Raw genomic sequence first — 144,179 nt, 5'->3', positions numbered from 1 at the left:
GATATGGCACAAAACCTAGATGTCATAATCCCATGATGGAAAAGATTGATCAGTTTGACTACATAACAATTAAAAAGATTTGCCCATTTTTTGATTGGGTTGTTTGTTTTTGTGATGTTGAGCTGCATGAGCTGTCTATATATTTTGGAGATTAATCCTTTGTCAGTTGCTTTGTTTGCAAATATTTTCTCCCATTCTGAGGGTTGTCTTTTTGTCTTGTTTATGGTTTCCTTTGCTGTGCAAGAGCTTTTGCATTTAATTAGGTCCCATTTGTTAACTTTTGTTTGTATTTTCATTGTTCTAGGAGGTTTGAAGTATTATAAATGAAGTTAAAAGGCCAATGGCAAACTGATAAAAATATGTTTATACTAGAGATCATGCATTAATATTTATATTGATGTTTAAGTGTATATATCAAATTCTTACAGGTCCAGAACAAAAAGACAACTCAATAGAAAAATGGACAACATGAAAATGCTGTTCTCAAAATGAGACATATAAGTAGCCAACATTTTATGTGAAAAAATGTCGAATCACACTCATATTTTTAAAAACCCAAGATATCATTTCTACTTTTCAGGTGGAAAAAGGTTGAGAAATTTGATAATATACTAACAATGTGAGAAAACGAGTATTCTTCTAAACTCTTGGTGACAGTGTAAACTGGTGCATTTTTTTTGGAGGGCAATTTGGTAATATTGAATATTAAGCAAAATTAAAATACATATATGCTTTGTCCCTGCATTTGTACTTTAGAAATTTATCTTACAGATAGACTAGCATGAATATACAAAAATATGTGTAAAAGATATTTATTGCAGCATTGTTTGTAATACAAAAATCCTGAAAACATTCTAAATGTCCATCATTCAGAGATTAGACTTAGGCAGTCTGGCAAAGTGAAGAGGCCTACCTGACAGAAGTCTATTTGCATGAGGACTACAGTGTCACCCAGTGTATTTACAAAAAAAAAAAAAAACAGCAGCTTTACTGAGATATAATTCACACGCAATAAAATCCACCCATTTAAAGTGAACAATTCCGTAGTTCGTAGTCTATTCACAGAGTTGTGCAACCATCGTAACTAGTACCAGAACTTTCTCATCACCCCAAAAAGAAACTCATTAGCAGTCACTTCCCCTCTCCCCCACTCCCCAGCCCCTGAATTCATTAATCTGCCTTCTGCCTTTATAGAATTTCCTATTCCGGAAACTTCGTATAAATGGAGTCATACCATATGTGGCCTTTCGCATGTGGCTTCTTTCACTTATTGTGATGTTTTCAAGGTTCTTGCATGTGGTAGCATGAATCAGTACTTTATTCCTTTCCGTGGCTGAATAATATTCCACTGTGTGGGTGGAGAGCATCTTATTTCTCCAGTCAGGTTGATGGACATTTGTGTTGTTTCTACCTTTTGGCTACTCTGAATAATGCTGCTGTGAATATTTTTATACAGGTTTTGTGCGGAGATACGTTTGCAATTCTTGCTGTATCAGTTGATAACCTCATGTTTAACATTTTGAGGAACTTTCAAACTGTTTTCCAAAGTGGCTGTGTCACTTTTACAATAGCACCAGGAGTGTATGAGGCTTCCAATTTTTCCATATCCTTTTCAACACTTCTTACTGTCTGTTGTTTTGTCTTTAGCCATCCTAGTGGGTATGAAGTCGTATCTGTGTTTTGCTTTGCATTTTCCTAATAACTAATGATGCTGAGCATCTTTTCATGCAGACATTGACCACTGGTATGTCTTCTCTGAAGAAATGTTTATTCAAATCCTTTGCCCATTTTCAACTTATTTATTTTTCTGTTGTTGAGTTGAAAGCTTTCTTTATCTTCTATAGATACAAGTTCCTTATCAGATATATGATTTGTGAACATTTTTCTCCCATCGGGTTGGTTGTATTTTCACTTTCTTGCTGTAATGTTTGGCAGCAAAAAAGATTTTGATTCTGGCATTTTTTTCTTTTATTTCTGCTTTTGTTATTGTACCTAAGAAGGCTTTGCCTAATCCAAGGTCACAAATTTATTCCTACACTTTCTACTAAGAAATTTGTATCTTTAGTTCATACAGTGGGTCTGTGGTCCATTTTGAGTTAACTTGCATATATGGTTTGAAGTAGAGGTCCAACTTCTTCTGCATGTAGCTATCCAGTTGTCTCAGCACCTTTTGTTGAAAAGACTATTCTTTCCCCCATTAAATTGTCCTGACAATTGACCATAAATGTAAAGGTTTATTTCTGGACTCTCAATTCTGTTGCATTGATTATGCCAGTATCACATTATCTTGATTACTATAGTTTTGTGGTAAGTTTTGAAATCAGAATGATTGAGTACTCCTATTTTGTTCTTTCTTTTTGAGATTGTTTTAACTATTCTGTGCCCCTTGCATCTCCATATAAATTTAGGATTTGCTCATCAATTTCTGCAAAAACTCCAGCTGGGATTTTGACAGGGATTGTGTTGAGTCTGTAGATTACTTTGGGGAGTATTGCCATCTTAACAATACTAAGTCTTATGATCCATGAGCATGGAATGTGTTTGCATTTTTATAGGTCTTCTTTAGTTGCTGTCAACAATATTTTGCACTTTTCAGTGTATAAGTCTTCCACTTCTTTTGTTAAATTTAATGCTAAGTATTTTATCTTTTATGATACTATTATACATGAAATTATTTTCTTAATTTCATTTTCAGGTTGTTCATGCTAGTGTACAGAAATGCAATTTATTTTTTTGTATATTGACCTTATATCTTGCCATCTAACTGAATGTGTATGTGTGTGTGTGTGTATTTTAGATAGAGAAGTTGCTCAGGAAGTTTATTACAAATAATAATCATGGGCTGTTGGAGTGGAAATAAAGGCATTTGTATTGTTGAGTGGTATTCATTGTATGGAAATAACCATTCCACCACTCATGCCGTGCAATGAATGCAGAATTTGTAATATATCCGTAAAAATTGTTTGGGTCCTGATAAACTCACAGTCTATGCAGTAAAAAGTGAAAGTAAAATCCTTTATGATTCTTTCATGCTTACTGTGGTGTTGTCACCTGCAGCAGGCTGGCCGCCCTGGACTGGAGATGCATCAGCTGCTTGTGATTAACGAGGAGAAAAAATTTGCATAACTGAAGAAAGTGAAGTGTATGTTGGTCTATATGTGGGGCAGTGAAGTGTCCTGCTAAGTAAATACCAGAATCGAAATACCATGTGGCCAGGTGCTTTATACAATACTCACCACCTCCACAGCACGCTTCTGGTACGTGAATGTGGACACAAGGGCCCAGCAGGAAGTGTGATAGGCCGTATAAAACGATATGCTTGAAGCACACTCTAAGTTGCACAGAGGTAAGTCCTGTGGAGATGGCACGTCTGTGCAACTTAGAGAGCTCACATAGAGCATGCAGACAGGCAAAGGTCAAGATACATTAGGAAAAGACAGGAACTTAAGATACACTGAAGCGCGCGCGCGCCTGCACACGCACACACATTATTCTGCAAAAATATAGGTGATGCTTTTCACTTGAATGGGGAAAAAACAGGAGAGAAAGGTATTTTGATGGAAGAAAATATAACAAGAGCTCAGAATTCTGACTTCCAATTCTATCTTCTAATCACTTTCACTGTTAACTCCTGTCTTACCTGGACTCTTGCAATAGCCTCCCAATTGTTCTCCCTACTTTCACCTTAAGCCTCTCTCCCAAATATATACTCCACAGGGAAGCCAGAGAGATCCTTTTAAAATTACAAGGCAGACTGTGTTACTCCTCTGGACAGAGAACTCTATATCAATATAATACCTTCTCAAAATGCTTCACCGCTTTCTAGTTTCGTCTGTCACCAGCATCTCTGCACTCCTTCCGCTCTAGGCATGCTGATCTCCTTGCTTCTCCTAGAACATGCCAAGAACATTCTGGTCTCAGGGATTTGCATTTACTCTTCCCTCCACGTGGGAAATGCTGTGCTCATATAGCTGAGTGGCTTGCTCGCTCACTTTGTTCGAGACTCAGCTCAAATATCAATGAAAGAGACTTTCCATAACAACCATACATAAAATAGCAACCACCCTTATCCTCAATTACGTTTGATGGATAGAGGAAAATGATGCCTGGAGTTGTCTGATAGGCTGTTGGATATGTGGGTCTACAGTTCATCTAGAAGGTCTGGACCAGAGATGTAGACTTGGCAGTTTCCATCAAGGACCAAGTGGGATTTTTGAAAATGCAGATTCTCCGGCTCTCACCCAAGATCTCTGGAATAAGAATCTTTGGAGGTGAGGCTTATTTCTATTCCTGATTCATATCCACTTTTAAAGTCAAAACCCATGTATAATATTGCCTAGATAACCATTTAGATATTACATGGTCACGTTAAATGTAATATACTTAAATCTTATTTTTTAAATGTTCCCTCCATATCTCAGTAATTGGCACAATCAGCATGCCGTACCTAATCAGTCACCAAGTCTTATTTATTCTGCGTTCTGCCTATCATCCACTTTACTTCATCTGCACTGTCCCTTCCTGGATTCAGGCCACAATCACGCCCTGTCTGATTTCAGGGACAGATTATGCTGCAGTTTATGTGTTCACATGTGCATTTATTCTACTCTACTGTGAGTAATGAGGGGATAAGACCACTAATTTATTCATTCAACCAGTATGTATTGAGGGCCCACTACATGGCATATTGTGTCACATTCATCGCTGTATCTTTCCCATCAGGAATGTTGCCTGACATTAACTAGGTGCTCAGTATGTTTGTTTTATTGGGTTACACTGAAACTTACTATATCGCAGATGAGAAAAATAGGGCCTAGAGATGAAAATGACCTGCCAAAACCACACAGCAGGTTAGAATACTGGAGTTTACGTTTTCTTGCTCTTAGTCCAGTTTTCTTTCCCCAGAACCACATTGTCTCTCCCTCTTACCTCTCCATAGTCTCCCAGGTTATTTTTCTCTCTCTGAGTTTTCTGTACCACTTTCTCGTGGTGATATTGCTCCTATACTTGTTTACCAGTTTCTGTGGAAAAGAAAATAATTGTGACCATCCCTATAGGCTTCTCGGTTAAGAATCTCTGTTTGCTTACTTTATTCTGGCGTCATCACTTATGAATCAGGATGAACATAGATCAGCTTTTCATCTGGCAGTTCTAAAGTGCTCCTCTCCACTCCAGTAGAGTATGGATAGAGCTAGCCTCAGACAGGGACTCGTAAGCTCTCAACAGGTTTGAGCTGTATTCTGGGAAAAAGAGAATGAGGAAAGGCTTTCAGAATTTGTGCAGAGTAGGTGTTGCAGAGTAGGCATGCAGAAAAAGTAAGAAAGAGTGGGTTATAATTATAGGCTGAGAGAACTTGATATTTGATTGGGTTTATGGAGAAGACTCCGAGGATGATTATTTTAGACACTGTATTGGACTATCATACAAAGCTGTTTCTTTGTGTGCGTATAACGTATTTCACTTGCTACAATTTAATAAAACCTAAATAAGCTCAGTATGAGTAAAATACGTGGGTGGTACCTTCTACAGAAAATTTCTGCTCTTAACTTCTTCAGGCTATGGGTGTAGGGACCATCTTACCATAGTTTATAAAGAAGTTGTTTTCACATCTTTGTATCTTTGTTCATTCTGTTATCTCTGCTTGCAATGGTTTTGTTCATTCTCTTATTTATCAGATATTTTCTGAGCATCTACTCTATGCCAGACGTTATGTTGAATCTGGGCGATTCGGTGACAGTTCTTTGTGCAGGCCATCCTCTTGGCTTTTGCACCTGCTATTCCTTCTGGCTATAATGTTCTTCTCACCCTTCAATTTATATTCAGACATTATCTTTTTTAGGAAGCATTCCATAACCCCCTTAATACTGGATTAAGTGTATTTCTTCTCTGCTCCCTTCCATAGCACTTATCATCCTTTATTACATTTGTGTATTTGATATCTTTCCTACTAAATTATGAGCCACTTGAGAGCAGGGATTCATGTATTAATTATATATTAATTAATATAAGATTATTATATATAGCTTAATAGCTATATTAATATATAATTAATTCATTTATTTTATATATTAATTTATTCCTATATCTTTACTCTGCGGTCCTATATTAAGGCAACAGTGAAAACAACTGAGATTATTCAACCTTCTCATCTTTTAAGATGATACCATCGAAAATAACAATCACGTTAACGATCATTCATTCGTTCAATAATGTCTAGTATGAGCCACTCGCTATCTAAGTGCTGGTGATTCAACAACTAAATTTCCTTCCCTCATGGAGCTGTCATTCAGGTAGAAGGGAGAGTTGTTTACTCTGTGCCAGATACTGTTCTCAGCATTTTACATGTTTTAATCCATCTAATTCTCACAACAACCCTATGAGGTATATTTATAAATTGTACTGACTTTACAAATGAGAAACCAAGGCCCAAAGTGATTAAGTAACTTGGCCAAGGTTGCACAACTGGCGAGTTGCAAACATGAGATTTGACTCAGGTCAACTCACTCCAGAACTTACACTCTTAACCAGTACACCACAGAAGCCTCTTCTCACCTGCATATCCTTTCAAGGATTTTTGCTCCATTCTAGAGTACTTAATATCCCTGAATATTCCATGTTGTTATATATTCCCTTGCCTTGGAATATCTTGTTCACTCTTCCTGAAATGCCTCCCTAACCCATATCCTTTAGACCTTAGCCTAGAAGTCACTCACTCTAGGAAAAACCTTGTTTAATCACCTATCTCCCCAAAGGACCAGTTTAGGTATCTGACCTCTTCTTTATCATCCTTTGTTATAATTTCCTGTCTCGCATTCTAGAGAGTAATTTTTTTGAAGGCAGACATAATGTTTATCATATTTCTCTTCACTGCTGTATCCCCACCCCAGGGCCTGGCACATTGGTCAGGAAATTGGTGCTTATTGAATGAATAAATGACTCTTGGAGATCTAAATGAATATTTTCATTTGTGCTTTAGGCTGTTACGTTTCTAAAAGACTACGAGTAGTTTCATGATCTTTGATAGGATATAAGGATAATACAATTATATACAGAAATCAATGTTGAGGCATTAAGAAATTCACTATATGATACCTGACAACTTGTTTTACAAACTTGTTAGACTCAGGGTATTTCAGAAAATATGCTTTCTTAGCTCTTTAGTTAATGCTGTGCTTGTTAGGAAACACATCTTAACAGATTCATTGAGTTGTCCAAGATCATACAGCTAGTTAGTAAGAGGGCCTAGAAGTGAACAGAGGTCTGCTATTTCCCAATCCCAGGCCTTTTTTTCTTTTTAGCGACAACTTGCTAACATTAATTCAATTCCAACCAAATTTGGAGATACTATCTCAGCACAGATCAACCCATCTATTCCAAGAGCCAGCGATTTCCAAAAAATAAATAAGTAACCTTAAAGGACACCAGAAAAATCACTCTCCCCTCCAAATATTGTCCCTACTACTAAGTTTTAGAAATCTCTATAGTTTTAGAGTGAATTAACCACATCCTTCCACACTTTATAGCAACTAGTTGTTCAGATTATTTGCAACATGACAGTTAACTCAAAACAGCTTTTGAAAGAAGGGAAAGTATATCTAACAGAGTATACTGAATAATGAGGACAGGATATAGTTGAACAACAGTGTTGTAGGAGTTACAAATGTAGAAATAAATTAGGGTATCAGTAAAAACTGTCATAGGGCTTTAGAGCATGACGGAGCCTTAATAGTCAGAGAAGGAGTCACATAGGAATTAGAACCTGAAGGTAGAAAATAAAAAAATATATGCAATTCATGTGGAGGATACATATGGAAAGCTGCCCTGGTAGCCACGTGCATTGGTATCTGAAAAGAGTGAAACATTCAACTTGTCTTATGTTAAGATACGTTGAGGAGAGAAGTGGAATGTATATGGCTGGAGAACAACTTGATTGACAGGCAAAGTAATTTGGACTTAATGCTTTAGGAATTAGAAATAAGTTTTTAAAAAAATTTTCATTTATTTATTTTTTGGCCACGTTGGGTCTTTGTTGCCGGGCGCGGGCTTTCTCTAGCTGCGGCGAGCGGGGGCTACTCTTCCTTGTGGTGCGCAGGCTTCTCATGTGGTGGCTTCTCCTGTTGTGGAGCAGAGGCTCCAGGCATGTGGGCTTCAGTAGTTGTGGCATGTGGGCTCAGTGGTTGTGGCTCTAGAGCGCAGGCTCAGTAGTTGTGGTGCACGGGCTTAGTTGCTCCGCAGCATGTGGGATCTTTCCGGACCAGGGATCAAACCCATGTCCCCTGCATTAGCAGGCAGATTCTTAACCACTACACCACCGGGGAAGTCCCTAGAAATAAGTTTTGGAACAAAGGAATAAAGTGTGAAAATAAGCCACATTGAAGGAAAGTATATATTTGGTGCATATGTATTCAGATTTAAAGCTGAACTTAAAAAAAAAAGGATTCAAATTAAAATCATCTCTTCCTTCTCCTACAGCCCATATTAGAGAACAATTTCTTAATACTCATATCTAGTGTTCTTAGAGCACTTACTATATGCCAGACACACGATAAAATTTTTAAATGTAAGATCTTATTTAATCTACAGGAAATAGGACAATCCTGTGAGGTAGGTACTATTGTTACCTCCACTTTAAAGAGGAAGAAACAGGATCCAGAGAGGTGAATTGATTTTCCCAAAGTCAGGTAGCTCAGAAATTGACGAGGAAAAATGTGAACCCTGATCTGTTTGACCTGAATCTAGTTAGTACAGCTATTGCACATAGCTGACATGAAATAAATACCTGTTGAATAAATGGGTGAATGAAAATATCAGTAAATCTATCCTCTTTTGCAGATGAACCTACATATTAGCTTTAATGGTTTTCATGATCTTGATAAGCTTAGGTCAGTGTTAAAAGTAGGAAGAGGTTTGCGCTACAAAAGAGAAGAATTTACATAGAAAAATTTCTTGACTGGAATTTCTGATTGGGTAGAGACATGGATTTGGTTAGAAATTATGTATACATACATATGTACACACAGACACACATATACGTGTATGTATGTATGTGTATGTTTGTGTGTGTGTAAACACATGCATACATACACATCAATAGGACAGTCTGGAGCACCTTTGACACACACGTACATGCACATGCAGACCCACACGTTTTCTTTTGTTTTCTTAACCCTCCTGAGAGGGTGTAAATAATAGAATGTCAGAGCTGGAAGGGACTTTAGCAATTGCCCAATCAGATGTCCTCATGTAAATGTAGAGATTGAGGCACTGGAGGGAAAGTAAATTGCAAAGGTCACACAAGGAGTTAGAGGAAGATTAAGAATTTGAGTTTCCTAACTCACAGGTTTGTTTTACTCTGAACTGTCACCATTTACCATCTCAATTTTATAGATGGGGTAACCAAAGTATCCTAAGAATGTTGATGATCAAGCTCCTGCTACTTGTCCGTTGAAGCAGGACTTGAAAGCAGATCTCTTTTATTTTAAATATGAGGCTTGTTTTCATTCAGGTGCTTCTGTGTGGATGCCCAGAAGGAAGACCTTTTCCTATTGAATTAAATAGTGGACTGAGGATAATTTCCAGAAAGCTTTGTTCTTCACTTTAAGAGAAAATGGCCCAAACTGCTTTATTTTCAGAAGCCTGGCAGTCCCAGGGAGGCTCCGTGGAGGCAGGGATTTTGTCTCCCTTATCGAATCCACACTACCTAGCACAAAAGAAGGCACTCAGAAATACTTGCTGAGTATATAACATACTAAACCCAGAAAGGGAAAGTAATGGTTCCGCAACGAATGATGGATGGATAATCATTATTAGTGCTGAAAAAATGGGAGTGAATTTGGGAAAGAGAAGGGAGAAACCCTTGAAGAAAGGAGAAGCTCTGTCTCTTTAGCTGATGGAAGCGGCAATCACTCAGCAAGAGCTGAGTGGTTTGGTAGGACTGCAATTGGCAGAGATATTTAAATGAGGCCTCCTTAGAAGTGTTACTCTCCACCCCACCCCCACTCCTCTTTCAATTCTGTTTCAGTCATTACCCAGGGACCGGATACAGAGATTCCTATGGGGAGTTCTAATGGGTCGATTCAATTTCAACGGGATGACGCCACTTAGCCAAGCATTAAGAGCTATAGCTCCGGGAAAGCAAACGATGGTGGGGGGGGGGGGGGGGGAAGGAAGAGAGAGAGAGAGAGAGAGACTGACTATAACAAGGAGCAATAAATCCCTCCCACCCTCCCCTATAACCCATTCACAAGACCTCTAGAAAACATCTACATTCACAAAACAGCTGCCCCTTCCTCCCCCAACCCCCCGCCCCGCTCCCTGCAGATGATATACCAACGCACCCGACGCTATATAAATAATCACACACTAGCCGTATCTATCGCTCTGTTGAGATACCCTGTGTCTACAACTGCAGTTTCTGCTGCTTAGGCTCATCTGTCAGATTGGAGGAGACAGAGGCGGAGGGAAAAGAGGAGGAGGGGGGAGGAGGTAAAGGAGGAGAAAAGGGAGGAGGCAGGGGGAGGGGAAGAGAAGGGGGAGGAAAACGCTGGAGGAGGGGGAAAAGGAGGAGGAGAAGGGGGAGGAGAAAGAGGCGGAGGAGGAGGGGGAGGAGAAATAGGAGAAGGAGGAGGAGAAAGAGGCGGAGGAGGTGAACAGCTCACCCTGCTGAGCTTTCTTTGGGGAATACGTGCATCAAGACTTAGATCTGCATGTAAAATCTATACGAAGTATCTGCCACTACAAGTCCGACTCTCCTCCCCACCACCACCGTTTTCTCTCTCTCTCTCTCTCTGTTTTTCTTTCCCTTTTCTCTGCTGTGTCAGAAAGACCGAGACAGAACGATCTCTGTTTCTGGCTCCACTGCCAGTGAAGGAGTTTTCATTCAGACTTTCCGAAGAGAGGTGGAGAAACCTAAAGACTCAGGAGAAGAAGAGGTCCTTTGAGCCAGATGGGGCATTCGTTCTTCTGCTTTTCTCAGCATGGATAAGCCCTTTCTTCAAGGTAAGCTTAGAGATTAGCTCTTAAAGACCTCAGAATTCTTTCTATGAAATGCACAGATTGCCATTCATTCCAGTCATCGTGTGTGTGTGTGTGTGTGTGTGTGTGTGTGTCTGTACACGCGCACAAGCGCAAGCGCGTGGGTAAAATAAAATGAAAACCGTTTAACTGAGATTTAAATGAATCAGCTCTTGCAGAAAACGATGCGTATTGGAAATGTATACATGAAAGGGGGACGTCAAAAAAGCTCTTTTGTAGCCAAATGTCAATTTAATTTATAGCCTGTTGACCTTTACATGCATTTTGGTGCTTGCCTATAGCGCAGCCTAACCCCCCAAGCTGAGAACGTAGGGAGAGCCCGTGCTGAGGCCAGTCTGGCTGCCCAGCGGGCATCCTGTCAGTGTAGGGCTAGTCTGCTATTGGCTCACACCTCTGGGCTGTGCGTCGTTCAGATTTCATCACATCACCTTGCCCTGGGTAGAAATGGCGCAAGCTGACACGGCATAACCCCCTACTTACATTGAGTCAGAGCAATGATTTAGAAATCTCTGGATCCATGCCTGGGTGTGGGTACACATGCCTCTGTGTGGCATATGGAAATTTTGTCAAAAGTGAGAACCTGTGAGCATGTCTAGTTAGCCAGGGGACATTTGATAGGACCTAGGGCAGTGCTTTACACTCCCTTCCATTCGTGCAGTGATAATTACCATTGGCCTCTGTATGCTGCAAACCGTGTTGGATGAACAGAAAACAGACCTTGAACTCTTAAACAGAAAATCTATTTTGAAATGCAAACTATTGTTGCTTTTCTGGGTACATTAAAACCTCACTGCGACATAATGTGCTATCACATGAATTTGTATATACCAGGTGTTAAATCATATTCCCAACAAGTCAGCTGCATACATACATACAAATAAGGCACAGGCTCGCTTTTTATCCACAGGAAGTATTCATCTTGTTCCCTAAATGTCTAAACAAACATTTCTAAGACTTTATTGTGATATTCTATACATTGGGGGGGTTTTGTGTGTTCCGTTTTTAGGTCTCTCTAGCTGAGAAACAGTCTAGTTAGTGATCTGAGTGACTTGGGTTGAGAGTTGAGAAGTTGAATAGTGAGGAAGTAAAGAACCTGAAGGAAAGGACCCTAATTCTTCATGAAAGACTTGTGAGGCAGAAGAACGCAACCAACAAACCCGGCATAAAAATTTAGAGCATAAGGACAAGAAGGGGCTTTAAAGACCTTCCCTTCACCCCCTCCTCATGTTGCAGATGAAGAAATGGGCCTGGAGCAGAAGTCACTTGCCCACAGTCACACAGAACTTAAGTTTCGTGTCTCTCATAAAAGGATTTGGGGTTTAAAGAAAGATCCCTACTTCTTAAATAAACAACTAGCATTTTCTTCAGGGTTAGAAGTATGTGAATTCATTTCGTATTACAATGTTTCCTTGTATGGCTCATCACTAAGACACCTATATCTTTAAAAATGCAGGCTCTTAAAGCTGCAGGACTCTGGTTTGGAATAAACTGCTGCGAGTCTTAATGAGACTGTGAAGGTAATGAACAGGACTAGGGTAGCAAAGTGACAAGTTAAGAGTTAAATGTGGTGAGAACCTGGCAGCTCCAACAAGATGTATGCGGTAGAAGGGAGGCCCAGTCAGTGGCTGAGAGGTTAGTAATGTAAACTGTATACAACTTGGTATTTGTAAGGGCGGAGTGCTTTGATAGAGATGCAAATGCTTTTGCACAGAGAGGGATTTTCAGAGAGCAGACTTTGCAGCAGTAGAACTAAGAAAACACATAAAGCCAGAGCAGAAATCCCCGCTAGGTTTGCTTTCAGTTATTCTGAGAACGAGTGTATGTAACAGCATAGCACAGAGAAAAGCAACACACCCCAGAGCCGTTACACAGTAAGGTATAAAACAGCATTGAACCCAGGGGACTAGGAGAACACAGGAGCCAGGCTCTCCTTCTCTTCTCCTCTCTTCCTTGAAATCGAGCTTGAGTCATACTGTATCAGAAAGTATTTATCATAAAAATCAGAACCCTCTTAAGATGTTCGCGCAGAAGGGCTTCAGATAGGAAAGTTTTCAACTTTCGTCTCAACATGGCAGATCTTAGGTTCCAGGGAGAAAATACATTTTTTTTTTCATTAACAAACAGCATTTCTTGAATGGATTTAGCTTTCTAGCCCTCAGTTGGCATAAGAAAAGAAATTTCTGTTTAGGTTGAACATAGCAAATTTCAGGGCTACAGAAAAACTGTTGAGAAAGCTATGAGCACCTGGCCAGAGGGACTGAGATGGGAGTGGGTTTACAATGCATCATTCATTACTGCAGCGGCACTACGTGACAGAAATCACTAGATCCCATCAATGTGCAGCCAAGACTTGTAATCACCTTGGCTCCTGTTTAATAATATGTGATATGTATATTCTCTCTCTCGCTTAACAGAATATGCAATTGACCAGCAGCACAGTCAGTTTCTTGACTCTTGCTGCTCACAATGAATGGCCCTTTAATGAGTGGATTTCTGAATCAGAAACGTGCTTGCAGTAGTAGTTTTTCATCTCATCCATGTGCTGCAGCAGTCTCTTGTCTATTCGTTTCTCAACTTTTTTTCCCCTCTTACCTTCCCCTACAGTATCTATTTCAGTTCATCCTGTTAGCCAGATCAGATTCAGCACGTCCGGAATGGCAAACAATTTATTGTCATTCAATCCTGTTTTATCCTACTCAACACCCTGATTTTACCCAGGTCCTACTGCGCACCGTATTGCAGATCTTCCACAGTCCATTCTCGTGAAGATCTTACAGGGCAGGAAGAAACCTTCTGAGTTCGTCCTGTCAATCCCCTTACCTGTAAGCAAGGCAGTAGTACTTCATCATCCCAGACTGAAGCCCAAAGCTTCCTTTCATTAGCCGGCCAAGCATCTCAACTCTTTAGTCTTAACGGCAGTCTAATCAATATCCAAATACACCTTCTCAACCTACACGCCATGTACCCTTCTGCTGCGAAGACAGGATCCCCTCGTGGTTCTGAGTCATTTCTGTCATGACCTAGATTCCTCCCAGCTTAGCTTTCAACCTGCTGGGCAAGTCCCTGAGATATCTAGTGTCATCCTTGGAATCCCATATGATTATCTCCTGTAACGTGAAGACCTTGTACGCCTTCCTTGGAGTCACTGATCCTTCGACTTTCCAGTATGTTTGAATCTAGTTTCCTTTGGGAAATCACTGAGTCTAAAATGCATCCAGCATGTATGTTACTGTGTTTACAGTGTGAATAGCTTGAAGAGCCCTGCACATTATTCACCTAATCAATGGGGAATAAATTCATTTCTTACAAAATTATCAAAAGATTCTTCCCAATCCAAAGCTCCTGCATCCACATACCCTGCAAGCCAGCTGAACAACGTGTCCTTGTTTATTTGGGTGTTCAAATGAAAACTACCTGTTCCTTTCTAATGCTGGAACTATGAGTCTTAACAAAGATACAGCAAAGGTAGAAGTGTGAGTCCAAGTAGATAAAAGAGACACATATTTTGCTTCTGAATGCCCAAGTAAACAAGGGCATGTTGCCCAGTTTACGCTCAAGGGCTGAAGCTGTAGAAGGTATGGATGAAGAGAACTACTTTGTCACATTTTATAGTTATATAATTACAGACCATAATAGGGCAGAGTGCTTCAAAGTCGCCCAAACAAAGTAAGTGATTTGGCAAAGGTTACATATTTGAGTCTTAGAATCTCCGTAATCTTTATCTACATTCTCTTGTGCTGCATTAAATAACACTGAAACAAGTAGCTAAAATGTGAAATTATAGTCAGACTGGTTCTTTGATGTGATGTGCCAGAAAAGTTATTTTTAACCAAATTAAATCTTCTTTTCAAAAAATGAACAGATGTAAATTCAACTAAATAGGTTTGCATGGGGATATAGCCTCGAAAGGCAGTGAGTCTGATCATATTATTAGCCCCTGAATCCTTTATGAACCACATCTTCTGTTTTTCTTTATTGAGCTTTGGGCACATTTCAGTGTCATGTTTGCTTGCTTATGGAACCCTGATCAAGCACTATCCTCTTTCACTTGTTCCTTTCTATTTCTCATTCAAGCTTTCCATCCATACCGTAGTGTGAGTAACTGATCTATTCTGAGGAGGCCTGAAATGTTATGGATTTAAAGTATTTACTTTCTTCATGCTGGTGTTTCCTAGGTCCTAGTGCCCCCAGGATGACTCTTGGATTTTTGTTGAAGTTTCCTTAGGTACACCTTTCTCGGCTGTTCAGTCTTCCAGGTGGTGCAATACAGCAGTCTACTGTTGGAACGATATTTTCCTCATGGTCCCATTATCAGCACTAGGCTCAGTCAAACCCTTCGGGAAACGACCGCCCCGCTCTTCCTGATTGTGGTGCAGTGGAGACACAACTATATGTTTTCTCGATATGCAACTTAGCTTAAACTTGGTATAAAAACATTGCTGGTCTTTAAGAAAGCCAGCTTCTTGTGTAAGGTATAGAGAAGAGCAGTCCAAGCGGATTCTGCCTAATAAATCCCATCAGTGTGGACTTGACTTAGGGTGGTAATAAGTACAATTACAGGGGATATTTGAAATAATTCAGGGCTCATCTTCTGTGGTTCCCCCATCCCCAGGTTACTCTTGCGCATGCAGAAGTTTGACTTCGGAGCCATGCTGCCATTTAGAAAGAACTGCCTTCTCAATAAGTTAATGCAGCTTCTAAAGTGAGGAGAACTGGAAGATGATTAGTCTTGGCTTTCTTACAGCCTTGGGAAGCCTTTTGTACTATTGTTCTACAGATGGATAGCCTAATTTCTGCCCACTCTGTCTCTGCCATAGCTCTGCTATCATTGCCACTTGATTGTTTGCGTATATTCATTGAATCAGGTGATGTCCTTTATCATCTGTTCATTTATGCTTATAAATTTCACTGAAAGGAAAATCTTGATGGAGAATAGACACACACACACACACACGTGTATATGTATATGCAACGTCTCAGGGAAGACTTTTGAGGCTTTCCCTTTTACATCAGCATTGCTTTAGGAAGTGACCTTTGCATTTGAAATTAGATTCCATTTTTATTAGAATTGTGATGCTCAAGGCCTAGATTTCTTGGTTAGCAAACATCTGAATGAGCTAACTGCTCCTGTGGCGCTAGTCATATGATGGGATACGAAAGGAATCCACAGTGAGATCTTTGCTCCCCATGTACTTTACAGTCTGGTTGAGATGAGCAGACTTGCCTGTGAAGAAGTAGGTGAGGTCAATTAGAGAATAAAGGAGTAACATGAAGACTGAAGTGATTTAAGGCAGTGGTAGTGATGGGGCCTCAGCTTTGCTGGTTCCCTGCAAAGTACTCATGCCTGTGTATCCTCATTTATTGTTTCTATTCCCTCTCTCCTAGGATTTTCTGATGTGCCCTAAGATCCATGTAACTACAAGGGCTCTTTATCACCATAAGTGCCACCCTGACCCACAACCACTCAGAACTCAAGAATCAAGGCACCATGGATGCTGCCGTGACAGATGATTTCCAACACATTCTGCCTATTGAACAGCTGCGCTCGACTCACGCTAGCAATGATTATGTGGACCGTCCTCCAGTCCCCTGCAAACAGGCCCTGTCCAGCCCTTCCCTCATCGTGCAAACCCACAAATCTGATTGGTCCCTGGCTACCTTGCCTGCTGCCCTCCCCCGCAGTCTCAGCCAGTGCCATCAGTTGCAGCCCTTGCCTCAGCATCTGAGCCAATCTAGTATTGCCAGCTCAGTGTCCCACAGTACCACGGCCTCCGATCAAAGGCTCTTGTCCAGCATCACGCCCTCCCCCTCAGGCCAGTCCGTCATCCGAACCCAGCCTGGAACGGGAGCCCACCCAAAGGCTGATGGTGCTCTGAAGGGAGAAGCTGAGCTGTCTGCAGGGCACCCGAGTGAGCACCTCTTCATCTGCGAGGAGTGTGGGCGCTGCAAGTGTGTCCTCTGTACGGCAGCTCGCCCTCTGCCCTCCTGCTGGCTGTGCAACCAGCGGTGCCTTTGCTCCGCTGAGAGCCTGCTCGATTACGGCACTTGTCTGTGCTGCGTGCAGGGCCTCTTCTACCACTGCTCCACGGATGACGAAGACAACTGCGCTGACGAGCCCTGCTCCTGCGGGCCCGGCGCCTGCTTCGTGCGCTGGGCGGCCATGGGCCTCATCTCCCTCTTCTTGCCCTGCCTGTGCTGCTACCTGCCTACTCGTGGATGCCTGCACCTGTGCCAGCGGGGCTATGACGGCCTCAGGCGCCCAGGCTGCCGCTGTAAAAGGCACACCAACACTGTGTGCAGAAAAATCCCTGCTGGCAGCGCGCCCTTCCCCAAGGCCCAGGAGAAGTCTGTATGACCTTCCCACGAGAGCGGTGCAGCGCTTCCTCCTCCCAGCCCCCGTCAGTAGAGCATAGGCCTCATGTTTGAAGGAGGGGAGGAGAAGTGAAGCAGCCAGTGTCAGGGGAGTGGTCAGGTACATCCTGGTGCAGGAGGCCTTGTTCCTTCTCACAGTACCCATCCCACTCCTCTTCGGTCTTTCTACACCCCGCCACCTCAGCCCTTATGGCTGTCCCGGCAAATTCAGGTGACACGTAAGCATGAGATTTGGACACTGAGGGCTGACAGAGCCGGCAGCGTGGAGGTTCAGGGGCTCCCCAACTCGATACCTCTCGATGCAGGCTCTGACGTCACTCTGCTCTCCGCAGTGCCTTTGGAAGCTTTCGTCTCAGATGGTTTGCACAGGGCCGCGTGGAACCGTGTTCAGTGTTCCAGGGAATCTGACCCCTTCTCCCTGTTTACCAGCCCTCTCTTCTCTAGTCTTTTCTCTTTCTCATTTTCTCCTCTCCTTGCATTTCTCTGTTCTGTGCTCCTTCCTGCTTCATTCTTGCCCTCTGTACTCTTACTTTTCCTCTCTTTTCTTTCTCTGTCCCTGCTTTCTTCTCCTTCCCTCCCTTCCTCTCAGACAAATCCTTTCTCTTCCCGTATTTCTATCCTGTTTGATCTAATCTTTGTCTCCTTCTACCTGTGCCTCTTTCTCTCTCTAACACGTCAAAAGTGCTGTTTTTCCACAGGTGTTTCCTTTGACGCCAAACTTTGCTATGTTACACTGTTTACTAATTTTTATGAAGGGAAATTGATTACTGTAACGAACTGATCACTCATGACCACACTCACCAGTTTCTGAGCATATGAGGCAAACATCTCACATTTCCAGGTTTAATGAGTTGACGTTTTACCCCCTTTCCCAATGACCAACTCGTAGTGCTGCCAGATTCCGCCAGCATGCCGAGTCGGGCAGTCAGCCAGGATGCTCATAACTTTGTACGTCTGACCCAGGTGCCAAAGGCAGACGTGCTTTAGAGCTACGTGAACAAAGCAGAGGATGTCGCAGAGCTTTGTTCCCTCTTAGAAGCTAACTGCCCTGAGACTGCATGGCTCAGGCCTTAATAATGGACGTAAAAAGTCATAAAACTTTAGAGCTGGGAGGAATCTTAACTGTTAATCTAGTTCAATGCCCTTATTTTACAGATGGGAAAACTGAGGCCTGGAAATAGGAAGGGATTTGCCCAAGGCCACACACCGAGTTCATAGAGCTGGGCCTGGAATACAGGTTTTCTGAATCCTGCTTCAATATTCTCTACACTGTACCACATTAAGTCATGGAAAATTTCTCCTAGGACTCTATTAACAATGACAGAAAGCCATTGCCATTCAATTTTCCGGAGTCATGCCAAGCTAGCGTGGTGGTCTTTATGCGGTGCGTAGTGGGTAGCTAATTAACTTTCAGGTGTCAAGGATGCCCCCAGTGGACATCGCCTTTGGCTCTGTCACCTTGTAGAAGCTCAAGTGTGGAAAAGAAAAGCTTCAGGAAGCCCTAACCAAGCTGTATCTTCGCCATTGCACCTACCCTCTGCTGCACACACTGTCCTTGCTGCTGGCTTTGTCTGCAGTGGCCGTTGCCTGAGAACCTAAATTTCAGCAACAGTGGAAAACTGAGATGAAAGATGTATAATGCAGAGAGCCGACTTCTCTTAAAAAATACCAAGAGCCTGTGCTGTGAAGCCCCTTCAATGGGAAAAGGCTGCAGTGGTGATGGCAGGCTCCTAAGGACTGCTGCTGAAAGATGCAAGAGTTAAATACAGTTTCCCTCTGTAAGTGAATCCAGAATTCCCTAAAGAAGTCAAAGATTGAGGGCACTTGCTTGAAATCAAGGTGCTCCACCTTAGTTGAAGACTTCCAGACTCTGGCTTTATATGTCATCATCTCTTTTAGAGTGAGCATGGATATGCATTACAGGCTGGAGAAAGGTGGGGAGAAATGTATAGTCATACACCGGGGGAAGGAGAAGGGAACATCCACTGTAGAAGTACGCGCCACTCAGTCTTGGTTGCTTCTGAATCTTCCTGAGGGGTACTGACATTTGGGCTGCACAGAGCCCCTCACCTTCACTCTCACCTCCTCTTCTGGCATTGCTTTGCTCTATTTTTGTATATATAAATATGTCATGATGATTATTAATAACGTTAATGATATTGCTGCAAATGGTGCCATATACAAGGTTTGGCTTCTTGGAACATTTATAAACCCACACCAACACCTGTAACCTCTTACGTTGCTTTCAATTCCTTCCATTTTAAGTAACTTCTTTTTATCTTGCAAGTCTGCCTGATTGACCTTCGAACCTCTCCACCCCTAAAAGCTGTACCCAGTTCTCTGGGTCAAGCGGGATGGTGATGTGTGGCAACACACACCTCTCTTCGCTTCTGCCTGAAATTTGCTTAAAGCTGAGATCCATACGGATTCTGACACTAGTGCGTTGTTCCTGGAGCTAAAGTTATTCTATGGATGTTTGCTTATTAGTTTCAGGGGCCAAAATAACACCAGTCCCTCCTTCTTGATAGCTCCTTCATAGCTCAATCCTGCAGTCCTTACTCAGGCAAATCGTGCACTGCCAGAGGGGCCCTGGGCTCTGCCATACACCCAGAGGAGCTCTTCTCAGTGTATTTCTAAATGGCCTTACACTTGGTAGAAGAAACTGAAGGGTTACTCAAACGCAGTTGCAATCTGCAATCTGCCGAGTCAGGGCTTCCATTTGTGTCCAAGTTGGCCTGATACGGACGCGTCTGGTTCACGTATAGATGGGCCCTGTTGGGGTCTGCGCACAGATGTGTGTGCACATGCGCCCCTCTGTGAGAGAGAGAGAGAGAGAGAGAGAGAGATTTACATATATGTGTATATATATGTAAATATATAGTCACACATCTCTATATATTTTAATGTATTGCACATGTATATTTAAAATATATACGAAAGAACTCTAAATCCTGCAGAGAGGCTCTGTTTTCATTATTTTTCTACTGTGTGTCATGTACTGTATAAACAGGCATATTTAGAGGGTGTTTCCTGCTTAGCATTTCTTGGCAGTTAAATCATCTGTTACCCCCTAAATCTACTGCTTCCCACATGTTGGTCCCTTGATACTTTTCATGCGGCCGTTAGCCAAGAGTTTTGTTGTTGTCTTTCCAGCCCATCTCCCCGCATCACAATAGCTAGAGTAAAGATAAGGGACACTTCCATAGCGCTTACTATGTGCTGAGCACTATTTGAAGCTCATTTAATCCTCACGACAACTCTACCACGCATGTACTACTGTGATCGCCATGCTACAAATGAGAAAACTGAAGTACAGAGGGGTTAAGTGACTTGTCAAAGGTAACAAAGCTTGTAGATGCTAGAGCTAAGATTTGAACCTAGGCTGTCTGACTCCACAGTCCCTGCTCCAGAGTCAGGTATAGAAGTCTGGAGCGTAACATAGACCCTTCTGGTGTAACAGGCCTCAAATGGTGCATGGTTCTTTCTCTAACTCCACTCCACCTGCAGCTTAAGAGTTTAAACAAACATGCTGCTATGTTAGGAGCGAAGCCATAGTCCCAGACATCATATATTAGCCGTCTTACGTCCCAAGATGGTGGCATTACACACTTCTCCACTTCTCCCTTTGGCAACATGCTTGCAGCTGGTTATCAATCAGCTTATGGAATGGAGCCAATAAAGAAATGTTTTTACTTTGCCAGAGAAGGTAAGAGTTTATTTGGCCTTCTCTTTAAAGGCCCAGGAAAACTAATTCAATTTCTTTCTGCAGAAAGTAGAACTAAATCTATGTTTGGAACTTGAGATTGGTTGGAGCTGTTAACATTCAAGCTCATTGATTACATTGAGTACATTCTTCTGATTCAAATACAAGTAATCCACTGATGTCCACTGGTCGAGTATACCACCTTACCTTTTGCCATCACCTACTTCACACAGGTATTATTTACCCCGGCATTATTTCAGAGGCAGAAAGACCCTTAAAGAACACATAATCCAACATCAACATTTTGTAGTTGGAAGAAAAGATGCACAAAGAGAGAAAATAACCTGTCACACAGTTATAAGTTTGGGTGGAATTATGACTTAATTCCAGACTTCCTAATTTCTGGACGCCCTGGTCTGAGTTTCTTAGAAAATAGAGCTTGAAGCAAAAGCTTATGTGATATCCCAAGGAAGTAAGAGCAAGGAAAAAGAGGTAGGGAAGGAAGGAGAGCAATCTGTTTCATGAGAAGCTAAATTCTCAGTCTCTTAGGATAGGCCATACTGATCTCAGCCCATCTGGGTGAGGAAGGAGGAAGAATACATCTCCTATCTCCCATCTCATTAGTCAAATACCTTCCCTATGGAATATTAACGTCCCCGCACTTTTGGGTAATGCATGTGTGGGTGCCCAAGCATGTACCTTGGCATCTTAAGCCTCAGCAGCAAGGGGGTAGCATTGTGGCTCCGTTACAGACAGCAAGGCAAGTGTGTGTATAAAGGGAGACATAGGAACTTAAACTGGCACACTAGGCTGGTGTTTTTCCCTTATATATTTAATCACATTCAATCAAAGTGAGTTAGAAATAACCTACAATTTTTAAAGTACGTAAGGTTTTACCGTGGTGCTCAGAAACATATTAATTTTCCTTCCTAAACCTATATATTCTCTGACTTGCTTTTAAGGGCTTCTTTCTGTACAGAAATGAAGTCCCTAGTTCAACTAGGGGAGTAACAATCTAGGCCCATATCCTTATCTTGACCCTTAAACCCGTGTTGTTGCTTTCAAAGGCCAGAATGAACGAGACACATAGCTTTCACGCAAAGACATCTTGCAAGTGACACTGATCATTGTTTAGGGATCTTGCTGTCATTACAACCAAAGTTATATATGTTGCTCCCACGTGTATGTGCTGGCCAGTCCCCTGGAAAAGAAGGGGCTCATCCTGACCCACAAGTTGTCATTCTCCAACTATTAAGGCAATCCTTTGACTATACTAGATAATGGTCATGTCTCTGATAATAAAAGACACAGATGACAAGGATTAGGAAACCCCCAAGTCCTTGAACACCCTAGTTTTAAGAATATAGGGCTTTAACCTCAAGTCACCTATATATTCTATTGCGACAAGATGAGGCGAGCCATACATGCATTCTGAAGGTTCATTTTGAAACGATGTCCTAAGGCCTAAGCTAAGGGAGACTGAATGACTCCCTTGGCCCTTTTCTCCTGGGTCCACACTTTAATCTTAGCCTTCGAAGTCTTAGCACTCTGATAACAAAAAGAAACACTAAAAAGGAAGAGAACACTAATTTTTATAATATCAGAGATTAGTTGGCTTACTTTTACTCTGTAAAATGTTTAAAGGGTCCTCTTCCAGTGCGGGTTAAGGCCTCCCAATAAGGAGAAGGCTCCAGGCCCACCTTAATACATAAGCTATACTGAAGGTAAAAGAGAAAAGGTAGTGTGAAGGCATACTATATGGAGGTCCAGAAAGAAAAACAAAGGTTAAGAAAAAAGCTCTGTAATCAGTTTGTTTCTGTCACCCAAAACTCCATTTTACTAACCTTTTGTCTCTGTTGTATATTTAAACTCCTTTTTGTGCTTGACATATCAGCATTCTTTTTTTTTCAAACTCCTACAGCACTTCCACTGCAATGATTGTGTGTGTGTGTATGTGTGTGTGTGTGAGAGAGAGAGAGAGAGGGAGAGAGAGAGAGAGAGAACGAGAGAAAGAGAGAGAGAGAGAGGGAGGGAGAGAAAGATGGATAAAGCCTTGAGCTCTCCCCTAAGGATTCAGAGTAGAGCATGTACACTAAAACTCTCAGCCTTTCAAACTCCCCTCCAGGACATGTCCCCATAGTACTTGGATCTTATACTAAACGACAAAGTTTCTCTCCTTTAAAGAGAAATACCAGACTGGATTTGTGGCTTTACCTGGATTGGCTTCTTGGTGGTGTGGAAATTACAGTACCCTGAAATCAATTAAATCAGGATCTTTGGAGTTGAGGCTGAAGAATAGATTTTTTAAAAGCTTCCACATGTTTATAATATGTAAGCAGGGTTGAGAAAGCTCAATAACCTTGTTCTATAAATTCAGATACTGAGGTTCAGAGAGGGAAACAACTCATTCGTAAACATACAGTGAGTTAGGACCAAAGTTGGGAATGTGAGAATCCAGGTCTGTTGACTCCTAGGCCAGAGTTTTTGTCTTTATATTATGCTGCTTCTTTCCCTACTCTGTGCCCCCTCTGGATCTTTGCTTTCCTCATCTGGAAAATGAAGATAAGAAAGCCTAGAGATTTTGTGAGAGTCATTAAAGTAGAAGCATATTTTACTGTACAAGGTTCTGCACAAATGCAGAGGAAGGTTATACTTGAAGGATTTAATGTACAACACATATGTGAGGCCTAGTGTCCAAAACAACATAATGAAAGGTTTGTAAAAACTTTAATCCATCAATCATTTGGATGTCGTGCCTACCTGATGACATGTATGAAGACTGAACACTTGTGTCGGTTTTCTGTACCTTTAAACTAAACCTGGCCTCAGTGACAACCAAAGAAATTAGCAGTTGAGGACAGAGGTCAACTCTTTTATTTCTCTTTCCCTCACTGGGATAGGGATTAAAAGAAATATAAAAGCAATGGGATATCTGGACTTCTTATACTTGGTCAATTACAGTGTGGTCAGTTACAGGACGGAACTAGCCTAGGGTTTCTATGGGACTTCTAGATTCCATTCCTGATGTCGGTCAGGGATTGGAGGGAAGGGGGTCAAAAAAAGGGACATCTCTTCTGAAAGGCATGAAAAGCCAGCAGGGAGGGCTGCCCATTATGAGGAGCTACTGCTATAGCTTTCTGTAGGAGGGAAGCGACTTTCTGACTTGGCTGATTTGAGGAAGTAGATTATTTGGGGATCTAGCGTCCCGAGAATGATCTATAACCACAAGGAACATGTTTCCTGAATGCCAGTGCCCCAGAGCAGAGTATTCACACCCATTCCTGTCCTGTCCATTCCAGATATTAGGAATTTCCAGAGGGGACCACTTCTATTCCCCTAGGAGTCATACATCTGGCTACTTGTTTATTTGGTAAAAATGGAAATCTGTACCATATATAAAATGGATTTCTTGTGTCTTCCTTATTTTGAAAGTATAATACACATTCTTAATTCATCATTCTTTTTTGCCAACGACTTTTAAGTATTTATTTGAAAGTTATTTTAAAATGTGAAAATATATTTATTTAACAAAGCACTCCTTTATCCTTAGTCAAGCCATGCTAATAAATTAAAAACAAGCCATCATCAGACTGCTTTTCTGTGTCACGTTACAAGCTAAATTTAAAAACTTATTTAGTAAATATATTCTCATTTTATCTTGAAATGCCCCCTTCTTAAGGGTGAGGTAGAGAGACATGGAATTAGTGGGAAGCAAAAGGCCTAAAAGTATAGTGATGGGCACTTATAATCCAGACCTGCCTCAGGCAGGGGTTACCTTTCAGATAGCTGAGAGGCAATGAGCTATATTCAATCAGGAAAAAATTGAGTTGTTAGAGGCCATGTTTCAGGAGTCTATGATTTCCTGGAAAATATAATCCAAAAAGCTCCTTGCTAATAACTACACTGCCAATAAGGTGCTTGTACTTTGCCTGATAACAATTAACACAAGAGCCTAAGATGAGCTACATAAAACAGCATGTGGACTGAATGAGAAAGCAGACTGTAGTTCTAAAGGAAAAGTTAAATTTGGTAGTGGTATCAACCATAGGCATTAACTGAAGGGACATTGAAATCTATTTCAACAGAACTTCAAATAAACATAATGGAGACTGGCCCTGAGAAGATGAAAAAGGGAAATTATTGCATAAGAGGTTAGAGCATAGCCTGAAGTCCAGAAGCAACACTGAATTTAGAATCGGAAGATAAATGTAATAATACGCAAGACAGTATGAGATGGAGGAGACAGCCTTGACAAGTTTCATCCAAAAGATTTATGGATAGCTCCACTATGTGCTAGGCATCTTTGGTAACTTACTTAGGCTTTCTGTGCCTGGTTTCAAACTCAGGAACCATGACTCTAAAAACTTTGTGCTCTTAACTACCACGATCTATTTCTTACAGTATAAAAATGGCTATGTGAGTAGAGTCACACTATGTCCCAATTTGCCTGGGACAGTCTCAGTTAATACCTATGTCTCAGAATATTTAATAGTGTCCTCTTACATTCTGAGAACTTATCTTGACATGACTTCTATATAATACATGATATGTTTAATTAGCTAACTGATAAAATCATTGCATGAAGAGAGATCAGGATAATTTTAGTGTTATTATCCTCAAGCACCACCCAAAATCGAGCCCTCCCACAATTTTTAAATTTGTCATCACCCACCTCAAGTCCTTCTTGCCCATTTTCACAATGTTGATTCTTCCAATCCAAGAACATGGTATGTCCCTCCATCTGTTTGTATTGTCTTTGATTTCTTTCATCAGTGTCTTATAGTTTTCTGCATACAAGTCTTTTGCCTCCTTAGGCAGGTTTATTCCTAGGTATTTTATTCTTTTGGTTGCAATGGTGAATGAGATTGTTTCCATAATTTCTCTTTCTGATCTTTCATTCTTAGTGTATAGGAATGTAAGAGATTTCTGTGCATTAATCTTGCATCCTGTAACTTTACCAAATTCACTAATTAGCTCTAGTAGTTTTCTGGTGGCATCTTTAGGATTTTCTATGTATACTGTCATATCATCTGCAAACAGTGACAGTTTTACTTCTTTTCCAATTTGTTTTCATTTTATTTCTTTTTCTTCTCTGATTGCTATGGATAGGACTTCCAAAACTATGTTGAATAAGAGTGGAAAGAGTGGACATCCTTGTCTTGTTCCTGTTGTTAGAGGGAATGCTTTCAGTTTTTCATCATGGAGGATGATGTTTGCTGTGGGTTTGTCATATATGGCCTTTATTATGTTGAAGTAGTTTCCCTCTGTGCCCACTTTCTGGAGAGTTTTTATCATAAATGGGTGTTGAATTTTGTTGAAAGCTTTTCTGCATCTATTGAGATGATCATATGGTTTTAATTCTTCAGTTTGTTGTTATGGTATACCACATTGATTTGCATATATTGAAGAATTCTTGCATCCCTGGGATAAATCCCACTTGATCATGGTATATGACCCTTTTAATGTGTTGTTGGATTCTGTTTGCTAGTATTTTGTTGAGGATTTTTGTGTCTACATTCATCAGTGATATTGGCATGTAATTTTCCTTTTTTTTTTTCCATGTCTTTGTCTGGTTTTGGTATCAGGGTGATGGTGGCCTCATAGAATGATTTCGGGAGTGTCCCATCCTCTGCAATCTTTTGGAAGAGCTAAGGATGGGTGTAAACTCATCCCTAAATAGTTGATAGAATTTGCTTGTGAAGCCATCTGGCCCTGGACTTTTGTTTGTTGGAAGATTTTTAATTACAGTTTCAATTTCATTACTTGTGATTGGTCTGTTTATATTTTCTATTTCTCCCTGGTTCAGTCTTGGAAGGTTTCTAAGAATTTGTCCCTTTCTCCCAGTTTGTCCATTGTGCTGGCATATAGTTGCTTGCAGTAGTCTCTTATGATCCTTTGTATTTCTGTGGTGTCAGTTGTAATTTCTCCTTTTTTATTTCTAATTTTATTGATTTGAATCCTCTCCCTTTTTTTTCTTGATGAGCTTGGCAAAAGGTTTATCAATGTTGTTTATCTTTTCAAAGAACCAGCTTTTAGATTCATTGATTTTTCCTATTGTTTTCTTCATTTTTATTTCATTTATTTCTGCTCTGATCTTTATGATTTCTTTCCTTCTACTAACTTTGGGTTTTGTTTGCCTTATGTTAATGAGTGTGTCTAGGCCTCTGTTACAAATCCTTTATCATGTGGTCTGTGTAGTTATTGACCAATTTATTAAGTTTTAGCCTCATTTCTCATAGCTGTAGAAATAAAGTAATAACCAATTGAGGTTCCAATTAACTTCTTAAAGGATATGATGATCTCATTTTGAGAAGTTCTCATTGATTCTTCTCTTTTTAAAAATATTTGCCCCTAATATTTCCTCAGGTCAATATTAGCACCTCTACTGTTTGCTTTTTGTAATAAGATATCATTTAGTTTACTTCTATTGCTATACAGATTTTGGAGAAAGACGTTTCCCCCTCTACTAAATGACCTAATGAAATTAAAATGTTTATAAAGATATTACTTATATTCAATAAAATTATCCATTTTAAGTGTAAAGTCAGATGAATGGTGGTAATTGTTACAACTGTGTAATCACCACACACATAGCCTGTTTTGGGAACCACTCCTACCTCTGTCTACATTCAGCCTATTTTTAGCAATTTTCTCAGGTGGTTTTTATAGATACTGCAGTTTGAGGATCACTGACATATTTGTTACTGTTGCTTGGCCCAGGGTTACTTTGAATCGGATTCCCTTCCTCTCTTTTTCTTACATAGACTGTTGATGTGTTGTGAGGGAGTTAGTTTCCAAGCATCCAAAGTTAGTTGACTTTAATTTTTCTGCTGATGTTGCCACATGCAGACACACACATTCTGCTGGGGTGGACTCAAAAAATGGAAATTGCCATTCTGTTTTGCTTAGCATCATGTTAGTGAGGCTTGATGCTGCCACAAACTCATGTCCCGAAGTTCAGTGCCAAATAGAAATGCTTTTTGTCTAAACCACAATTTATAATTCAATGGCTATAGGTACCACTGTGGCCTGATACTCCAGATGCCAGGGACACATCTAAGTATAGGCAATGAAGAAAACGAATGCTTTTTATTTTAAGAGAAAGCAGTGGCTTTAAAATTAGACCTTCAAAACTATAGCCTGGGTTTCTGAACCAGCATGATACAGAATAAAATAATAATTTGGGTCAGCAATTGTCTATGAGATGCACAAGTGCTGTTTAGCATCATCATATGCTCCCTAGTACTCTCTACAGCAGCATAGAGTGGGTGAGCAGTGAATTAGATTTTACATAATGAAAGGTATTCTGGAAATGAGGAAACTTACGTATTAGAGCCATGGGATCTAATCCTGTACTACCAACTCACTATTCTGTGTCTCACTTTCCCCATTTTACAACAAGAAGGATAAATTAATAGTCTCTGAGGGCCCTTCTTGCTCTGAAATTCTATGAAGCTGTACTTCTCACCATTTTTGTCCTTCTCCAAAACTGTGGGGAGAGAGAGAAGAAATGTTGGATTGCTTTTACTCTTTCAGCTTAACAATTAGCTTTTGAGTTGATTAATGCTCTGCTGGCAATGGCTGTATTTTAGTGAAGATGATTTAGTATTTCAGCAGTTGCTAGATGCTTATAAATGTGCCAGCTTGGTGTATTGAAATTAGTAAGGTTTCTAAAGGTATTTCAAACTGGCCTTAATTAATTAAATGCTGGATAGATGCAATCCAAGGTTAACCACTTAATAAATTGGCAACCAAATAAAAAATGGAATAAAACATTTTGAGCAGTTTACTGGAATGGATCTGGGCTCTACACCAAGAGATCTGTAACAATGCTGGCAGCAGGGTGGGTCATTTTGAAGCTCCTGACTCATTGTCACTATACCCTTTCACCTAGGACTGAATCTTTCACCGAAAAAACTACACAGTATTGCTTCAGCTGTTGCAATGATGGTTGTGTTAAGGTCCACAGACTAAAAGAAAATCTCCACGTGAAATGTGAATAGTTGTGACAAGAACCATCTTCAATTCACTGTGTATTTGAACATAAGAATATTGTATAGGAGGACAATAGTGATAGTTCTTAGTACGTAGAAAAGTTCTTTGCTATTCCTCGGAGGCAGTATTTAAGTTGAAGACTAGATTAAAGGTAGAGGGAAGTTGCTTAGAAAAAAGAATCATAAAGTAAGATGACAATGCTTAGGAGACTGTACAGAAAGTTATTGAATATTTGAAAGCAACAAGTAAGATTTGGCCATGTACATAGTGAATAAATTAATTCAGGACAATTTCTGTTTTCTGAGAAACTAAAGGAATGGGTATTATCACTCAAGTCGTCAAGGAGTTGTATTTGTAAAAAATCTGAGCATTTTGTTAAGCCAAGTTATAAAACTAAGAAACACATTAAGCAGCTACTTTGTGCTCAACTCTGTGCTAAGTGCTATGGAGAACATGCGGAAGAAATGAGATTCGTGCCTGAGAGTACTTACAGAGTACATAATGGAAAGAGTTATGGACTGAGAGTCAGAAGACTTGGATTCCACCAGCTTACTCTGTGACTTTGGCCAAGGGACTTCTCTCTGGGCTTCAGATTCTCAGACTATTGAAATAAGATCCAATGAGATGGTATGTGAGAGTACTTCAGAAATTATGAAGAGCTAGCTAGTCTGATGCTGTCAGTGACAATACAGTTGCTAATAACTGGAGGTAATAATGATGTAGTGAAAAGAACACCTTGATATTCAAACAAACCTAGGGTTGAATTCTGTCTTTGTCATTTACTGGCTGTAGTGGCCTTGGGGATTCATTTAACCTTTATAAGCCTCAGTTTCCTATTTGTAAAATTAGGATAATGATAACAACAATAAATGCTTATCTCATAATATTATTGCCTGTCACATAGTTGGTATTTGGTAATGATAGCCTTTATTACTCATCTATAAAATTAATCAGGAAACTGTATGATATAAGCTGTAAAAGTAATGGGAACATAAAATTCCATGTCAAAATATATTGTGAGCAAAGTTCCATGATAGCAGAAATAACTGAGAGTACCCCTTTTTAGAAATTTTATATAATGAAAATAGGCCTTTAAAAGAACACTATTGTATGTTTTAAGAAATGACATGAGATTAAGGCGGCAGCAGTGGATACAGATATCAGAATTGTTATTTATTTATTTATTTATTTATTTATGGCTGTGTTGGGTTTTTGTTGCTGTTCACAGGCTTTCTCTAGTTGTGGCGAGTGTGGGCTACTGTTTGTTGCAGTGCACGGGCTTAGTGCGGTGGCTTCTCTTGTTGTGGAGCACGGGCTCTAGGCACATGGGCTTCAGTAGTTGCAGCACTCAGGCTCAGTAGTTGTGGTGCATGGGCTTAGTTGCTCTGCAGCATGTGGGATCTTCCCAGACCAGGGATCAAACCTGTGACCTCTGCACTGGCAGGCGGATTCTTAACCACTGGGCCACCAGGGAATTCCTGAGAGTTGTTGAAGAAGTAAAATCTATAAAAGTTGATGACTTACTGGTGAGTAAAACATGGCAAGTGACTCTCAAGATTTTGCCTTGAGTGACTGAATAGATGATGATACCATATGTTCATTCAACAAAAATTTATTGATGCCTACTCTGTACCAGGCTCTGAAAATAGGGTGATAAGTTAGACAAGTTCTTATCTACATGTGTGTTACAATCTAGTGGAGGAAACAGGATATAAACAAAATAAACAAAATATGTAGTTTTAGACTGTCATGAGTATTAAGCAAGAAAAGTACAGAGTGCTATGTCAAACTATGTCAGAGAGACATACTAGTGAATACAAGAGGATGACAAGGTTTTGAGTGAAAAACAAAATGATGACTTCACTTTTTGAACATGTTAAGTTTTGAAGTATCAATGGGAAACATAGTTGATATCTAGAAGGCATGTGAGGATATAGATTTGGAGCTCAGAGTAAGATCTGGGCAGCAGACATTAAAAGAAAATTTATTCAGATGGTAATTGAAGTTATAGGATTACATGAAGTTACCTAAAAACAGCACACAGAGCAGGGGACCCCAGAGGGTGTGTGTGTGTGTGCGTACGTGCGTGCAGTTTTGTTTCAGTTTTTTAAAAAATTGTTATTTTTTTATTGAAATATAGTTGACTTACAATGTTGTGTTAATTACTGCTGTACAGCAAAATGATTAAGTTATACACATATATACATTTTTAAAAATATATTCTTTTCCATTATGGTTTATCATAGCCTATTGAATATAGTTCTCTGTGCTATATAGTAGGACCTTGTTAGTTTCGTTTTAGTTTTAATTAGATTTGAATGTCTTTGGTTGGGACACACGCTCTATAATTCAAACACAGTCCCTATCATTCCCTACTTTCTTATACCTGAACAACTTCAACCTCATAAATTTATTTTACCTGTTTGGCCTCTGGAAACATTTGAGTTGTCAATTTCTGGTATAGCAAGAAAAGTAATGGGTTTCTTAACATTTTCAATTAAAAAAAATTTAACCTAGCAAAATATTTTAAATATTAAAGTATCATATAGAAAAATGGATTTTTTTCTATTTTAATATACAGTTTTATGAATTTTAATTAGATAGATGGATACTGATATAGATAGACATAGATATAGATATAGATATAGATATATACATGTAATCACCACCACAATCTGGATACAAAAAGTTTCAACACCCCCCAAAACGCCTTCATTCTACCATTTTATAGTCATCCCTCCCTCTGCTCATAAACCCTGACAATCTGTTCTCCATCCTTATAGCTTTAACTTTTTCAGAATGCACAATAAATGAAATAATGCAGTATGTAGCCCTTTGAGATAGGCATTTTTCAAATAGCATCTTATCTTTGAGAGTCATCTAAGTTGTGTATATCAATAGTTTGTTCTTTTTATGGTGAGTAATGTTTTATTATATGGGTGCACTACAGTTTGTTCATGCATTCACCCACTTAAGGACATTAGAAATCTTTCCAGTTTGGGACAATTATGAATAGAACTGATGTAAACATTGATGATCAGATATAAGTTTTCATTTCTCTGGGGTATAAACTCAGGAGTGAGATTGTTGGGTCATATAGTACGTCTATGTTTAACTTTATAGGAACTGCCAAACTATTTTCCAGAGTGGCTGTAACATTTTTCATTCCTTCTAGTAATGCACGAGAGTCCCATTTGTTCACATCCTTTTCAGCACTTGGTATTGACAATATTTAAAAAAAATTCTTTCTTGTTATAGTAGTAAAGGATTCATGTGTTTCTTTTTTAGCAAACATAAAATATAAAGTAAAAAATATAAAGTAAAATCCTCCATTGCCCCTTACACTAACCATGAGAAAACTGTTAATGGTTTTGAGTATATCCTTTCAGAAATATTTAACTTATTCATGAGTATATATGGGCATATACAACTATCCTTTTGTTACTTTTATAAATTTATAAATTCAAATCGTATTGTAAGAGAATATGGTTCTGTATATAAATGTACATTGTATAAGATATAGGGCTAAGATTGGGGGGTTTGCTTCTTTTATTTTGTTTGCATATTGATGTCCAATTGTTCCAACACCATTTGTTGAAAAAACTCTCTTTACTCCATTGAATTACTTTTGCACCCTGGCCAAAAATCAATTGGCCATATCCACGTGAGTGTATTTGTGGGCTCTTTATTTTGCTCCATTGATCTATGTCTTTGACAATGCCATGCTGTTTTAATTACTGTGGCTTTACAGTAATTGTTAAAATAAGGTAGTGTGATTGCTTCAACTTTATTTTTCTTTTTCCAAATTGTTTTAGTTATTCTAGTTCATTTGTTTTCCTTATAAATTTTAAAATCAGAGTCTCACCAGGCTGGCTGAAATCAAGGTGTTGGCCAAGGCTATGCTCTCATCTGAGGCTCAGGGTCCTCCTCCAAGGTCACTGCTTATTGGAGAATTCAGTTACTTGCAGTTGTAGGGCTGAGGATCAGAGAGTCACTGACAAGTCCTCTGAAGCACTAGAGCAAATGGATAAGTTGGAGCTTTTCAGGGTAATCTGAAAATTCAATTACATCCAGCTACTAAAGTAGAATAATGAAGTAGAAGCTCATGGAGAGGTCTATGGGGAATTTTGCCTTTGTATAAGCTATAACTTCTTTGGGATCTAGCATTTGCTGATAGATCTGGGGCTGCTGTTGATCAGCAGGGTCAATAGTTGGAAATAAGATTTAGATGCTGAGCAATCACAAACTGGAATCTATCAGGCACCTCTGCATCTATCACCATATCTGCAGCAGATTTGTATTTTTCAAAGATGGCTGCAAAAATATCTTCCATCTTATGTGCTCATGAACAATATGACCTTGCCACTTCCCCATCAAGAGTTGCAGTTTATTTTTCACCCCATTGGATCTGGGCCCAACCTGTGACTACTTTGACCAACAGAAACTACGTGTACATGAAACTACGCCAGTTCTGAGCACAGCACATACCTGGCATAAAAACTTCTGATTGCTGCTTCTTGGAACTCTCACTATTGGTACATTTCTTCGTGGTACCCAGCTTCCCTGCTGTAGAAACCCAAGCCACATGGTCAGGCCATATGTAAGTGCTCTAGTCCCAGCCAACAGCCAACTATGTGCATGAACCATGTTGGATGTCCAGTTCAGTTGGTTTTTTAGATAAATTCAACCTAAGCTACCATCTGTCTGAAGCTGAGACCCCAAGTGGAAGCCACTCAGCTGAATCCAGTCAATCCACAGAACCATAAGAGAGCCTAATAAAGTTTTTCAGGTACTATGTCTTGGGATGATTTGTTACGTAACAATAGATAATCAGAACAACATCTGATCATGAAGACCCTCCAAGGATTATAGCCATTGCTTCACTTCAACCTCCCAAATCTCACATAGATTTCTCTAACACTGAACCATTCAAATAAAGAGATTCTGGGAAATGTAGTTTCCAGCTCAACTAAGTTGACAGTAGAACACTTGGTATACTTAGTTTAGCTGTGTAACTTTGCCTATTGGAATATGAACTGACATGACATAAGCAGAGGCTTTAAATATGTTTGTATGTTGGCTCATTCTTGCTCTTTTGCCATCTGCCATGAGAAGAACTTGCCCTGGGTAACCTCTGGTGTGGTCCTACGATGGTAAGATACATGGAGCAGACCTGAATCTAACCCTCAGTCCAGAATCAAGCCTAGCCAAGCCCAGCAGAGCCCAGCAGAACCACAAATGACTAGCAGATATTTAAATAAGAAATAAATACTTGTTTAAACCACTGAGATTTTGGAATTGTTTGTTAACATGTAATTATTTCAGGCAATAACTATCTATTATAACTGGTAAATGTGTGGAAAAAAAACAAACATTTTTTTCTGCCTTTCTTAATGTACACTTGAGTAACCAAATAGCTGATGTAAAAAAGTTCTTCTTTATAGAAGAATCCCAGCTTATAAATGCAAGAATAAGATATTACCATGTTGAAACCTATAATGAAATGACAGTTCTAGGCAAAGATCATCAAAAACTGCAAAAATTATTAGGTGAAAAGTCACTGGGAAAGTTTATAATGGATAAATCAGGCTGACAACACATGAACAAACTAATCAGAGTTAACATCACAAAAAGAGAGAGACAACCAAATATTATGTGATGCAATAGGAAGTAAAAATAACGCTACTTATAGTTTATTCTTGCTAAAATTTGAATCTTAATCTGATATACTTCTACACATAACTACAGAAAATACAGGGGTCAGAGGAACTGGTGAGTGGTGATATCAGTTAATGAGTTAGGGAAGGCTAGAAAAGGTTAAATGATACCATGGGAGAGGTGCATTTAGCAAAATCGAGAGTGTGGGAAATTTTACAGGATGAGCAGCTGATTTCTTCCACAAGGAAGAAATGAAAGGAAGGAGAAGAGAAATAGAGCCTATAGATTAAAAAGAGATTAAAGAGACACATCAATCAACTCCAACATATGCACATTGCTTGGATCCTGATTCAAATAAACAAATTGTAAAAAATGTAGGAGACAACCAGGGAAATTTGCATACTGAATAGTACTTGATGATATTAAATAATAATCTTAATTTTTTAAAACTTTATTGAAGTATAGTTTACAATGCTGTGTTAATTTCTGATGTACAACAAAGTGACTCAGTTATGCATATATATATTAATTTTCATATTCTTTTCCATTATGGTTTATCACAGGATATTCAATATAGTTCCCTGTGCTGTACAGTAGGACCTTGTTGTTTATCCATTCTACATATAATAGTTTGCATCTAATAATCCCAAACTCCTACACCCCCCTCCATTGGCAACCACAAATCTGTTCTCTAAGTCTGTGAGTCTGTTTTTGTTTCACAAATGTGTTCATTTGCATCATATTTTAGATTCCACATATAAGTGATATCATATGGTGTTTGTCTTTCTCTTTCTGACTTACTTCGCTTAGTATGATCATCTCTAGGCCCATCCATGTTGCTGCAAATGGCAGTATTTCATTCTTTTTTTATGGACATTTAGGTTGTTTCCATGTCTTGCCTATTGTAAATAGCACTGCTATGAACATTGGGGTGCATGTATCTTTTCAAATTATAGTTTTGTCTGGATATATGCCCAGGAGTGGGATTGCTGGATCACATGGTAACTCTATTTTTAGTTTTCTGAGGAACCTCCATACTGTTCTCCATAGTGGCTGCACCGATTTACATTCCCATCAACAGTGTAGGAGGGCTCCCTTTTCTCCACACCTTCTCCAGCACTTGTTATTTGTAGACGTTTTAATGATGGCCATTCTGACTGGTGTGAGGTGGTACCTAATTATAGTTTTGATTTGCATTTCTCTAATAATTAGGGATGATGAGCATCTTTTCATGTGCCTATTGGCCATCTGTATGTCTTCTTTGGAGAAACGTCTATTTAGGTCTTCTGCCCAAGATATAGTTATTTTTAGATGTAATATCTTTAGATGTCACTGAGGAATAGTTGTTATCTTTAGATGTAGTATTGTGATTATGTTTAAAAGTGAGTCCTTATCTTTTAGAGATATATACTGAAATATTTATGAACAAAGTGATACATCTTGGTCTTGTTTCAAAATTGGGGGCAGTGTGTGTGGGGTATGGATGAAACAAGATTAGATAACAACCTAGGTTTTTGGCTGGAGCAATTAGGTGCATGGTTGTATACTTAGTAAGATAGGGAAGCCAGAGAAACAGGTTTTGATTGGGAGAATGAAAGTGCCAGATCAGGAGTTCTGTTTCTGATATATTACATTTGAAAAAAGCCTATTAGATGCAGAAATGGAGATATCAAGCAGATAATTAGATATGAGTCAGGTGCTCAGCTGAGGGGTCACGCTGAAGAGGTAACTTTGGGTGTCACCAGCTCCTATAGTTTACACTCTCCCTATTTGATCTCATCTATCATGTCTTTAATACATTCTAGATGAAGTGGGACTATTATGTTCTCCAAAGTTCCTACCACTCCTACAGGGAGTATCACTTTGTTCAGCCATCTTGGATGACAAGTTAGCAGTATGTATTAAAATTAAAATGCACATCCTCAATGACCAAACAATACCATTTCTCTGTATCTACTCTAGAGTAACATTTGCACAAAAACAAAAGCAGACATGGCAAAGGTACTCCCACAATCTTATTTGTAGTAGAAAAAATTTGAAACAGCCCAGATGTCCACCAACAGGGGAATGGCTAAATTTAAAATACTTCCATATCATGGAATATTATGCAATAGTTAAAAAGAATGCAGAGCATCTCTGAGTACTGTAATTAAAAGAGCTCCAACATATATTGTTGGCTTTTTTTTTTTGGTTTAATTTTTATTTTTATTTTTATTTTTATTTATTTATTTATTTCTTTATTATTTTTTTGAGGTACACCAAGTTCAATCATCTGTATTTATACACATATCCCTGTTTTCCCTCCCTCCCTCGACTCCCCCCCACCCTCCCCGTCCCAGTCCTCTAAGGCATCATCCATCCTCGAGTTGAACACCCTTTATTATACAGCAACTTCCCACTGGCTATCTATTTTACAGTTGGTAGTATATATACGTCTAGGCTACTCTCTCACTTAGTCTCAACTTCCCATTCACCCCCCGCCCCCCCAATCCTCGAGTTCTCCAGTCCATTCTCTGCATCTGCGTCCTTGTTCTTGTCTTGTCACTGAGATCACCAGTACCATTTTTAGATTCCATATATATGAGTTAGCATACCATATTTGTTTTTCTCTTTCTGACTTACTTCACTCTGTATGACAGACTCTAGGTCTATCCACCTCATTACATATAGCTCCATCTCATTACTTTTTTTGTTTGTTTGTTTTAATTTTATTTATTTATTTATTATTTTTGGGGGGGTCTCCATCTCATTACTTTTTATGGCTGAGTAATATTCCATTGTATATATATGCCACATCTTCTTTATCCATTCATCTGTTGATGGGCATTTAGGTTGCTTCCATGTCCTGGCTATTGTAAATAGTGCTGCAATAAACATTATGGTACATGTTTCTTTGGGGATTATGGTTTTCTCTGGGTATATGCCCAGGAGTGGGATTACTGGATCATATGGTAGTTCTATTTTTAGTTTTTTAAGGAAGCTTCAAACTGTTTTCCATAGTGGCTATACCAACTTACATTCCCACCAACAGTGCAGGAGAGTTCCCTTTTCTCCATACCCTCTCCAACATTTGTTGTTTCCAGATTTTGTGATGATGGCCATTCTGATTGGTGTGAGATGATACCTCATTGTGGCTTTGACTTGCATTTCTCTGATGATTAGTGATGTTGAGCATCTTTTCATGTGTTTGTTGGCCATCTGTATGTCTTCTTTGGAGAAATGTCTATTTAGGTCTTCTGCGCATTTTTGGATTGGGTTGTTTGCTTTTTTGGTATTAAGCTTCATGAGCTGCTTGTATATTTTGGAGATCAATCCTTTGTCCGTTGTTTCGTTGGCAACTATTTTTTCCCATTCTGAGGGTTGTCTTCCTGTCTTGTTTATGGTTTCTTTCACTGTGCAAAAGCTTTTAAGTTTCATGAGGTCCCATTTGTTTATTCTTGATTTTATTTCCATGATTCTAGGAGGTGGGTCAAAAAGGATCTTGCTTTGATGGATGTCATAGAGTGTTCTGCCTATGTTTTCCTCTAGGAGTTTTATAGGGTCTGGCCTTACATGTAGGTTTTGAATCCACTTGGAGTTTATTTTTGTGTGTGGTGTTAGGAAGTGTTCTAATTTCATTCTTTTACATGTTGCTGTCCAATTTTGCCAGCACCACTTATTGAAGAGGCTGTCTTTTTTCCATTGTATACTCGTGCCTCCTTTGTCAAAGATAAGGTGCCCATATGTGTTTGGGCTTACCTCTGAGCTCTCTATTCTATTCCATTGATCTTCCTTTCTATTTTTGTGCCAGTACTACACTGTCTTGATCACTGTGGCCTTGTAGTACAGTTTGAAGTCAGGAAGCCTGATTCCATCAACTGCATTTTTCCTTCTCAAGATTGCTTTGGCTATTCGGGGTCTTTTGCATTTCCATAGAAATCGTAAGATTTCTTGCTCTAGTTCTGTGAAAAATGCCATTGGTAATTTGATAGGGATTGCACTGAATCTGTAAATTGCTTTGGGTAGTACAGTCATTTTCACGATGTTGATTCTTCCAATCCAGGAACATGGTATGTCCCTCCATCTGTTTGTGTCGTCTTTGATTTCTTTTATCAGTGTCCCATAGTTTTCTGCATATGGGTCTTTTGCCTCCTTAGGCAGGTTTATTCCTAGGTATTTTTTTCTTTTTGTTGCAATGGTAAATGGGAGAGTTTCCTTAATTTCTCTTTCTGCTCTTTTGTTGTTAGTGTATAGGAATGCAAGAGATATCTGTGCATTAATTTTGTATCCTGCTACTTTACTAAACTCATCAATTAGTGCTAGCAGTTTTCTGGTAGAGTCTTTAGGGTTTTCTATGTATAATATCATGTCATCTACAAAGAGTGACAATTTTACTTCTTCTTTTCCAATTTGGATTCCTTTTATTTCATTTTCTTCTCTGATTGTTGTGGCTAAGACTTCCAAAACTATGTTGAATAATAATGGTGAGAGTGGACACCCTTGTCTTATTCCTGTTCTTAGAGGGAATGCTTTCAGTTTTTCCGCATTGAGAACGATGTTGGCTTTTGGTTTCTCAGATATAGCTTTTATTATGTTAAGGTAATTTCCTTCTATGCCCATTTTCTGGAGAGCTTTTATCATAAATGGATGTTGAACTTTGTCAAAAGCTTTTTCTGCATCTATTGAGATGATCATATGCTTTTTATCCTTCAATTTGTTGATATGATGTATCACGTTGATTGATTTGTGTATATTGAAGAATCTTTGCATCCCAGGGATAAACCCCACTTGATCATGGTGTATGATCTTTTTAATGTGCTGCTGGGTTCTGTTAGCTAGTATTTTGTTGAGGATTTTTGCATCTATATTCGTCAGTGATATTGGCCTGTAATTTTCTTTTTTTGTGACATCTTTGCCTGGTTTTGGTATCAGGGTGATGGTGGCCTCATAGAATGAGTTTGGGAGTGTTCCTCCTTCTGCAATATTCTGGAAGAGTTTGAGAAGGATAGGTGTTAGCTCTTCTCGAAATGTTTGACAGAATTCGCCCGTGAATCCATCTGGCCCTGGCCTTTTGTGTGTTGGGAGATTTTTAATCTCTGCCTCAATTTCCGTCCTTGTGAGTGATGTGTTCACAGTTTCTATTTCTTCCTGATTCAGTTTTGGAAGATTGTATTTTTCTAGGAATTTATCCATTTCTTCCAGGTTATCCAATTTATTGGCATATAGTTGCTTGTCGTAGTCTCTTATGATCTTTTGTATTTCTGAGGTGTCCGTTGTTACTTCTCCTTTTTCATTTCTAATTCTGTTGATTTGCATCTTCTCCCTTTTTTTCCTGATGAGTCTGGCTAATGGATTATCAACTTTGTTAATCTTCTCAAAGAACCAGTTTTTAGTTTTATTAATTTTTGCTATCGCTTCCTTCCTTTCTTTTTCATTTATTTCTGCTCTGATCTTTATGATTTCTTTCCTTCTGCTCACTTTGGGGTTTCTTTGTTCTTCTTTTTCTAATGTTTTTAGGTGTAAGGTTAGGTAGTTTATTCAATAATTTTCTTGTTTCTTAAGGTAGGACTGTATTGCTATAAACTTCCCTCTTAGAACTGCTTTTGCTGTGTCCCATAGGTTTTGGGTTGTTGTGTTTTCATTGTCATTTGTTTCTAGATATTTTTTTATTTCCTCTTTGATTTCTTTAATGATTTCTTGGTTGTTTAATAGTGAATTGTTTAGCCTCTATGTGTTTGTATTTTTTGCAGTTTTTTTCCTGTAATTGATATCTAGTCTCATGGCGTTGTGGTCTGAGAAGATGCTTGATATGATTTCAATTTTCTTGAATTTGCTGAGGTTTGATGTGTGACCCAAGATGTGATCTATCCTGGAAAGAGCTCCAACATATATTGTTGAATATAAAAAACAAGTTGCAGAAGAATACTTCTAATTCTATGTTGATACCTTTAAAAAAAAAAAACTACGTGTTTGTGTGTTTGTGCATGCACATGTGTATACATATATTTCTATATATATTAAAAAGTCTTAAATATTTCAAATATTACACAACACACAGATAACACTGGCTACATTTGGGTAGGATACTGGGTTTGGGGGCTGTTCAAGAGAAATTTTAGCTTTATATGTAATGTTTTAATTTTATAATGAAAATATATTTATATATTACAAAATTATCTTTTATCTATTTTAAAAGAGTGGAGTAATTACATGTAGCTATCTGGAATTAAGTCATACTGAACTACAGAATGAAGTGATTAGGAACAGTGGCTTTGGAGTGGGGCTTCCTGGATTTGAATCCTGGCGCTGCAATTTAGTAGCTGTGTTTGAGCAAAATGCATAAATTCTCCATGCTTCTGTTTCCTCATTTTTAAAATGGAGATAACAATAGTACTTACTTCAAAGGATTGTGTTAAAATAATATATGAAGAGGCTTAAAAAATTGCTTAGCACATGATAAGTGATCAGGAAATCTCAGCCATTTTTATTATTGTTGTTTTTATTTCCATTAATGTGCTTAATAGGCATATTAAGGATGTCTGGATGCTATTCTTGCAACTAAGATGATGAAATGTAGGCTGACTGTTATTGTTAGCATATACATAGCAAATTCACTCATTAAATATTTTGCATACATATTATGTGCAATTCTATCCAAAGTGTTTTCATTCATAAATTGCTGTTTGCATGAAAAGCCATAGTGTAGTACTGTTCAATGGTTTTGTGAAAATCGCATTCAAAGGAAACCTTCAAAGGAATACCAGTTCCACTGATAACATGCAGGGTTGAATCAAATAAGATGGAAGAATTTTTTTCATAAAGTAAAATAATCTTCAATTAGATCTTAAAGTTTCTTTCATCCAATAGCCACTCAGTGCTATAATATCCTCATCAGTATCCCAAATAAGAATCATTCTATTGCTTATTAAATGTTGATTTGAACAGAGGACTCATTATTTTGTGACGCAGACTGTTCAATTGTTGAGCCGCTAGAGTTGTAGCTTATGTTGATCCTAAATCAGCAACTCTGCAACTTCAAGAACTGGCTTCTTTTCCCACTAGAGCTACACAAATCAATTCTCTTTTATCTTTTACATGGCAAGTTTTTGAATATTTGTGGACATTGATCCTTCCATCCTAGAATCATTTCTTTTTCAAGCTAAAAATTCCTGCACTTATTTGATTTCCTATCACCCTCTTTATCCTCTGAACCAATTCTAGTTCAGTGGTGTTCTACTTAAAGTGTAGGGCTTAGTATTTTTGTTGCTGGGAAAGTACATCTACTATTGCAACTCTCCACTTTTGCACATATCACAGAGATAATCTAGAGCAGTTGTTCTATTGACCTCATATAATTAACCCTTGTGGTGTCTAATTAAAAATAAACATATATCAGTGTCCCTATGTTTCCCTGTGGACCTGTTCTAATTCATCTTTGTCCTCTGGCTACTACTTTACATAAGATAACCATAGGGCAGTTAATTTTGGAAACATATAATAGAAACTTGCAGTTCATTTTTTTTTCTTAATGTATTTTCAATCAATCTGTCTGGCTACACTCAATGATAATTTTCTTATACCTATTTATTCCTTCATCCCTAACCCTATGTAGGTGATACTAAAAATTAAACCTTAAAATGACATGGCCTAGGTTAACGCTGTCCTCTGACCTACCCAAGTTTCCCCTCTGAAGTCAGGTGACAGATATTGTCCTCAACTAGGAGAAATCTTGGCCTACTCTCTCTCAAAAATAGGAGAAATCCAAGGGATGCCAAAACAGCATACCTGAGCCTATTTCTTTAGGCCTTTATAGACCCTTTGGTTGTCAAGCTCTGACTCTTAGAGAACCCAGAATTTGCTCTTTTATTAGGGTCACTGAATTCAGAGTTATTTTGTTCCTCTGGTCCATTAAGATAAATCTCAGCTGACTCCCCTAAGACTGAGTAACTTCCAAGCATTGGGGCTTCATCTTTGGATCTCTTTGCTAGCTATACTCACTCCCCTCCCTCAACCAACCTTATAGTATTAAATACCATACATATGCTGATAATACAAAATGTATGTCACCTGTTCAAATCTCTCCCTTAAACTCTGCCATCCATGGCATCAGATTCATCCCAAGGCTGGCTCCCTTTAAAGTCATAGGATGGCTGCTGGAACACATCAGTACTACATTCTTCCTTGTTCTTATCTACTGGAAAATACACTGCATTTCTTCCCTGAGTCAAAATTTTACCAAAGGCTTTTTCTGTAATAAATTTCTGTTATCATGTAGTTTTCTCTTTTAATCTGTTAATATAGTTAACTACTTTTATACATTTTTTTTCAAATGTCACTTTTTATTCCAAATTTTTTTTTGGCCACACCACGTGGCTTGCAGGATCTTAGTTCCCCAACCAGGGATTGAACCCAGGCCCTCAGCAGTGAAGTCGTGGAGTCCTAACCACTGGACTGCCAGGGAATTCCCTATACATTTTTTATATTAAACCACTCTTGCATCTCTAATGTAAAACCAACCATTTGATTAAATTATTAATGTTTTATGTAGGATTTAACATATCTTTCCATAAATGAAATGGACATGTCACATAATGCTTTTACATTATGTCTTTTACATAGTGTCTTTATCTGATCTTGGTATCATGATTATGCTGTCTTCAAAGAATAAGTTAAGAAGTATCCCTTTTTTCTATTGCTTTATATTTCCTTGGGTCACTATTGGTAAATTTAAGTCAGACTTCTTAATTGTGATGTTGATATCTTCTATATTCCTCTGAATTACTTTTGTCTCCTTGACCTAACACTAATTGAGAGAAAAGTGATGAAATCTCCCTCTATGTGGTAGATTTGTCACCTTTTCCCTGTATTCTATCAATTTTTGTTTTGCAGTTTTGAGGCTATAAATATATTCTAAATTTAAACATTTACCATTCAGTGATGATCCTCTCTATATCGAATATTTTTGTGTAAAAGTCTATTTTATCTGAAATTAATGTAGGCACACCATTTTCCTTTTCTTAATATTTGCCTGCTATTCTTTTTTCCATCCTTTTAGTGATAAAAAGTCTTTTATTGGGCTAAATTCTAAACATTTGATGTTATTATTTTAAGAATTACTTTTAACAATTTATGTGTAATCTTTAAATTAGCAAATTTGGATCACTTACCCTTTAATTCTAAATGGAAGTTAATTAAGAGAAATCCTAATTATGCAGTTGACCCACAACACATGCAAACTCAACTACACACATTCATTTGGGGAGTTAGTCCATAATGATTTCTAATCGTTCAAGCTCGCTGCAGGTATAGTTTGTGTCAACAACCCCTGTGTTACTACACACAGTGTATTCATGTATTTAAGTGGTGGACTTGAAATAATGATAGTACAGTGGTTGTAAAGATTAAGAAAAAAAGAACCTGGAGTTACTTCGATTCTTTCATTTTGTTTGAACACTTGGAGTTTTTGTTTGTTTTTAAATTCACAACACTGTAACAGTATGAACTGTGAGAACATTTTTGTTTCATAAGTGAAAGTTTTCATTCACACATGAAATACTTAGTTGGATTAATGTGCTTAAAATTGAAATTTAGCATTTTTAAATTGTCATTTTAAATCTAAAGAAGAAACAAAAAGATAATGATTTTTGCATATTGTTACATGATATTATTGAAAATATTTTTTCATATGAAGGAATAGAGCATTAAAAAATGATCTACTCTAGGTGATAAACTAAATATGCCACTGTTAGGCAGTTTTCTCATTCTCTTTATAAGCTCTTAGAATTTTCTCCTCGAGACATTCTGAAATTTCACTAACACTAGGTGGGGTTTTTCCTTATTCTCCTTAAGAGCGCTACCAATAAGAAGTTATGTCTAATTCTGGAAAATGTATCCACATTATTTCTTTAAATTTTCCTCTTCTCTATTTTAATTTTTTTCTCCATTTCTGAGACTCCCATTACCCATATGTTAGCACCTCTACTTCTATTACACATACATATCCCCAAGGTTTTCTTTTACATTTTCCTTTTGATTGAAAAATTTCTTCAATCTGCTTTTATAATTTCTTTTTTTAAAATAAATTTTTAAATTTATTTATTGGCTGCATTGGGTCTTCATTGATGCACACGGGCTTTCTCTAGTTGTGGAGAGCGGGGGCTACGCTTTGTTGCAGTGTGCGGGCTTCTCACTGTGGTGGCTTCTCTTGTTGTGGAGCACGGGTTCTAGGTGCATGGGCTTCAGTAGTTGTGGCTCATGGGCTCAGTAGTTGTGGCTCACGGGCTCTAGAGAGCAGGCTCAGTCGTTGTGGCACATGGGCTTCGTTGCTCCATGGCATATGAGATCTTCCTGGCCCAGGGATCCAACCCATGTCCCCTACATTGGCAGGTGGATTCTTAACCACTGCGCCACCAGGGAAGCCCTGCTTTTATAATTGCTTAATCCATTCTTCTAATTATGCCAGATATTGTACTCTTTTTTTCTTCATTTATCTCAGATATTGAACTCTTTTTAAATACTAAATATTTCTGCTTTGTTCTTTTTTGTAATATTTTTAATCACTTTGAATCATTGAAATATAATTATATACAGTAAATGTACCCATTATCATTTTTTGAGTTTTGACAAATGTACATAATCATGTAACTACCATTAATATCAAAATGTTGAATATTTCCATCACCCACAAAAGTATTCTCAAGCCTCTACCCCCTCAATCCTCAGGCCCATCTGCTTTCTGTCACTGTAGTTTGCATTTGAATTCCATAAAAATGGAATAATACAGAATGTACCTGGCTTCTTTCAACTAGCAGACTGTTTTTGAGATTCAGCCACATTGCTTCATGTGTTGGTAGTTTATTATTTTTTATTACTGGGTAGTCTTCCATTGTATGGATATACCATAATTTTTCTATTTATCTGTTGATGGAAACTAAGCTGTTCCCAAATTAAGGCTACTATGGATAAAACTGATATGAATATTTAAGCACAAGTCTTCTTATGAAAATATGTTTATATTTATCAGGTAAATACCTAGGAGTGGAATTACAGGGTTGTAATGTTTAGCTTTTTAAGAAACTGCTGAACTGTTACCTATAATTGTTGTTCCATTTAATGTTCTCACCAATAAGAGGTGAGTTCACTTTCTCCACATCCTTACCAACATGGGGAGTCATTACACTCTTTAATTTTGACCATTCTAGTGGTGTACAGTAGTAACATATTGTGATTTTATTTGAATTTCCCTGTTTACTCGTTTTTTTAGAGAATTATTTTACGTGCTTATTGGCCATTTGTATATTTTTTTATAAAACACCTGTTCACCTTTGGCTCACCTTTTCTGTAGGTTGTTTTCCTTTTATTATTATTATTAATACGTTTTGAGAATTCTTTGTATATTCTTCATACAAGTCCTTTGTCAGATATCTATTTTGCAAACATTTTTTCACAATCTGTGACATCTCTTTAACAGTGTATTTTGAAGGACCAAAGTTTTAAATTTTGATGAAGTTCGGTTTATCAGTGTTTTTTTTTCTTTTTTGACTCATGCTTCACAATTGTGTCCTAAGAAATTTTTGCTTACCACAGGTTAGAAAGATTTTCTCTTATGTTTTGTCGTATGGTCCACTTCAAGTGAATTTGCCTATGGCATAAGTGTCAAGTTTCTTTTTCTTTTCTTTTCCTTCCTTCCTTCTTTCCTTCCCTCCCTCTCTCCCTTGTTTCTTCCTTCCTTCTTTTCTTTCTTGCTTGCTTGCTTGCTTGCTTGCTTGCTTGCTTTCTTTCTTTCTTTCTTTCTTCTTTCTTTCCATATGGATATCCAGTTGTTTCAGCACCACCTGCTATAAAGATTATCTTTTCCTCCATTTAATTGTCTTGGCATCTTTGTCAAAAATAAATTGACCATACTTTGTAGGTCTATTTCAGTATGTTCTATTCTGTTCTATTGACCTAAATTACTATTCTTTTGCTAACACCAAATTATCTTGATTTCTGCATCTTTATAGTAAGTATCGACATCAGGTAGTGTAAGTATTCCCACTTTATTTCACTTTTTTGGAGCATAATTGAATTACAATATTATATTCGTTTCAGGTGTTCAACATAGTGATTAGATATTATTATATATTACAAAATAATCCTCACAGTAAGTCTAATATCCTCTGTCACTATACAAAGTTATTTCAATATTATTGACAATATTCCCTGTACTGTACATTACATCCCATGGCTTATTTATTTTATAATTGTAAGCTTAATTTCCCTCCCCTATTTCACTCATCCCCTTCTCCTCTCCACTCTGAAAATCAACAGTTTTTTCTCTATATATATGGGTCTCTTTCTGTTTTGTTACATTTGTTCATTTTTTTTGATTTTTAGATTCCACATATAAATGAAATCATACAGTATTTTTCTTTCTCTGACTTATTTCACATAGCACAATACACTCTAGGTCCATCTATGTTATTGAAAATGGCAAGACTTCATTCTTTTTTTGTGGCTGAGTAATATTCCATTGTGTGTGTGTGTGTGTGTGTGTGTGTGTGTGTGTGTGTGTGTGTATGCCACTTCTTCTTTATCCATTCATCTATCAATGGACACTTAGGTGGCTTCCATATCTTGGTTATTATAAATAGTGCTTCTATGAATTTTGGGGGTGTATGTATCTTTTTGAATTAATGTTTTTTTTAACTTTTTATTTTATATCAAAGTATAGTTTTTTAACAATGTTATGATAGTTTCAGGTGCACCACACAAGGACTCAGCCATACATACACATGTATCCATTCTCACCCAAACTCCTCTCCCATACAGGCTGCCATATAACATTGAGCAGAGTTCCCTGTGCTAAACAGTAGGTCCTTGTTGGTTATCCATTTTAAATATAGCAGTATGTACATGTTGGTCCCAAACTGCCTAACTATCCCTTCCCCTCCACCCTTTCCCCTGGTAACCATTCATTCTCTAAGTCTGTGAGTCTGTTTCTGTTTTGTAAATAAGTTCATTAGTATCATTTCTTTTTAGAGTCTGCATATAAGGGATATCATACAATATTTCTCTTTCTCTATCTGACTTACTTTACTCAGTATGATAACCTCTAGGTGCATCCGTGTGGCTGCAAATGGCATTATTTCATTCTTTTTAATGTCTGAGTAATATTCTATTATACACATGTACCACATATTCTTTATCCATTCCTCTGTTGATGGACATTTAGTTTGCTTCCATGTCTTTGCTATTGTAAACAGTGCTGCTATGAACATTGGGGTACATGTATCTTTTTGAATTATGGTTTTCTCTGAATATATGCCTAAGAGTGGGATTGCTGGATCACAGTATTTTTAGTTTTTTAAGGAACCTCCATAGTGGCTGCACCAATTTACATTCCCACCAACAGTGTAGGAAGGTTTCCTTTTCTCCACATCCTCTCAGGCGTTTATTATTTGTATACTTTTTGATGATGGTCATTCTGACCAGTGTGTAGTGATACTCATTGTAGGTTTGATTTGCATTTCTCTAATAATTAGTGATGTTGAGAATCTTTTCATGTATTTTTTGGCCATCCATATGTCTTCTTTGCAGAAATGTCTAATAGATCTTCTGCCCATCTTTTGATTGGATTTTTTTATATATATATTGAGCTGCATAAGCTGTTTGTATATTTTGGAAATTAATCCCTTGTCAGTTGCTTCATTTGCAAATATTTTCTCCCATTTTGTGGGTTATCTTTTCATTTGTTTATGGTTTCCTTTGCTGTGCAGAAGCTTTTAAGTTTAATGAGGTCCCATTTGTTTATTTTTGTTTTTATTTTCATTACTCTAGGAGGTGGATCCAAAAAGATATTGCTGCAATTTATGTCAAAGAGTGTTCTGCCTACATTTTCCTCTAAGAGTTTTATAATATCCAGTCTTACATTTAGGTCTTTAATCCATTTTGAGTTTATTTTTCTGTATGGTGTTACAGAATGTTCTAGTTTCATTCTTTTAGATAGAGCTGTCCAGTTTTCCAAGCACTACTTATTGAAGAGATTGTCTTTTCTCCATTGTATATTCTTGCCTCCTTTGTCATAGATTAATTGACCATAGGTGCATGGGTTTATTTCTGGGCTTTCTATCCTGTTCCATTGATCTATATTTCTGTTTTTGTGCCAGTACCATACTGTTTTGATGACTGTAGCTTTGTAGTATAGTCTGAAGTCAGGAAGGCTGATTCCTCCTGCTCTGTGTTTTTCTCCCCTCAGGATTGCTTTGGCTATTTGGGGTCTTTTGTGTTTCCATACAAATTAAAAAATTTTTTTGTTCTAGTTCTGTGAAAAATGCCATTGGTAATTTGACAGGGATTGCATTGAATCTGTAGATTGCCATGAGTAGAATAGTCATTTTCACAATGTTGATTCTTCCAATCCAAAAACGCGGTGTATCTTTCCATCTGTTTGTGTCATCTTCGATTTCTTTCATCAGCATCTTATAGTTTTCAGAATAAATGTCTTTTGTCTCCTTAGGTAGGTTTATCCCTAGGTATTTTATTCTTTTTTGATTCAGGCTTTAAAATTTCTTATAAAGGTGGTTTGGCGGTGCTGAACTCTACTAGCTTTTGCTTATCTGTAAAACTTTTTATCTCTCCTTCAAATCTGAATGCTAACCTTGCTGGGTAGAGTATTCTTAAGTATATATTTTTTTCCTTTCATCACTTTGAGTATATATATTGCCAATCATTTCTGGCCTTCGGGGTTTCTGCTGTAAAGTCTGCTCAGAGTCTTATGGGAGTTCATTTGTACATAAACAGTTGCTTTTCTCTTGCTGCTTTTAGTATTTCCACTTTATCTTTAATTTTTACCATTTTAATTACGTGTGTTGATGTGGTCCTCTTTGGGCTTACCCTGTTTGGGACTCTCTGTGCTTCCTGGACCTGGGTGTCTGTTTCCTTTCCAAGGTCAGTGAAGTTTTCAACTATTATTTCTTCAAATAAGTTCTCTGCCACTTTCTCTCTTACTTGTCCTTTGGGACTCCTATAATGTGAATGTTAGTGTATTTGGTGTTATCCCAAGGGTCTCTTAAACTGTTCTCACTTTTTAAAAAAACTATTCTCAGTTTTGAAAGATTCTTTTTTTTTCTTTTTTCTATTCAGCTTGAGTGATTCCCACTACTCTGTCTTCCAGTTCACTGATCAATTCCTCTGTATCATGTAATCTACTGTTGATTCCTTCTAGTGTATTTTTTATTTGTTATTGTATTCTTCAGCTCTGTTTGGTTGTTTTTTATATCTTGTAACTTTTTGTTAAAATTCTCAGTGTGTCCACCCATTCTTCTCTGGAGTTCTTTGAGTATCCTTATAATCATTACCTTGAACTCTTTATTGGGTAGATTCCTTATCTCCCTGTTTTGTAGTTCTTTTTCTGAGGGTTTGTCTTGTTCCTTTATTTGGAACATATTCCTCTTTTTCCTCATTCTCTGTGTTTATTTCTATGTATTAGATAGGTCAGTTACACTCTCCAATCTTTAAGAAGTGGTCTTATGTAAAAGACATTCTATGGGCCTGAGCAGCATGCTTCCCTCTGGTCACCAGAGTTATATGCTTTAGGAGTGCCCCCTATTTGGGCTACATGTACCCTTTTGGTGGAGGATCCAGCTACTGTGGGCATGCCGGTAGGTGATGCTGGCCCCTGATCCAGATGGCTGCCAGAAACTGCCTCATGCAGTGGCTGCCGCAATGGTGGGTAGGTCCAGTTCCCATCATGGTTGATTACAGGGCTTGCTGGTGCCTGGGATTGTTACTGGCTCCTTGGTGGGCATAGACAGCTTCTGGGGTGGCTGGCTATGGGGCCTTCAGGGACCTGGGTCTGGTACTGGCCCACTGGTGGATGGGGCTTGGTCCCAGGGCATCTGGCTGTGCCACCTGGGGTTACCAGGGCTGGTGCCAGCCTGCTGGTGAGCAGTGCTGCGCCCCAGGTTGCCTGGGTATGGGGCTGGTAGGGTCTCAGTGTTGATGCCTGCCTACTGGTGGGTGGGTTCCTATCCTCACATCACTGGCTGCTTGGCCTAGGGAGTCCCCAAGCTGGTGACACCCACTAGTGACCAGATAAGCTCCCAAGGCTACTAGTCTAGAGGGAGGACTCCAAAATGGCAATTGTCAGCACCAGTGTCCTTGTGGTAGAGTGAGCTCCCCAAAATGGCTGCCACCAGTGTCTATGTCCCCAGGGTGAGCTCCAATTGCCTCCTGCCTCTCCAGGAAGCTCTCCAAGATCAGCAAGTGGGCCTGACCCAGACTTCTTTCAAATTACTGCCTCTGTGCTAGGACACAGAGCATGTGAGATTTTATACAAACCTTTAAGAGTAAAGTCTCTTTTTCCTATAGCCTGCCAACTCTCTCATATTCAAGCTCTGCTTGCTTTCGAAGCCAGATGTTTTGGAGGCTTGTTTTCCTGGTGCAGAACACTCAGGCTATGGAGCCCAGTGTGGGGCTTAGACTCCTTGCTCCTTGGGAAAACTTCCTCAATTGTGATAGTCTCCCATTTGTGGATTGCCTACTGTGGGAATGGGCCTTGACTATACTGCATCTCTCCTACCCATCTTGTTGTGGTTCCTTCTCTATACCTTTAATTGTGGAATGTCTTTTCTGCTAGTGTTCAAGTCATTCTCATGGATAGCTGCTCTGTAAATAGTTATAATTTTGGTGTGCCTATGGGAGGAGGTGAGCTTAGAATACTCCCATTCCACCATCTTGACCATACTCCCCCCAACACTTTGTTATTTTAGGAAATTCTTTCTGGCATTTAGATCCTTGAGATTTCCACACAAATTTTTGTATCAGTTTATGAATATCTCTTAAAAACCTGTTGGGATATTGATCAGCTTGAGTTGAATCTATGAATAATGAGGAGAATTTGACACAACTTTAACACAACTGAGTCCTCCAATCTATGAACATGGTATATCTCTCCATTTATTTAACATTCCTTCTATTTTTGTCAGAAAAAATTGAAATGTTAAATGTACAGGTTTTCATATATTTTGATAAATATAGCTTCAAGCAGTTCATGGTTTTGGATACTATTTCAAATGTAATTGCTTTTTTTTTTTTAATTTTATTTATTTATTAATTATTTTTTGGGGGGTACACCAAGTTCAATCATCTGTTTTTATACACATATCCCCGTATTCCCTCCCTTCCTTGACTCCCCCCACCCTAAGTCCCCCACACCCTCCCCGCCCCAGTCCTCTAAGGCATCTTCCATCCTCGAGTTGGACTCCCTTTGTTATACAACAACTTCCCACTGGCTATCTATTTAACAGTTGTTACTATATATATGCCTGTGCTACTCTCTCGCTTCGTCTCAGCTTCCCCTTCACACCCCACCTCCCCCAAACCTCGAGTTCTCCAGTCCATTCTCTGCATCTGTGTCCTTGTTCTTGTCACTGAGTTCATCAGTATCATTTTTAGATTCCGTATATGTGAATTAGCATACAATATTTGTCTTTCTCTTTCTGACTTACTTCACTCTGTATGACAGACTCTAGGTCTGTCCACCTCATTACATATAGCTCCATCTCATCCCTTTTTATAGCTGAGTAATATTCCATTGTATATATATGCCACATCTTCTTTATCCATTCATCTGTTGATGGGCATTTAGGTTGCTTCCATGTCCTGGCTATTGAAAATAGTGCTGCAATGAACATTATGGTACACATTTCTTTTTGGATTATGGTTTTCTCTGGGTATATGCCCAGGAGTGGGATTACTGGATCATATGGTAGCTCTATTTTTAGTTTTTTAAGGAACCTCCAAACTGTTTTCCATTGTGGCTGTACCAACTTACATTCCCACCAACAGGGCAGAAGGGTTCTTTTTCCACACCATCTCCAACATTTATTGTTTCTACATTTTTTGATGATGGCCATTTTGACCACTGTGAGGTGATACCTCATTGTGGCTTTGACTTGCATTTCTCTAATGATTAGTGATGTTGAGCATCTTTTCATGTGTTTGTTGGCCATCTGTATGTCTTCTTTGGAGAAATGTCTATTTAGGTCTTCCACCCATTTGTGGATTGGGTTGTTTGCTTTTTTGGTATTAAGCTGCATGAGCTGCTTGTATATTTTGGAGATTAATCCTTTGTCTGTTGCTTCATTGGCAAGTATTTTCTCCCATTCTGAGGGTTGCCTTCTTGTCTTGTTTATGGTTTATTTTGCTGTGCAAAAGCTTTTAAGTTTCATGAGGTCCCATTTGTTTATTCTTGATTTTATTTCCATGATTCTAGGAGGTGGGTCAAAAAGGATCTTGCTTTGATGGATGTCATAGAGTGTTCTGCCTATGTTTTCCTCTAGGAGTTTTAGTGTCTGGCCTTACATGTAGGTCTTGAATCCATTTTGAGTTTATTTTTGACTTTGGTGTTAGGGAGTGTTCTAATTTCATTCTTTTACATGTTGCTGTCCAGTTTCCCCAGCACCACTTATTGAAGAGGCTGTCCTTTTTCCATTGTATATTCGTGCCTCCTTTGTCAAAGATAAGGTGCCCATATGTGCTTGGACTTACCTCTGTGTTCTCCATTCTGTTCCATTGATCTTCCTTTCTGTTTTTGTGCCAGTACCATACTGTCTTGATCACTGTGGCCTTGTAGTACAGTTTGAAGTCAGGAAGCCTAATTCCACCAACTGCATCTTTTCTTCTCAAGATTGCTTTGGCTATTTGGGGTCTTTTGCATTTCCATACAAATCGTAAGATTTCTTGTTCTAGTTCTGTGAAAAATGCCATTGGTAATTTGATAGGGATTGTGTTGAATATGTAAATTGCTTTGGGTAGCACAGTCATTTTCACAATGTTGATTCTTCCAATCCAAGAACATGGTATGTCTCTCCATCTGTTTGTATCGTCTTTGATTTCTTTTATCAGTGTCTCATAGTTATCTGCATATGGATCTTTTGCCTCCTTAGGCAGGTTTATTCCTAGGTACTTTTTTCCTTTTGTTGCAAAGGTAAATGGGAGAGTTTCCATAATTTCTCTTTCTGCTCTTTTGTTGTTAGTGTATAGGAATGCAAGAGATTTCTGCACATTAATTTTGTATCCTGCTACTTTACTAAATTCATTGATTAGTGCTAGCAGTTTTTTGGTAGCATGTTTAGGGTTTTCTATGTATAATATGTCATCTGCAAAGAGTGACAATTTTACTTCTTCTTTTCCAATTTGGATTCCTTTTATTTCATTTTCTTCTCTGATTGCTGTGGCTAAAACTTCCAAAACTATGTTGAATAATAATGGTGAGAGTGGACACCCTTGTCTTATTCCTGTTCTTAGAGGGAATGCTTTCACTTTTTCACCCTTTAGAATGATGTTGGCTTTTGGTTTCTCATATATGGCTTTTACGTTGAGGTAATTTCCTTCTATGCCCATTTTCTGGAGAGTTTTTAATCATAAATAGATGTTGAATTTTGTCAAAAGCTTTTTCTGCATCTATTGAGATGATCACATGGTTTTTATCCTTCAATTTGTTGATATGATGTATCACGTTGATTGATTTGTGTATATTGAAGAATCCTTGCATCCCAGGGATAAACCCCACTTGATCATGGTGTGTGATTTTTTTAATGTGCTGCTGGATTCTGTTAGCTAGTATTTTGTTGAGGATTTTTGCATCTATATTCATCAGTGATATTGGCCTGTAATTTTCTTTGTGACATCTTTGCCTGGTTTTGGTATCAGGGTGATGGAGGCCTCATAGAATGAGTTTGGGAGTGTTCCTCCTTCTGCAATATTTTGGAAGAGTTTGAGAAGGATAGGTGTTAGCTCTTCTCTAAATGATAGAATTCTCCTGTGAATCCATTTGGCTCTGGGCTTTTGTTTGTTGGGAGATTTTTAATCACTGCCTCGATTTCCATCCTCGTGATTGATCTGTTCATAGTTTCTATTTCTTCCTGGTTCAGTCTTTGAAGATTGTACCTTTCTAAGAATTTATCCATTTCTTCCAGTTTTTCCAATTTATTGGCATATAGTTGCTTGTAGTAGTCTCTCATGATCTTTTGTATTTCTGTGGCAACAGTTGTTGCTTCTCCTTTTTCATTTCTAATTCTGTTGATTTGCATCTTCTCCCTTTTTTTCCTGATGAGTCTGGCTAATGGATTATCAATTTTGTTAATCTTCTCAAAGAACCAGCTTTTAGTTTTATTGATCTTTGCTATTGTTTCCTTCATTTCTTTTTCATTTATTTCTGCTCTGATCTTTATGATTTCTTTCCTTCTGCTCACTTTGGGGTTTCTTTGTTCTTCTTTCTCTAATTGCTTTAGGTGTAAGGTTAGGTTGTTTATTCGATATTTTTCTTGTTTCTTGAGGTAGGACAGTGTTGCTATAAAATTCCCTCTTAGAACTGCTTTTGCTGCGTCCCATAGGTTTTGGGTTGTTGTGTTTTCATTGTCATTTGTTTCTAGATATTTTTTGATTTCCTCTTTGATTTCTTTAATGACTTCTTGGTTGTCTAATAGAGTATTGTTTAGCCTCCATGTTTTTGTATTTTTTATAGTTTTTTTTTCCTGTAATTGATATCTAGTCTCATGGAATTGTGGTCAGAGAAGATGCTTGATATGATTTCAACTTTCTTGAATTTGCTGAGGTTTGATGTGTGACCAAAGATGTGATCTATCCTGGAAAATGTTCCATGTACAGTTGAGAAGAAAGTGTATTCTGTAGTTTTTGGATAGATATCAATTAAGTCGAGATGGTCTAATGCGTCATTTAAAGCTTGTGTGTCCTTATATTTATTTTCTGTTTGGATGATCTGTCCATTGGTGTAAGTGGGGTGTTAAAGTCTCCTACTATTATTGTGTTACTGTCAATTTCCCCTTTTATAGCTGTTAGCATTTGCCTTATGTCTTGAGGTGCTCCTATGTTGGGTGCATAGATATTTACCATTGTGATATGTTCTTGGATGGATCCCTTGATCATTATGTAGTGTCCTTCCTTGTCTCTTGTAATAGTCTTTTGGTTGGAGCATTTAATCCATTTACATTTAAAGTGATTATTGACATATGTACTCCAATTACCATTTTCTTAATTGTTTTGGGTTTGTATTTGTAGGTGTTTTCCTTTTCTTGTGTTTCCTATTCAGAAAAGTTCCTTTAGCACTTGTTGTAAGGCTGGTTTGGTGGTGCTGAATTCTCTTAACTTTTTCTTGTCTGGAAAGCTTTTTATTCCTCCATCGAATCTGAATGAGATCCTTGCTGGGTAGAGTATTCTTGGCTGTAGATTTTTCTCTTTCAGGACTTTCAGTACATCCTGTCATTCCCTTCTGGCCTGCACAGTTTCTGCAGAAAGATCAGCTGTTATCCTTATGGGTTTTCCCTTAGATGTTATTTGTTGCTTTTCTCTTGCTGCTTTCAATATATTTTCTTTGTGTTTAATTTTTGTTAGTTTGATTAATATGTGTATTGGTGTATTTCTCCTTGGGTTTATTCTGTATGGGACTCTCTGCACTTCTTGGACTTGATGAATTATTTCCTTACCCATATTGGGGAAGTTTTCCACTATAGCCTCTTCAAATATTTTCTCAGACCCTTTCTTTTTTCTTCTTCTTCTGGGATGCCTATCATTCAAATGTTGGTGTGCTTAATGTTGTCACCAAGCTCTCTGAGACTGTCTTCCATTCTTTTTATTCTTTCTTCTCTTTCCTGCTCTGTGGCAGTTATTTCCCCCATTCTATCTTCCAACTCACTTATTCATTCTTCTGCCTCAGTTATTCTGCTGTTTATACCATCTAGAGTATTTTTAATTTCAGTTATTTTGTTGTCCATTACTGTTTGCTCTTTAGTTCTTCTGAGTCCTTATTAACTGGTTCTTGTATTTTCTGTATTTTGTTATTGAGATTTTGGATCATCTTTATTATCATTACTCTGAATTCTTTTTCAGGCATTTTTCCTATTTCCTCTTCATTTATTTGGTCTTGTGGGTTTTTTTCCTGCTCCTTTGCCTGCATGGTGTTTCTTTGTTTTCTCATTTTGTCTAATTTATAGGATTTGGTGTCTCCTTTCCCTATGCTGCCTAGTAGTAATTCCTCTTGTTTCTGCCCTCTGCCCCCTGTGGTGGGGTTTGTCCAGTGTCTTGAGTAGGCTTCCTGGTGGGGGGGTCTGCTGTCTGATTTCTGGTGTTTGGTTCTGTGTCTTTTCTCTCTGATGAGCAGGACCGTGTCAGGAGGTGTGTTTTAGGGTTTTTATGAGGTTAATATGGCTTTAGGTAGCCTGTGTGTTGATGGGACGCTTTATGTTTCTGTGTTGTTTGTAGTTTGGTGTGAGGTGTCCTGCACTGGCAGTTGCAGACAGTCGGACGAAGCCTAGTCTTAGACTCTGATAAGAGGCTCTGTGAGAGTTAATCTTCCCTGTGTCTGAGGACTCCATAGTAGTCTAGCATCCTGGATTCAGTGCTCCCTCCCCAGAGCCTCCTACTTGACTTCTGATGGAGTAGTTCAAGCTTCAGAGGTTGCTTGTCCCAGCAATAAAGGGGTTTAAAGAAGACTGTGCAAGCCCCAGACTAATGGCAGAGTGCTGAGTCAAACAAACACTAAGTCAAGGCAGCACATACATGTATAAAACACACAAATACTGAATCCAATAGAACATAAGGCACTAGAAAGACCTGACAAAAGAACCCCAGTATGCTATCAGATAATCAAAGAGAAAACCAACAGAAATTCAAAAACAAAACAGAACAAAACAAAAACAAAAAGCATAGCAAAAAACCCCAAAACAAACAAACAAAAAAAACCACCACACACACACAAACACAAATCCAGGGAGATTTTGAAAGCTAGGATCAAGTATAATTAAGAGCAAGAGTACCATCAGACAGACTGAAGATTCTCAGAATGAAATCAGACAATTATACTTAGAAGTAAGATAAAGACAAAACCTAATAATAAAAACCAAAGCAGTGTTTCATCTGGAGAATAAAGCAAGGAAGCAGAGCAGACCGATAATATTGCTTATAAGTATATTAAGATAAAATGAACTAAAAAAGGATAGAAGACAGGGCAACAGAAGAGTGTAGTGTGACTGGAAATATGAAAAGGAAAAGAAGGAAATAGAAATGTATAAAAGATAGAGATGAAAAGAAGGTAGGAGAGATACAGTCAGCACTACAAAAAAACTTAGCTAGAAATAGAAATATATAAAAAGGCTAAAAATAAAAATAGAATTAAAAAATATGTTATAAAAAGTGTAGATCCCTTAGGACTAAGATCATAAATAATAATAATAAAAAAAGCTGGAACTGTCCCCAGAATGGACCAGATCAACAGAATTAATAATAATATTTCTGTTTCCTTGGGGTCTCAGCTGTAAGTGTCCTTCTACCCGCCTTGGGCTTTTTGTGTTATTCTGTGACCAGCAGAGCTTCCTCTATTGTTTGTCTGTAAGCGCCAGTGTGTGGGGAGAGAGAGGGTACAATAGTGGCTCCTTCCCCTGGGAGTGAGTGAGCAGTGGCGCCCTGCCTGTGTCACGGCGGCTTGGGCAGCTCAGGCCAAGAGAGTGACTCCAACCACGGCTCCTCCCCCTGCAGTGACTCTGCCGGGGCACCCTGCCTGGGTCACGGTGGCTTGGGCAGCTCAGGCCAAGAGAGTGACTCCAGCTGCAGCTCCTCCCCACTGCTATGACTCCACCTGGGCGCCCTGCCTGGATCACGGCGGCTCAGTCGGCCATGGCCATGCCTGTTGCAGAGGGACGCCGGTGGCTCAGGTGTAAACAGAATGTCTCCAGAGCTGGGCCACTCTGCAGACTTTTGGCTCTTGGCTGCAGGCACTCTAGGCCAGCCCTGCCCAGGGGCCTTTGTTATCCCTGAGTGCATTAGCCAGGCCCACAGGGGTCCTCCCTTTGTCTGTCACAGGTGCCGAGAGAGGCTACACCCGCGGCTCCTACCCCTTGCTTGTCAGCAGTATTGAGCCGCCACCATGGCTGCCCAGCTTTCTGCAGTAGACACTCTCCACTGCAGATTTCTTCCCTCCTGTCCTCTCAGTCCGTCTCCCCACTGCCAACAATGTTTCTCACCCTGAACCAGTTCTCCAGTTCCCACATTCCAGCTCCAAGACACCCTGTTCAGCTGTGAATCGACGTCTCAATCTGGACACGCTGAGCCATGGTGCGGACCTTCCGTGTGTTTCTCACTCTTTCCCGTCTGTCACAGCTCAGCCACTTCACCCTCTTTGAACAGTCCCAAATGCCTCCCTTCTGACCCAGGGAAATTCCCCATTGGAGAAGGGGTTTCCCTTTCAGATAAGGGACATTTCTCTGAATTCAGCAACCTCCCGTCTGTTTCAGATCCCCCTGCCCTAGGGTGTGGGACCCGTCCCTTTCCTTTCTTCACCTCCTCTTTCTTCTTTTTTTTTCCCTCTGTCCTACCCAGTTATGTTGGGATCTTTGCAGTCCTTTCTGGTGTCCAAGGTCGTTTGCTGGTGTTCAGCTGGTTCTCTGTGGGAATTATTGCATCTTTTGGTGTATTCCTGATGCATCTGTGGAGAGGGATGCATTCCATGTCCTTCTACTTCACTGCCATCTTTCTTCCTCCCTTTTAACTTTACTGAGATTTGTTTCATGGCCCCAAATATGGCTATTTTGGTGAATATTCCATGTACAGTTGAAAAGAATGTATATTTTGCCATTGTGTGGAGTTTTCTATAAATGCCAATTAAATCATGTTGATTGATCTAGCTCTTCAAATATTTTATACCCTTATTCATGTTCTGTCTACTTATTCTATCAGTTACAGAGAAAAGTGTATTGAAATATCCAACTATAATCATGTTTTGTCTATTTCGCCTTTCATTTATGTCAGTTTTTGCTTCATGTACATTCAATCCCTGTCATTAGGTGCATACGCATTTAGGATTGCTATGTTTTCCTAGAGAATTGACCTGTTTATCATTGTGAAATATCTGTCTTTATTCCTAATAATATTTCTTATTCTGAAATCTATTTTATGTGATATTGATATAGCCATTCCATCTTTCTTTAGATTATTTTTGCATTATGTACTACTTGCCATGTATTTCCATTTTAACCTTTCTGTGTCTTTATAATAGAGTCTCTTATAGACAACATATATTAGGTCTTGGTTTTGTATCCAAGAGAGGAGAAGAAGAAATGTTTCTTTTCTTTTGTAATATAAGGAACTCGTATTTGAAAGTCAAAGTAAGTGAAGTCAAATGAGTATATTTTCCAAGATGAGTCAATGCCACCTGACCCAACAGGATTTTTAAAAATCACAGTAAGAAATGAGGAAGAATTAAAAATACTTCTGGGCATTTTGACATTGAATGAATAATGCATGACTCTCAAGCAGCATATAATACAAATTAAAAATTTTGAGTCAACAGCTCAGGCACATTTTATAATAAGATTGCAATATAGAATGAAGTATAGGTCTAAGTCATAGACACAATTGAAATACAGATAGCTCTCAATTTCATACCTTAGTATAAGGGAGCAATAATATTAATGACCTGTAATGAGAAATAATCTGAAACATTTTTATTTATCAGTGGAATGGACTGTAGTACACTGATATGTGTTCTTTTTTTTCTAGCAGTTTTACAACATACCAGTAGTTAGGACACAGCAATTAACAACATGATCACTATTCCTGCCCTTGTGAAGTTTATATTTTAGCAGAATAAAGAATGAAATATGTAATTAAATAATTACAGGTAATTAAATAATTACTAGTAGTGAGAGCACTGAATGCTATAGAAGTGTGTATTGAGGACATAATCTAGTCTTCAAGGGACCAGAACCAAAGGCTATAGTTAAGATATCTAAAAAACGAGCAGGAGTAAGCTATACAAAGGGAGTTGGTTTGATGGTCCAACATGGGCAAATGCCTGAGGCAGGAGAAAACTTGGTATGTTTAAGGAAATGAAAGAAGGCCAGTATACCTGGAATAAAGTAAGGGGGAGAAGGTAGGATGTGAGATAGGAGAGAACTAGGCAGTGACCGGGCAATATTAAGAAGTTTGATTCAGTAATTAGGGGCCTGCAAAGAACAATGGAAATCAAGGTAATGACATAATCAAATTAGCATGAAAAACATTTACTCTTTGCTCTGTGGAGAAAATATTGGAGTGGAGACAAAAGGTTTTATGTGGAAACTGGTTAAGAAGGTATTGGAGCAGTACAATTAAACATTATTAATAGCTTTGTGGTTAGTAGGTATGGTTGTGGAGATGTAGAAAAGTTAATTAATTGGAGATATTTTTTAAGAAAGTGAAATTCGCATGGCTTTTTTGACTCGTATATATGGGGTGAAGGAAAAGGAAAAAATGAGATTGATTCATAAGCTTATGGCTTGAGCATTTGAGTGGCTAGTATTACCATTTATTGAGTTTGGGAACCCCAGAAGATGAGCAGGTTTGAGGAAAAAAGATAATTCATTCAATTTTGGACATATTGAACTTGAAATATGCAGATGTAGAATGTGCAATTAGATATAGTATTGCACTTAGAAAATGATGTATGCTGGAGATACAAAGATGGAAGTCATCAATGGTAGTTGAAGTCAAGGTTGGATGACATTTCTTAGGGCAAGTGTGTAGAATTGAAAAGCCGAGAGTCCAGGAAGAGTCCTGGGCCAGGTATAGGGGAGGGACCTAGAAAAAGAGACTAGGAAATAGCCACATTAATAGGAGGGAAACCAGGGAAACATAGCTTAATGAAAGCCAAGGTAGGAAAGAACTTCAAGTAGGGAAGGGTCAATTGTGTTGAAAACTACTGATCTGGTAAAATGAAAAGGCATGTTTAATTTTCATACACACATTCTAAACGGATATAATCAGCAAAGAAGGTGGTGTTGTAGAGTGCAAAGGACATGACATATGATCGAGATAAACCTGGTTTAAAATCCTAGCTCAGGAAAGTAATGTCAGCAAGTTGGTGGAATCGGGGTTTTAGTTCTCATCCCTCCACAGAAACACAGATTTTTGACAACCACCCATGATGACAATACCTTAGTGGGCATGCAGAAGTCCATGGAGAGGTTCCAGCACATCATTGGAGCATAAATCCAGGAACAAACTCATTGAAGAGAATAAGAACAGTTTTACTTTACCTGTGTGACTCCTCCCCAAAAGTAGCACAGCTCAGTGCCAAGAGAGATCCACTTGGCCTGTGATTTCTCCCATGGGGGAAAGTGAGCGCCTGGCTTCTCTAGCTGCTCCAGAAGTCCACTTTATTTTCACTCCACCCACAACACTTAGGATGTTGGCAGAGTGAGTAGTCAGGAGGCATCAAGGAGTAGGGAAAAGGGATGGTGACTCAAAGCAACTGGTGTGTGAACTCAACAAAGGGTCAGAGATTCTACTACTTACCTCATGGAATCCACCAAGAGGCGTGTACACAAAGCTTGTAGGATGCATCACCTGCAGCCTCCCCCAACTTGTCCACAGGTGCCTGCAGAAATGCATGCATCCCTCACCCCCTTTGAGCCAGTCCCTGTGCATGCCCCCATAAAAGGTACATATAAGCCTCTGCAGATCATGCACAAGCACATGCATTCAGCTCTCCCAGCTCTGCTGGGTTGGGAGAAGGCACATAACCATGAATGCTCAGGGCACTACTCTAGGGAAAATAAATTGGAGACTCTCAGCACTTGGCCTGGCTTTGCAAGATTGAGAGAGTGCATACAAAACTAAGACTCCCCCATTCCCAAGAGAGAACAAGAGGAGTGGAGTGGGCACACCCATAAGAAGGGTATGAGAGACCCCCAGAGTCCCTAGCTAGGCTGACTGGTGAAGGTCTTTCTCTCCCAGAGTCAGTTAGTAAAGACTAGAGGAGGTGACTGTTTCTTCAAATGCAAAGAAGGCAATGCAAGAATTCAAGGAATACAAAAAAAAAAAAAAAATCAAGGAAGCATAACACCACCAAAAGAATGCAATAATTTCCCAGTAACCAACCCCAAAGAAATGAAGATCTATAAATTTTCTGACAAATAATTCAAAATAATTGTTTTAAGAAAACTCAGAAAGCTACAAGAGAACACAGACAACTCAACAAAGTCAGAAAAACAATATAAGAACAAAATGAGAACTTCAGCAAAGAGGAAAAAAATCATAAAAAGAGAATGAGACAGAAATTCTGGAGCTGAAGAATATAATGAAAGAAATGAAAAATGCAATAGAGAGCTTTCAACAGCAGACTTGATCAAATAGAAGAAAGAATATGTAAATTCAAATACAGATCACTTGAAATTATCTAGTCAAGGGGAAAAAAGAATAAAAAAAGAGTGAAAAAAGCCTATGTGATTCATGGGGCCTCATCAAACAAACTAATAAACACATGGGACTCACCAAACAAGAGAGAGATAAAAGGGCAGATGGTTTATTTAAAGATATAATTGCTGGGACTTCCCTGGTAGTCCAGTCGTTAAGACTCCACACTCCCAATGCTAGGGGGCCCAGGTTCAATCCCTGGTCAGGGAACTAGATCCCGCATGCCGCAACTAAAGATCCTGCATGCTGCAACTAAAGATCCCACACACGGCAATGAAGATCCTGCATGTGGCGATGAAGATCCCACATGCTACAACTAAGACCCAGAGCAGCCAAAAAAATAAATATTTTAAAAAATAAATAAAATAAAATAAAGATATAATTGCTGAAAACTTCCAAATCTTGGGAGGGATGTGGACATCCAGATCTATGAAGTTCAGATCATCAAACAGGATCAACCAAAGAAGGTTAAACCTAGACACATTATTATCAAATTCTCAAAAGTCAAATACAGAGAAGTTTGAAAGCAGCAAGAGAAAGCAACTCATGATATACAAGAGAAATCCCATAAGGCTATGAGTGAATTTCTCAGCAGAAACCTTATAGACAAGGAGTGAGATAATATATATTCAAAGTGCTGAAAGAAAAAAGAAACACTGCAAACCAGGAGTAGTATACCTGGCAAAGATGTCCCTCAGAAATGAAGGAGAGATAAAGATGAGGGAGTTTATCACCACTAGACCTGCCTGACAAGAAATACTTAAGGGAGTTCTTCAAATTGAAATTAGAGAATGCTCGTTAATAGCATGAGTACATATAAAAGTATAAAACACAATGGTAAAGGTAAGTATATAGTCAAATTCTGAATATTCTAGTACTGTACCAGTGGTGCTTAAATGACTTTTAACTCTAGCATAAAAGTTAAAAGGCATATCATCAATAACAAAATGTGGGTTGGGGAATAAAAGTATAGAGCTTTTGTGTGCAATTGAAATTAAATTGTTATCAGCTTAAAATAGACTTTTATAACTATAAGTTGTTTTATGTAAGCCTAATAGTAACTATAATGAAAAAACCTCTAGTAGATACACAAAAGATAAAGAGAACAGAATCAAAGCATTGCACTACAAAAAGTCATCAAATCACAAAGGAAGACAGCAAGAGAGAAACATAGGAACTTTAAAACCATCACAAAACAATGAACAAGATGACAATAGTAAGTCCTTACCTACTGATAATTAACTTGACTCTAAATGGATTAAATTTCTCCAATCAAAAGACACAGAGGGGCTGAATGGATTTTTTCTTACTTTTTATTTTATATTGGAGCATAGTTGATTAACAATGTTGTGATAGTTTCAAGTGTACAGCAAAATGATTCAGTTATACATATACATGTATCTATTCTTTTTCAAATTCTTTTCCCATTTAAGTTGTTGCATAATATTGAGTAGAGTTCCCTGTGCTATACAGTAGGTCCTTGTTGGTTATCCATTTTAAATATGGTGGTGTGTCAATCCCAAACATGTCAATACCAAACTCCTTAACTATCCCTTCCCCTACCCTTCCCCCTGGTGACCACAAATTTGTTCTCTAAGTCTGTGAGTCTGTTTCTGTTTTGTAAATAAGTTCATTTGTATCATTTATTTTTAGATTCCACATATAAGGGATATCATACAATATTTCTTTTTCTCTCTCTGTCTTACTTCACTCATATAACAACCTCTAGGTGTACCCATGTAGCTGCAAGTGGCATTATTTCAATCTTTTTAATAGCTGAGTAATATTCCATTGTATATATATACCACATCTTCTTTATCCATTCCTCTGTTGATGGACATTTAGATTGCTTCCATGTCTTGGCCATTGTAAGCAGAGCTGCAGTGAACATTGGGGTGCAGGTATCCTTTTGGCCTATGTTTTTATCTGGATATGTGCCCAAATCTGAATAGATGTGTCCATGGGGGCATATCTAATGAGCCTCTGTAATCTGTGATCGAACCAGGGGAACACTGACAGAAGAATGTTGTCCTGGAGAAAAATGGATATATAAAGAGAGATAGGTCATCAGGTTTCCTCCATTAGAGTACTGAGAGGAGCATGAAATTAGAATTAATAGGGAAATTTGAAAACTCTCCTTTTATACACAACTTTCCTTTGTGTATATGAAGTTAACAAAAATGCACTGATGTCTGGAAGGTTGTTTGGGAAATGGCTCCTGCAATTAGAAAATAAAACGGCTTACCAGAATGTGAAAATTCTATACTGTTAGCTGCACATGGACACCAGAGGTTTAAACTAAAACATTTGTAGTCCTTTTTTGCCTACCAGCACCATGGCTACGTGTAACCATTTAACTGAGAAATAATAAATCATCAAAAGTTGGATGCTGGAAATGCTTGGTACATTATGAGAAGCGCTGTTCTATTGCAGGTGTAAAGAAATGGCATGTTCTTTGTATGATGAGAAATTTCATTGCTGTGTGGGATAGACACCCGAAGTAATTAAAAACTGCTTTGCCAAAGTTGATGTTGGAACCATTGATTTCTCAGACCAACAGAGCAGGATATGAGCTAACACTGACTGGAATGAGCTACAAAGAGAAACAAACTGTCCCATATTCAAATGTCAACGATTTTGTAGATATTGATAATGTGTTAGCTCCCTCTACTGATAGTGAATTTTAAAGGAGAACAGGCATTCTCTAGGTAGGTCTATTTTGAGCACAGAGGAACAGGAAGAAAATTTGCCCAAGTCCAAATATCCAGGAGAAAAGAAGCATAAATAGCATTGATGATCAGTGATAAATTGCAATAATGTGAATGATTTTGATGCCAAAGCAACAGTCACTAGATTTGTTTGTGAACTCCAAAATAACATATCAGGATCCAATCCTGTTAAGCAGAATGTAAAACCAGGATCTCTCAGATATGACTAGAGTTCTGTGTGAAAATGTATCTTATTTTAGCCCAACAGACATTTCTGGAGCATCTAGTATAAGAAAGCTAGTTTGTAATCCAGGCTCCATTGCTTCTTAGCTTTGTAATCTTTGTCATGTATACAACTGGGAAACTGGATTAGGTTATCTAAACCATCAGTTCTATAATTCCAGGCTTGGTAGCTGCAGGAACTGAAATGGAAATGGAAACCTTTACTCCATAAGCTCAAACTATCTAAAATCATGTTTTATAAAAAAACAGAGAATCCATTTCTCAGTAACTTGATGAAATGGTAACAGAACTTATAAGTTTGAAAATTATAAAATTATAAAGCCAGCTATTTAAATGGTTCTGCATGTGCTCTAGTGTATCCAGAAGCACTTCTCTTGGAAACTACCCAGCATATTTTGAAAACTGTGCATATTAATTTATTACCAGGATAGACAGTATATTGGCATGCTAAATAAAGCTAGATAATTTTTAAAACCCATACAGCAGATCACTCCTCTGCTTGAAAGTCTCTATTTCTTATTACACTTAGAATAAAGTCCAAACTCCTTCTGGCTTATACAGCCTTGCAAGACCCTCTGACCACAAGAAGGTAAGAGGGAAGGAAACTCCAAGCAGAGAGAGCTAGTGCAAAGAAGGCCTGTGTGATAGCCTCTTACTACTCTCCCCTCATCTCCGCTACCCTCCGGTCACTATGGCTTTATTTCTGTTCCCTCTGATTTTCTTATGGCTGATTCCTTCTTGATGTCACCTCCTCAGAGGGAACTTTCCCTGATTTCCCAGTATAAAGGCCTGTGCTAGAGGTACAAATTTTTGGAGCACAGATGAGATTACTTTAGGAGATAATACGGAGTAAGAACAGGGGCTTTGATAGAGCTCTAAAAACCTCTAAATTGAGGCAACATTTAGGATTCAAACAGCTATTAACTCAGGACTGTCTGGCTCCAAAATGCCTTCTCTTTCTAAGATACTATGCTGTCTCTCAAATAATAGGTATTGAATAAAATTAAATTAATATTAACATGAAAAGTAAACCTTTGCAGAGTATGAAAAAGCTTAAAAAGGCATACACTTTGCTGGAAAATGAAGAGGTGACATTTAAGATATGTCTTGAAGGATAAGTAAGATTTAGACAACGGAGGCAGCCTGCGCAAAGGCACTGAGGCATGAAACAGCATTTCGCGAAAGAAGATACACAGGTTGCCAACAAACACATAAAAAGGTGCTCAAAATCACAAGTCAAAACGCAAATCAAAACCACAATGAGGAATCACCTCACACCACTCAGAATGGCCATCATTAAAAAAATCTAGAAACAATAAATGCTGCACTGCTGCTGGGAATGTAAAATGATACAGCTACTATGGAAAACAGTTTGGAGGTTCCTTAAAAACTAAAAATAGAGCTACCATATGACCCAGCAATCCCACTCCTGGGCATATACCCTGAGAAAACCATAATTCAAAAAGATACATGTACCATAATGTTCATTGAAGCATTATTTACAATAGCCAGGACGTGGAAGCAACCTAAATGCCCATCAACAGATGAATGGATAAAGAAGATGTGGCATATATACACAATGGAATATTACTCAGCCCTAAAAAGGAATGAAATTGAGTTATTTGTAGTGAGGTGGATGAACCTAGAGTCTGTCATACAGAGTGAAGTAAGCCAGAAAGAGAAAAACAAATACTGTATGCTAACTCATATATATGGAATCTAGGAAAATGGTACTGATGAATCTAGGAACAGGGCAAGAATAAAGATGCAGATGTAGAGAACGGACTTGAGGACATGGGGTGAGGGGTGAAGGGGAAGTTGGGATGAAGTGAGAGAATAGCATTGACATATATACACTACCAAATGTAAAATAGATAGCTAGTGGGAAGCTGCTGCAGAGCACAGGGAGATCAGCTCGATGCTTTGTGACGACCTGGGGGCTGGGATAGGGAGGGTGGGAGGCTCAAGAGGGAGGGGATATGGGGATATATGTATAAATGTAGCTGATCCACTATGTTGTACAACAGAAACTAACACAACATTGTAAAGCAATTATACTCCAATAAAGATGTATTTTTTTTAAAAAAAGAGCATGGTATTGAAGTGTTAACTCCAGGTAGGCAAGGACATTGTCTATCTTGTTCACTGCTATATCACCAGAATCCAGAATAGGCATGGAGCATAATAGGCACTTAGCACATATTTGTTGAAGGAATAGATAGGTGGATGAATTAGTGAATGACACCATACAAGAGCAGGCTTGAACACAGGATGCATTGGTGAGAGAAGCAGATAATGAAGCAGGGAAGGTAGAGCAAGGTCAGGTCGTGGAGGGCCTTGAATTCTTTGTTGCGAATCTTAGACTTTATCCTCTACATAATGGGTAGCGAATTAAGATTTTAAGTAAAATTTTGAAATGATCAGATTTTGTTTTAGATAGAACAATTTCAAGTGTTGAGGAGTGAGTGTGAGGGAGATAGTGGAGGAGATACTATAGGTACAGAGATATTACTTCTGGTTTCTAGTGCTCAGATCATTTGTTATGATTTTCTGAATGTCTATAGCCCACCCAGAGCTGACAACAATAAATAAGGTATGGTATATGCTGCACACATTAGAGTAGAACAGTTTGTACAGTGCCTTGTGGCTAGTGCTATATTTTTGTCATGACTGGAAAAATACTGAGGAATGGAGTGGATTGTAACTTACACAAAATATCTCACCATTTCTCATTTTCCTTTTCTTTCTCTCTAAATATAAACTAAATAAAAGTAAATGCTAGTTATCATTCTGTAAGACCTAATAAAGAAGAACTAAATATAATGCCTGTTCAATAAATGCTTATTGTCCTTGAGTGCTTACTCTCTGTGAGGCACTATTGCTCATTTATCATTGCAGCAATCTTTGGAGACAGGTGCTATTATCATCTTCATTTTAAAAATGAGAAAACTGAAGTGTGACAAGTGAAATATTTAGGGGGTAGAATTAATACGGCTTGCTGCTCATTTGCATGTGAGCTGTGAGGGAGTGAAAGCATTCAAAATAATACCCAGCTTTCTGGTGTGGGCAACTGATTACATGGTTGTGCCATTCACTGAGGTGGAATTAGAGGAGAAGGAGGCGCAGGTTATGGGAGAGGGGAGAGTGGAAATGTATTATGTCAACTGAGGACTATATTAAGTTTTAGATGCCTGAAAGAGATGCCCAACTTTCACTAGATAATTCAGTCTGGGTTACAGGAGTCTTGTCTGGGCTTCTTATGTGAGAAACATCAGCATACAGATGATAATCAAAGCAATGGGATTGGTTAAGATCAATCAAGAAAAGTTTGAAGAATAAGAAGAGAGTGTAAGGCAAAGCCCTATGGAACATGAACATTTCAAAGGAAAATGAGGATCTGCCACAAAAGTGGGAGGGGAACCAGAAGAGTGCAGCATCTTAGAAGGAACTAGGAGAATAAAGGGTGCTATAAAGTGAATGTTTGTGTTCCTCCCACTCGCAGTTTATATATTAGAACTTGGATTCTCAGTGTGATTGTATTTGGAGGTGGGTCTTTGGGAGGTAATTAGATCATGGAGGTGGAGCCCTCATGAATGGGATTAGTATCCTTAAAAGAGATGAGAGGGAGCTAATATCTCTCTACCGTGTGAAGACACAGCAAGAAGGCAACAGTCTGAAAGCCAGGAAGCAGGTCCTCACCAGAACCCCACCATGCTGTGGCACCCTGGTCTGAAACCTCCCAGCCTTCAGAACTGGGGGAAATTAATTTCTGTTTAAGCCATTCAGTCTGTGGTATTTTCTTTTTTTTCTTTTTTTTATTTTTATTTTTATTTTTTTGGGGGGGGGGGTTACACCAGGTTCATGTGGTATTTTCTTAAAGCAGCCCAAACTAAGAGAGGTTCAAGAAGGAGGGAATAACCAATGTGAAATCCTGCAGAGTTGAAGTATGGTAATGGTTGAGAATTTTGATTGGAAAGGAGAAGTTAAGTCTGTGTGTGGTGAGGGGTTTGGGGTGGCGTGGGGTTGAGAAAGGTGACTTTGGAATATTTTAGGTGAGGGGAACTTTGACAATCTTTAAATGCTGATAATAAAGAGCAAGTGAGCAGGGAGCCGTTGAGATACGAGGCAGACTAGTTTGTTAGTGGAGCTCTACTGAGTTGGTAAGAAGGAATAGGAATGTGAAGGGAATGAAGGAGTTCACATCAAAGGAAAGTAGTTGGTTTATTATTATTATTAACATTATTATTATTGCAAAGGAATGGGAGAAAGGATTGCTGAGGGATCCAAGGAGGTTAAAAAATTTCGTGGCGAAAGTACAAGGAATTCCTGTCAGATGAATTCGATCTCGTCTGTGAGGTAACAGGCGACGTGACCTGCTAACACTAAGCAGGGAGACGGTGGCGGAAGCTTGGCTCTTCATTTATCCCGCCGACTCAATGCCGGTGGACTTTTTGTGGCCCCGCATTCTCTCGCTTTCTCTAAGGAACAGCGCTTGATGTTGTTTATGACAAGAATTATTGATGGAGCCGGTGACAGATTCGGCGATAGGCCAGCCGAAACTACCACTCCCAGAATGCACTGCGGCTCCTGGGAAGTGCGGGGGCTGGGAACGCAGCAGGCCCCTCCCCGCCTCTCGCTCCCATTGGAGGATAGCTCACATTCCCAGGAGGCCGCGCGCGGGCGGGGCGCTTTTTGCGGAAGCTGGCGGCGTCCGGTCCGGTCTTCTCTGGGAGCGGGCAGCTGGCCACCCCGCGCTGACCCGCGCAGCTCTGTCCCGATCCCCGAGTTCTCACACGGTGCCCGGACAGGTAAAAGCAGCGGGGAGCCCCGGGCCGAAGGCGGGGAGACGATGGCAGAGGGAGGACAGAGGTATCGACGGGAAGGTGGAATTAGGAGGCAATGCGAGGGTGACTAGGGCTTCTCTGGTGTCGACAGTTGGAATTGTCGGACAGGTCCAGTTTTGGTGAAGTGCGTTTTATGTCACTAAAAAGGCCTCGAGTGAAAGAGTCAGAATGCGTCACTTAAGTTGTTACAGAAGGACAAAAAGAATGTTAACTTTCCCTCAGTTTGCATTCTGCAAGACCTCTTTGTATCATTTGAATCTCTTGAGATTTCTTGAATCTTCTAAAAACTCTACGCCCTTGCTTCGATGACGTCACTTTCTGCTTTACCTCCTACTTCTGGGCTCCTAGCCCTCAGCGTGCCCTTCCTCCAAGGCTCAGTGTTGTCATTCTTCTTCCTCAGTTCGGATAGGAACTCTGTATCTCTGCCCAGACCTAATTCCTCAGCGTCAGACCTGTATGATGTGTTCCTGTTATTACTATTGGCCAATATTTCACAAACTGACGACGTACTAGACTCTTTAGTAAATGCTTTACACCTCCCTCCTGTATAACCGCCACAATCAGTTATCAAGTCCTTTTCTTTCTGTCTTGTTAATTGCTCTCAACTACCTGTACCTCCATTGTCTCACCCCTGATCCCAGAGTGTACTGTCATGTTTCAGACATTCTTTCCCTTTGAATAGCTGTGACTGAGAGCAGGGCCACTCATATGTGTAACAAACATTTATTGAACAGTTAATATGTGCTAGACACTCAGAAGTGCAAGGGATTTAGCTGGAAATAAGACATAGGAGATCGCTACTCTCAGTAGCTTATGTATTTGTGAGTGTTTGTGGAAGGGGAAAACAAGAAGAATCAAGGTGATATTATTTGGTGGTGGTGGTGGTGGTTAATGCAAAATAGAACAGGTTTTTTACTTGATAGGGTGATCTCCTGTCCTGAGGAAGTTAGGAGGATTGGGTTGAATCTGAGAGCATCACCCAAAAAGAGTATTTGGAATGCTAACCAGAGTAGCCTTGATCTGTGACTAGACTTCAGGATTTTCATAAACACCTCTTCTTTTTCTCTCTCATATCAGTATTTGTTCTTCATTCTTCTGTCTCCTCCAAGGTTATTACATCAGAATTGGTGGCTTTTCTGTCCTTTGCTTATTTCCTCCCTAAGAAGAGTTGAGGATTGGGTTACTCTCATCGCAACTCCTTTATCTTACTTAGAGAGATAGTTTGGTAATTAAAATATCTTTCTTGCCAGGTCCTACTGAATATAAAGTTATCTATCATTTATAGTATATTTAAAATCAAAACATGCTTAGTGTTTATTAATTTATTAAATATTTGAGGGAATATTATATGTCAGGCACTGTGCTGGGCGTTGAGAACCTAGTGAGGATAAAGCAGACACTTTGACCTCTCTTCTGAGAAGAAATCATTGTATACTAAGGAAATTCCCAGTACATAGGCTGACACATGCATTTTTTTCCTTCATGCAAGATGAGATAATCACACAACTTTAAAAAATCTTCCAAACAATTGTGTACAGTCTTCAATTATTCACTCAAACTTTATTGCATTTATTTGTTTATGTCTGTCTTCCATATTGTACTATGGTTCCCTTGATGTCCTTTTCTTACTGCTCTTCATACCTCTGGTGTCTACTGTATTGGGTGCCATATAGTAAACCCTTAGAACATGTGTTGAACTGAAATAGAAAAACTATTTGAGCGAATACAAATTACTTAATTTATACAAGGCCTTCTTTTTACACATGGCCATTAGATTTATCCCTAAACCTTCTCATTTGCCAAATGTGGACCATTCTGTCCCATCAGGCTAGTTTATTTACCTTCTCTAGCGTGTTCTCACTTCTGTGCCTTCTCTTGTTCCATAGCTATCTTCTAAAATGAGTTCCCATCTTTTTCCTGAGCACCTTCCATGTCCCCCACATTTAATTTAATGGACCAATTTAATAGTATGCCCCATGATACAAGGGTGGAAAAAATTTAATTTCTGTAACATATTTCTTATGAAACGTTCTGCTTATGAACTGTTACAAGGATTAAACATAATACATCTCCTTGCGGTAATACAAATAATGATACAGAATGCTTTCTTTTGATTGGGCATAGGCTACTACTATGTGCTATGTGACAAGTTAATTCTTCCATTTCTTTTTTCTGTTTGAGTAGTTGCACAGCCTTTATTCATATAGCACATTAGAGTATCATTTGGTTTCCACTTGGTACAGACACCTTTGAGTATTGTTTTCTGCTTAGCTTGAGATAATTTATGAGTTAATGTTATTCTTCCACACTCATTTTCAGAATGTCAGATAAAAGTCTCAGCTCTTAAAAATAAAAGGCTTTTTCCATGCAGATATCTTTCAGATGTAGATCGTTACTGCAAAAAATAAATTTTGTCTTTATAACTGATTAAAAGACACAACAGGAATAAAAGAGTGCTTCAGTCATGATTGGCATTATGATTTTAGGATGTGCCAACCTAGGAGCAGCCAGACATGCTTCCAATACATTAAAACTTAAGCACTGTTATTTTAGGGACTTTCTTGGTATCTGTGCCTTCGTAATGCAAATGCAGCACTGAATTGTGTGCCATCACTCATTTGTATGGTATACATGTAGATAATCCAGGATATCCGTATATATTTTTAATGTTATCAGAATAACAATACAGAATTTAAAAATTTCTCAGAACACATAGACTTGAGTGTGAGAAGCACTGACTCGTCCTTTTACCCTGCTCGGTTCCCTGAAACCATCTTCAACTTCCATTTGAAGATGCCTCCACTGAGGAGGAGCATTTATATTGTTGCTGTGCTGTTTTTGTTAGCAGTGTTTTTTAATGCAGGCAATCTCTTGCAAATTGATGTATTCCAAAAGTTCCTTTGTAAGATTATTGTTTGAAACTCTGGATGCATTTTTTTCTATAAATAATGCTATTCATGACATTTCAGTAGTTAAGCCAACCAATAGCATCATGTATAACCTTTAATTTAATGGGCTTAAAAGACCTTCACCACAATTTCTAATAATTTCTCTGTAAAAAAACTACATTCAGAATTCTCACTCGGATTCCCCCATAGCACATCTTTTTTTGGAATCCCAGCAACTGAAATAAAAATGTTCTTTCCTTGGAACTTTCTAGGCAGTAGAAACAGGTGTTTCTAACTCCAAGCTGTTGGAGTTTGCCTTTCTGGCCCATTGTTCTAAGGACAGGCCTCTAATATGATTAAAGAAAGAGATGAGACAGAGGTTTTGGAGAAGAGAAGGAGGCGAGTTGGGGTGATATGAATATGTGGAGAGGGGAGAGCAGGAGTGATTTGGGAGGAATGGTGAGTTCCCAAGATGGGGGTTTGTTGTGTCCTCAAAAAAGATATGTTGAATCCTGACCCCTGCTATCTGTGAATGGGACCTTATTTGGAAATAGGGTCTCTGCAGATGTAATTAAGATGTAAGCTAAAATGAGGTCATACTGGAGTAGGTGTCCTTATAAGAAGAGAAGAGACACATAGACTACCATGTGAAGACAGACACACATGGAGAATGCCGTGTGACTGTGGAGGCACAGATTGAAGTACTGCAGCTACAAGGCAAAGAATGCCAAGGATTGCCAACAAACCACCAGAAGCTAGGAAGAGACAAGGAAGGACTCTCCCCCACAGATTTCAGAGGCAGCGTGGACCTGCCAACATCTTGATTTCGGGCTTCTGGCCTCCAAAAGTATGAGACAATAGATTTCTGTTCTTTTAAGCCTTGCATCTTTTGCTACTTTGTCACAGTAGCCACAGGAAGCTCATACAGGATTCTTAGCAGGAATGTAGTAGAATTGGGATGATGGCTGTGGGACCAAGCAAGGAGCGAGTAAGAGAACAGGGAGGAACAGTATTAAGACAACGTTCCTTTATATTCCATTATCTTTTTTTTTTCTTCTCTTGTCTCTCTGGCTTATAGTTTAATTCTTTTTCTTTTTGAATATGATCTTATATAGTACTTTATCATTTATTGGACATTCACATACTGTTAATAATTAGCAGAGCCATGTTTTCTGACTTCAAATGCAGTGTTCTTTCTGCCTCAGTTGTCTCTATTATCCCAGTATTCATTAAGGCATTACAGATTCTATTGCAAGAGAATAACAGTGGGCGCATGTGAGGCTTGATTATAGGTGTGATTTTTAGCAGTATAGGAAGGAGTAAGAAATGCTCATTAGAGACATCTGAGAGGAAAGTAAAGTTTTGTTGCTTTGTACCCAATAGTTAATAGTTAGGCATTTTTAAAATTGAGGGCTGCTTTTATTGAATAAAACACTGCTATACATAACTTACATAGCTGTCTTTATAACTTATGTCCGTTATTCCTAGCTACAGTGCACATGTCTTTCCTGTTCTAGGTGACTATACTTTATATAAACTTGAAGATTGCTGTCACATTCCCTCTAAGTCTTTTTCATGTTTAATATTTCTAGTTCCTCTAGCCATTCTTCAAGTGACACAGTCTCCAGGTCTCTCACCATACTTTGCCCTTCTGTCCAGTCTTAAAATACCCTACCCAGAATTGAACTCAGTATTACACGTGTTCTAACCAGCACAGAATATAATGGCAATAGTACTTAAAGAGATCAAGACACCCTGTTTCTTAATGTAATTTAAGATTACATAAACATTTTCAGCAATTACATCATAGCACTTCATAACGAACTCATGGTCCACTAAAACACTAGATCTTTTTGTATTGTTGCTAAACTCAGTTTTCTTCTTGAAGCTGCTAAAGGACTGAGGCTGCTACTTTTTCATCTCTTTGACTCAGGGACCATGTGATTTCTCGTCTCTGTTTCTCTTTGTGTTTTTGTTCCACTCCACTGCATGTCTCTTTGACCCTTACCAATGGCCTCCTTCCTTATAAAATTTCAGTGACTGTTTTACAGTCTTAATACTATGTATCAGTGAACAGAGCAGGGAGGTGGCACTTGTTCCTTCTTGACATTTTCTTTCCTTTTGGCTTCAAGGCCACCACACTCTGACTTTCATCTTGCTTTCCTGATGGGTCCTCCTCCATCTTCTTTGTGGGTCTCTATTCATCTGCCTTTTCATCAACTATTTGGTATACCTTGGATTTTGTCTTTGGTTTTTCCCTCAACTTTGGTTGGGCCTTTTTTTTTCTGTATGCAATGTGTCTTCAGCAAATAAAGCATGTTTAAAATGGCAGGTCTAGATGAGCTCATCTAGGGATAAGAGAAGCAGAACCAATCCCCATAGAAAGTCAACATTTAGAGGTCAGCTAGCGGAGGAGGATTCAGCAAGAAGACAGAAGCCATACATGTAGGACTGTTTCCAGAAGGAGGGTTGTTCAGCTATGTTGACTATTCCTGAGAGATCAAGTAAGGTGAGAATAGAGAAATGACCACAGAATTTTGCAATGTAGAGGCTGTTGGTGATCTTCACAAGCATGGTTTTGTGGAGGTTGAGGGCAGAGGCAAGATTATAGGAAGTTGAAGAATTAAAAGGAGATAGAGAAAAGAGTAATATGTAGGTGATGATTTTAAGAAATGGAGCAGTACCTGGAGCATGTTACATGGTCAGTTGAGGCTTTTAGGATCAAGGGATATAATGTATGAGAAATTCACTTGGAAATTATAACATCATGCTACTACATGTGTGTTTGGAGAAATCCAGAAAGAAGGTGGCTGAGGACACAACCCTGGGAAACACCTTCATTTAGAGAGTGGAATGAACAGACCCCAAGAGGAGTTCAACTCAGGAGACAGATGAGCACTTCTGTCCTGTATGCTGTCCTTCATACCAAGAACATTCCCAGAGGGAATCAGTGGATTCCCTGACCTCAAGCACTTCATGGTTGCTGTGTTTCACAAAATGTGGTCATGTGAATCACCTGCATCGAGACAGGCTTGGCTTAAATATATATTCCAGGGCCCCACCTCAGGCCTACTGCATCAGAATTTCAGGGGATGATAGCAAGGGTTTGAATTTTTAATAAGTGACTCTCACTCTGCCACCCAAGATGACTCTGGCTTATTGGATGAAACTGAACATGTTAACAAATAACATTAGCTTGAAGAGTTAGTTGAAGGATAGGAAGACATCTGTTCATCTCTTTTGTAGGTTTATGCCATTAAATAAGAGGAACCAGGCTTTTCTGTGGGAAAAAAATAGTACAATTTCATAAACATGAGGAAGATACAGGCATACCTCCTCTCACTGAATTTCACTTTATTGTTCCTTTATTATTTCAAGCTTTTTCATTATATTTGTTATGGTGATCTGTGGTCAGTGATTTCTGATGTTACTACTGTGACTGGCTGAAAGCTCAGATGATGGTTAGCACTTTTTAGCAATTAAGTATTTGTTAAGGCATCTACTTTTTTTTTTAGATATAATGCTATTGCACACTTAATGGACTATAGCATAGTGTAAGCATAACTTTTGTATACATTGGGAAACCAAAAAATTCATGTTAGTTGCTTTATTATGATATTTGCTTTATTGCGGTGGTCTGGAACTGAACCTGCAATGTCTTCGAGGTATTACTGTAATCTTAAACTCATGTTGTATTATTTTAGAAATATTTTGTTTATAAAGGATCTTACCATAATTTATAGAACCATTCCTCTCTTGTGGAAGATTTGGGTTATTTTCACTTGGTTTCTGTGATGGATAATGCCTTCATAGTAGAGGCAGTATACATATAGGGATAAAATTGTGGGTTCCAGAACCATACTGCCTGGGTTTAAATCTCATCTTTTACTACTTTCTAGCTCTGTAATTCTGGACAAATTAAATATTTAAGTCATCTATACTTCAGTTTCATTTCAATGTAAGTATCATGATAGTGTATTAATTTCATTGATGTAAGGGTTAAATGAGTTAATAATTGTCAAGTGTTTAAAATGGTGCCTGACACACAATAAGTACTTAATAAATATGGGTTATTGTTATTGTTAATAGGTATGTTTGTGAACCTAGGATCTAACTGCTGTTGAACTATTTTCCTAGGATAAATTTTCAGGATGGGATTACTTCATTAAAGGATGAAGACATTTTTATGTCCCTTTGCCATCTATGGTCATTGCTTTTCAGAGGGTTATGTCACTTTGTGCTGTATAATTTGTAAATGCAACCTATCAATGTAATGTACGTGTGTGTATGTATGTATCACGTATACATTACATCGTATATACATACACATACATAAAAATACATATGTGTGTGCATTTGGTTTGTCTCTCTATGTGAATGCATATCAGTGTGGTTTAGGTTCTAAGCCTGTACAAGACTGTGACTTTGTTAAGTCTGTTCTGTTTAATGTTGCAGTGCCTTGGTCAATGCTGTCTCCAGAAGGGTGTTGGTAAACGACAGTAAGTTACTTTTGAAAGATTATGTCAAAGAAATATTCTAAGTCGTATGTGTCTTTTTTCTTTTTGATAGATTGAAGCCATGGCCATTCTTTTTGCTGTTGTTGCCAGGGGAACCACTATCCTTGCCAAACATGCTTGGTGTGGAGGCAACTTCCTGGAGGTGACAGAGCAGATTCTGGCTAAGATACCTTCTGAAAATAACAAGCTAACGTACTCACATGGCAAGTGAGTTCTCCTCTGTGTGGGTAGCGGGTGAAAGAAGTGAATTATGTTCTTATAATCAGAGCAGTAGGAAACTAGAAAAAGAAGCTTCTCAGTAGATAATTTGAATAAGCTGACAGAACAATAATCTTTACCAGCTTAGAGAATGTCTGGTTCTATTAATTTTAAATTTAACTAGATATTATTTTATTCTGTCATCAAAGTGATATTAATATTTTAAAGAAAGATATGGAAATGTTAGATGTATAAGTGACTCTGCTATAGAACTCTAGCATATGTGAAACTTGATATAGTTAAGATAAATAATAATTTTTGTTCATTCTCTCTGTAAATATTTACTGAGCACTTGACTATCGCCAGACACTTTGTTTGGTGCTGGGGATACTAGAAATTACTCAGTTTTTGCCCTCATGAGGTTATAGTTTAATGAAGGAGACAGTTAAATCCGTAGATAGTCACAGTAGAGGGTAGAAGGTAGTGGATAGGGGAGTAGTATTCCAGGTAGAAATGGAACAGCTGGTAGAGAAGTGTGGCGGCATGAGATCATAGGGCATGTTTAGTGAACTGCTGGTGGTTCTCTGTGATTGGTGCCCAACGTGGTGAAAATAAAGCTAGAGATTGACAGAAGAGAAGTCCTGTAAGGCCTCATAGGCCACGTTAAGGGGTAGTACTTTACCGTATGGGCAATGGGAAGGCATTGAAGGTTTTCAGCTGGGGTGTAACATGGTAAACTTTGGCTTTAGAAAGGTCACTGTCATGGCTGGTTGGAGAATGAATTGAAGGTGGCTCTTATAGGTGGGAAATCTTAGTAATCATAAAAAGTGCTTAACCCTTCCTCCTCAATACTTAAAAATCTTTTGTTACCTAACTCACCCTAATTTCCTTAGACCCTATCTCCGAAGGAGGTCCTTATTGGTTTCCAGGGCTAACTCCTTGTATAATTTAAGATCTAATATAAGCTGCTGTAAGAGAAAGACCCCAAAATACAGTGGTAATTTATGAGCTAGCCCAGAGATGAGTATTTCTGGACTGGTGGTGTGGCTCTGGCCAGGGCAGCTTCTTCAGTTCTTGTTACCTCCCTGTGCTTGTGCAGTATTTTTAAAGGCAAAGCCCAGAAGTGGCCTGACATTTTACTGTTCATTGCATGGTTGTGTATGCTGGGATGGAGACTAGAATTGGTCATTTCTAGCTGTGCAGCCATATGCTCAGCTAAAACTCTGTTACTCTGGAGGAAGTTACAGGATATCAGGAGACAACTTGCAGTCACCAAAATATTTGGATGTACTCTTCTTCCCAATCATAGAACACACCTCCTCTCTGCAGGAGGTGGCCCCAAAGACTCATCAGGTTGTTGTGTGTGGTTCCAGGTCCAGACAGTCTGAGTGATACACAGTCCTCTCCTTCACACCCAGGAGTGGCTCCTGTGGCCTATTAACGATAAACTAAAAGACAAGTCGTATGATCTCCCTGTTTCATCAGCCCAATACAATAGACATTGGTGGAATAAGAATAGCATCACCAAGTGGAAGTTGTAAACTTCAGTTTAGAAAAGGGAAGAACAAGAAACATGTAGATGTCGCTGCTTCTTAGCAATATTCAAATAACTACTCCACAGCAATTTCAGACACTCCTATTCTGACCCAGGAGTGGTTAGTGGTTCTGCTTTATTGGAAGCCATTCTTCATTTTTTCTCCCTTTGTTCTCCGGGAGGCTCTTCCTGGTCCATTATCCTCTCTGGCCACGTCCAGAATGGATGTTAGTGTGTATGTCATCTTTGGGAAGTATATAGGGTTTTCTAGTCTGTTACTTGCTGGTGTAGTTTGGGGGCTAAGAAGTTACCTCAGGGTTAAATGACCTCAGGTTCTTGCGAGTATGCCTTTAGGGTTTCTTCAGAAATTTCTTGAGCTGAATGGTCATGTTTCTAGTCATTTCCCAGGGAAATGCTCAGGGAAAGCACATGTCTTCTCTTTAGAGGCAAGACTGGGAAGTAGGGCATGTACCTCCCACTCACATTTTATCAGGCAGAACTTCGTCACTAGCCGTATCTAGCGACAAGGGAAGGTACGCTATGTAATCCAATGAAATTGTGGTTATAGTGCAAGAAACTGATGTTATCCATTTCCACCTGCATCTTGACCCAGTCCTACCTGGTACCCTTTGGAGTAAGTCTCTATTACTGAGTTGTTTTTTCTTTTTAACCTTCTACCTTAGTGTCTTTCCTATAATCATGTTTCATCATCCCAATCAAAAATAGCTTTTATTACTGTACACCAAAAGAAAAAATACATTTTACTGTATGAAAATAATTTCTCCCCAAAATGTGACCTTCCTCTTGCTATTTCTTTTCTTTAATAGCATCACCAGTCATTCAGTTGGCTAAGTCTGAAACTTCAGAATCATATTTGACTTCTTCACCAAATCCGTTTTCCTGCAAGAGATATTTTAATCTCCTCTGTCCTCACTTGTCATAGGGTTTGTTCAGGCATTCATTGTTTCTCATTTCTAATAACCTCCTCCTAACTGGTTTTTCTGCTTCTAGTTGATTCCTCCCTAAATCAGTATTTCACATTGCTGTGATTATACTTTCTTGCTTAAAACCCACCGCTTTTAGAATAAAGCCCAAACTCAGCCTTCACAATTTTGTCTATTCCTAACTTTTCTATACTTATCTCTATAGAAATCTTTGTCATTCCCTGACCTATCTATGTTATTTCAAGCTTTGGTATACTTTTTTTCATGATTTTGCATCTTGGAATGTCCTTCCCCTCTAGGCCCCCTGGTAAATTTTTGCTTATTTTACAGGTTCCAAATGAAATACTTTCTTAATTATCACTTTAATCTTTCTAAAAGGGCAGTTCTGATCACGTCTCTTTCTTCAGCAGGTACTTGGGATAAAGTTCCTTAACACTACTTGAAAGATTCTTCAAGATCTGCCCCTGCTTCCTTCTCCCTTCTCTGGCTTCATCTCTCATTACTTGAGCCCTCAGTTTTGTTCTCCAGCCATACTCAGCTATGTGCATTTCAGTGCTGGGTTCTTTCTCTCTTCCTAGCCTCTGCAATAGCTATTACTTTTTAAAAATCTGAGTTTGTCTTTCTGAGCTTATGTATTTCCTCTTCTCGAAACCCCTGAACTCCAAGACTGGGCCAGGTGCCCCCTTTTTGTGTGTCTGCATAGCATCGTATTGTAGTACTTATGACACTGTGTTATAATTGCAATCTTTAGTTTTTGTCTCTGTCCTCTGATTATAGGCTCCTTGATGGCAAAGACCACACCTCATTACCTCCTGTGGTCTTTGCACCAAGGTACTCCCAAGTGTGGCTTAGGAGAAACACATTTTGTGGGGAAAATGATGACTTCCATTTTTGCTCCTGTTGTGTTTAAGTTGTCTATGGTACATCCAGTTGGATATGTCTAGTAGACAGTAGCATATGCAGGCCTGGAGCTAATGAGATAGGTCAGAGTTAGATTTGGGAACCATTATAATTGTAGTAGCTGGAAACAGGTATCGACAGCAAAACATGAGAGTGGATGCCACCCTCTAGGGAGTGTGTGTGAGAAAAGCAGGGGACTGAGGATGCTGGAAAGCATGAACAGAGAGGGAAAGAGACTGCGTACAAACCAGGCAAGCCTAGTGTCAAGAGATCTAGTGGAGAGAAAACACTTTCTAGAGGAAGGAAGTGGTCAGCACTGTCAAATGTGTCAGAGAGAGCCGCTGGGTATGCGGTGTGGAAATCACTGGTAGAGTTGATGAGAACAATTTCAGAGTGGTGGAGGAAGACATTTTGCCTGAGTTCCTATACCTCCTTGTAATTCACATCAAGCCTCTATGTGAACATTAACAGTACAGTTCAGCAATTACTCTTGTCTATCTACTTGCCCAGGGTAGAAATCTGGGAAACAAAATAGAGTTATCCCTCTGCCTCACCCCCAGTAGCCAATCATCAAGTTCTATTATTTCATCTCTGCGCCTTCTTCTTCACTGCCCATAGTACTTTAGTCTGTTTCTCTCCTTGTTCTACTTCAGGAGTCTCCCATCTGGTCCCCCATTCAGTCAGTTCGCCACACTCTAGCCAAAGCATACTTTTATATGGTAAATCTGATCACACTGTCCCCAGGCTCAAACCCTGTGAGGCTTGTTCTTTGTCCTTAGGATGATGCATAGTGAGGCTTGAAAGTCTTAGACAGCCTGGTATTTGCTTACTTACAACCTCATTTGTGCAAGCAATTTATTTTTTCCTTACATTCTATACTCCAGTCATGTTAACTAATTTTACTTTTAAACCCAGTATACGCTCTTTTATTTCAAAGCGCTTAAGCTTGTTGGTCTCTCACTCTAGAACACTCTTCTCTTGTTCTTCTCTTTGCCATCTCTTACTTAGTCTTCAGGTCTTGGCTCAGACATCACTTGCTCCAGTATGGCTTCCTGTTACCCTTTGTCAAACTCTGGTAGGTGTCTGCTCTGTGTCCCCATAGCACCATGTACTGCCTTTAACTCCTCATCCTGCTTACTGTGCTGTTGCACAGTTGCCTGCACTTTCATCTCTGTAAAGGCAGGGATGGATGGTTTTGCTTATTTTGTATCCTCAGCACCTAGCCCAGTAACTGGCTCAAAGTAGATGCCAAATAGATGTTACTGAGTATTTGGTAGAAAAAGTGTTTGCTGTAAGATCTTAGGAGAAGGCCAAGAAGACTGTATGGCCCATTTTGGGGTGAGTCTTAATTACATGTCCCTCAGATGTCATTTCTTGTTCAACCTTAAGAATCTGGGAGTTCCCTGGTGATCCAGTGGTTAGTACTCGGTGCTTTTGCTGCCAGGGCTCAGGTTCAATCCCTGGTCGGGGAACTAAGATGCTGCAAGCCATGCAGCATGGCCAAAAAAAAAAAAAAAAAAAGTCCAGTTATGCTTTTGTAGATATTATTTGAATGGGTAACGTGCATAATGTTGTGCTGTGTAGCTAAGGAGAGACCTTATTTCAATTTCTTATTTATTTCTATCAGTTTGACTTGAGAGAAGCAGGTGTATGGGGAGAGGGAGAATAGACAGTATCTGTGAATAATATGGTCACATTGGCAGTGCTAAAATATCTTATACATAGATAGAAGATAGAAGTGAAAGAGATATTGCTCATAACCACAGTAAGTTTTATATCTTTTATTCTACAGTTATTTGTTTCATTACATCTGCCAAGACAGGATTGTATATCTTTGTATCACTGATGATGTAAGTAACTTGAAGACATGTTGCTATTTAAGTATGTGTAATGTTAATAGAGTCAGTTCTTGATTATCTGTGTCTGTGGTGGGTAAAGGTGATGTGAATATAGCTGTCTGTAGCTGTAAGTTTTTTTCTGTGCTTTGCATTTATCATACAGAGCAGCAAATCACAAGAAAAGTTGATATCTGGGTATATGCAAATCAACTTGGTTTTGTAGAGTTTTAGCTTAACCTCTTGTAACTTCTACATTTATTCTATTGTGTAGTGAGAATTGGTGTTCATAATTATGATTCTTTGTTATCAGACCCTCTCAAAATTTATTTATTTGAAATAGTAAATAGACAATTTCACTCCAATCAATAGTGATTTTTTTTAATGTATTAGGACTTTGGGAAAACAAAATCACAGTACATTATAATCAGCTTTGTAAATCCGTAGTTCACATTGGTAGGTTGCTTTTTGAACATTGTAGCTTCTAGATGGAAAATGCTCAATAATTTAACAATGTCATCAAGGTCCTTTCTCATCTCTGCAGTCCTAAGTGTTGGCTTCTTCCTGGACACATTCCCCTTCTTCCCGGACACATTCCCCTCATGGTTGCATGGAGCAACATGCTTATTTATTTGTGTGCAAAAAAGAGGGACTATGTCTTCTTAAGTCTCTTACTGTAGGAATGAGGAAACTCCCCAGAGGCACACCCTCCCCTCCCTTCGCTTTCAAAGTAGACTGCTTTTAATGCCTTACTGGCTAGGACTAGGTTACGTACTTATTTCTAAATTGATCACTGACAAGAGGCATGGAATTGGCATGATTGCCATATGTCAGCGTTCTTAATGTTTATTGTGTCACAGACCCCTTTGGCACTCCTGGGACCCTCCCAGAATTTTTTTAAATGTATGATTATAAACAAAACCAATTATACTGAAATACAGTATTCAAAATATTTTAAATATTGATATAGTAATATATATGCTTCTTTAGGAATTCATTAAATAATAAGATCTAGTCATGGGTCTAATAAATAAAAATGATTTTGATGTGATGAGTGTAAATGATATTTTTGAGAGATGTCTGTAACTGATGGCACATGAAAAAAAGACTTCTCTTGGTGACAAAGTCACAGGTACTGTTTAATACTACTCTGGTTTGTTACTACATTCACAGTTGAAATTCGAGTTAAAGTTTGGTGAAAATAATGATGAGATTTTTTTTCTATCCAAGTACATTGGCCCCTTGAATTTGGACCATTGACCTGACTTTAAGAACTCTTGGCTTAGACTAATCATCTTAGATGAAATGGAGATGAGTGTCAACCACAGTGATTTTCACGATTTATAATTCTCTGGTTTCTAAATAGTTTCTAAAATTATTTTAAAAGTCCAGGTGTAGCTGAAGTGACTGATGTAAAAGCGCTTGTAGTAGGTGAGAAATATCACTAAATTTGGGATGGTCAGAGTTGAGTCTTATATTTCTTGAGCTATAATTATATTTTTGTATATATGTTATACACACACACACACTTTTTGACTGGAACTTGTACAAGAGTACTAGACAAGAGTATGTTTGGATCTTTTCAAATGTACCACCACTATTAAAAAAATCAATTCAAAGTTTATGTAAATAGTGTTATCTTTGTGTGTGAAAGACTACTATTTTTATGGATTTCTTAAGCATCTTCTTGTGCTGGGCTTTCTAATAGATCCCGTGAAAGATATGGATGGAGTAAAACCCAATTCCTGCTCTCAAGAAGCTAAACCTAGGTACTGTTATCTTAGTTGGCAGTAATCAAACATATTTGGATTACACTCTCAGCTCTTTCATTTACTAGTTGTTTCATCTTTGGCAAGTTAGTTACCTTTTTGGAGCCTTTGTTTCAGTATCAGTAAAATGAGGTCAGTTCCTCCTCATAGAATCATTGCTTAGTAAATGTTAGCTGTTGTTATGGTTGTTGTTAATCATCCATATCATCTTTGTTTACTCTGATGTAAACTCTGTGTTGATCTCGTTTCAGGATTTTGAGCGTTCCCGAGCCTTTAATTTTCTGAATGAGATAAAAAAGAGGTTCCAGACTACATATGGTTCAAGAGCACAAACAGCGCTCCCATATGCCATGAATAGTGAGTTCTCAAGTGTCTTGGCTGCACAGCTGGTAAGATCTTTCTCAGGATATAGTATTTGATTCATAGCTTCTTTGTTACTTTAAAGCAGCATGAATATAGAGGACCCTGACCCACAATGTATTTTTCTGATTGTGTTTTTATATGCCAAGATAGTAAAACTTCCCTGATTAAAAAAAAATCAAGGGGTTATTTTAGGATGGAAAGTGAATAATTGGTGATATCCTCTATAAATGGTGGTCAGAGTATCTCGGGGTTGGGTAGGAGATTAAAGATCATTTACTTCAACTACCCGTTTAATGTGTAAATCCACTCAACATGCCAAATGGCCTCTTAACCCATACATTAGCCTCTACCATCGCACGAGGCAGATTTAATTTTTGAACAGCTCAGTTAATCATTTGAAAGTCTGTTCATCTGTATGAATACTTGTCTGCTCAGTAAAGTTGTACATGTGTTTACACCTGTGAAATACCATCCTTTTCAAGACAAAAAACATCTCCATGACCCTAAAGGATTCCTCATATCCCTTTGCAGTCAGTTCTCTCCCTGACACTCTGCCTGAGGCAACCACTGCTCTATTATCTGTCACCATAAATTAGTTTTATCTTTTCTAGAATTTCCTGTAAATGGAATCATACATTATATACTCTTTTGTGTCTTCCTTGTTTTTTCAGTGTAAGGTTTTTGATATTTATTCATGTCGTATAAATCAGTAGTTTCCTTTTCTGCTGAGTAGTAGTGTATGCATATACCACAATTTGTTTCTCCATTCACCTGTTGCTGGGTGTTTGAGTTACTTCCAGTTTTCAGCTATCACAAACAAAGCTATTGTGAACATCCATGTACAAGTCTTTGCACAGACATGTGTTTTTATTTCTCTTCGGTAAATACCTAGGAATGCAATTGCTGGGTGATATGGTGAATTCTGTTTAATTTTATAATGAATCATCAAACTTTTTTCCAAAGTGGTTGTATCATTTATATTCCCACTAGCACTTCCAGTGTTTCTGCATACTTGCCAACACTTATTATGGTGTGTCTTTTTAATGTAATTCATCCTCGTGGGTGTGTAATGATATCTCATTGTGGTCTTAATTTGCATTTCCCTGATGACTAATGATGTTGAGACCTTAAAAAATGCTTACCTTTTATCCATGAAACTATTTGAGTGCAAGGACATAAGTTTTATCTATGATGGTGTTGTGAATGAGAAAAAAAAAGACTTACTGTATTTAAATATGTTCCTTTTCACTTTTCCTGTGTTATTTTTAATACCCCTTTTGAGGATTATACTTCTAAATATGCATCATGTGGGGATGAAGTTCCTTTAAATAGTCGTAAATCTTTATTATTCAATCAGTTCGTTTCATACTTCCACTAGGAAAAATTCATATATGTGAAACTATATAAAACATCACCAGCAAAATATATACCAGTGCCCATTTGAAAGTAAATAGGGTCAGGTTGGTGGCCAGGATGGTGGAATAGGAAGACCCTGAGCTCACCTTCCATGGCCACTCCAGTTACAGAGCAACTATTGATGAGAAAGATCAGAAGACTGGCAGAAAAGATCTTATGCAACTAAAGATAAAAAGAAGGAACCACAGTAAGACAGGTAGAGGGGCAGAGACACAATATAATCAAGATCCATACCCCTGGGAGGGTGACCCACAAATAGATAATTACAGTTGCAGAGGTTCTCCCCAAGGAGTGAGGGGTCCAAGCCTGACATGAGGCTCCTCAGTCCTGGGGTCCTCCATTGGGAAGATGAGCCCCCAGAACATTTGGTTTTGAAGGCTAACAGGGCTTAATTTCAGGAGTGCCAGAGGGCTGTGGGAAATAGAGACACCACTCTTTTTTTTTTAAGAACTTTTATTGAGATATAATTGACATACAATAAACTGTATATATTTAAAGTGTACAATTTTATATTTTTTTCTTATTAATAATGTGTATATGGCAATCCCAATCTCCCAGTTCATCCCACCCCAACCTCCCCTGCTTTCCCTGCTTGGTGTCCATATGTTTGTTCTCTTCATCTGTGTCTCTATTTCTGCCTTGCAAACCAGTTGATCTGTACCATTTTCTATATTCCGCATATATGTGTTAATATATGATACTTGTTTTTCTCTTTCTGACTTACTTCACTCTATATGACAGTCTCTAGGTCCATCCATGAGAGACTCCACTCTTAAAGGCTGTGTTTAAAATCTCACATGCTCTGGAAACCAGGGCAGAAGCAGTACTTTTAAAGGAGCCTGGATCATACCCACCTGCTGATCTTGTAGAATCTCCTGGAGAGGCAGAGGCAACTGGAGCTCAGCCTGGGGACATAATACGGGGGCAGCCATTTTGCGGAGCTTGTTCTACCATCCTTTACTGATGGAGCTCACAAGCATCATTTTGGAATCTTCCCTCTAGCATATTAATGCCAGGACCTGGCCCTGCCCACCAGCCTATCCACACCAGTACTGGGATGCCTCAAGCCAAGCAACTAGCCAGGCAGGGACACAGTCCCACCCACCAGCAGGCTGGTTTCCTTTAAGAGCCCCTGAGCCTACAGCTACTCCAGGACTTGGGCCTGCCCAACGGAGGGCCCAGGACCTGGCCCTGCGCACCAGTGTGCCTGTACTAGCCCTGGGACCCCTGCAGGCCCTGCAGCCAGAGATCCTTGGACCTGGATCTGCCCACAATGGGCCAGCGCTAGCCCCAGGACCAGCCTCACCCAGCAGTTGGCAAGCACCTGCCCCAGGACCCCCTGGACCCCAGCCTTGCCCACCAGCAGGCTGACACATCAACTCTGAGACCTCCAGGGCCCTACAGCCAGAGATCCCAGGGGCCAGCTCCACAAACCAGTAGTTCTCACATACCAGTGGGCAAACACCAGCCCCAGGACCTGCTGGTTGCTGGCCCTGCCCTCCATCAGACCAGTGCCAACTTCAGGACCTCCCAGACTACAGCCAACCATCTCAGAAACTAGCTCTTCCCAACAGCAGGCTAACACCAGCTCCAGGACCCCCAGGGTCCTGCAGCTGGAGACCCCAGGATCCCCTGGGTCTCTACAGCCAGCTGCCTTGTGACCCAGCCCTGCCCACCAGCAGCTGACAGCCTCCATACAAGGCAGGGTCTGGCAACCAACCAGACTGGGGCCAGCCATGCCTACCAGATTGTCCACAGTAGTCAACTAGCCACAACAGAAGGACCTACATAGCCCATTTAGGAGGTATCCCTATAGCATACAGCTCTGGTGACCAGAGGGAAGTGCACTGCTGGGACTCTTAGTATGTCTTCTAGAAAAGGCCACTTCTTCAAGGTCAGGAAATGTAATCAATGTACCAAATACATAAAAATAAAAAAAGGAAATTAGGAAAAATGAGGACACAGAGGAACATCTTCCAAACAATGGAACAATATAAAATCCCAGAAGAAGAGCTAAGTGAAGTGGAGATAAGCAATCTACTCAATAAGGAGCTCAAGGTAGTGATCATAAAGATGCTCAAAGAACCCAGGAGATGATTGGATTAACAGAGTTAGAAGTTAGAATTTTTTAACAGAGAAAGTGTAAACAATGACCAAACAAAGGTGAAGAATACAATAACTGAAATAAATACACTAGAAAGAATCAACAGTGGATTGGATGATACAGAGTAACAGCTCAGTGAGCTGAAGACAGAGTAGTGGAAGTCACTGAAGCTGAACAGAAAAAAAAAGAAAAAGAAATGAGGACTGTTTAAGAAACCTCTGAAACAACATCAAACATACTAACATTTGCATAATAAGGGTCCCAGAAGGAGAAGAGAGAGAAAAAGGGGCAGAGAACATATTTGAAAACATAATAGCTGAAAACGTCCTTAACCTGGGGAAAGAAATATATCCAGGTCCAGGAAGCACAGAGAATTCCAAATAGGACCAACCCAAAGAGGACCACACAAAGACATTGTAATTAAAATGGCGAAAATTAAAGAGAGGATATTAAAAGCAGCTAGGGAAAAGCAAAAAGTTACATATAAGGGAATTCCCATAAGGCTATCAACTGACTTTGCAGCAGAAACCCTGCAGGCCAGAAAGGAGTGGCACAGTATATTTAAAGTGATACAAAGGAAGAACCTATAACAGAATTTTCAGCAGGCCTTCATTCAGTTTTGATGGAGAAATCAAAAGTTTTACAGATAAGCAAAAGCTAAAAGAGTTCAGCACCACCAAACCAGCTTTACAGGAAATGTTAAAGGGGCTTCTCCAAGCAAAAAAGAAAAAGCCACAAGAAGAAATACGAAAATTATGAAAGGAAAAATCTCATTGGTAAAGGCAAATATACAGTAAAGTTAGTAAACCAACCACATATAAAGTGAGGAGGAAGATTATAAGAAAAAGGATTAAAATCACCTGTAACCACAATAGGGGATACACAAAACAAAAAAGATGTAAAATATGATGTCAAAACAGTACATGTGGTGGAAGGGGCACAAAAATGCAGGGTTGTTAAAATACGTTTGAACTTAAGAGATGAGCAACTTAAAATAATCATGTATGTATATATGGATTACTACATAAAAACCTTTTGGTAACCACAAAACAAAAATCTATACTAGATACACAAAAAAGAGAAAGGAATCGAAACAACACTGACACTTATCAAATCACAAGGGAAGAGAGCAAAGGAACAAAAAAGAAGTACAAAAGCAAATGATAAGCAATTAACAAAATGACAGTAAGTACATACCTATCAATAATTAAATGTAAGTGGACTAAATACTCCAATCAAAAGACAGAGTGGCTGAATGTATACCAAAACAAGACCCATATACATATATACTGCCTATAGGAGATCTAAAGACAAAAACAGGAAGTGGATGAATGGAAAGAGGTATTCCATGCAAACGGAAATGAAAGGGAAGCTGGGATAGCACTACTTATAGCAGAGAAAATAACTTTTAAAACAAAGTCTGTAACAAGAGACAGAGAATGACATTACTTAATGATAAACGAATCAATCCAAGAAGATATAACAATTGTAAATATATGTGCACCTAACATAGGAGCACTTCAATACACAAAGCAAATGTTAACAGACATAAAGTGAGAAAGACAGCAACACAATAATAGTAGGAAACTTTAACACCATACTTACCTCAATGGACAGATCATCCAGACAGAAAATCAATGAGGAAACACTGGCCTTGAACAACACATTAGACCTAAATGGACTTAATTGACATACAGAGAACATATTCCATCTGAAATCAGCAGAATACACATTCTTTTCAAGTGCACATGGCACATTCTCCAGGATAGATCACATGCTAGGCCACAAAACAAGCCTCAGCAAATTTAAGAAAATTGAAATCATATCAAGCATTTTTTCTGACCACAATGCTATGAGGCTAGAAATCAGCTATAAGAAAAAAAACCTACAAAAAACACAAACACATGGAGGCTACGCAATATGCTGCTAAACAATCAGTGGATCGCTGAAGAAATCAAAGAGAAAATTTAAAAATACCTGGAGACAAATGAAAATGAAAAATGATTCAAAATCTATGGGATCCAGCAAAAGTAGTTCTAAGAGGGAGTTTATAGCAATTCAAGCTTACCTCAGGAAACAAGAAAAATCTCAAACAACCTAACGTTACACCTAAAGGAGCCAGAAGAAAACAAACAAAACCCAAAGTTAGTAGAAGGAAAGAAATCATAAAGATCAGAGCAGAAATAAATGAAACAGAGACTAAGAAAACAATAGAAATGATCAATAAAACTAAGAGCTAGTTCTTTGATAAGATAAACAAAACTGATAAACCTTTAACTAGACTCATCAAGAAAAAAATGAGGGTTCAAATCAATAGAAATGAAAAAGGAGAAATTACAACAGATACCACAAATACAAAGGATCATAATAGACTACTATGAACAACTATATGCCAATAAGTTGGACAACCTAGGAGAAATGGACAAATTCCTAGAAATGTGCAATCTCCCAAGGCTGAATCAGGAAGAAATAGAAAACATGAATAGAACGATGACCACTAATGAAATTGAGTCAGTAATTTTAAAACTTCCAACAAAGAAAAGTCTAGGACCAGATGGTTTCACAGGTGAATTCTACCAAACATTTAAAGAAGAGTTAACACCTATCCTTCTTAAGCTATTCCAGAAAATTGCAGATGAAGGAACACTTCCAGGCTCATTCTACAGGTCAGCATCACCCTGACACCAAAACCATACAAAGATACCACAAATAAAGAAAATCACAGACCAATATCACTAATGATCATAGATTCAGTAATCATCAACAAAATATTAGCAAACCCAATTCAACAATACATTAAAAGGATTACACACCATGATCAAGTGGGATTTATTCCAGAGATGCAAGGATGGTTCAGTATCTGGAAATCAATGTGATATACCATGATAGCATATTGAAGAACAGAAGCCATAGGATCATCTCAATAAATGCAGAAAAAGCTTGACAGAAGTCAACATCCATTTATGAAAAACCTCTGAACAAATGGGGAACATACTCCAACATAATAAATGACAAGCCCACAGCTAACATCATACTCAGTGGTGAAAAGCTGAGACCCTCTAAGATCAGGAACAAGACAAGGATGGCCACTCTTGCCACTTTCATTGAACGTAGTATTAGGAGTCCTAACCACAGTAATCAGACACGAAAAAGAAAAGGAATCCAGATTCGAAAGGAAGAAGTAAAACTATCACTCTTTGCAGATGACATGATACTATATATAGAAAATCCTAAAGATACCACCACAAAACTGTTAGAAATAATAAATTCAGTAAAAATGAAGGATACAAAATTAATATACAGGAACCCGTTGCATTTCTATACACTAACAACAGACTATCAGAAAGAGAAATTAAGAAAACAATCCAACTTACCAGCACATGAAAAAGGATAAAATACTTAAGAATACATCTAACTAAGGAGGTAAAAGACCTGTACTCTGAAAACTATAAGACCCTGATGAAAGATATTGAAGAAGATACAAACAGATGAAAAGATATACTGTGCTCATGGATTTCAAGAATTTATATTGTCAAAAATGACCATACTACCCAAAGCAATCTGCAGATTCAGTGCAATCCCTATCAAAATATCAATGACATTTTTTACAGAACTATAACAAATAATTCTAAAATTTGTATGGAGACACAAAAGATGCAGAATAGCCAAAACAATCTTGAGAAAGAACAACAAAGCTTGAGGTATTACACACCCCAATCTCAAACTATACTACAAAGCTACAATAGTCAGAACAGTATGGTACTGTCACAAAAGGAGACACATAGATCAATGGAACAGAATAGAGGGTGCAGAAGTGAACCCATGCTTATGTGGTCAATTAATCTACGATAAAGGAGGCAAGAATATACAGTAGGAAAAATCTGTCTTTTTCCCTCTTCACTCAGTGGTGTTGGGAAATCTGGACAGCTACATGCAAAAGTATCAAACTGGACTACTTTCTCACACCATGCACAAAAATAAATTCAAAATGCATTAAAGACTTAAATATAAGACCTGAAACCATAAAACTTGTAGAAGAAAACATAGGCAGTATGTTCTTTGACATTGGTATTAATAATAGTTTTTTTTGGATATGTCTCAGGCAAGGGAAACAAAAACAAAAATAAACAAATGGGACTATATCAAATTGAAAAGCTTTTACACAGTGAAGGAAACTACCAACAAAATGAAAAGGCCGCCTACTGAATAGGAGAAGATATTTACAAACAATATATCTAATAAGGGGTTAATATCTACAATGTGCAGAGAATCGATAGGACCTCAACATGTAAAAAACAAACCAACTATAAAGTGGGCAGAGGAGCTGAATAGCTATGTTTCCAAAGAAGACATACAGATGGCCAACAAGCACATGAAAAGATGCTCAGCATCACTAATTGTCAGGGAAATGCAAATCAAAACCACAATGAGATATCACCTCACACATGTCATAATGGCTGTTATCAAAAAGGCAACAAATAACAAGTGTTGGTGAGGATGTAGAAAAAAGGGAACCCTCCTGCAGTGTTGTTGGGAGTGTAAGTTGATGCAGCCACTATGGAAAACAATATGGAGATTCCTCCAAAAATTAAAAATACCAATAATACTATTATATTATCTAGCAATTCCACTCCTGGATATTTATCTGAGGAAAACAAAAACAGTAATTAGAAAAGGTACATACACCCCTGTGTTCATTGCAGCCTTATTTACAGCAGCCAAGATATGCAAGCAATCTAAATGCCCATCAAGAGGTAAATGGACAAAGAAGATGTGGCATGTGCACACACACACACACACACACACATACATACATACACACACTCTAGAACATTACTCAGCCATAAAAAGAATTAAATCTTGTCATTTGCAACAACATGGATGGATCTAGAGGGTATCATGCTAAGTGAAATGTCATACAGAGAAAGACAAATACTGTATGATTTCAGTTATATGTGGAATCCAAAAACAAAACAAGTGAACAAATGTAACAAAACATTAACAGAGTTATAGATACAGATAACAAATACATGGTTGCCAGAGGGGAGAATGTTGGGGATAGGAAAGAAATAGGTGAAGGAGATTAAGAGTTACAGACTTCAGTTGCAATATAAATGAGTCACAGGTATGAAATGTGCCGTATAGTCATAACTATTTAATTTCTTTGAATTTTGACATATCGTAACTAAACTTATTGTTGTGATCATTTTGAAATGTATAGAAATATTGAATCACTATGTTGTATAACAGGAACTAACACAGTATTATAGGTCAGTTATACTTTAAAAACAAACTCAGAAAAAGAGATCAGGGGGGTGGGGTCGTGGGGAGGGAAAATCGGATGAAGGCAATCAAAAAGTAAAAACTTCCAGTTATAAGATAAATAAGTACTAGGGATATAGTGGAGAACATGATAAATATAATTGGCAATGTTTTACGTTATGTATGAAAGTTGTGAAGAGAGTAAATCCTAAGAGTTCTCATCACAAGGGGAAAAAAGGTAAATAGGGTTGCTGCAGCAAAGCTTTCAATTTAGCCAGTTTGTCTTTAGCTCTAAATCTGTGTGTGAACCTCTAAACAAATCTGTGCCAGGATCCTTGACTATAAATGGAGATAATACTAATGGCATCTTCATCATAAAGTTTTTGCGTAGATTAAATAATATCCCATATTTTAAGCACTTAGCACAGTGAAGTGACTGGAATATTGTGTACTAAGCAGTACACAATTGTTTGCTATAGGTAATAATTGCAAAATATATACTATTATCAGTGTCTTACATTTCTAGATCCTATAAGAAGCCAATGAAAATAGGACACATACTCTGATCCCAGCAGATACAAGAACAGATGCTCAGAAGCTAGGCCAGTCCCTACCTCATCATACCGAAGAAATGGGGAAAAATTTAGAGTACCCTTTCCCTATCCTGTTCCCCCTGCCCCAACTATAGTCTTTTCTCCTTTCTTCCTTGTGTGAGCACACATTACATAATACCCTACTTCTACCCCAGGCGTCTCAAATGTATATTTGATATAATACATTTAGATTTATTTCATTTAAAGTAAGGTGATCTTTTAATACTGTAACTATAACACGTATTTCATATGGTCGCAAGTTTTATGCTTGCCTATATTTTCCACTAGGTCTGGTAACAGTTTTTGAATGAAGTGACATCTATCTTTTGTGCCAAAGATAAAGACAATTTTATAGCATTCCTCAATATCATTCCTCTTCTTTTTGTTTTTGTATTGTAAATAATGTCTGGATATCATGAGTTAAATTGTATTTTTTTATAGAAGCATCACTCCGAGAATAAGGGCCTAGATAAAGTGATGGAGACTCAAGCCCAAGTGGATGAACTTAAAGGAATCATGGTCAGAAACATAGGTATGTTTCATGGCATACTCCAAATGCATGTGGGCAAAAATGATAATAGATTACTTGGTTGCAGTCAAATCATTCTAGAGAGGCTGAAACAGCACTTCCTTATTCTTAATATTGGAAGCTAATTGTCAGCTGAGATATGGATATTACTTACCTAAAATACTGCCTGCTGTATGAATGGTTTCTTTTTAGAACTTATGACTATTCATTCTAAATTTGTTAGTTTGCTTAGCAAGACTTACAGTTCAGTAATTTAGAATAATTTACTCAGTATTGGCTAGAAATACCCAGATATCTGCTATTATCAGTATAGATACTTAAAGTGTAATTTTTTGACTTCCTTAGAAAGTTTGTAGCTCTTGATTGAGAGAAAGAATTGGACCAAAAAACTGTTGTATTCTTCGAGAGGATGAACTATGACATAAATTCCATTGGCCTGTGTTTTGTCAAGAACCTATTTACCACATTAAAATAATGCAGAGAAATGCATCAAGTTTATTTTTTAATTGGTTATAACAATGGTATTTAAATTCAGGATGATGTTAGTTTTTTAATAGCACCAGTTCTCACTATGTAGTCCCTGGGCCAGCATCAGCATCCCCTGGGAACCTGTTAGAAATGCAAATGTTCAGGCCCCACCCCAAGCCTATTGAATCAGAAACTCTTGGAGTGGGAAATCTGGGTTTTCACAAGCCCTCCAGAGGATTCCAATGCATACTCAAGTTATAGAACCATTCTTAAATATATCTTCTAAGAGGAATGTATTGCATACAATAAATTCTTCTATAAAATTGAAAAAAAATTAGTATATAAATGCTTTACAAGATATTTAACTGTCATTTCATAAATGTCCATTTAATTATAATCTTGAATTTACTATATGAATTACATTTACCTTTATTATTAGAACACTTAAAAGTTATGAAAAGACATTTTAAAAAATTTATGTTGTCTCACCATCCTGAAGTGTTTTTTAAATGGTATTTATTTTTTTAATTAATTAATTAATCAATTTATTTATTTATTGGATGCATTGGGTCTTTGTTGCTGCACAGGGGCTTTCTCTAGTTGTGGAGAGTAGGAGCTACTCTTCATTGTGGTGCATGGGCTCCTCTTTGTGGTGGCTTCTCCTGTTGCAGAGCACGGGCTCTAGAAGCACAGGCTGCAGTCGTTGTGGCACATGGGCTCAATAGTTGTGGCTCACGGGCTCTAGAGCACAGGCTCAATAGTTGTGGTGCACAAGCTTAGTTGCTCTGCGGCATGTGGTATCTTCTGGGGCAGGGATCAATCCAGTGTCCCCTGCATTGGCAGGTAGATTCTTAACCACTGCACCACCTAGGAAGTCCCCCATCCTAAAGTTTTATTTCCATTTTCTTTCCTTTAAATTTTTATTCACATGTATACATAGTTAAAAATCATAGTTTATATTCAGTTTTGTGGAGGCAGTATAATATAGTAATCAAGATTTGGAGTCATACATGCCTGAGTTTCAGTCCTGATTTCACTTCCTACCTGCTGTTAGGCCTTGATCAGTCCTCTAACCTCTCTGACCTTTATTTCTTTCTTTTTTTTTTATTATTTTTTGGGGGGTACACGAAGTTCAATCATCTGTTTTTATACACATATCCCCATATTCCCTCCCTCCCTCAACTCCCCCCCCCCGCCCTCCCCGTCCCAGTCCTCTAAGGCATCTTCCATCCTCGAGTTGGACTCCCTTTGTTATACAACAACTTCCCACTGGCTATCTATTTAACAGTTGTTACTATATATATGCCTGTGCTACTCTCTCGCTTCGTCTCAGCTTCCCCTTCACACCTCACCCCCCCCAAACCTCGAGTTCTCCAGTCCATTCTCTGCATCTGTGTCCTTGTTCTTGTCACTGAGTTCATCAGTATCATTTTTAGATTCCGTATATGTGAATTAGCATACAATATTTGTCTTTCTCTTTCTGACTTACTTCACTCTGTATGACAGACTCTAGGTCTGTCCACCTCATGACATATAGCTCCATCTCATCCCTTTTTATAGCTGAGGAATATTCCATTGTATATACATGCCACATCTTCTGTATCCATTCATCTGTTGATGGGCATTTAGGTTGCTTCCATGTCCTGGCTATTGTAAATAGTGCTGCAATAAACATTATGGTACATGTTTCTTTGGGGATTATGGTTTTCTTTGGGTATATGCCCAGGAGTGGGATTACTGGATCATATGGTAGTTCTATTTGTAGTTTTTTAAGGAACCTCCAAATTGTTTTCCATAGTGGCTGTACCAACTTACATTCCCACCAACAGTGCAGGAGAGTTCCCTTTTCTCCACACCCTCTCCAACATTTGTTGTTTCCAGATTTTGTGATGATGGCCATTCTGACTGGTGTGAGGTGATCCCTCATTGTGGTTTTGACTTGCATTTCTCTGATGATGAGTGATGTTGAGCATCTTTTCATGTGTTTGTTGGCCATCTGTATGTCTTCTTTGGAGAAATGTCTGTTTAGGTCTTCCGCCCATTTGGGGATTGGGTTATTTGCTTTTTTGATATTAAGCTGCATGAGCTGCTTGTATATTTTGGAGGTTAATCCTTTGTCTGTTGTTTCATAGGCAACTATTTTTTCCCATTCTGAGGGTTGCCTTCTAGTCTTGTTTATGGTTTCTTTCGCTGTGCAAAAGCTTTTAAGTTTCATGAGGTCCCATTTGTTTATTCTTGATTTTATTTCCATGATTCTAGGAGGTGGGTCCAAAAGGATCTTGCTTTGATGGATGTCATAGAGTGTTCTGCCTATGTTTTCCTCTAGGAGTTTTATAGTGTCTGGCCTTACATGTAGGTCTTGAATCCATTTTGAGTTTATTTTTGTGTATGGTGTTAGGAAGTGTTCTAATTTCATTCTTTTACATGTTGCTGTCCAATTTTCCCAGCACCACTTATTGAAGAGGCTGTCTTTTTTCCATTGTATATTCGTGCCTCCTTTGTCAAAGATAAGGTGCCCATATGTGTTTGGGCTTACTTCTGAGTTCTCTATTCTATTCCATTGGTCTTCCTTTCTATTTTTGTGCCAGTACCATACTGTCTTGATCACTATGGCCTTGTAGTATAGTTTGAAGTCAGGAAGCCTGATTCCACCCACTCCATTTTTCCTTCTCAAGATTGCTTTGGCTATTCGGGGTCTTTTGCGTTTCCATACAAATCATAAGATTTCTTGCTCTAGTTCTGTGAAAAATGCCATTGGTAATTTGATCGGGATTGCATTGAATCTGTAAATTGCTTTGGGCAGTACTGTCATTTTCACTATATTGATTCTTCCAATCCAGGAACGTGGTATGTCCCTCCATCTGTTTGTGTCGTCTTTGATTTCTTTCATCAATGTCTTAAAGTTTTCTGCATAGAGATCTTTTGCCTCCTTATGCAGGTTTATTCCTAGGTATTTTTTTCTTTTTGTTGCAATGGTGAATGGGAGAGTTTCCTTAATTTCTCTTTCTGCTCTTCCGTTGTTGGTGTATAGGAATGCAAGAGATTTCTGTGCATTAATTTTGTATCCTGCTACTTTACTAAACTCATCAATTAGTGCTAGCAGATTTCTGGTAGAGTCTTTAGGATTTTCAATGTATAATATCATGTCATCTGCAAAGAGTGACAATTTTACTTCTTCTTTTCCAATTTGGATTCCTTTTATTTCTTTTTCTTCTCTGATTGCTGTGGCTAAAACTTCCGAAACTATGTTGAATAATAATGGTAAGAGTGGACACCCTTGTCTTGTTCCTGTTCTTAGAGGGAATTCTTCCAGTTTTTCCCCATTGAGAATGATGTTGGCTTTTGGTTTCTCATATATGGCTTTTATTATGTTGAGGTAATTTCCTTTTATGCCCATTTTCTGGAGAGCTTTTATCATAAATGGATGTTGAATTTTGTCAAAAGCTTTTTCTGCATCTATTGAGATGATCATATGGTTTTTATCCTTCAATTTGTTGATATGATGTATCACGTTGATTGATTTGTGTATATTGAAGAATCCTTGCATCCCAGGGATAAACCCCACTTGATCATGGTGTATGATTTTTTTAATGTGCTGCTGGGTTCTGTTAGCTAGTATTTTGTTGAGGATTTTTGCATCTATATTCATCAGTGTTATTGATCTGTAATTTTCTTTTTTTGTGACATCTTTGCCTGGTTTTGGTATCAGGGTGATGGTAGCCTCATAGAATGAGTTTGGGACTGTTCCGCCTTCTGCAATATTTTGGAAGAGTTTGAGAAGGATAGGTGTTAACTCTTCTCTAAATGTTTGATAGAATTCGCCCGTGAATCCATCTGGTCCTGGGCTTTTGTGTGTTGGGAGATTTTTAATCACTGCCTCAATTTCTGTACTTGTGATTGGTCTGTTGATAGTTTCTATTTCTTCCTGGTTCAGTCTTGGAAGATTGTATTTTTCTAAGAATGTATCCATTTCTTCCAGGTTATCCAATTTATTGGCGTAGAGTTGCTTGTAGTAGTGTCTCATGATCTTTTGTATTTCTGAGGTGTCTGTTGTTACTTCTCCTTTTTCATTTCTAATTCTGTTGATTTGCATCTTCTCCCTTTTTTTCTTGATGAGTCTGGCTAATGGTTTATCAATTTTGTTAATCTTCTCAAAGAACCAGCTTTTAGTTTTATTAATTTTTGCTATTGCTTCCTTCCTTTCTTTTTCATTTATTTCTGCTCTGATCTTTATGATTTCTTTCCTTCTGCTCACTTTGGGGTTTCTTTGTTCTTCTTTTTCTAATTGTTTTAGGAGTAAGGTTAGGTTGTTTATTCGATAATTTTCTTGTTTCTTAAGGTAGGACTGTATCGCTATAAACTTCCCTCTTAGAACTGCTTTTGCTGCGTCCCATAGGTTTTGGGTTGTTGTGTTTTCATTGTCATTTGTTTCTAGATATTTTTTGATTTCCTCTTTGATTTCTTTAGTGATTTCTTGGTTGTTTAATAGTGAATTGTTTAGCCTCCATGTGTTTGTATTTTTTGCAGTTTTTTCCCTGTAATTGATATCTAGTCTTGTGGCATTGTGGTCTGAGAAGATGCTTGATATGATTTCAATTTTCTTGAATTTGCTGAGGTTTGATGTGTGACCCAAGATGTGATCTATCCTGGAAAATGTTCCGTGCGCACTTGAGAAGAAGGTGTATTCTGTCGTTTTTGGTTGGAATGTCCTATAAATATCCATTAAGTTGAGATGGTCTAATGCGTCATTTAAAGCTTGTGTGTCTTTATTTTCTGTTTGGGTGATCTGTCCATTGGTGTAAGTGGGGTGTTCAAGTCTCCCACTATTATTGTGTTACTGTCGATGTCCCCTTTTATAGCTGTTAGCATTTGCCTTATGTATTGAGGTGCTCCTATGTTGGGGGCATAGATATTTACCATTGTGATATGTTCTTGGATGGATCCCTTGATCATTATTTAGTGTCCTTCCTTGTCTCTTTTAATAGTCTTTTGGTTGGAGCATTTAATCCATTTACATTTAAGGTGATTATTGACATATGTACTCCAATTACCATTTTCTTAATTGTTTTGGGTTTGTATTTGTAGGTGTTTTCCTTTTCTTGTGTTTCCTACTTAGAGAAGTTCCTTTAGCACTTGTTGTAAGGCTGGTTTGGTGGTACTGAATTCTCTGAACTTTTGCTTGTCTGGAAAGCTTTTGATTTCTCCCTCAAATCTGAATGAGATTCTTGCTGAGTAGAGTATTCTTGGCTGTAGGTTTCTCTCTTTCAGGACTTTCAGTATATCCTGCCATTCCCTTCTGGCCTGCAGAGTTTCTGTAGAAAGGTCAGCTGTTATCCTTATGGGTTTTCCCTCATATGTTGTTTGTTGCTTTTCTCTTGCTGCTTTTAATATTTTTTCTTTGTGTTTAATTGTCATTAGTTTGATTAATATGTGCCTTGGTGTATTTCTCCTTGGGTTTATTCTGTATGGGACTCTCTGTGCTTCTTGGACTTGGTGAATTATTTCCTTTCCCATGTTGGGGAAGTTTTCCACTAGAACCTCTTCAAATATTTTCTCAGACCCTTTCTTGTTTTCTTCTTCTTCTGGGATGCCTATAATTCGAATGTTGGTACGCTTAATGTTATCACTGAGGTCTCTGAGACTGTCTTCTATTATTTTTTCTTTTTCCTGCTCTGTGGCAGTTATTTCCCCCATTCTGTCTTCCAACTCACTTATTCGTTCTTCTGCCTCAGTCATTCTGCTGGTTATAGCATCTAGAGCATTTTTAATTTCAGTTATTTTGTTATCCATTGCTGTTTGTTTTTCTGAGTTCTTATGAACTGTTTCTTGTACTTTCTCTATTTTGTTATCGGGATTTTGTATCACTTTTACTATCATTACTCTGAATTCTTTTTCAGCCATTTTTCCTATTTCCTCCTCATTTATTTGGTCTTGTGGGTTTTTTTCCTGCTCCTTGGCCTGCATGGTGTTTCTTTGTTTCCTCATGGTTGTGCAATCTTTTGGGGTTGCTTGTCCTGGCGATAGAGGTGTTTATAGAAGACTGTCCAAGCCTCAGACTAATGTCCAAGTATTGGATTAAACAAATACTAAGTCTAGGAAACACATACATGTATAAGACACACAATTACTGAATCCATTAGGACATAGGCTCTGGAAAGACTTGACGGAACCCCAGTATGCTATCAGATATTCAAAGAGAAACCCAACAGAAATTGACAACTGAAACAGAACAAATTAGAGACAAAAGCAAAAGCAAACAAACAAATAACACCTTACACATACAAACACTAATCCAGGGAGATTTTGTAAACTAGGATCAAATATAGAAAAGAGCTAGAGTACCACCAGACAGAATGGAGATTCTCAGAATGAAATTAGACAGTTGTACTAAGAACTAAGATAAAGACAAAAACCTCATATTAAATACCAAGGTGGTGCGTCATCTGGAGAATAGAGCAAGGAGTCTGAGCAGATTGATAGTGTTGCTTATAAGTATGTTAAGATAAAATAAACTTAAAATGGCTGGAAGAAAGGGGAACAGAAGAGCGTAGTGTGATTGGAAATATGCAAATAAAAAGAAAGGAATAGAAATGTATAAAAGATAGGGATGAAAGGAAAGTATGAGAGATATATTGTCCGTACTACCAAAAACTTAGCTAGATATAGAAGTATATAAAAAGGCAAAAAAATAAAAATAGAATAAAAAATATCATTAAAAAAATTATGTTATAAACCTTGTAGATCCCTTAGGGCTAAGATCGTAATTAATAAAGGAAAAAAAAAGAAAAAAAAATCCAGAACTGATCCCAGAATGGACCAGTTTAACAGGATTGATACTAATATTTCTGTTTCCTTAGAGTCTCAGCTGTAAGTGTCCTTCTACTCGCCTTGGGTTTTTTTGCATTATTCTGTGACCAGCAGAGGTTCCTTTATTGTTCGTCTGTAAGTGTCGGTGTGTGGGGAGGGAGAGGGTACAATAGTGGCTCCTTCCCCTGGGAGTGAGTGAGCAGTGGCGCACTGTTGTTTCAGTCGTGCTTGGAGGTGCCTGTTGCAGAGGGATGCCGGTGGCTCAGGTGTAAACAGAAAGTCTCAGAGTTGGGCCTCTCTCGAGTTTTTTTTCTCTCTGCAGCCTCCCTGCTGCCAGTGTTCCAAGGGGTTTTAATCCAGCCCCGCCCGAGTGCCTGAGGGTACTTGTTATCCCTGAGCGCCTTAGGTGGCCCACAGGGCATCTCTCCACTGCCTGCTGCAGAGGCTATGCCCGCGGCTCCTCCCCGCCGCCCGTGAGCCTGCAGCATCCAGCCGCCATCATGGCCGGGCAGCTCTCAGGGGGCAGGCACTCCTCGCCGCGGATCTCTTCCCTCCTGTCCTCTCGGTCCGTCACCTTACTGGCAATAATGTTTCTCACCCTGAACCAGCTCTCCGGTTCCCACGCTCCCGCTCCTGGACCCTCTGTTCAGCTGTGGATCGACGTCTCGGTCCGGGAATGCTGAGCTGTGGTGTGGACCCTCCGTATGTTTCTCACTCCCTCCCGTCTGCCACAGCTCCGCCACTTCACCCTCTTTGAGCCGTCGTAGATGCCTCGCTACCGGTTATGTTGGGCTCCTTGCAGTCCTTTCTGGTGTCCGAGGCTCTCCGCTGGTGTTCAGCTGGTTCTCTGTGGGAATTATTGCGTCCTTCGGTACATTCCCAATGCATCTGTGGAGAGGGATGCATTCCACATCCCTCTACTTCGCCGCCATCTTTTTTCTCTGACCTTTATTTCTTAATATGCAAAAAGGAGGTAATAGAACCTAACGTTACCAGGATAAAAGAGGTAATGTATGTAAAACAGTTTGTACAGTGCCTGGCACATAGTAAGAGCTGAATGATTGTTAGCTGTTAGTCTACTTTATGTTTGTACAGTATTTCTTTGAGTTATATCACAGATTACCAACTATGTCCTTATGTTGGATACTTTGGTTCTCTAGAGCAGTATTACTCAGAGTGCTGTTTTACAACCAGATAAGGAGCTTGCTCCAGAATATAAGACAATGCTGTGCTTTGTTTATTGAGAACATCTTGCTATGAAAATGTCAATTCAACTGAACAGTGTACTCAGTGACTTAGTTGAGCAGTAGCAAACACTCTTAGGTAACACTGATTTAAAGGTTTGTGTTATAGTAACAGTACTGTTATAAATGTTTTTGTGCCTATTATATTTTTCTTATTTTGTTGAGATGAATCCCCAAGAATGGGATTAATAATCAAAAGGCAAAAACAATTTTGTATTTCTTAATATGTATTTCTCTTGGTTATTTGAAGTGATTTCCTTTCATTGATTTTAGTTTTAATTAGATGTCTAGATGCAGACTAGAGAACCTATTGAAAAACTACTAATATTTTTCTCTTTTTTTTGGTCACCAAATATATTTATTTTGCCTGAAAGTGGAAGCAGCCAACTGCTACAATATTATTTATTGCAGATGCATGATGGTCCCAGAAAATGAACCTTTTAAATCAACTGTTCTTAAATGACTTATTTTTAGAATAACAGAAATAGCAAATTTAAAATGTAGCAAAAACATGTCTAATCATCTTCCTTTGATTTTTTTTTAAATTAATTTATTTATTTTATTGGCTGTGTTGGGTCTTTTTTGCTGTGCGCGGGTTTTCTTTTTTTTTAGTTGTGGTGAGTGGGGGCTACTCTTCGCTGTGGTGTGCGGGCTCCTCATGGCCGTGGCTTTTCTTGTTGAGGAGCTCAGGCTCAAGGCACGTGGGCGTCAGTAGTTGCAGCACATAGACTCAGTAGTTGTGGCTCACAGGCTCTGAAGCGCAGGCTCAATAGTTGTGGCACACGGGCTTAGTTGCTTCGCAGTATGTGGGATCTTCCTGGGGCAGGGATCGAACCCGTGTCCCCTGCATTGGCAGGTGGATTCTCAACCACTGTGCCACCTAGGAAGCCCCCTTTGATTTTTTAACAGCTTTATTGAGATATAATTTACATACCATACAATTCACCCATTTAAAGTGTACAATCCAGTGATTTTTATTATATCCAAAGAGTTGTGTGACCATCACCACAATCAATTTTAGAACATTTTCATTACCCCCAAAAGAAATCCTGTACCCATTTACAGTCACTCTTCTTTCCCCCTCAACCTCCAGACCTAAGCAACAATTAATCTCCTTTCTGTCTGTATATATTTGCCTGTTCTGGACATTTCATATAAATGGAGTTATATAAAATGGGTCTCTAGTAATTTTGAAGTATATGATACAGCATTGTTGACTATAATTAGTGTACTGTACATTAGATGTCCAGAACTTATTAAACTTCTAGTTGCAAGTTCGTACCCTTTCACATCTCCCCAGTTCCTGTACCTCCCAGCCACCGGTAACCAGCATTCTACTCTGGTTCTACAAGGTTCACATTTTTAGATTCCACATAGGAGTAATATCATACAGTATTTGTCTTTCTTTGACTAGCTTATCTCACTAAGCATGGTGCCCTCAAGATCCATCCCTGTTGTTGCAAATGGCAGGATTTTCATCTTTTTCATGGCTCAATAATATTCCATTATATATATATATACACTGAATCTTTATCCATTTATCCATTGACGGACACTTAGCTTGTTTCCATATCTTGGCTGTTGTGAATATTGCTGCAATAAACATGGGAGTACAAATATCCTTTCAATATCCTGCTTTCATTTCCTTTATATAGATACCCAGAAATGGAATTGCCAGATATATATGGCAATTGTACTTTTAATTTTTTAAGGAATCTCCATACTGTTTTTCAAAGTGATTGAACCAATTTACATTCCTACCAGCAGTGCATAAGGGTTCCCTTTTCTCCATATGCTCATGAACATTTATCTCTTGTCTTCTTGATGATAGCCATTCTGACTGGTATGAGGTTGATATTTCATTGTGGTTTCTATTTGCATGTTCCTGATGATTTGTGATGTTGAGCATCTTTTAATGTACCTGTTGGTCATTTGCATATCTTCTTTGGGAAAATTCTATTCAGTTCCCCTGCCCATTTTTTAATCAGATTGTTTTTTTGTTATGGAGTTGTATTAATATATATTCTTTATATATTTTGGATGATAACCCCTTATCCAGTATATGGTCTGTAAATATTTTCTCCCATTCTATAGGTTGCCTTTTCATTTTGTTTCTTTTCCTGTCCAGAAGCTTTGTATTTTGACGTAGTCCAACTTGTTGATTTTGCTTTTGCTGCTTGTGCTTTTGGTATCCTAAATATCATTGCAAAGACCAATGTCAAGAACTTTCTTCCCTATATTTTCTTCTGATTGTTTATTGGTTTCAGGTCTTACATTTAAGTCTTTAATCTATTTCAAGTTAATTTTTTGAGTGATGTATATAGGGGTCCAATTTCAGTTTTATGCATGTGGTTATCCATGTGGTTTTCCCAATACCATTTGTTGAAGAGAGCATTCTTTCCCCATTGAGTGTTCTTGACTCCGTTGTCAAGTCTTAGTTGACCATATATGTGGGGGTTTATTTCTGGTCTCTCTATTTTGTTCCATTGGTCCATGTGTCTGTTTTTGCCAGTAATACTGTTTTAATTACTGTAGCTTTATAGTATAGTTTGAAATTAGGACGTGTAATGCCTCTGACCTTGTTCTTCTTTCTCAGGATTACTTTGGCTATTTGGGATCTTTTGTAGTTTCATACACTGTTTAGGGTTGTTTTTTCTATTTCTGTCAAAAATGTGGTAAGAATTTTGATAGAGGTTGCATTGAATCTATAGATGACTTTGGGTACTATGAATAGTTTAACAATATTAATTTTTCTGATCCACAAACATGGGATATATTTCCATTTGTTTGTATTTTCTTTAATTTCTTTCTTCAAAGTCTTGTAGTTTTTATCACGCAGATTTTCACTTCCTTGGTTAAATTTATTCCTAAATATTTTATTATTTTTTATGGTATTGTGATTGGGATAGTTTTATTACTTTCGTTGTTATTTTGTTGTTATTATATAGAAACAACTGATTTTTATATGTTGATTTTATATCCTGCAACTTAATTGAATTCATTGATTAGTTTAATAGTTTTTTTTTTTTTGGTTAAATCTTTAAGATTTTCTATGTATAATAACATATAATCTTACATAATGGCAATTTTACGTCTTCCTTTCCAATTTGGATGCCTTTTATTTCTTTGTCTTGCCTGATCACTCTAGCTAGGATTTCTAGTATTTTATGAAGAACAGTGGTGAGAGTGCACTCCCTTGTCTTGTTCCTGATCTTGGAGGAAAAGCTTTCAGTCTTTCACTGTTGAGTATATGTTAAGCTATGGGTCTGACATATATGGCCTTTATTACGTTGAAGTAAATTCCTTCAAAATTCAGTTTGCTGAGAGTTTTTGTCATGAAATTATGCTGAATTTTGTCAAGTGTCTTTTCTCCATTTATTGAGATGATCATAAATATTTATATTTCATTCTATTAATGTGGTATGTCACATGTATTGATTTGTATGTGTTGAACTATCCTTATATTTCAGGGATAAATCCCACCTAGTTATGGTGTATGATTGTTTTTCTGTGTTGTTGAATTCAATTTGTGAATTCAAATATTTCAATTAATATTTTTTGAGAATTTTTGCACCTATATTCATCAGGAATATTGGCCTAGTTTTCTTTTCTCATAATGTCCTTATCTGGCTTTGGTATCAGGGTAATGCTGGCCTTGTGAGATGAGTTTAGAAGTATTCTCTCCTCTTTGATTTTTTTTCAGAGTTTGTGATGAATTGGCATTAATTTTCCTTTAAATGTTTGGTAGAATTCACCAGTGAAGCCATCTGGTACTGGGATTTTCTGTGTTGGGAAGCTTTTGATTACTGATTCAATCTCCTTATTCATTATTAGAATGTTCAGAGTTTCTGATTCTTTCTGATTCAGTCTTGGTAGGTTGTATATTTCTAGGATTATATTCATTTCTTCTAGGTTATCCAGTTTGTTGGCATATAACTGTTCATAGTAGTCTCTTATGGTCTTTTGTATTTTTGAGCTATCATATGACCTATCAGTTTTGATGTCTTCTCTTTAATTTCTGATTTTATTTGGGTCCTGTTTTTTTCTTAGTTTAGCCAAAGCTTTGTCAATTTTATCTTTTCAGAAAACCAGCTCTTAGTTTTGTTGATATTTTCTATTGTTTTCCTGGTCTGTGTTTCAGTTATTTCCATCATGATTTTTATTTCTTTTCTTCTGCTAACTTTGGGCTTTGTTCTTTTTCTAGTTCCTTGAAGTGTAAAGTTAGGTTATTTATTTGAGATCTTTCTATTTTGTTAATATATTTATTTATCACTATAAATTTCCCTTTCAGACTGCTTTTGCAGCACCCTATAGGTTTTAATGTGTTGTCTTTCCATTTTCACTTCCTTTAAGATATTTTTGGATTTGCATTTTGATTTATTCTTTGACCCATTGGTTGTTCAGGAGTGTGTTGTTTAATTTCCACATATTTGTAAATTTTCTAACTTTCTTTTTGCTGTTGATTTCTGGTTTCATACTACTGTGAACAGAAAAGATAGTATGGTTTCAATCTTCTTAAGTTAGTTAAGACTTGTTTTGTTTCCTATCATGTGATCTATTCTGGAGAATGTTCTGTGTGCACTTGAGAAGAATGTATATTCTGCTGCTGTTGGATGAATTGTTCTGTATGTGTAAGTTAGGTTCACTTGGTCTAATGTATGTTTCAAGTCCAATGTTTCTTTTTTGATTTTCTGTCTGGATGATCTATCCATTGCTGAAAGTGGGGTATTGAAGTCCCATGATATTATTGTATTGCCCATTTCTCCCTTCAGATCTTTTAGTATTTGCCTAAGATATTTAGGTGTCTGATGTCGTGTGAGCATATCATGATTGTTATATCTTCTTAATGAATTGACCACTTTATTATTTTATAATGACCTTATTTGTCTCTTCTTACCATTTTTGGTGAACAGTCTTATTTTGTGTGATATAAGTATAGTTACCCCTTTTTCTTCTGCTTATCTTTTTAAATTGGTGATTTTCTGTGGTTGTGTCCTTTATTTCTCCTTTCTTTGTCTTTTGTGAATCTGTTATAGGTTTTTGTTTTGTGGTTTCCATTGGGCTTACATAAAGCATCTTGTAAAATAGTCCACTTTAAGCTGATAGCAACATAACTTTGGAAACAAAAGCTCTACACACTTACTATCCCTCTTTTATATTTCTGACATCTCATTTTACCTCTTTTTATATTGTGTATTCATTAACAAATTATAGTAGCTGAAGTTATTTTTTTAATTAATTTTTACTGGAGTATAGTTGCTTTACGTTTTGTTAGATTCTACTGTATACCAAAATGAATCAGTTATACATATACATATATCACTTCTTTTTTGGATTTCCTTCCCATTTAGGTCACCACAGTGCATTAAGTAGAGTTCCCTATGCTATACAGTATGTTCTCATTTGTTGTTTATTTTATGCATAGTATTAATAGTGTATATGTGTCAGTCCCAATCTCCCGATTCCTCCCACTGCCCCTTCCCCCTTGGTATCCGTATATTTGTTCTCTATCTGTGTCTCTATTTCTGCTTTGCAAATAAGATCATCTATACCATTTTTGTAGATTTTGCATATATGCATTAATATATGATATTTGCTTTTCTCTTTCTGACTTACTTCACTCTGTATGACACTCTCTAGGTCCATCCACGTCTCTACAAATGACCCACTTTCATTCCTTTTAATGACTAATATTCCATTGTGTATATGTACCACATTTTCTTTATCCATTCATCTGTCAGTGGTCATTTAGGTTGCTTCTATGTCCTGTCTATTGTAAATAGTGCTGCAGTGAACATTGTGGTACATGTTTCTTTTTGAATTATGGTTTTCTCAGGGTATATGCCCAGTAGTGGGATTGCTGGGTCATATGGTAGTTCTATTTTTAGTTTGTTAAGGAACCTCCATACTGTTTTCTATAGTGGCTGTATCAATTTATATTCCCACCAATAGTTCATGAGGGTTCCTTTTCTCTACACCCTCTCCAGCATTTATTGTTTGTAGACTTTTTGATGATGGCCATTCTGAGTGGTGTGAGGTGATACCTCATTGTATTTTTAATTTACAGTTGTCTAATAATTAGTGATGTTGAGCATCTTTTCATGTGTTTGTTGGCCATCTCTATGTCTTCTTTGGAGAAATGTCTATTTAGATCTTCTGCTCCTTTTTTTATTTTTTTTGGTTGGGTTCTCTGTTTTTTTGATATTGAGCTACATGAGCTGTTTGTATATTTTGGAGATTAATCCTTTGTCAGTTGCTTCATTTGCAAATATTTCCTCCCATTCTGAGGGTTGTCCTTTTGTCTTGTTTATGGTTTCCTTTGCTGTGCAAAAGCATTTAAGTTTTATTAGGTCCCATTTGTTTATTTTTGTTTTTATTGTCATAACTCTAGGAGATGGGTCAAAAAAGATCTTGCTGCATTTAATGTCAAAGAGTGTTCTGCCTAAGTTTTTCTCTAAGAGTTTTATAGTGTCTGGTCTTACATTTAGGTCTTTAATCCATTTTGAGTGTATTTTTGTGCATGGTGTTACTGAGTGTTCTAATTTCATTCTTTTACATGTAGCTGTCCAGTTTTCCTAGCACCACTTATTGAAGAGGCTGTCTTTTTCCATTGTATATTTTTGCTTCCTTTGTCGTAAATTAGGAGACCATAGCTGTGTGGGTTTATCTCTGGGCTTTCTCTCCTGTTCCATTGATCTATATTTCTGTTTTTGTGCCAGTACCATATTGTCTTGATTAGTGTAGTCTGAAGTCAGTGAGCCTGATTCCTCCAGCTCCGTTTTTCTTTCTCAGGTTTACTTTGGCTATTTGATGTATTTTGTGTTTCCATACAAATTGTAAAATTTTTTGTTCTAGTCTGTGAAAAATGCCATTGGTAATTTGATAGGAATTGCATTGAATCTGTAGACTGCTTTAGGTAGTATAGTCATTTTCACAATACTGATTCTTTCAATACAAGAACATGGTATATTTCTCCATCTGCTTGTGTCATCTTTGATTTCTTCATCAGTATCTTACAGTTTCCTGCATACAGGTCTTTTGCCTCCTTAGGTAGCTTTATCCTAGGTATTTTATTCTTTTTGTTGCAGTGGTGAATGGGATTGTTTTCTTAATTTCTCTTTCTGATCTTTGTTGTTAGTGTATGGCAATGAAGAGATTTCTGTGCATTTTTTTGTACCCTGCAACTTTACCAAATTCATTGATTAGCTCTAGTAGTTTTCTGGTGGCATCATTAGGATTTTCTATGTATAGTATCATGTCATCTGCAAACGGTGCCGGTTTTACTCCTTCTTTTCCAATTTGGATTCCTTTTATTTCTTTTTCTTTTCTGATTGCTATGGCTGGGACTTCCAAAACTATGTTGAATAATACTGGCGAGAGTGTACACCATTTTCTTGTTCCTGATCTTAGAGGAAATGCTTTCAGTTTTTTACCATTGAGAATGATATTTGCTTTGAGTTTGTCATATATGGCTTTTATTATGTGGAGGTAGTTTCCCTCTATGCCCATTTTCTGGAGAGTTTTTATCAAAAATGGGTGTTGACTTTTGTCAAAAGCTTTTTCTGTATCTATTGAGATGATCATATGGTTTCTATTCTTCAATTTGTTAATATATGGTGTTATCAGATTGTTTGATTTGTGTATATTGAAGAATTCTTGCATCTCTGGGATAAATCCCACTTGATCATGGTGTATGATTCTTTTAATGTGCTGTTGGATTCTGTTTGCTAGTATTTTATTGAGTATTTTTGCATCTATATTCATTAGTGATATTGGCCTGAAATTTTCTTTTTTGTGTGACATCTTTGTCTGGTTTTGGTTTCAGGGTGATGGTGGCCTCATAGAATGAGTTTGCAAGTGTTCCACCCTCTGCAATTTTTGGAAGAGTTTGAGAAGGATAGGTGTTAGCTCTTGTCTAAGTATTTGAGAGAATTTACCTGTGAAGCCATTAGCTCCTGGACTTTTGTTTGTTGGGAGTTTTTAATCACAGTTTCAATTTCAGTGCTTGTGGTTGGTCTGTTCATATTTTCTGTTTCTTCCTGGTTAAGTCTTGGGAGGTTATACTTTTCTAAGAATTTGTTCATTTCTTCCAGGTTTTCCATTTTATTGGCATACAGTTGCTTGTAGTAGTCTCGCATGGTCCTCTGTATTTCTGTGGTGTCCATTGTTACTTCTCCTTTTTCATTTCTAATTCTGTTGATTTGTGTCTTCTCCTTTTTTTTTTTCCCTGATGAGTCTGGTTAATGGTTTATCAATGTTGTTTATCTTCTCGAAGAACCACCTTTTAGTTTTATTGATCTTCGCTATTGTTTCATTCATTTCTTTTTCGTTTATTTCTGATCTAATCTTTATGATTTCTTTCCTTCTGCTCACTTGGGGTTTTTTTTGTTCTTTCTCTAATTGTTTTAGGTGTAAGGTTAGGTTGTTTATTCGAGATTTTTCTTGTTCCTTGAGGTAGGATTGTATTGCTATAAACTTCTCTAGACTGCTTTTGCTGCGTCCCATAGGTTTTGGGTTGTTGTGTTTTCATTGTCATTTGTTTCTAGGTATTTTTTGATTTCCTCTTTGATTTCGCCAGTGATCTCTTGGTTGTTTAATAGCATATTGTTTAGCCTCCATGTGTTTGTATTTTTTACAAGTTTTTTCCTCTAATTTATTTCTAATCTCATAGCATTGTGGTCAGAAAAGGTGCCTGATACAATTTCAATTTTCTTAAATATACCAAGGCTTGATTTGTGACCCAAGGTGTGATCTATCCTTGAGAATGTTCCATGAGCACTTGAGAAGAAATTGTATTCTGCCACTTTTCAGTGGAATGTCCTATAAATATCAGTGGTCTGTGTGGTCTAATGTGTCATTTAAAGCTTGTGTTTCCTTATTTATTTTGCCTCTGGATGATCTGTCCATTGGTGTAAGTGGGGTGTTAAAGTCTACTATTATTGTGTTACTGTTGATTTCCCCTTTTATGGCTGTTAGCATTTGCCTTATGTATTGAGGTGCTCTTATGTTGGGTGTATAAATAATTATAATTGTTATGTTTCCTTCTTGGATCAATCCCTTGATCATTATGTAGTGTCCTTCCTTATCTCTTATAAGGGTCTTTATTTTAAAGTCTATTTTATCTGATATGAGTACTGCTATTTCCATTTGCATGGAATATCTTTTTCCATCCCCTCACTTTCAATTTGTATGTGTCCCTAGGTCTGAAGTGGGTCTCTTGTAGACAGCATATATATGGGTCTTGTTTTTATATCCATTTAGCTAGTCTGTGTCTTTTGGTTGGAGCATTTAGTCCACTTACATTTAAGGTAATTATAGATATGTATGTTTCTATTACCATTTTCTTAATTGTTTTGGATTTGTTCCAGTAGGTCTTTTTCTTCTCTTGTGTTTCTTGCCTAGAGAAGTTCCTTAAGCACTTGTTGCAAAGCTGGTTTAGTGGTTCTGAATTCTCTTAGTTTATGCTTGTCTGTAAAGCTTTTGATTTCTCCATCGAATCTGAACAAGATCCTCACTGGGTAGAATAATTTTGGTTGTAGTTTTTTCCCTTTCATCACTTGAAATGTGTACTGCCACTCCTTTTGTGGCCTGCAGAGTTTCTGCTGAAAAATCAGTTGATAACCTTATGGGGATTACCTTGTAGGTTATTTGTTGATTTTCTGTTGCTGCTTTTAATATTTTTTCTTTGTATTTAACTTTTGTTAGTTTTGATTTATATGTGTCTTGGAGTGTTTCTCCATGGGCTTACCCTGTGTGGGACTCTCTGCACTTTCTGGACTTGATTGACTTTTCTTTTTTTTTAAGATTTGAAGTTTTTTTTTTTTTTTATATTTTAATTTATTTATTTTTTCATTTGACTTTTTTTAACATACAATAAACTGCATATAATTAGAGTGTACAATTTGGTATCCCAATCTCCCAATTCATTTCCCCCCCCAACCCTCCCCACTTTCCCCACTTGGTGTCCATATGTTTGTTCTCTCCCTCTGTGTCTCTATTTGTGCCTTGCAGACTGGTTGATCTGTACCATTTTTCTGTAGTCCACATATTTGTGTTAATATACAGTATTTGTTTTTCTCTTTCTGACTCACTTCACTCTGTATGACAGTCTCTAGGTCCGTCCATGTCTCTACAAATGTCCCAATTTCATTCCTTTTTACAGCTGAGTAATATTCCGTTGTGTATATGTACCACATCTTCTTTATCCATTCATCTGGTGATGGACATTTAGGTTGCTTCCATGTCCTGGCTGTTGTAAATAGTGCTGCAGTGAATTTTGGAGCACCTATGTCTTTTTGAATTATGATGTTCTTTGGGTATATGCCCAGGAGTGGGATTGCTGGGTCATATGGTAACTCTATTTTTAGTTTTGCAAGGAACCTCCATACTGTTCTCCATAGTGGCTGTATCAATTTACATTCCCACCAACAGTGCAAGAGCATTCCCTTTTCTCCACACCCTCTCTAGCATTTACTGTTTGTAGATTTTCTGATGAGGCCCATTCTAACCAGTGTGAGGTGATACCTCATTGTCGTTTTGATTTGCATTTCTCTAATAATTAGTGATGTTGAGCAGCTTTTCATGTGCCTCTTGGCCATCCATATGTCTTCTTTGGAGAAGTGCCTGTTTAGGTCTTCTGCCCATTTTTTGATTGGGTTGTTTGTTTTTTTGATATTGAGCTGGATAAACTGTTTATATATTTTGGAGGTTAATCCTTTGTCTGTTGATTCGTTTGCAAATATTTTCTCCCATTCTGAGGGTTGTCTTTTCGTCTTGCTTATAGTTTCCTTTGCTGTGCAGAAGCTTTGAAGTTTCATTAGGTCCCACTTATTTATTTTTGTTTTTATTTCCATTACTCTGGGGGTGGATCAAAAAAGATCTTGCTGTGATTTACATTGAAGTGTTCTTCCTACGTTTTTCTCTAGGAGTTTTATAGTGTCAGGCCTTACATTTAGGTCTTTAATCCATTTTGAGTTTATTTTTGTGTATGGTGTTAGGAAGTGTTCTAATTTCATTCTTTTACATGTAACTGTCCAGTTTTTCCAGCACCACTTATTGAAGAGGCTGCCTTTTCTCCATTGTATATCCTTGCCTCCTTTGTCATAGATTAGTTGACCATAGTTTATCTCTGGGCTTTCTATCCTGTTCCATTGGTCTATATTTCTGCTTTTGTGCCAGTACCATACTGTCGATCACTGTAGCCTTGTAGTATATTTTGAAGTCAGGAAGCCTGATTCCACCAACTCTGCCTTTCCTTCTCAAGATTGCTTTGGCTATTCAGGATCTTTTGTGTTTCCATAGAAATCGTAAAATTTCTTGTTCTAGTTCTGTGAAAAATGCCAATTAATATTCCCTGGGTGTGGGAATTCTCTGGCAGTCCAGCGTTCTGGACTCAGTGCTCCCACCCTGGAGGCCCAAGCCTGACCTCTAGCCAGGGAACCAAGAGCCTGCAAGCTGCACAGTGCATCCAGAGAAAAAAGAAATAAAAAAAAAAGGAAAGGAAACAGACAGGCAAAACCCAAGACAAACAGCAAAAACAACAGCAAACAGCAGCAACAACACAACACACATGTATAGAAAAAAGAAACAACAAAACAAAAAAACGAGAACAAAGAAATAAGCAAAAGAATTAAAATATGAGAACAGTCAATAAGAACTGAACTAACAAAAAGAAAAACATGAAAAATACAAACAGAAAGCAAAGTGGAGAAAACATAAAACATACACATAAAAACAATAAAAGAATAAAGAAAAAATGAAAAAAATAAAAAACAAAGAACAAAAACAAAAAAAAATCCAAGCAACAAGAAAGTAAAGTAAAAATTAAAATACATGTTAATTTTTTTTTAAATCAAAAGATAAAAAAATAATAAAAGAACAACATTACAACTGAACAAAACAAAACAAACAAAAAAAGAATAAGAATAATGAGAATATTTTCCTGGGGCCCCCTGTGTCAGTGTCCTTGCTCCCCCAGTGAGCCAGAGCCAATCCCCACCTCCCCAGGAGACCTTCTAATACCTCTAGGTAGGTCTCTGGACCTGCTGTGGGTACTGTGGGGCCAGCTCAGACTCTGACCTGGCCCAACTCCTGTGTGTACTTGCCCCCAAAGTCCACTGCTTTGAAGGCTAGACTGGTCTCAGTTGTGGGAACACTCGTCTCTTCAGGTATTCCATAGATGCAGGATTTACCAAGCAGATCTCAGGGATTTAATCTGCAGCTTGTGCAGCTACATGGAGAGATTTCCATTCCTCATCCTTAGTCACACTGCCCCTGGAGCTCAGCTTTGGTTTTGACCCCAACTCTGCATGTGTACCACCCTCAGGCATCTGTTCCATGCCCAGGCAAGAGGGAGCGAAAGCAGCAGCTGCTTGGGGCACACTTCTTCATGCTGGGAAGGGGCACGGCTGCCACAGTTGTGGTGTGCATGAGTTACTTGTGGCAGCAGGACCAGCAGGCAGTTGCAACAGACTGACATGCTCGCTCTGGTGGGTGTCCCTCCCAGTGCCTGCGGAGGCTGGAGCTGGCATGTGGGGGCAGTGGCGGCTCCACACACAATGTGCCTCTCAACTGTGGCGCCTCACTTTCCAGGCAGACCACACTTCCTCTAGGGGCATTCCTGGCCACATATCCCCTCACTCCTGTCCACTCTTCTGTATCCACCAACAGCACTTCTCTCCCTGGATCTGTTCTCCCAACCCCGTGCTTTAGCACTCAGCCCCCGCTAGCATCAGCAGACTCTTGTCCCAGACAGGGGTGCCCAAGGCTGATTCCCAAGGAAGCTTTGGAATGGGTGGAGGAGACCCTGGCCCGAGGAGCAGGTGGGCCTGCTCAGATAGGAGCCCCTCCCAGTGCCTGCGGAGGCCAAAAAAGCTGGTGGGTGGGCAAAGGGGTTGTAATGGCGGCGCTGCCCCTTGCGTGCCACTCAACAATGACGCCTTTCTTCTGTGGTGTCCTGGGCTTTTTCCACAGACTTTCCCGGTTGTGGAGGTCATTACTCCTGTCCCTTCAGGCAGTCTTTTCATAGCCAACACCTGTCCCCTCCCTGGATCCTTGCTCCAAACCCCACTTTCCAGCACCCAGCCCCTCACTGCAACAGGTGGCTCACGACTCAGGCTGGAATGTGCAGAGCTGTGGTGTAGACCATGCATGCAGTTCTTACTTTGTCTTGCCTTGCACAGACCATCCACTGCATTGTCCTTTGATACCCTGAAGGTCCTTTTCTGTCCCAGCTGATTTCCTCACCATGAGTGAGTTTTTCAGAGTGCAGGGGCATCACCTCACCTTCAGCTTCCCACCAGGTCCCTTTTTTGATTCCTCTTCTTTTTTTCTTCTTTCTTTCATCTTACCCAGTTGTGAGGGGTTTTTTCTTGTCCTTTTAGGTGACTGAAGTCTTCTGCTAATGTTCAGCAGGTCATCTATGAGAATTGTTCTACTTGTAGATGCATTCTTGATGTACTTGTGAGGTGTGACGAATTCCACATCCTCCTATTCTGCTGTCTTGATTCCTCTCTAGTAGCTATAGTTATTTCTAATAATCTTTTGCTTTAACCTTTATACTATAGTTAAGTGTTTAACACACCATCCTATTACAGAATTAGTGTTCTAAATCTGTATATTTACCTTTATCAGTGTATTATATACTTTCATATGTTTTTATGTCACTAATTAGCGTCTTTTTCTTTCAGCATTTTTTTCATTGCAGGTCTGGTGGTGATGAAATCCCTCAGCTTTTGTTTGTCTGGGAACATCTTTATTTCTCCTTCATATCTGAAAGATAACTTTTCCATATAGAGTATTCTTGGCTGGCAGTTTTTTTCTTTCAGCATTTTGAATATGTCATTCCACTTTCTCCTGCATGTAGGGCTTTTGCTGAGAAAATTGCTGATAACTTAATGGGGGTTCTTTTATATGTCACAGTCTTTTTCCTCTGCCTGTTTTTAGGGATTTCTCTTTATCTTTGATTTTGGACAGTTTCATTGTAATTTATCTTAAAAAGGTCTTTTTGCATATAGATAATAGGGTGATTAGTGTCATGAATTTGGATGTCCAAGTCTCTCCTCAAGTTTGAAAAAGTTCTCAGCTATTATTTCTTTAATAACTTTTCTGCCTTTTAGCCCTCTCTTTTCCCTCTGGAACCCCAGTAATTATTATATTTGTATGTTTGATGGAGTCCTATAGATCACATAGGCTCTCTAAATCACTCTTTTTCATTATTTTTTCCTTATTCTCTGATTTCAGATTTTCAATCCTCTAGCTCATTTATTCTATCTTCCACTCAGTGTACTCTGAGATAGATGCTCTCTATTGCATTTTTCATTTCATTCATTGAATTCTTTGGCTCCAGAATTTCTGTTTGGTTCTTTTCCATGATTTCTATCTCTTTATTAAATTTCAGATTTTGTTCATGTACTGTTTTCCTGCTTTTGTTGAATTGTCTTTCTGTGTTTTCTTGCTGCTCTTTTGGTTTCGTCAAAACTACCTTTTTGAATTCCTTATTAGCTAGATCACAAAATTTCATGTCTTTGATTTTAGTTATTGGTGAATGATTATTACCTTTTGGTGAAGTCATGTTTCCTTGATTCTTCGTGTTCCTTGCAGTTTTATGTTGCTGCTTCCACATATGAAGTAGCAGACACCTCCTCAAATCTTAACTAGTTGTCTTTAGATGGGAAATACTGTTCATAAGTCCTGTTATATCTGGGGTTTTCTCTGACCTTGTGTGGATATACCTGCTCCATGTTTCTTGCCTCATCTAAACCTAATGATCTCCCAAAGGCTCCATCTCCAAATACTATCACATTAGGGGTTAGGGCTTCAATATATGAAGTTATGGGAACTCAATTCAGTCTATACCTTTCATTTTTCTTCTCTTTAATGTATGTGTTTGCTGCTATAAATTTCCTTCTATGCACTGCTTTTACTTCATCCCATAAGTTTTCCTTCTGTTATTGATTTCTAATTTCATTCCATTGCTGAGTGAAACAGTTGAGCTCCCCTTCCCCCAAGTAAGTTTCTAATTTCTGCTCTTTTTCCTGTGTATGGATCATACTTTTCTGTTTCTTTACATATCATCATAATTTTTTTTGGAAAATTGGACATTTTAAAAAGATAATGTATTGTAGCAACTCTAGGTACTGATTCCCAACCCCCAGGGTTTGTTGTTTGCTTGTTTGTTTGTTTGGTGACTTGGCTGGACTTTTTCTTTGAAGTCTGTTTCTCCTACAGTGTGCAGCCTCTAATGTCACTTCTCAGAGGGAACAGGCTTAGGCATGCACACCACACAGTTACCCTGGAATGACACAGCTCTCTTTGTTTCTTTTCCTGATCTCCCTATTAAGCGTGCCTCTGTGGTATCTCACACAGCTATTAGCCTCCACTAATTTCAGGCTAATTTCTCTATTTTTATTTTCCTGATGGTTCCCCAGATATAAATTCCTCCAGTAATCTAATTCGATTTAGGTTCCCTTGTCTTTGAGGCCAGTCTTAGGTGTTTGTTCTGATTTCAGGAGGGTTCTTCTTAGCTGACTCTTCCCCAGTCACTCTCTGTTAAACTTCTGGCTGTGCCATGGTTTAGCTTGTTATTCTCATGAAGCTACCAGCTTCATTGTAATTGCTTACCTCCAAAATCTCCATTGCTTTTGACAGCACCCTTAGGCTTGAACTTCCCCATACTCTGTTCCAAATAAAGTCTGTTCTCTTAGGAAAGCTCTCTGTTCTTAAGGCCTGCCTTTCTCCCTGGGAACAATCTATGAACCACTGCTCTGGGGCTATGGATAGGGGCAGTGGACTGTTTCTCTTGGAGTGACACCCTTGCTCTACCAGTGGAGTGCTGGGTAACCCTAGTCTTCTTGGCTTGCCTCTCCCAGTGTGGAACCTCTACTCTGTGAGTTATGACAGGGCAGGGGCACTCAGAGCCCAGTATTCTTGGCCTGCCACCTGCAGTAGAGCTTCTGCCCTCTGTGTTAGGCAGAGGGAGGAAGCCTGACACCTACCAGCCATGCCATGCTGGAAGAGAGCTTCTGCCTCATGGACATGGGGATTGGGTGAGGTAGGAGGAGAAATGCTGATGAGTTACCCCTCCTGGGGAGAAAACATAGCCTTTGAATGGGACCTGAAGGGAAAGAGAGCTCCCAGGCTTTATTTGCCAGAAGTAGAGCTTGCATCTCATTGAAGTGAAGGATGGAGTAGATCATGGCTCAAGTGCCATAGACTCTCACTGTTCTTACTGAGAATTCATTGATTTTCTTGTATAAATGTTTCTCCATTTGCTGTATACCCTTAGGACATTCACAGTTTTCAGAGACTTTAAATTGTTTTTGTTTGTTTTTATAATTTTTACCAGTTATGGTGGTTTTGTTAGAGAGAGGCTCTGTGTAGCTCTTCACACTGCAGTTGTGGAAATGTCCAGCTCTCATTTATTATGAAGGTTGTTTCTTTGTTTTTGCTCTCAGATCATACCCTTAATTTAGGTGTTGGCAAACTACAGCCTTGGATCAAATCTGGCCTCTATTTCTACGTAAAGTTTCATTGGAACACAATCATGCCCATTTGTTTATGTATCGTTTATGTCTGACAGAGTTGAGTAATTGCAGTTGAGACCATTTGGCCCACAAAGCCTAAAATATTTAGTGTCTGGCCCTTTACAGAAAAAACTGCCAACAGCTACTTTAGTTAATAAGCTTTACCAAAGTCTTTTATTATTGAAAGATATAAATGCTTCTGTAGTAAATATGAGTTGTCAAGAATACCAACTATAATTAAAATCAGATTTGGCTTAAAGGCAAAATTAGCAGATTTGTTACATAAACATGATATTTCTTGTTTTTCCAACATTTTCAGATCTGGTAGCTCAGCGAGGCGAAAGATTGGAATTATTGATAGATAAAACAGAAAATCTCGTGGACTCGGTAAGTGTGGGATTTGATAATATTTTTCAGGATGTAAAGTAGAGAAACTGTGGTTGATGCCTGATATAATAGGGAAATGTCTTAAATTCAGTACTTTAGTGGGTTTTTTTTTTCCATTCTAACACTCATTGTGTGACTTTTGTGATGTTTGTGATCATGCGGATAACAATGAGGCATAGAAAAAAGCCACAACCCATTAATAGCCGTTAAGGAAGCTTTCGTTTGGAAAATATACTCAGTATAAAGGAACATTTTTTTTAAAGCTTTGGATTGATGTCTACATAATTTAGCACCTCAGCTGCATATAGCAGTCTGTTCTCTGTATATTTTGTAAAACACAAAACAAAAGGATGGACCAGTTGTGACCCATTCTGAATCCTGAAAATCAGAGAATTCAGTCACTTTCTTGCTTACCGTGACAGCTTGAGCTTTTTTTTGTATTAAGCAGGAGGCAGAAATTGATAGGGAGGGATGTGTCCCTGTAACCTACTTATGTTACAATTACGTGTGTCTCTGCATTTTCCATCTGGTTAGTGGATGAAAGTTTTGAGGAAAGATGATAGATATAAGATGAATAGAAGGAGGGCAGAGAGAGTAGAAGTTTATACCTTAAAATAGATATCAGTGAATGATCTTGTTCATTCTTACTGACAGCTAGATTCTAGTGGTTAAGAGCACAAGCTCTAGAGTCTGGTGGCCTGGGATTGAATCCTGTCTCTGTCACTCACTAGCTGAGTGACCTTAGGCAAGTTACTTAATTCTCTATGCCTCAAGTCATCATCATCTGTAAGATGGAGATGTATCTTTTTCATAGTGTTTTGTAGGTTAAAACACACAATACATACAAAGTCCCTAACACAGTGTCTGATACATAGAGCTATTCAAAGGTTTGTTGTTGTTGTTAGTTTTACAGGGACATCTATTAACAATAGGTCTTAGGAGGATAATAGTTTTTTCACAAAAGTACGTGGAAATTGGAGGAAGGGGGGCACCATGCAGGAGGTTAAAACACCAGGGATCTGTAATGGCTCACTTTGTAAACCATTGCTTGAGGACAAAGAGAGAAAACAGGAATCTGATTTTAGATCTGCTGACAATTTTTTTGGTACTTCCAGTCCATCTCTTGGGTACTCTTAATCCTTGAAGAGACCCTATTTAGGTGCTGTGGCCTGTGTTTGACTAGTACTAGTATAGTATAGTCTGCGCTTTCCAAAAAAAGCCTTCTTAATTTTGTTGACTACACGGCCCAGAATAACAAAAGGTACTAATTAACTGCTGCCTCTTTTTATGGAGGAAGAACAAATACAATAAAGTGCAGCAAATGTACTACTGTTAATAAATATGCAGCTCAGTTATTTTTTTACATATATTTATACCCATGTAACCACAATCTAGGTCAAGATATAAAACACTGTCAACACCTCAGAAGGCAGCCTCATGCCCCTTCCAGTTAATAATCCCCAACAGAAGTAATTTTTCGGATTTACATTACCCTAGGTAATGTTTTTCCTGTTCTTAAAATGTATAGAAAAATGGATGTACGTATGTTATGTACTCTTTTGTGTCCGGCCTCTTTCACTCACCAGTATGCCTATGAGAGTCATCCATGTTGTTGAATGTAGTAATAATTTATTGTTTTGTACTACATATTCCATTTTATAAATCTACGTACCACAAATTTTGTTATCCATTTTCCTCTGTGGAGCTTTAATTCTGGATTTTCTGTTTTGTTCCGTTGTTCTATGTGTCTGTCTTTATACCAGTACCACACTGTATTGCTAACTGTAGCTTTGTAGAATTCCAAAGTCCTTCACTATGTTCTTCTGCAGGATTGTCTTCACCTTTTTAGGTCCTTTGCATTTCCATTTGTGTTTCAGAATAAGCTTGTTATTTTCCATCCTTAAAAAAACTTCTATCTTTGATTGTGACTGCATTTAATCAATCGGTCAATTTAAGGAGACTTGGTAATCTTGACAGCATTGAGTCTTCCTATCCATAAACCTGGCATATCTCTGCTTTTGCATAGGATTTCTTTAATTTTTCTCACCAGCGTTTTTTTAGTTTTTGGTATACAAATCTTGCATATATTTTGTGCAATTTACCTTTGAGAATTTCATGCTTTTGTGTTCAATTGTAAATTTTAAATTTTGTTTTCCAATATTTATTGCTAATATATAGAAATGAAGTTGATTTTTGTATATTGACCTGGTTTGTATCCTTCAACTTTGCAAAATTCACTTATTAGTTCTACTGACTTTTTTGTAGATGCTTGCCTCTTATTTCTTTTCCTTGTCTCATTGCACTGGCTAGAACCTTCTACACAGTAGTGAAGACAGATCGTGACAGTGGACATTCTTGCAGAGAGCACATCTTATGGGAAGAAAGTATTTTCACAATTATGTTAGCTGTAGATTTTTTTTTTGTAGGTACCCTTTATCAGGTGAAAGAAGTTCCTTCAATTCCTCATTTCAGAATTTTATTCATGAATTTTAGCAAATACTTTTCTCTATTTATTGAGAGGATTATATGGGTTTTCTCCTTTGTTCAATTAATATGACTGAACATAACTTACTAAATTAATATTTATTTCTGAATGTTATACCAACCTTGCATTCCTGCAAGGTCATGATACATTATCCTTTTTATACAATACCTTATTGGATTTGTTATTGATTTATTCAGGAATTTTGTATCTATGTTCATGAGGGATGTTGGTCTATAATTTATTTTTCTTTTTGGGCTTTGGTATCAGGGATATGCTGGCCCCATCAAACAGGTTGGGAAGTGTTACCTGTCTCTCTATCCTCCAAAAGAGTTTAAGTAGTATCGGTATAATTTGTTCCTTAGCAGTTTGGAAGAATTCACCAGTAAAGCAGTCTCAGCCTGGAGTTTTCTTTGTGGAAAGGTTTTAAATCTACCATTTTACTATTTTTTTAAAGATTTATTTTATTATTTATTTATTTATTTTATTTTTGGCTGCATTGGGTCCTCATTGCTGCACACAGGCTTTCTCTAGTTGTGGAGAGCAGGGGCTACTCTTCATTGCAATGTGTGGGTTTCTCATTGTGGTGGCTTCTCTTGTTGCGGAGCACAGGTTCTAGGTGCTCAGGCTTCAGTAGTTGTGGCACACGGGCTTAGTTGCTCCGTGGCATGTGCTTCCTGGCCCAGGGATTGAACCCATGTGCCCTGCATTGGCAGGCGGATTCTTAACCACTGCGCCACCAGCGACGCCCCTACCATTTTACTAGTTGTTTCCTATTTGTACCATCTGTTCTTTGTTCCCTTCATTCCTCTTTTTCTGCCTTCCGTTCCATTAATGAGTACTTTTTAAATTCCGTTTTTATTGTTTTATTTTGTGATAAGTCTTTAACTTATCACAGTCCACCTCCAAGTGGTATAATCCCACTTCACAAATAGTATAAGAACGTTATAATAGTATACATCCAATTTTTTACCTGGCCTTGATGCTATTTTTGTCATACTTTTATTTACACATATAACCTTAAAAAGAGATTTAAATAATAAGAACATCTTTTCTATTTACCCATGTAGTTAATATTTCTGGTAACTCTTGTCATTCTTTAGTGTAGATCCAAATTTCCTTCTGGTGACATTTTCTTTCTGCCTGTAGGACATCTTTTAACATTTCTTGTAGTGTAGGTCTGCTAGTAATGAATTCTTTCAGTATTTGTATATCTGAAAAGTCTTTATTTCACTTCCTTTTTGTAAAGATATTTTCACAGAATAGAATTCTACATTAATTTTTTTTCTTTCAATATTTCAAAGATGTTTCATCATTGTCTTTTATATTGTTTCTGACAAAAATTTCACTGTTGTTTTTACATATATAATGTGTCTTTTTTTTCTCTTGGTGCTTTTAAGATTTTTCTATCATTGGTTTTAAGAAATTTGATTATAATATACTTTGGTGTAGTTTTCTTCATGTTTCTTCAGCTTTGGGTTCGTTGACCTATGGGTTTTTAGTTTTTATCAAATTATGAAAACAGCCATTATTTCTTCAAATATTTTTCTGTCCTTCTTTCCTTCTAGGACTCCAATCACATGTACATTAAACCACTCGAAGTTGTCCCACAGCTCACTGATGCTCTGTTCATTTTTTTTTTTGTACTAAAAATCTTTATTTGATTTAAAAGGTCCAATATAAGCCAAATTAAACCCCAAATCGACAGGTACACTTAGAGATCTCCTGAACTAAATGGCACTCTTGAGTTGTGTGTCTTGTTAAAGGAGGTCATTTGCTATTACCACCATTGTCTTAAAAGTAGTTCTAGAGCAGAAGCTGGTTATTATAATGTACATCAGATACTTTAGATGTCATCTTTCATGCAGAAGTTAAAAAAGCAAGCAGACTTTTTTCTTATTCTGTGTGAGTATAAAAACCACTACCAGAACAGGGCCTGAATGCCTTCGACATACAAGGTGTGACTATAAAGGAACTCACTGGTGTGGTGTCCCTTCATACAAGCAGTCCACGTGTGTTCCTTTTTTTCTTCTTTCTGTGTTTCTTGTAGGATAGTTTCTATTACTATGTCTTCAAGTTTATCTTTTTCTTTTGCAGTTTATAATGTTACTCCCATTTTGTGTATTTTTCATCCCTACAAGTTTGATTTGGATCTTTTTTATGTCTTTCGTGTATCTCCTTAACATTTGCCTGCTTTCCTCTATGTTCTTGCATATCTAAAGTATATTTATAATTGAAATGTTTAGTTCACTTACGTGTAATATAAATATTGATAGAGCTGGGTTTGATTAAGCCATGTTGCTCTTTGGTTTTTATTTGCTCTGTCCTCTTTGTTCCTCTTTTTTATTGTATTTATTCAAATATTTAAAAAAATGTTTCATTTTATCACCTCTTTGTTTTTTTACCAGCTTTTTAATTATTTCTTTATTGATAAATAGCTTGCAGACCACACAACTGACCCATTCAAAGTGTACAGTTTGGGCTTCCTAGGTGGCGCAGTGGTTGAGAATCCACCTGCCAATGCAGGGGACACGGGTTCGATCCCTGCTCCAGGAAGATCCCACATGCCACGGAGCAACCAAGCCCGTGCGCCACAACTATTGAGCCCATGTGCTGCAACTACTGAAGCCCACGTGCCTAGAGCCCGTGCTCCACAACAAGAGAAGCCACGGCAATGAGGAGCCCGCGCACCACAGTGAAGAGTAGCCCCCACTCACCACAGCTAAAAAAAAGAAAGCCCGTGCACAGCAAAAAAGACCCAACACAGCCAATAAAATAAATAAATAAATAAATAAATAAATAACCACCGCATATTTAAAAAAAAAAAAGTAAAGTGTACAGTTCAATGGGTTTTGGCATATTACGTTATAATTTCTAATTGTGAAAAAAATACATATATAAAATAAATATGCCATTTTAACCACTTTAGTGTATAATTCAGTGACATTAATTACATTCACAGTGTTGTGCAATCATCATCACTATCTATGTCCAAAACATTGTCATTATGCTAAACAAAAATTCTGTAACTGTTAATCAATAACTCCCTATTCCCACTCCCCCCAGCCCCTGGTAACCTCTTATCTACTTTTTGTTTCTATGAATTGGCCTATTCTAGGGACCTCTAATTGAAATGCTACAATTATTTGTCCTTTTGTGTCTGGCTTATTTCATTTAGCATCATATTTTCAAGTTTCATCCATGTTGTAGCATGTGTCAGAACTTCATTTCTTTTCGTGGCTGAATAGTATTCCATTATATGGATATACCACATTTTATGTATCCATTCATCTGTTGATGGACTACTGAGTTATTTCCATCTTTGGGCTCTTGTGAATAATGCTGCTTGAACATTGGCATACAAGTATCTGTTCAAGTCCCTGATTTCAGTTCCTTTGGGTATTTACCTAGGAGTGGAATGGCTGGGTCATATGGTAATCCTATGTTTGGTTTTTTGAAGGACTACCAAACATTTTTTCATAACTGCCACACCATTTTACATTCCCACCATCAACATGCAAGGATACCAGTTTTTCCACATCTTCACCAGCACTTGTTATGTTCCATATTTTTATTATAGCCATCCTGGTGAGTATGAAGTGGTTTGTCATTATGGTTTTGATTTTCATTTCTGTAAGGACTAATGATGTTGATCATCTTTCCATGTGCTTATTGGCCATTTGTATATCTTCCTGGGAGAAATTATTCAAGTCCTTTGCCCATTTTTAGGGCACCATCAGCTGCTAATGAAACCATCTACATGGAGCAGAGAGGCCATCAGGCTGGTCAGCTTGCCTTTGTCATTCTCACAGGGGTTTTTATATTTTCTTGTTCTTTTCTACTTACACTCACCCCCAGCCATCTCCAAGAGAAGCTTTGGTAAGGTGTAACAATTGTTCTTTATAGGTGAACTGGTTTTAAATAGGTGATTTATCAGTGCTCAAATACTGGCCTGAGAATAGTGGAGAAGTCTTCACCCCAACCTGTTGAATGACATACCTGTATTTAGGTTTATTAGTTTCTCACTACTTTTTCTTATTCATGTTACCTTCCTCCTTCTTGGAGTCTTTATTGTGACTTAGTCTGTGAGTAACTGAAAAGAGTTTAGGCAACTGAGAAGTTTTCCAACTATATACAGTTTAGAGGGCACAGTCCCCAATCTGCCTCAAACTAACTGCAAGTTTTTTTGTTCCCCAGACCACCCTCAGGTTTGATAACTCACTAGAAGGACTCACAGAACTCTATGAAAGCTAGTATACTTATAGTTATGGTTTTGTACAGGCAAAGGTTACATTACAGATTAAGCTCAGCCAAGAGAAGAAGCACATTGGGTGGAGTTTGGGAAGGTACCAAACCCAGAGTTTCTGATGTTCTCTTCCCATGGACTCGTTACTCTCCCAGCATAGATGTGTGATGACATTGTCAACAAAAAATGCATCAGTTGATTTAAGAAAGAAATGGAAAATTTTATTTGCGCTAAAATTGAGGGCTATAACCCAGGAAGAGCATGTCGGAAATCTCTGAAAGCTGCTCCACCTGTTAGAAGTCAAGGCGCAGTTCTATAAGGTTTTTGAGACAGAGGGCTGGACATTAAATGACATATTATTGACACTTATACAATCCAGATCTAAATGTCACTGTGGCCCCTTACAAGATTAAGAAGGAACGTCATGGTCAAGTTGTCTTGTTGGTGCTGGGAGAATGTTGCTCTTTACGGTTGAGCAGGTATTTTTGCTGAGGGTGAAGGTTTGGTTGATGCATAATGCAGATACACAATGAACACTGAGGGGAGAGAGGAGGCCAAAGGGCAGAGGAAATTTTTATGTTTAAATTTTTCTTGTGTTGCCATAAAATATGAATTTTATTTCAGAAAATACACAGAGAATTGTACAACAGGGAAGCTTGCCCAAGTTTCATTGTTCAGTTTTGTTGTTGTTGTCTTATTGAAGTATAGTTGATTTACAATGTTGCATTAGTTTCTGGTGTACAGTAAAGTGATGCAGCTGTACATACATATACACATATTCTTTTTCATATTCTTTTCCATTATGGCTTATTATAGGATATTGACTATAGTTCCCTGTGCTATATAGTAGGACCTTGTTGTTTCATTTTTCAGTTATTGTTGCAGTTTCATTACATAAGCACGATGATTGACTGATTGCCTACTTGCTTAATCTCAGTCTCCAGTCTCTAGTTCCTCTAGGTGTGATCCAAAGCCCCTATCCTAAATCATATAGTTGGTCTTTCTGGAGTGACTGGTCCCTGCACTAATTCACATTATTACTATTTGGCTAGCCCATGGCCCCCAGGCAAGAAAAGGTTACCTCCCAGGAGCTGAGGGCAAAGGTCAGATCCCTTTTTGGGCAAGGTTAAATTCTTTACAGTACAGTTGGTAGGCATTTGGGTTGTTTCCAGTTTTGAGATTAGACAAATAGTGCAGTTAGAAACATTTTTGTATATGTCTTTAGATGAACTTGTGCATATATCTCTGTTGGGTACATACCTAGGAGTGGAATTGCTGGGCTGTTAGGGATCTTTGCTGTTTGCTTGTTTGTTTGTTTTAAACTGCTTCTGTCCTGGTGGGAATGGTTCAGTAGATACTGAGAAATTGATGCTGCAACAGAAAATGGATAATTGAAGGAGTGAAGTTCTTCGGGTTTGGGCCCTCGTATGAGTAAATACATATCTTCCTATGGAAATTGAACAAGTTCTTATGGTTCACAATCCCAGGATTATACTGGGCAGAACAGGCAAATATGTTTGCAGCCAACTGGCTCACTCTTTCTTATTGGAAGCAGGAAGAGGAAAAGGCTTTTCTGTTAGCAGGAAGAACTACTTCTGGTGCTCAGCATCACCTACATTGCTATGGTGGAGAAGAAAAAGGAGGGAAACCTTTCCAGTGGGCTCATATTGCTTACCATATACGTGGCAGAGGCCTGCTTTGGGGAACTAGTGATTAAGAATGTCCAGTCTCTGCCTGTGAATGGAGGGAAGGGGTAAAGAACATGGAAACAGAATTTAATGAAAGTAAAAGTTTTGCAGGTATTATTGCACATCGATCATGTTAGTCAGTGCCAGGCATCAAACAATTCATGCTTTCTTTTTCTAGTCTGTCACCTTCAAAACAACCAGCAGAAATCTTGCCCGAGCCATGTGTATGAAGAATCTCAAGCTCACTGTCATCATCATCATCATATCAGTCGTAAGTGTTTGTCCTTTTAGTGTATGATTTTATTTTTCAATCTGTAAGAAATTAGGTGCTGGAATTCTTTCTCAGTGATTAGCATTCTGAAAAAAAAAATGCTCAGCACTCTGAAATGAACTACATACAACTTTTAATGGTGAAACACATGACCAGGCATTAGCTTTCCCATGAAGTTGCTATGACATATCATCTCTACTTACACTGTGTTTCCCTGTTGAGAATTCTTACATATAAGCAGTTGTTCAAGGCATTCCAAATATTCCTGGTTATTTAATGGTTTTCTTGCTACTGAAATGGGATTCTTTTAAAATTACATTTTCTAATTAAGTGCATATTTTCTGATTATATTTCTGTTGTCTAGTTAATTATATTGTCTATTTCTTTGTTTCTGTTTTCTGTTTTCTAATTCATCTATATTGTTTCTGGCAACCTTGCACAATTTTTATTAGTTGTAATAGTTTGTCAGTTGATTCTTCTGTATGCTATATATCAGGAGTCAGCAAATGTTCTGTGAGGTCCAGATAGTAAATATTTTAGGCTTGCAGGTCACATACAGTCTCTGTCACATATTCTTTTTTTAAACAACCATTGAAAAATATAAAAACCATTCTTAGCTCACAGGCAGTGGCTGTAGTTTGCTGACTCCTACTATAGGTAAATTATGATACTGTCTGTTAATAATCTTAACTTTATCATTTATACACACACACTCATATATTGCATTTACAAGCAGTGCTGAATAATTGTGGTATCAGTGGGAATCTTTATTTAGTTCCTGGTTTTAAGTGGAATGCTTCTGATAGTTATGAGTGATATTTACTATGAATTTTTGTTAGACTTTTACTGTGAAGGTAAAGAATCTTTTATTTCTAGAGTGTTAAAAGATTTTTTTATCAGGAATAGGCATTTCACTTTAAGAAATGATATTTCTCTACCCAATAAATTGATAATATAACTACATTTAATATTAATATATTGAATGACAGTAATGAAAGCACTAATAATTATTCTTTCATTTCTGGGATAAGTACTAAGAGGTCATTGTGTAGTATTCTTTTAATGCATGGTGAGTTCAGTTTCCTAATATTTACTTAGTAGTTCTCTTGTCTATAAATATGACGTAGTCCAGGGACTTCCCTGATGGTCTAGTGGTGAAGAGTTCGCCTTCCAATGCAGGGGGTGTGGATTTAATCCCCGGTGGGGGAGCTAAGATCCCACATGCCTCGTGGCCAGGAAACCAGAACATATAACAGAAGCAACATTGTAACAAATACAGTAATGACTTTAAAAACAGTCCACATCCAAAACAGCTTTAAAAGAAAAAGTCATCTATATGCTATCCTCCTTTTGGAACCCCAGTATAAAAAGATATTGGACCTCTTTGAACTATCTTGCATGTCTGGTAACCTTTGTAATATGTTTAAACTCCTTTTTTGCATCACCTTCTTGGTGAATCATTCAGCTAACTCGTCCAGCTCTGTTCATTCTGCTATCCAGTTCCTTTTAAAAATCAGTTAATTTTAAAATGTTTATTTTTTTAAGCCATGTTTTAAATTTTGAAGAACTCTTATTATTCTTATTTTAACTTTTATTTTGATGGAATTTGTATTTGTTTACAGATGTACTCTCTCCTTGAATCTCTCTGGATATATATTAAGAGAGAGATCACAGGGAAGTAGTTTCTGTAATGGCAAGAGCTGGCTAGGCAAGTCTGGAATCCACAGGGAAGGCTGTCAGGAGGGGCTGGTTGGACCTGAGGGGCAGGAGCAAACTGTATTTACAGGCAGAATATCTTCTTCATCAAGAAAACCTTGGCTCCACTCTTAAGGCCTTTTAACTGATTAGACTGGGCTCCTTCAAATTATGTAGCCTCCCCAAGTTGACACACAACACTGACCTCACAGAAATGTAGTTAGTTATGTTTAGATGTAATGGGTAAACTTTTAAAATTTCATTTCTCATATGGTAAGTGTTGATAGTTATAACCCCCTTCTAAACAAGAGCTCTTAGGAGGCCTCACTAATTTGCAAGAGTGTAGAGAAGTCCTGAACCAAAAGCTCAAGAGCTGCTGCTCTAAGGAGTAGGGGCGGGATGCTTTACTTTGGGGGTAGTTTGTGTATGGGCAAAGCAGTATTTCCTCCTCATCCTCTTGTAATTTACAGAGGCCCAAAGTTAACTCCAAGCAGGTATCTCTGACTCAGCTCCACTTCTCCTTGACCCCTATGGAAGGTCTTCCACCTTAGACAGCTGGACCTGCCTACCAGAGAAGGGCAGCCACAGATCTGTTAATGTTATACTGGAAACTGGGCCATGGCCTTGAATGTCTCCTCAGGTGGCACAGTCTTGGTTTCTCAGCTTAGCTTCTTCCTCCTTCTTTGGTCTAGGAATGTAGATTGATTTTTGAAGGTAGATTATTATTAAATTCAGATTATATTTATTGATTACTTATTACATGCAGAGTACTTTGTCAGCTCTTTGCTGAAAGGTGTTGTCACCTAACATACTGTACTTCAGCTTTAAAAATCCTTATATTTTAGCTGTGGTAAATAGTCAACTTTATATCACATTGGAGTATCTGTGTGTGTGTGAATATGATGTGAGTAGTTTAGCCTATTTATTAACCAGAATTTTCTATAACCCCACCCCCAACATTTGTAGAGAAGTAAGGAAAAAGACTTTGCTGACTTTAGGTAAGGGAGCATAGAATTCATGATGTATTTTTTTCTAAGCATGTGAGTAATGAAATCAGTCACTTAAACATCTTAGAAAGTTATAATTTAAATCAACACATGTATATGGAATCTAAAAAAATGGTACTGATGAACCCAGTGACAGGGCAGGAATAAAGGTACAGGTGTAGAGAACAGACTTGAGGACACAGGGTTGGGGGAGGAGGGGAAGCTGGGACGAAGTGAGAGAGTAGCATTGTCATTTATACACCACCAAATGTAAAATAGATGGCTGGTGGGAAGCAACTGCCTAACACAGGGAGATCAACTCATTGATGGGTGATGACTTAGAGCGATGGGATAGGGAGGGTAGGAGGGAAGCTCAAGAGGGAGGGGATATGGGGATACATGTATAAATACAGCTGACTCACTGTGTTGTACAGCGGAAACTGGCACACCAGTGTAAAGCTATTATACTCCAGTTAAAGATCTGAAAAAAAAATCAGAACAAAATGACTGATTTAATGCAGTGAACCTAAATTTTACAATAAATATATTTTTGGAATGTATTAATGTGAGCAAGCATATGGTATTAAAAATATCATAATTTAAACTTATAATACCATAATTAAAAAGCTAATACATCTTTATAGGACCAGTATTTTTGCTGTGTTACTTATAATTGCGTAATTATAGTTACTGTGTCATCCACTGAAAGGTTCATGGCAGCATTCTTGCTCATAGGTGATAAATAGATGTAGATATAGATGGAAAGTCTACTCATGCTTTTCAATATTTTTAGTCATCCTAATAATGAAAAATTAATCCATGTGCAAAACCTAAAAATGTACTTAATTATAAAATCATACTTCAAGGGAATTATGTTAATATGTGATCTTTATGACAATGATGTTATCAGTAGAGTTGCTTATATAGTTTGATTCTGCCTACTTCCCAGTGAAGAGAAACAACCCCACTGCTTTCCTTACCAGAAAAGAAAACATAGTGGAATTCAAGCGGATGTGAGTTATATCAAAAAAGATCATTTTAATCCCACTTCTATCTTTGAAAATACTTGATTAGTGTATTGTATTATTGCACAACTGCTACTCTAATGGAATCAATACTTGTTAATTGGTCTTGTTTTCCTATATTATTTAGAAGCCTATGACAGATTCGAGAAAATAAAATTGTCTTCTCTACCCCCACCTCCCCCCCCCCCCAGGTATTCATCTATATTATTGTGTCACCTCTCTGTGGTGGATTTACATGGCCAAGTTGTGTGAAGAAATAAAGTTATCATTAACCAAGGATATGAGAGAACAAGGAGTTAAAAGCAATCCGTGTGATTCAAGCCTTTTAATACTGACAGATGGTGTCTGCCAGTCTCTTCAAAGCTCTTCTTTCTCTTTTTTTTAATACTGTTCTATGCCTCCAGATTTATCTTTGTCCTATCAACCAGTTTATTCCAGTGCACTTCAGACTGAGCCATTTATTGCAGCAGTAGCCTTAAAAAGGCATTTTGTTTCTTTGGTTTGTTAACTAGTGTCATCTACTTACAGAAACAGTTTTGTTTATAATTGCACAAAGCTATCACCAAGGTAGAAACCACCTGTCTTATGGATGACCTTTGTGGACACAAAAGTTCAAGAGACATATAGTATTGCTAACATCTCATCTTAACGTCATTTGATTTTGAAGGGTTTTAGGTGCTTGAAAATCATATACAAGAAGAATTTTTGTTATTTGGGGAATTGTAATTAAATTGTTGGTGTTTCTAGGAGCCTGAGCGGGTAAAGTATTAAACATTTGATCTCAGTCAGATGAGGAATGTTTTGCTAGCCTATTAGAAGCACATAGAAGTATTCTTGTCTGCCTATTATTAACTTTTATGAAGAAAGTTTTGATCATTCACAAACCTCGCAGAGCTTCGTATCCTCTGATTCCCCATTGCGGTTGATTTGAGAAGACCATGGTTTAAATATTGTTGAAGGTTGTAGTTTTTTTATGTATTCCTTTTTCTTTGGTGCATATTTAGGGCGATTGTATACATAATAGAATGGGTAGTGGAGGGGGTGGGGAGGCACATTCCTCTGGCTCACCAAAGAAGAAGAGAACCACCATGGATATGCTAGCATTTCAGCGGTATGAACGGAGGCAGTGTGGGGAAGTTTTTCCAGCCTGGGAAAAGCCCAAACTGAATATAGTCAACAGTCAACTCCAGGGTTTGGGTTTGACTGGTGCTGAATAATAGTTTAAGCATCCTTTGTGGTTTAGTAAGTTCTTTAATCCGCCTAGCTTTGAAGAATTCTTTAGTGAAACTTGAGAGTAGACAGTATGATGTATAGAAACCATACAAGACATTTTAGCTAACGTCCATGTAACTGCAGTGTGAAAAAAACGGGAATGTCATCATACTGCTTTGGCTACTCTGGCATCTGTTAGCTAGTGTGTACTTTGGGTGTGTATCTGAAAGGACAACATTTGCTGCCCTAGATCTGATTGCATTTATTTATCAATAAATGCCAGTAAATGGAAGTTACATTTGACTCTTTTCCCAATGAAAGAACAAATTGGTCTGTGAAACCTCGCCACCTGTTTAGCCTGGTCATGTGCCTTGAATAGATATGTGTCACATACTCTGGCACCTGCTACCTGTTCTTCCTTCTAAGCCTTTCAATTCATGCTGATTCATTTATTTGACATATATTTTTAACCCACTGGAATTCTTTTCCTGGTGATCATATATAGTGCAAATGTTTTTTCAGTCCTCTTTATCAACACTAATGCCTTTTAATTACATCAGCATTTCCTGTTGGAAAACACATTTGTTCCATGAAAACATTCGGCATTCCTTAATAATAAATTCCAAATGTCTTTAATCCAAAGAAAAAGACTTAAAGCTTATTTCCCTTTCTTATACACACCTGAATAAAAATGATGTGCATGTTTTAGGGGTAAATTACTTAACCATCCCTTGGTCTATTTATGTATAAGAATGCTTTTTAAAGCACATATCTTGTTTTAAATGATGCACAAACTGAAGGCATTAATAAAATTTAAGAGTAATACAATGAGTTGCTTGTCTTAGAATTTCTTCCTGGAATCTGATTTCTTCTGATGACATTTTGAAATAGTTTACAGAAGAGAAGTATGTTACTTATGCTGAAAATATATTTAAAAGTGTGACCTGGAGCCTTATAGTCAAGAGCTATAGTACTGTCTCAGGTGTATAAAATTTCTTCAAAACCAAGAGACACAAAAGAAGTTAAAAAAAATATGTAGGTCGTACTAAGACCAACGAAAGATCATGAAATGACCACACAGCCCTAACCATCATCCTGAGTCCATGGTTGAGACAGAACAGGAAAAGAACCCCAGGGATTGTAATCCAGTTCAACACAGCTCTGATTGGTTCTGAAATAGACGGCTCAAAGGAAAGCATATGAGGGTGAGAGAGAATAATTTCTTGTAGCAAAACACATTTAGGTAAAGAAAAAAAGAAATAGTGTGGCAAAGATCAAATGTACAAAAAGCTGGACCACAACGAAATAATAGTCAGTCACTTGGGGCCTTTGAACCTAGGTAACTGAAGTCAAGAATGGTAGAATATGTTTTTGTACATGCTAGAGCAACTCAAAAACAGCCCATTTAACTCTCCCCAGGCCTCCTCCAGGTTTCAACTGAAGTCTGCAGTCCCTAACCAGACACTTGTGGGGTGGAGGGGAAGGCTATTTGGTTGTTATAAACAAAGAAAAAAGTGGCGCAAGCTAATTATCTCTCTTTACGTCAAACCCTTGGCCAAAAGGTCAGATAGTGTCACAGTCCATAAGTTTCCTTCAGAATAAATGGATATGTCTTCCATCAGATAATGATTCTTCCTTGCTTAACTCTGCTTTCCCAACCTCAAGATAGATGAAGAAATTGGGTTGCTTCCCTGGATATCTTAATGGAAATTGATATAACAACAAAAATAGCAGCCCTGGATCCTCCTACAGTGTTTTACATTAGAAGTGGATCTGTTTCTGACCATTCCATCTTTTAAGAAATAATAAATAGGGTAGAGTGGTGGTGGTGGTGGTGGTGGTGGTGGTTGACCTATTATTCAGTTTGAATTCAATGAGAAAAACAGAGCCAAGACAAGTATTATGGAAACTAGGGGTTTAATACTGTGTTCAAGCTTATGCAGATGTAAAAAAGTAGGAAGAGTTGGCCTGGAAGGGAGGTACTAGGGGATCAGAGGAACAGTCCTAGGCATTTCCACTTAAAGTACTAGTGCTGGTGAACAGGTTGGAGCTTGTTGGAAAATCTGAGAATCCCTACATGTCTGTTTGCCAAAATAGATGTGTGACAAGAGGTGTTGATAAGAAGCCACAGACACAGTAAACCTGATGCCAAGTACCCAGTTGCGTCCCCAGTTGGTCAGCAGGGCCAGTAAGTCAAGAGGATGAGCTGGATGCAGAGTGGAGGAGATGGAGAAAAAGCTGGGGTATGCCAGGCATCTCAGCATCATCACGCCTGACTGCCCTGACCTTCAAAGAGTATTGGCCTCCACTGTCCTTCTGCTTTTCAAGTCTCATGTGAGTTCATTTTACTGGCAAAACATAATTCTAAAAGCATATAGGGAAAGGAGTTTCAATGAAATGCCCAGTTTCTAGAAAGAACAGTAGTGACAGGCTAGCACAGCCAAGTTCTTCCTATATTCATTTTTAAGATCAGTTCAACTGCTTCATCTTACAGAGAAAGGCCATTTGGTAGGTTAAAGCATTCTTTTGCTCAAGGTACATTATACAAAATTATTTTGGATTCATGTTGTTTATTAAAACAAAACATCTAAATTCAAAATATGTTATGACTTGTTACAGCTCTTTCAAAAAGAAGAATTCATGTGAAAGAAAATTCATATGCACAGGTTGACACCCTGATTTACCTTTTTTTAATTCACATTTCAATTTGGACCAGCATAAAGAAAACTGTAAAAGTCTCATGCACAGAGAGAACATTAAATTCAATAATGCCCCTGACAGACTTCACTTCTGGCCAAAATGGAGTAACAGTGACTATGTTTACCCTCCTACTTGAAATAATCCAGTAAAGGACAAAATATTTGAAACAACCGTTTTTAAGACACTGGATTCCAGGCAGTGAAGGGCAGTAATATTTCAAAGAGCTGAACCCAATTATTGCACCAGCTTATTATGTTGAGAGAGTATCCAGGCCACAATGCAGTGAGAAGGAACCCAGGAAGAGCCTGGAAGATTCCCTGAATTGAGACGTGACAGATATCCAGAAATCTTTGCAGGGTGGGGCATGGTACTAGAAATGAGACAGTTGCAGAGAGAGGACTCGAGATGTGAGGAAACTACCCAATACCAGGGAAAGAACCACCCAAAGATTAGAAGGAAGAATATCCTACACCCACAGGGCTCTGTAACCACCAGATAGACAGGAAAACTTCATGACTCACAGAGTATTGGGTAGAGTACTCAGAAGGGTCTTGCATAGACCAGGGTTTCTCAATCTTGACACTGTTGGCATTTGGGGCCAGGTGTTCTTTGAGACTGTCCTGTGCATTGTGGGATATTTAGCAGCATCCCTGACTTCAACCCACTGGATGCCAGGAGCACCCTCTTGCCAATTGTGACAACTAAAAATGTCCCAAATGTTCCTGCAGAGTTGGGGTGGGGGAGCAAAATCAACCTTGGTTAAGAACCACTGGCCTAGGCTTAACAGACTCATCCAGGATAATAAATCTTAGAATCCAGATCTTAGAAGCTGTTTCCAAGTAACTGTCCTAGAACAAAGCTTAAGAATATATTTATGGGAATATATACAAGGTAAAAGAGTGTTGGGCAGGGCAGCAAATAAAAAGTTACCAGTCACACAAAGAAGCAGGAAAATATGACCAACAATAAGGGGGAAACCATTCCATTAAAATAAATGTGGAACTGACACAGATGTCAGAATTACCAAAGAAAAAGTTAATATTATATTTCATATGTTCCAAAAGGTAAGTAAAGATACGGAATTTGAAAAGGTGCATTGAGTTTTTAGAGATGAAGACGGTTTTCTGAGATGAAAAATACACTGAATAGAATTAGTGACAGCACAGACATTTCAGAAGAAAAGATTACTAACTTTGAAGACAGCAATACAAACTATCCAAATGAGACAAATCAGTTAAATACATTGTTAAATGTCAAAATGAATTTTAAAAAAGGAAATCAACTCAATGCTTGTGAGAAACTCACTTTAAACATTAATGGGTTAAAGTAAAAACATGGAACAATATGCCATGCTGACACCAGTCAAGAAAATTGGAATGGCTATTGTAGTATCAGATGAAGTAGATTTCAGAGCAAAGAGTAACCAGAGATAAAGGAGGTTATGTGTCAGTTTACCAGGGGTCAAGGTATAGGGATTAATGCTGGGGGATAGGTTTTGGGCTCCCTCTGACTGCAGCCCCATAATATGGGAAGAAAAATAAATAGTAGAGGTTTGTTTGTACTTCAGATTCTTGGCTAGAAACTAACCCTACTAAAGAATTGTAACTGGAGATACAGTGAGACTTGAGAAATCAGAAGTATACCTTTATAAATTATATATTACTACCTAACTACAATCCTAAAAGTGTGGGCCTTTAGAAAATTACAAATATTTTCCAGTGTTCATGTTTATGATCAGGTTAAGGACTCCATAGGGGTCAGGGTGAGGGTCAGAATCAGGGGTCGGGGTTGGGGCAGTTCAGATGCTCATCATTGTGCATAAATAGATAAAAGTTCAGATAAATGCATGTTAAAGTTTACATTGTAGAGGCATTAACTTTAATTTTATTATTTGCTTTATGGTCTGCAAATATTTGCTGCAGGTAAAACATACACAACAATCCTGAGGAAAATGAACAGTGGGTTTCTGATTAGAGATAACATTTCTGAAAGCCACGATTTCTCTGATGCCTCCATGTGGCTTTTGAAGTAAATAAACTGAGCACGTAATGACCAACTTTGACCCACATACCAGTAAAATAAGCAAAGTTGGTGAAAACTATAAAGGAAAAAAACCAGCCATTGCAGGTCCTGGAAATTGACCTAAGGGCAGATAGCGCGTGAAACAATCACTCAGGAAAGTCAGCTACATCTTGGTAAGGACAGTGAGATTCTGTGGCACTCTAATCCTGACCCACTCCCTCTCTTCCCCTCCAAACTCAGCTTTATGGAGTAAGGCTAGAAGATGGGGATCCCTCCTCTTCCACCTCCAGTCAGGAAATATGGAATCTCCCTGGGAGAATGAGGCTGCCAGCCATTCTCATGTCCCCAGCTCCACATTACAGAGGCTCAATCCTAGGTCAGTGCAGCCAGGAATCAAGGCTCCCTCCTCCACCCAGTACCCAGTCATAGGGCAGAGGCCCCACCTCAGGTGCAGCGTGATGAAAATAGTGGGGCCCCAATCTCCCTCACTGCAGGTCAGTTGTACAGATTCTGTGGCAAGGCAAACAGGCTGCCACTCAGCTCAGCACCCTGTCAGAAAGCACAGGTATCACTTTGAGGGAAGTGAGTTCCTGTTCCTAGCTCCAGGGAAGTGCCTTAGGTATTCCACCCAGGGAGAGAGGCAAGAGATAGAAGGCTCTAAAACTATCCCTAAAGGAACAGGCTATATTTAGAACAGAGTGGGTGGGGTGAAGCCTACAATGTAGATAATGGAGAAAAGCAATTAAGAGCAGACAGGAGATCAAGATGGTGGAATAGAAGGACATTCTCACAGAATACTTACTGAATGATGGCAAATGATCTCATACAACCAGAGCCGCAAGATCACCACCTAACTGGGTAGGATGAAAGGAAAAACAAAAATGGAATCAGGGTGGAACCTGTGCCCCTGGGAGGAAACTCTGAAAGGGGAAAGGTTTCCTCACCCTGGGAATCCCCTTCACTGGCTGGGAGGTCAGCTGGGACAGATAGAGTTTCAGAAGCTCAGAGGAGAGTGCAGTAGCAGCTTGCAGCAGGAAGGACAGAGAGAGACCTGCACAGAAGGTCCTGGCCACCTTGCTGCATGCCCCAGCATGAGACGCATACCTGCTGGTGTATGCAGCAGCTGGGTGCTGAAATCCAGGCTTCAGTGGACAGACCCAAGAAGAGCACTCAGTTTGGTTATGCAGAGACACCCCAAAGGACCTGGAGTGTGGTCTGAGCCACAGCCAGTGGTGTGTGCAGGATGGAGTCCAGATCCACCATAGTACCCTCATTATGAATGCCTGTGTGAAGGGAGGGGTGTGGCCCTGCCATAGCAGCCTCGTTCTCGGCTTGCTCACAATTGGCGTGGCTCCACTGCTATGAGTTCTGGGAGCATGCAAACACTGGTGGTGGGGGGAGGGGGTTGCCCCCATGTGGGGAAGGGGGCTGAACTCTGAGCCAATTCCCAGCAGGTGTGCAACTTTGGCAGATTCCTGCTGGCGGTGTTGTGAGCTCAGCACATGGGGGACATCCAAAGTGATTACCAGTGTTCACATAGCTGAAGTGGGTCCAGCACCAGCGGTAGCAGGCTTTGTGGGTGCACACACACAGAGGCAGGGCTGAAATCTGAGCTGATTCCCAATTGCTCCCACAGTGGAGGTGGGCCCAAGGGCTCCTTTCCTAGCAGGTGCACCCTAGTTCCACCTACCTCACACCTCAGCTTAAAACTGGATCTGGGGACTTCTATTCCAAAAACTGGAGAGCAGACCCTGCCCGCAAGAGAGCTGTGACAACCACGGAGCAAAGAGGAGGCCCTGTCCAACATCCAGTGCAGGCTCTGGTCACCACAACACCAATCATGCCTCCTATCAAGGAGATAATGACCAACATACCCTGAGGAAAGACATGGCAGGTATCTATACCAAAAACAACCCTTGCACCAAAAATATTAGACTTGTGCAGGCTACACAGGGACACTCCCACATAAAAACAGGCCTTCAAGACAACAGTAGATAACTTTTTCTCCTAAATTCATAGAGAAATATAAGTAAAATGAAAAAGCAGAGGAGCCACTCCCAATTAAAAGAATAAGAGAATTCCCCTGAAAGAACAAATGATGAAACAGACCTCTCCAGTCTACCAGACCCCAAGTTTTAAAAGTAGGTAGTAAAAATGCTGAGGGAATTAAGAAAAGCAATCAATAGAAATGCAGGTCACTATAACAAGGAAATAAAACCTTTAAAGAGAAGTCAATCAAAATTTGACAACTCAATTGCCAAGATGAAAACTGAACTAAAGGCAATAAATAGCAAGGTAAATAATGCAGAAGAACAAATAAGTTATCTGGAAGATAGAATGATGGACTCAGATATGAACAGCAGAGAGAAAGATAAATGGAAAAAATGAAAGCAACATGTGAGACTTATGGGATAATATAAAGCATGCCCATAGGAATCCCTGGAGAAGAAAGAGGAAAGGGGATCAAAACTGTATTTGAATAAACTATGGCTGAAAACTTTCAAAACCTAAAGAAGGAAACATATCCAGGTACAGGAAGCACAGAGGGTCCCAAACAAGATGAACCCAAACAGACCTAAACCAAGGCATATCAGGATTCTAAAGGCAGCAAGAGAAAAAACAAAGCATTAGTTATAAGGGAACCCCCATAACGCTATCACCTGATTTCTCTACAGAAACTTTTCAGGCCAGAAGGGAGTGGCAGGATATATTCAAAGTCCTGAAAGGGAAAAACCTGCAACCTAGGATACTCTACCCAGCAAGATTATTATTTAGAATAGAAGAGATAAAGAATTTTCCAGACAAGCAAAAACTAAAAGAATACAGCAATACTAAACCTATCATAAAAGAAATATGGAAATATTTATTTTCATCTCTAAATACAAATGAAGGAAGAATCTATACGGAAGGGAAAATCATGGTAGGAAAAGTGAATGTATAAAAGGATTGTAGATCACATATAAGCAGGTATAAAGATTTTTTAAAAAATAAAAACATTGTGAAAGCAGTTATAATGAATAGCAAAAGGATAAACATGATGTAAAATAGGACATCAAAATGATAAAATGTGGGGGAAGGGAGTAAGAAAATGTAGTTTTTCTTAATGATGTGTTTGAGTTTATATGACTGCCAGTCTCAAGTAAGTAGATATAGTAATGGGTTGACATACTTGAAAACTGGGTTAACCACAAATCAAAAAAATAAAATAGATTCACAGAAAACAAAAAGAAGAGAACTCAAGCACAATACAAAAGTAAACTAATCAAACCACAAAAGGAAAAACAAAAATAAAAAGAAAGGAACAAAGAAGAAATATGAAATCAACTGGAAACAAGGTTTAAAATGGCAATAAATACATATCTATCAATAATTACCTTAAATATCTTTAGGACATTACATCCAAAAAGCCAGCATACACATTCTTTAAAAATGCTCATGGAACATTCTTTAGAATAGATCACATACTAGGACACAAAATGAGCCTCAACAAATATAAGAGGATAGAAATTATTTCAAGCATATTTTCTGACCAAAATGGCATGAAACTAGAAATCGGCCACAAAAAGAAATGAGAAAAAAAAGATTACATAGAGACTAAATAATATACTACTTAAAAACCAATGGGCCAATGATGGAACGAAAGCGGAAATTTGAGACAATACCTTGAGACAAATGACAATGAAAACACAGCCATACAAAATCTATGGGACGCAGGAAAAGCAGTCTTAAGAGGGAAGTTCATAGCAGTACAGGCCTTCCTCAAAAAAACAAGAAAAATATAAAATAAACAACCTAGCCTACCACCAAAAAGAATTAGAAAAAGAAGGACAAACAAAACTAAAGTCAGCAGAGGAAGAAAATAATAAAGATTAGAGAGGAAATAGAGATTAAAAAATAGAAAAAAATCAATAAAACCAAGAGCTGGTATTTTGGAAGGATAAACAAAACCAACAAACCTCTAGCTAGGCTCACCAAGAAGAAAAGAGAGAGGACCCAAATAAACAAAATAAGAAATGAAAGAGGAGAGAAAATAGCCAACACCACAGAAATACAAAAAAAATTATAATAATACTATGAACAATTATATGCCAACAAAGTGGACAACCTAAAAGAAATAGACAATTTTCTAGAAATACAGCCCACCAAAAATGAATCGAGGAAATAATTTGAGCAGATTGATCATTAAAATTAAAAGAGACTCTGTAGTTTTAAAAGTTCCTGCAAACAAAAGTCCAGGACTGGATAGCTTCACTAGGGAATTCTACCAAATATACAAAGAAGAACATATGGCTAGCCTTATCAAACTCTTCCAATAGATTGAAGAGGAGGGAACATTCCCAAAGATATTCTATGAAGCCACTATCACCCTGATAGCAAAACCAGACAAAGACACTACCAAGAAATAAGATCACAGGCAAATACCTTTGGTGAATATAGATGCAAAAATCCTCAACAAATATTAGCAAACCAAATCCAGCAACACATAAAAAAGATCATACACCATGATCAAGTTGGATTCATCCCAGGGTCACAAGGATGTTTCAACATACACAAATCAATTACTGTGATACACAACATCAACAAAAGGAAAGACAAAAAGATGATCATTAAAGACACATGATCATCTCAGTAGATGCAGAAAAAGCATTTGGTAAAATTCAACATCCATTCATAATAATAATAATAAAAAAAACCTCTCACCAAAGTGGGTATAGAAGAAACATATCTCAGCATAATAAAAGCTGCTTATGAGAAACCCACAGCCAACATAATACTCAACAGTGAAAAGCTGAAAGCCTTCCTGC

General features: G+C 38.3%; 2 protein-coding genes across 2 annotated transcripts; both read left to right on the top strand.

The window, feature by feature from the left end:
* The first annotated feature begins 16,487 nt into the window (after nucleotides 1-16,487).
* On the top strand, nucleotides 16,488-17,389 carry SPRY3 (sprouty RTK signaling antagonist 3). The gene has a single exon (XM_057719379.1). It carries the CDS (start codon nucleotides 16,523-16,525, stop codon nucleotides 17,387-17,389), a length of 867 nt encoding a protein of 288 aa, XP_057575362.1. The 5' UTR covers nucleotides 16,488-16,522.
* A 53,207-nt stretch (nucleotides 17,390-70,596) lies between these two features.
* On the top strand, nucleotides 70,597-135,478 carry VAMP7 (vesicle associated membrane protein 7). The gene is made up of 8 exons (XM_057718654.1): nucleotides 70,597-70,730; nucleotides 78,224-78,378; nucleotides 83,540-83,597; nucleotides 85,603-85,740; nucleotides 95,531-95,621; nucleotides 120,980-121,047; nucleotides 129,642-129,734; nucleotides 133,632-135,478. Exons 2-8 carry the CDS (start codon nucleotides 78,233-78,235, stop codon nucleotides 133,698-133,700), a joined length of 663 nt encoding a protein of 220 aa, XP_057574637.1. The 5' UTR covers nucleotides 70,597-70,730; nucleotides 78,224-78,232; the 3' UTR covers nucleotides 133,701-135,478.
* The last annotated feature ends 8,701 nt before the right edge of the window (nucleotides 135,479-144,179 follow it).

Source organism: Hippopotamus amphibius, chromosome X, assembly GCF_030028045.1.
Source record: "Hippopotamus amphibius kiboko isolate mHipAmp2 chromosome X, mHipAmp2.hap2, whole genome shotgun sequence".
Taxonomy (NCBI): domain Eukaryota; kingdom Metazoa; phylum Chordata; class Mammalia; order Artiodactyla; family Hippopotamidae; genus Hippopotamus; species Hippopotamus amphibius.
Note: the sequence above shows the minus strand (reverse complement) of the source record. Positions and strands in the feature narration are given on the sequence as shown.

Coding starts and splice junctions, on each gene's coding strand:
- SPRY3 (XM_057719379.1), top strand. CDS start 16,523: ATGGATGCTGCCGTGACAGATGATTTCCAACACATTCTGCCTATTGAA.
- VAMP7 (XM_057718654.1), top strand. CDS start 78,233: ATGGCCATTCTTTTTGCTGTTGTTGCCAGGGGAACCACTATCCTTGCC. Junction 83,598..85,602: donor ATCTTTGTATCACTGATGAT/GTAAGTAACTTG, acceptor ATCTCGTTTCAG/GATTTTGAGCGTTCCCGAGC. Junction 85,741..95,530: donor GTGTCTTGGCTGCACAGCTG/GTAAGATCTTTC, acceptor ATTTTTTTATAG/AAGCATCACTCCGAGAATAA.